This window comes from Callionymus lyra, chromosome 12 (assembly GCF_982586985.1).
Source record: "Callionymus lyra chromosome 12, fCalLyr1.hap1.1, whole genome shotgun sequence".
NCBI lineage: Eukaryota > Metazoa > Chordata > Actinopteri > Syngnathiformes > Callionymidae > Callionymus > Callionymus lyra.
The window spans coordinates 26,996,149-27,110,844 of record NC_141829.1 but is presented as its reverse complement, the minus strand read 5'-3'; the positions used below and the strand labels follow the sequence as shown (position 1 = coordinate 27,110,844).

The window sequence follows — 114,696 nt, the reverse complement described above, 5'->3', positions numbered from 1 at the left end:
TTTCTCATCGTTGTGACGTGTGCATTACATGTTTATTCTGTAAAATGTAAGGCTCTGAGCTCTAGACAAATATTGGTGAACGCTGACAGACTTTTACTGACCGCTTTTGCAGTGATAATTCACGGATAAGTAGCTCTTTATCTCAGGGTAGGGATTGTCCAGGGAGTCCAAAAAGCCTCCAATGTGACACACACGATGACCCAGACAATAGTCTAAGAAAAAACAAAAACAAAAAGAAGATCTGATGCCCTGCAACGATTGCCTTTGTTGACATATAATCGCATATCGACAAGAAACAAGAGAAATAGCAGATGACTAGATGATAGAAATGAACCTGAGTTATAGTATCGCCATTGCTCGAACACAGAATAAAAATAATAATTAATTAGAATTGTGAATTAAATGAAATAAATTAAGCATTTAAAAAATATTGTACAGCACATATTTAAAAATACAATTTGTCTACAATTTTCGCATATATCATGGCATGCGAGCTAAGAGGTTTGTGGGTAAAAAGTTCATTATTCTCTTTGACACTGAGTACTACTAATAATGGAAGCACCTGCACCATTTGCTCAGCAAACATTTTAATGCAAGAATCAATGTTGGCTCTTTGAAGGAGGTTTGTTTATCTTACATTAGACACACCAACATAATGGCATGCATGCTTTTATATATTGAGCATATATAACATAGAAATGCCGTTTGGAAATTCGAAAAATGATTTTGTTATCACTCATAGCTTGAGTTGAGTGCTGTTGAATTTGAATGAAAACATAGAAAAGTCAAACATAAGCAGGTTTCATAATGTGTTTTACCATTCAACCTTTCTGTGACCTCCACAGAGGGACAATGGGTTTTTGGTGTGTTTTCTCTCTCAGAAAGTGTAGATGGACAATAATTAGAGCTCTTTTGACCATAGAATCCAGCTTCTATAATAAACACTTGACCCAAGTGACACTGCAGAATGGTTTTATCGCCACAACACTCAACGGCTTTCATGGTTTCTGAAATAAAGGCAAAACATCATTAAACTTCACTTAAACGAGAACCATCAGTTTTGAACGCACCAAACTGGCATACAAAGTGAAGAGTCCGAAAGCAATCTTGTGTTGCTTCCCATTGGAAGTATGACTTGTTTTTGATGTGTGCACACATGGCCCCTGGTTGTGGTGTGCCCACCCAGTTGGAGTAAGTGATGACGGAACCATCGATCCATTGGAGTGGACCTGAAGAAGACAAGTTCAGTCTAGTTAGGCATAATTAAGTTTAATATCATGTTCAATATAAACCTGACCCCTTTTTGGGGTTCTCCCAAATGTTTTTCTTCTTGTGTGTTTTTTATTTTTATTTTTATTTTCCCGTTTTTATTTCTATTCTATTTTATTTTATTCTATTTTATTTTGTTAATAGTGTTAAATTTCTAATTTTTGTAAATAATTGTATATTCTTAAGATCGTTTTTATTTTATTTTGTATTATCTGTTTTATTATTTCTTTTTCCTTGCACTTTATTTTTTTAAACTGCGCTGTTGTGAAAGTGTGTTTCCCCTCTGGGGATGAATAAAGCTTTTCTATTCTATTCTATTTCCAATGTCATGTGTATTGAGTAATATTAAAAATATCTCTACTTTAAATCTCATGTTGCTTTCCCCTCATTCACTGCAGAATTGTGGCATCACACGAGAACCGAGACATGCTTGCAAAACATGGTAATGATAATGTTTGACTAAAATTAATTTTTAACTTCTTTACAATTGACAAAACACCGTTGTTCAGTGATAACAGATGAAAGAAACAGCTTTACAACACAACAACAACTTTAATAATATACATTGCGTGTTATGCACGAAAGTACATATCATCCATAAAACGTTGGTTATGCAGCTGCCATTTAGTATTTTGAGATTTTGGTTTAGATTTCATATGACTTTATCCATCAACTCAGCAACATAAACATTTTAGTTATTACCTCATTATTTTAGGCAAATCACACACAGACATTACCTTCACTGGATGCATTTGATAGGTATATTTGTGAGATCCCAACCCAAACGTCCTCCAATGGATTCAGAAGTCTCTGAAGAAAGAGTTGAGTGTCTTCATCTGGAATAATCACAAGATGTCCTCCTCCCCTCTTGCACCAGTTTTGAGCTCCTAAAAAAGAACGGCCTTGATCGACAACCTGGTAGCATGAGGATTTGAACAGTGTCTGATCATCTGTGCATGAAATGTCCTCCTTATTCCCTTTCGTAGAAAGACAGGTGAGTGTCAGCAAAATCAGCAGGTAGTGAACTGATTGACACATCCTGTCTTTCTGATGGTCCCATATGTTCAGTTTGTAGGTTTCAAAAAGGGCTTAACAACTCGACTGCCTTCTGGTGTCCCCACCCTGCTGCCTTTATGCTGCTGGCGGAGTTCACAAGCATCTTGGACAATGGGTGACCTGATGCATCCAAACAAAAAGGAGTGTTCAAATGGGCTGGCTGTTAATAGCAGAAATAATTAGACAATTTAAACTAGAAATTAAATAAGCTAGCTCCATTTAATGAACCACTTTGATGCAATGGATAATAATAAATTATCATAATATTAGAGCCTTGGGGCACACCTGAGGTGACAGAGGGGGGGGGGGATGAGGAGTGTGGTGTGGCAGATGGTGTCAAAAGCTGCTGTCAGGTCGAGAAGGATAAGTATGGTGAGGAGTCCAGAATCAGCTCACATGAGGAGGATCGTTGGCTGTTTCGATGCTGTGGGGTGGGCAAAAACAGGACTGGAACTGTTCATTAAGGTGGTTCTGGGAAAGGTGGAGATAGAGTTGGGAGGCAACTGTTTTTTCGGGAATTTTGCAGATGAAGGGTAGGTTGGATATGGGATGGAAGTTGTTCAAGGTGGACAGGAGTATCTGAATAAGTTTTGAAGGGAGAGAGAAGGAGGAGAGAGGAAGAGTGGATGGGTGAACGATGGCTGGGGTACTGGGAAGAGGGTTTGATCTGAGATGCTGGTGAATGTTCTTGATTTTGTCAGATAAAAATCTTATGATGGAGTTACAGAATGATGTTGTGTAGTAGTAAGAGGGAGAGAGTTTGGCGGTAATGAGACTAAAGGAATAATGAGTTTTGGCACTGGCTATGGAGTCCTTATAATAATAATATTAGAGTATTTTACATGTCTTTGTGGATAGTGTGACCGGTTTTCTTGTAAAGACTTCATGAGACGGAGATAAAGGGTAAACAAAGGGGCAGCGACAGAGAAGGAAACAGACCTGTTTTTAGAGGAGCAAGTGAAATAAAAATTCTGTGGAGTTGAGTATTGTAGTGAGTGACCAGAGAGGATAGATGGTGAGTATCAGAGAGATAATGTTGTGTGCTGCTGACATCAGAGGCTCTGTAGACAGGAAGTGAAGTCTGGGGGGAGGGGCAGGGAGATGTTGTCCATGTGGATGTTAAAACACCCAGTATTATTATGTTAGGTGAGAGAGATGACACATGTGTGAGGCAGAGTCATTTAAATATTTTTGATTTGATTTGGGGGGCGGTAAACAGCGACTATAAGAGTAGGAGTGGGACCAGATATATATACATTTACTATTCCTATACTCCGCAATTTAGGAATGTGTTAGTGTCGAATGATTGCCTAGGTTTTTTTATTTTTTTATTTGACTGTTTTTACTGTTCTTTTTTGTTTCCACTGTTATCCAATTATTGTTATTATTTAGTTTTCTGGAGAAACGCTCCCTCATTCTGCTTCCACTACAGCTGTATTTTTAGCTGAATGACAATAAAGCTTGATTTAATTATTTTTATCTTAGATTCCTTCTGTCATTTTGTTCCACTCCAGAATATCATATAATAATAATTTACAAATAATTTAAAACACAGATTTATTATTACATGGTATTTATTCTCAGGCTGTTGCTTAAATGCTTATAAAAATACAAAATGCGGGCTATAACTGTACTTTGGTCGTTAATGTTCCTCAGTAAAAAAAAACCTTTTTGTAAAGCAAAATGAAATAGTTGTTTCTTTTAAATGCTTTAAAACACATTGCTTGTTAATATAACACCTGCTCATTTGGAAAAAATATCAATGTCATTGAGCAGGATCAACATTTGCCCTTATGTAATTTATATGTTTATGTTCGTTTAAAAAGAGTTTGTTTAAAAAGAAAAAAACACTCCTCTGTCTGAGTACACACTAAAGCTTTTAGATGCAGCAACCACAGAAGAGACACCAGGAACCACTGAACAAAATGAAAAGCTCTTTACCCTTTCAGGAGGACAAAGAGTGTTTGATGTTGTTGTGTTCACATGCTATTTTAGAAATTGAATTGACATTTCAAATACCTTTTTCATAATTTTATAGCGACTAAGTAGTCAATAGCCTGATGCTGGTTACTTGCTCACTTGCAAACATATTTTTGGACACATTAAGCCTGTCGTGTGTAATTTTTATTTATATAGCGCTTTTCTAGACCAGGGTCACAAAGCGCTTTAACAATCAAGAAAATTAATATATATACTAAAAAGATCAAGATAACACCGAGAAAAACACAGGTGTTCCAGAAAATCAGGGAAAAGCCTGGACGAATAAGAAAGTCTTAAGATGTTTCTTAAAGGTGGCAGTAGACTCCATCAAGCGCAAGAGAGAGGAAGATTGTTCCAAAGCTTAGGAGCAACAGACTGGAAGGATTTATCTCCTCTGGTCCTGAACCGTGTGCGAGGAACCATCAGTAGATTCTGATCCACAGACCTCAGAGCCCGAGCTGGGGTGTAAGGCTGGATCAGATCAGTGATGTAAGGAGGAGCCTGACCATGAATAGCTCTGAAAAGAAGAACCAGAATTTTAAAATTGATCCTGAAAGAAACTGGCAGCCAGTGAAGAGTTTTAAGGATCAGGAGACAGCTCCTTTAAACTGTTGCAATAGTCAAGACGAGAAGACACAAACGCATGAATTACAAGCTCCAGATCATGTTGTGACAACAATTTCCTAAGCTTAGACATTTTTCTCAGTTGAAGGAAACAGTTCCAGTTTTCTGCAGTGTTGAACTATAGACATGTTTCTTTGTCCAATACAACACCCAGGTTTCTCAGGCTCAGTTTGACTGACTCAACCCGTGAACCTTATCATCAGGAGCAATAACCAGAGTTTCAGTTTTGTCCACATTTAGCTGCAAAGTGTTTTCACTCAGCCAATGTTTGATTTCTAGCAAACAATTGACTAAACTGTTCAGCCTATGGGGCTCAGTTGCTGGATGACATCAGCAAACATGTGTTAAAAAACATCAGGAAAGCTGAATGATTTTACCCAGGGGAATCAAGTACAGCAAAAACAATAAAGGAACCAGAACAGAACCTTGAGGGACTCCACACAACAGATCCGCTGTTTCAGACCTCATTCGATTGGCAGATAGACTAAAACTGCGCCCAGAAAGGTATGACGAGAACCACTGTAACACAGACCCTGACAGTCCCATTTTATCCCTCAGTCTTCTCAGCAGTATCTGGTGATCAACTGTGTCAAAGGCTGAGCACAGATCCAAGAGAACCAGAACAGTGTATTTACCTAAATCAGCCGACATCATGATGTCACTGGACACTTTCAGTAAGGCTGTCTCCGTAGAGTGTTGTTTACGGAAGCCAGACTGAAACTTCTCATGGATGTCGCTCTGATCCAGGAACATTGACAGCTGCTCAGACACTACCTTCTCCAAGATCTTGGACAAGAAAGGGAGCTTAGAAATAGGCCTGAAATTACTGAGGTCAGTCGGGTTTAAGCCTGGCTTTTTGAGTAAAGGCTCCACAATGGCAGGTTTAAATGCATTGGGAAAAACCCCTGTGAAAAGGGAGAGGTTCACCATATTGGTAACCCAGGGGCCAATTACATCAAACACTTTGATGAAGAGCCAACAAGGAAGGACGTCGCCTGAACAAGAGGAGGGTTTCATCTTGTTCACCAGTGCTGAAATATCAACCAGAGATACAGCACTGAAGGAAGACCACAAGGTGGAGACAGGCTCAGTAACAGTGGGGGTTCCACACAAAGGGGGAGAGATTTTCTCTTTGATTAATTTAATTTTGTCAATGAATAATCTCACTGCCAGCTTCACAGAAGACAGGCGTGATTTTAGGAGCCGGAGACACAACAGAATTCATCATGTATATTCTTACAGGTGCATTTTCAGCCAACAGTAGGAGCATGACACGTCTTCGGTACTGATACCGGCGTAAATATCTCGCGAATATTTAGTTTCTCTTTTTTTTTCTTTATTTCTTCTTCCAAACCTGCAAAATGTGCTGCAAGCAGATGTCTGCGATAGCGTTCCAACAGCTGGTTGCAACCATCTTTAAATTGTAGTAGAAGAAGAATTGTCTTGTCATTTCCTTTTAGTGCGTAGCGGCAGTGATTGATTTGAGACATACATTTGACACATCTGTTGAGAATTTGCGTACTGATTAGTATGTACACTATCCTGATGCATACTAACTTCTAGTTTACTAAGAGAAGTATGCGATTTGAGACACAGCACAAGTTGAACAAGACAAGAGAATGATCACTCATATGGAAATCATGTACAGGCCAAGAGTTAAAACTAAGTCTAAAGTGTGGCCTTTTTGATGAGTGGGTTCAGAAACATGTTGTACGAAATTAAAGGCTTCAGTTAAAGTTAAAAGTTCTTTAGCAGAGCAAGACGTGATGTCATCAACATGAAGATAAATAGCAGGTAAATATCTTTGTAAAATCCTACATAGAAAAAGAAGTGTCAAAACAATGGATACAAGTCATTCTCCGCTTGGTCATTTCTTCTTTTTATATGACAGTATTCGGTTTACTTCTGGCGAAAATTAAACTGCTCAAGAACTTGAAACTAACTAATGTATTCAAAAGATGGATTTTAAAAATAATCGATGAAGCTTGCTGAAGAAAACTCCTTAATTTATTATCTTCTTGATAAATAACTTATGAAAACCTAGAATTGAAAATCTCCGAATATCACACATTCAGAGTAATATTGTCCCTCTGAAAGGTTTCATCTTCGCTGGTTGCTGCTGCAAGGGGTTCAATGAAAATAGCAAAGACAGATGGGGACAATGGACATGTAAAAAAAAAAATCCCGTTTCAACCAGGAGAGACTTGGACACAAGATTTGATTCTTTTTTTTTTAATGATTTAATGATGTGAGGTTGTGTAAGGATATGACAACTTCACTGTAATCAGTCATCTAGATTTAACACACATTTCAAATAATCACTTGATTCACTGATAATCTTTCATATTTAATTCTTATTAGATAATCACTGTCTTGCATTAAAATCCATTCACTTAAACTAAACTCAGGTTCACAGGCCCAGGTCAGATAAAGCCTTTCACACACTGAGAAAGATTAAACAATCCCAGATCCCAGCAAGTCTGTGGACACCTGTTTAAGAACTTAAGTCGCTGGGAACAGATTCTCTAGAAGACAACAAACTTTGGTGAATTTTCAAGACCCCCACATAAGGTGGCCATCTTAGAAGACAAGTGTTAACAGTTACTGACCAATCCTACATGCACAAATGACTAGAAGCGTCCACCTGACTATTCATACTATAAAGATCCACCATTTCATGAGAGCTTTGCGTTCTGGCATTCGAAGACGTCTGCGATAGATCTCTCTGCTTGTCTCTAAGTTTGTCTCTGACTTCTGCATAATTCACTAAATGAGTACATACATTTTTCTTAAACTCATCCATGTGTCTGTTTTTTCCATTTTCCAACACCACGTACCAGACTGGGGAGGGGTTGGTTCAACGGAACACAAAACCCCCACAGTTGCAAAATGACTTTGGCAGTTAGACAATATAAACAGAGTTTGATGAGTGGTGCAGGTGCAGTCTTAATCAAGATATAATTTGATTCTAGTTTAACCTTAATAATTTGACAGAGATTATCGGTTTGTTTTTTTTGGGAATTTTTGTGTTATATTTATGTGCCCTCGCCCCTCCACTCTACAAGTACCCTCCGTCTTGCTTGGGGCAAGTGAACGAGGGCAAATCAAAGTATTGAAACGCAGCCACAGACTTTTTGATGGATCTTTTGCTTAGCCTATAAATGATTCCCCAAACCTGAATGTTAGTATAGATGAGAACAAGAAATTCCAATTCACTTTTTTTTTTAAATGCCTTCTTTGCATCTAGTGATAATACCAAGTCATCAGAGTTACATTGATTTGATTACTTTGATTTTCAGTTTTTAGAAGATTGTCTTCCTTTATTGAAGCCTGTTTGATCTGGATGTAATAGAGTTGGAATGACATGTTCTCTTCTAGACGCTAACAGCTTACTAAAGATTTTGATGTCTGTGTTGATCAGTGAAAGGGGACGGTAGTTAGCTGGATTGGAGGAGTCTTTAGCAGGTTTTAATATTAGTGTTATCGTGGCAGTGTTCATTGATGAGCAAATTCTAGTTGTTGATGTGAACTTCGTTATCATTCAAATGAATAGATTTGAGATAGTCGTCCAGAAGTGTCTGTAGAATTCAACTGGGAACTCATCTGGGCCTGGAGATTTATTAAGAGCTATGAAAATTTCCTCCGGTGATAAACGCCTTTCTAAACTGTTCTTGTGAGAGATTTGGTGATTTAAATCCATTAAGGAACTTCATAATGATGTGTTTGGTTTAAATCTGCATTATATAGCCGTTTATAAAAGCCATAAATACATTATTTATGTCTTCCTGTGTGTTAAAATATTTTCCATTTATGTCCTTCATATCAGTTAATTTTACTTTTTCTTGTTTAGATTTGCCAAATACTTTTGAGTTTCTAGTTCATTTGTTGCTATGCTGAAGTTCAGTTAGGTGCAGTCTTTGTATTTACAAGTTATTATTCAAGATATAATTTAATTCTAGTTCAACCTAATTCATTTGACAGAGATTATCAGTTTGTTTTGGGGGGATTTTTTGTGCGTCATCAAAACATTTCTAAAAAGGACCATTCTTTCTTAAAATAATTTTCAATTCTTTTTCTTCAGTAGAGATGTGTTAAACCTGCATTGAGTGGAAGACTTCAGTTGAGGTTTAATATTCAGCTCAAGTGTGACTGGTAGCTTACTATTATGGGATGAATTTGTGTTTCCGATTTGATTGATTGTAGAGATTTGCTTGTCAAGAAGTAATCTATTCCAGACGAAGTGTGATGCATCTGTGAGAAGTACGTGAATCCTCTCATCCTGATGTGTCAGTCTCCAGCTAGCAGCCTGGACTGGATCAACCACAGTATTAAGGTCACCTCCTTTAATCGGACCAGAACTTGGTAAAAACCTTTACCTTTAATTTATTTTGATTCAAGAATAAAGTGTGGGAAAAGTCTGGGTCGTCCTTGTTCGTCCCATATACATTTACTATGATCATATTTTGTTCTACATGAAAATATTAATTATGACACATTTACCCTTTAGGTCTGAGATTGAAGTGTGAATTTATTCATTTGTTTTTATTCATTATTATTGCAGTACGCAACACTGGATTTCTTGAGTCAAATAAAAATAATCAAACAGTAGGTCTTAATTGCCATCTTCCCGATGCATGTCCTTGAGTGAGTGTATTGTATAACAGGAAAAAAACAGTCAATTCGGGGTGGCATTATGAGCAGTGGACACAGTGAAAAGTGATTTTATTCACCGTGTCTTGCATCGCAAAGTGTAGTCAACACTGTGATATGATTTAACAAAAGGACCATATTTGTTGATTCAAACACCAAATATGATTCGAAGATCAGCCAGTGAAAGTTTGGTGAATGTGTTGCCAGTTCCAGACAGTACGTTTTTGGCCAACTCCTTCTTCTTTTGCTGCAAAGTTGAAATCTTCTCCTCCACCGTGTCCTCACAAACAAATCTGTAGGAACAAGTAAAATACACCGTTGGTTTAAAATTGCAGGTTTGTCCAAAAAAACTAAATCTTACCAGCAATTAATAAATGCCAAGTTTACATGCAGCATTAATTTGTATTAGCCTTCTTGTACAGCCAGATAAATAACCTTTAACTTAAAAGCTGCATAATATGTATTTCTGTGTGTGTGTAGATGTGTGTGTATGTGTAGATGTGTGTATGTGTGTGTGTGTGTAGAGGTGTAGATATTATTTACTATTCTTCTGCTGTTTTAACAATGAATGACACCCAGCTTTTGGAGCAGTACTTCCACCTCATATACCATTTTCTTTGCTTCTGATGGTGCCTTGTTACATAACTTTCTTTAAACGAAACGTAATTTCTGTGACATTATGTGTGTATGCTACACTGCATCAGAGATCAGACACATGAAGATGCGTGCATGACTCGCAAACACACACACAAAAATGGCGACTACAGAGACGCTTGTCTGCTTGTGTCACTTAAAAAAAAGTTCCGAATTTCACGACCTCTAGAGGTGAATGTATGACTCCATGTTGGTATTTACTTGATCCAAAAAAGGTTTACTATTACAGCCTGAGATTTACATACTAGTTAGGTACCTGTGGATGGTCACATCTCTTGTTTGTCCTACTCTGTAAATTCTATCACATGCTTGATCTTCCAGCGCTGGATTCCTACCAAAAATGGAGAAACAATGATTTTTCATTTATGTAAAATGGCAAAAAACAGAGTTACAAAGCTATTTAAACAGACTGTCTTACCAATGCATGTCAATAAGGAAGAGGTGGTTTCCACCAACTAGATTTAGTCCCACTCCTCCAGCACAAAGTGAAACCAGCATCACCTGTGTCAGACAAAATCATGCACATTGACAATGCAATGTTCGATATTGCGGGAGAGACACTCAATTAAGAAACTACTACTGAAAATTTGGATTGTGATTCATGATTGCCTACAAAAGATGCTTCTAACAAGGATCTTGATAATAAAACTTTTTTTGATCAAATAATTATTCATTTGTATTTAAAATTGGTGCCAAACATGTACTTTTGAAACAGGTCTAGAGTTTAAATAGAACCTGAAACCCAGGTTTTGGTCAAAAGCATCAACGTTTTCTCCGTCTTTGCTATTGAAAATCTTTAAGTCTTACTATTAAACACATTCAGAGTTGTGTTTCATCACCATAACTCTGACAGACTGGGTACAGTTCTGTCATTTGAATTGTGTGTGCATAAGACAGAATGCATGAGTGGCTAGATTTTTAAATGCATGTTGATTATAATTTAGAGAATTTAAACATTTCATCAGACCAAAATGAGGCATCGAGTCTTGTTTTTCCGCCTGCTTACTACCAGACATTTATGTCAGAACGGGCACCATTATTGTACCATTGAGTGTTTTTAAATTACCTGTGGTCCTTTGAGGTTAGTGTTAAACTCCTCCACCAGGTCCATGCGTTTTTTAGGGTTGACTGTTCCATCAATTACTGCATATTTAAGATTCATGTCAATGAGGTGAGCAGCAACAATCCGAAGCATGCTGGTCCACTGGGACACGATCACACTACCACAAACCAAAACAGATGAAGACAAAAAGGGAGAAAAAAAACAATAAACATGTTAAGAACATTCAAAGATATACAATAAGAGTGGCAACGGCACATAACAATTTATATACATGTCATTAACATTGTTAGATGTATGTTGTTAAAACCTTGTTGCGCAGTTAACACATGTTAATTATCATATACACAATATACAACATTTTGTATAAAAGGTTATGTAACTTTTTTGTTCTGTGTTCACGTACATAATTTGCTTGTTGGATGTGCTCAATACATCTTGTGTGGTGTTATTGTTCAGTTGGGGTGTTTTATAATCTCAAATTTCAAAGCAAGTGAAGCAAATTTCAAAACCACATTAGCTGTTCATTGTAACAGCAAACTACAGTATTGTAAAAAATTTGGTTTAAAATACATTTTAAATCCGTTTAAAGTGAGTAAAGGTTATCAGGGATAGAGTTGACATGTGGTTTATTTGGAAATAATGTTGAATATGTTTTAATTTGATACAACAAAACAACAATTTGAACATAAGAATTACATTTACCTCTTTTCACTCTTGCCTCTGCTTTGGATTTCCTTTAGCTCTGACATAATTGCTGATATCTAGATTTTAAGGTAAGGGAGGAAAAGTAAAGTTTTAGTTCTTGTTCTTCTAGACCTCAGTGCTGCATTTGACACTGTTGACCACCAAATTATTTTACAGAGAATAGAAAACCAAATAGGCATACGTGGAACTGCTCTAAACTGGATTAAATCTTATCTATCAGACAGAAAGGACTATTTACATGTCAACCAGCTCTCATTGACACACACTTTAGGTCAGCTATGGTGTGCCACAAGGTTCTGTTCTTGGTCCAATCCTATTCACAATCTATATGCTCTCACTAGGGAACTTGATCAGTAGACACTCTATAAACTTTCACTGTTATGCTGATGACACCCAACTCTACTTGTCCATGAAGCCAGATGAAAGAAATCAGCCAACACAACTACAGTCCTGTATCACAGATATCAAGTCCTGGATGACCCAAAACTTATTTTTACTGAACTCAGGCAAAACTGAGGTAGCACCACTGTAAAGATTCTCTGTGTTGGCTTTGAACAGAACTTATCATTTAACTCACACATGAAACAAATATCACTGACTGCCTACTTTCTTCTATTTATACCTTTGTAACATTTCAAAATTGAGTTTTTAGACACCGAGCTTGTTTACTAACCTTTGTGCTTTGACACTTTGTCTCGAAAACCTTGGCAGGGAAACGAGACCCATTGAGGCTCACAGAGTCTTGACGGCTGTCAGATGGTGAGGGGGTAGAGGAGAGAGAAAGTGCATTTAGCTGTTCCTCCAGAGACAAGACAATCCCATCACCCTGCAGCTCAGAAGAGTCGAGGGTCTGAACAAACAGATAAAGTATAATTAGTCAGTGTGCAAAATTAAGTAAATTTAAGTTTTCACACACAGTACCTTTTTTAAGAGGGACAAGTGGCAACAACTTTGTCTCAGACGCAGCAGTAAGGAAAGAATGTGCACGGTGCTGGATGCTTGTTGTGGTTGTTGGGAACTGGGCAGAGACAGGTCTGCTTGGTGAAAACCAAACTCTTGTGCAACTGTAGATGAAAAACACATCAATGAAAGTATAAAAAATGTTATTCCGCATGACTGTGAGGGACAATGAGTGAGTATGTTAAGCAGAACAGTCCTACATTAATGTACATAAAAGAGAACATAGTTACATAACATAGGAAATAAAAAATGTGGGTCAAAAGGTAAAAAGACACCTTTGTTAAAAGGATTCTGAGTAGAAGCATTTCCTTTCTTCAGGTCCTTTTCTTCATGCCTTTTAAGATAGTTCTGAAGGGTAGACCTGGAAAATTAAACAAAAGTTTTCAACGCAATTTATTCGAGCATTTTAAATACCGGTATGTTAAAGAGACTGTACGCAAGATTAAAGATGTTCTGGCGACCCCGCGTGTCACAAAAGTGTAACTGCAATACCGTAAAATCTGATGAGTAAGTAAGTAAGTAAGTATTTTTTATTTGTATAACGCTTTTCCAGACCAGTAAGTAAGTAATTAGTACAGAGCACTTAAACAATAAAAAAAATACCCAATAAAATAAATACTTAAAAGTTCAAGACCACACCGAGACAAACACAAAATCAGAAAATCAAGGAAAAGCCTGCACGAATAAAAATGTCTTGTTACAGAAAATACGAAAAGGAAGTTGAAATGTTCGTCATTGATGCTTTAACAATCTATAAAACATTATCTAAATAGGCCAAACAATACTTCATCAACTTATGTACAGTTCTCCAATAAACTACTGCTAGCTTTGGATTTAGATCACAGGAAACTACTTGGCCTTTGGCAATTGTGAAGGATCAACCAGTGATACTGATAGTGTTTGAACACCTTAAATTAATGTATTTTGAATGGTTGTAAATGTACAGAAGCCAACTAATAGTTTATACCTGGATTGGGCGAATACAACATCATACACAGCCTTCTCATCTTCAGACAGTTTGAGTTGATGCACCGTGCATGTACGTTCAGGCAGACACACCTACCAAAAGTTAGAATAAGTTTTGTGAATATAAATACATTCATGTTCAGCAAATGTGCAAGTTTCATCTTTACCAGAGGCTTTCCACAGGAATCATTGTCTTCCTTGGTTCGTCGCAGCAACAGAGTTCTGGTCAGGATATCAAGTCTCTCTCTGCCTCGTTTAGAGCCGTTGTCAACTTGAGCCTTCCATAGTTTGTACTCATCGAAGGGGGAACACTTTAGAAACCTAGGCAACAAACACTTGTTGGTGCACATCATTCTATGCATTTTTAAATAATTATAGAGAAAATCTCAAGCTTACTTTAAGAGCGAAAACACATCCAGCAGGTTATTCTGAATAGGTGTGCCAGTGACTGCCCAACGTGCATCAGACTTAAGCTGGCAGACAGCCATGGAAGTCTGCACTTTAGGGTTCTTGATGTTGTGGGCTTCATCTAGAACCACACGAGCCCAGGATACTTGCATAAGAGGACCGGAGCTTGATGACTGACGAGATTGGATAATATTATTTTTAAATAAACATCTATGGCATCATTACAGATAATGTAGAGCTTTAAAATCCACGGAAACATAAGTTGCCCCAGCTACATTTAAAAAGAAAACATAATTTGGCAGAACTATCTATAGGCTTCAATTGTCTACGTTGTACCATTAGATATGTGCACAAAAAGAGGGTTCAGAGAAAGGTTTTTAATTAATTAATTTATGTACTAGCTCTAGTAACACTGCAGTAGAAAGGCTGAAAACGAAATAGAACAAAAAAAAATACATCATTCTAAACAGTCATCATCAATCACGTTTGGGACATCTGCTTTTATTACCTATAAAAGGCTTTTGTCTTGAGTCAGTCATTTATGCTGACATCTCAAATGTCTCACCATTGATGCCAAGAATAAACTCTCCTTCTTCTTGTTTAATGTTGGTTGACATTTAAATTTTGATTCATTCTTAGAATGTATAACAATATAACTATCCCTTTGTGACGTTAATGAATCACGTTTTAAAGCCAATCCCCGATCATGGCTGTATTGTAAATACGTATATTGATAAAACCACAACCCTTTAGTTTACGGAAGCTAATAAGCTCTCATTTGTCAAGACAAACACACCCCTGTTTATTCAGGGAACGGGGAATCCACATCATCTCTTTTGCATGCTTGTCTTGATCCTCTAAGAGTGCCTCTTGGAGGCCATTGACCCCTAAAAAAAACCTCAATAGATAAGGTGTATCATTGTCAAAACAAGTGGACGGTTTAAAGCTTGAGGTTTATAGTCCCAAAATTACACAATTATTTTTGGTTATATTTGTATTGTTTGTATTTATCACTCACCACAAAATCTGTCTTGGGTTTCTCGGGATCCTCCTTTTGGACTGGGACCTCTTTGGAGACCAGGCTGTATGTGGTCACCACCACATCATGTTCCGCTAACCTAAAAGATAAACATGACGTTTTGTATTTGCGAAAAGTGCAGTTCTAAACAAATTATACATAAAATATCATCCATGAGAAATTCTTCTCAGAGGGATTAATAAAGTATCCATCCATCCATCCATCCACAAATACAGTAAGTGCATGATCATTAGGTACCTCAATGTTTTTACATTGTTGTAATAAATAATCACTAATTTGTTGGGCAGTCTATCATCATTTGAGTAAACACTTTTGGCTGCAATACGTCTTTGATCATTAGCAGGTATAATAAACAAGTGGTCAACATTGTCTGTGCAGAATTATTAGGTACTGAAGAGAGATTTAGAGAAGAAAATTGGACTGCATTTGGTTGGAAAGAGTGGCTGGAAACAGTGAGTCAAAGCGAAATGAGTGAGAAGGATGCAGGCAGTATCAAGAGAGAAGTCAAGAGAAAGCCTTTAAAAACAAGTTGCACCATTTCACCAGCTGGTGAAGGTTTCTAAGAAGCAAAAAAAACAAAAAGACTTGACCCCCTGTAAGAAAGTAACACAAAGAAAAACATTTTTCAGACAGATCTAGTGCCAGATGCTCTGGTCTAGACAAATGGGCTCATGGACATGGAAACAGGCGGGTTCAGAAGGCAGTAAGGTGGTTGAGAATTAATGGCATGGAAAATTAACTATGATAATTTCCTCAAGAGCCTGGTTCGAACATTGAGCCCATCCGTCTGGAACATCCCTCATCTTATTTACCACACTTAAATAACTAACGCTAAAATCTGTCTTCATGTACTTTTGTGCCCATTTAAGAAAATGAAGTATAAGCTTCTATAGTTACGTACAATTTGGCACTTCTCTCACGGTTGGGTCCATGGTACAGATACACACTAAGCTTGCCAGCCTTTACATGTCTGTCAATCTCATTCTTCCAGTGGTGAACCAGTGAGGCAGGGCAGATGATAAGAGTTCCTTTGGAGTCAATATGCCTAGAATCTAAACAGATGAGAAGATGGATCGACATTGTAGGCATATATATATATATATATATATATATATATATATATATATAGTATATTGTAGGCATATATATATATATATATATATATATATATATATATATATATATATATATGATTTTCAAATTAAGACAATTAATTTCCATCATGAAATGTATTACAAATATGGCCAAATGAGAAAATAAAAAAAAAACAAAAAAAAAAACAACCAAACAAGCCAAACCTTGTTTAGATAGCCATAGCTCTTGCTCTTGCTCTTCCTCAGTCTCCTTATTTCTTTTCCCCTCCTCCTTGGAACGGATCTTTCCGGACAGTATCAAAGCAATCATGGTCAGAGTTTTACCAAGACCCATATCGTCCGCTGCACACAGGGATAGAATAATGAATTGCATTGAAAAACAAAAAAAATGTCAAGTGTAAAAAATAGGCCCAACAGATGACAGTAAAAAAGTGAAAACATACCTAAAATTCCACCACAGGGACTCTGGGTTTCTCTCCACTGTAACCAAGCAAGCGCTCTCCTCTGGTGAGGCATCAGTGTCACCTGCCGACCAATCATATTAAGAGAAGAAATAGAGAGTAATTATGGAAAAAATACTTAAAATGCTAAATGAACCTGACCATTTTTAATAGTTGAACTTGTGATGTTCAAGTTCAAAGTGGTGATTGTAACAAGGAGAGATTCAAGTGCCATTTCAGAGATTCGAGTTTTTCTAACAAAATCTTTTATAAAATGTATGTCGAATTGAGAATACAAGAATAAAGTAGTTTATCAATCAGTAAATAATTAAAGGTTATTTTTAAAGCGACTTTCTAGACCAGGGTCACAAAGTACTTCAACAATCAAAAACAAGAGACAAGTCTTTTACACTAAGATTTTTAAGGCTCAGTTTGACAGACTGACCTAAGTCACCCAAGTACTGACTCAACCCTGGAACGTTATCATCAGGAGCAATAACCAAAGTTTCAGTTTTGGTCACATTTAGCTGCAAAGTGTTTTTGAATGATTTTACCCAGGGGAATCAAGTACAGCAATAATAATAAACGACCCGAAACTACACTGAAACTGCACCCAGAAAGGTATGACGAGAACCACTGTAACACAGACCCAGACAGTCCCACTTTATCCTCAGTCTTCTCAGCAGGATCTGGTGATCAACTGTGTCAAAGGCTGAGGACAGATCCAAGAGAACCAGAACAGTGTATTGACCGAATCAACCGACATCATGATGTCACTGGACACTTTCAGTAAGGCTGTCTCTGCAGAGTGATGTTTGCGGAAGCCAGACTGAAACTTTTCATCGATGTGGTTCAGATCCAGCAACAACGACAGCTGCTCAGACACCACCTTCTCTAAGATCTTCGACAAGAATGGAAGCTTAGAAATAGGCCTGAAACGACTGAGGTCAGTTGGGTCCAAGTCTGGCCTTTCGAGTACAGGCTCCACAATTACAGTTGATCACCATATCCTGAGATCCCAGAGAGTTTGGGAAAACAGCTTATATAATGAGATTGGAAAACATCTTGTGAAATCGTCCTGGCCGAGTGTCCAGAATATCATATCAAATTAACATATGTCATGTCATGTCAAGTAAGGTCCGGAGGCGGACCCGACGGTGTCGTGTACAAAGCCAGTGCGAACTCTGTAACAATTCGATGATGGTTGGACTCTAAGCTTGTACGGATTGCTTGTGAATTATCTGCTGGGCTTCGACCCACAGTTAATAAAATCCATCATCCCGTTGACCTGGTCTGGGTTCACTCATTTCCAGTCGACAACCTCTGGTTCCTTCTTCTATAAGTCCATGCTCATTTGATACGCGCGCGGACCGGATGGAGAAGAGAAAGGGCGGAGGACTGGCGGTGTTCGTTAACGAGAAGTGGTGCCTTTCCAGGCACGTCACTCTAAAGGATCAACACTGCTCTCCTGACATTGAACTCTTGGCGCTGAGTCTGAGACCCTTCTACTTGCCACGGGAGTTTTCACATGTTGTCGCAGTGCTTGTGTACATTCCACCGTCGGCGAGCGCGGAGGCAGCATGTGACGTCATCACTGGAGTAGTGAACGGGTTACAGACTCAGAGCCCTCAGGCCCTCTTTATCATCTCTGGTGATTTTAATCACGCATCTCTCTCATCCTGTCTGCCCAAATTCATGCAGTACGTCACTTGTGCCACCAGGGACAATAACACACTGGACCTTTTTTAATGCGAACACTAAAGACGCTTATTTATCATCCCCCCTTCCTCCTTTGGGACGAGCTGACCACTGTCTGGTCCATCTCCTACCTGTTTACAAGCCACTTGTGAGCAGGCAACCAGCAGTGACTCGCTCGGTCAAGAAGTGGTCTGAAGAAGCTGAGGAAGCTCTGAAGGTCTGCTTTGAGACCACGGACCGGAGCATCTTCAGTGAGTCCCACAAGGAGGATATTGACGGTCTAACCACATGTGTCACGGACTACATCAACTTCTGTGTGGAGAGCATTGTGCCAACCAGAACTGTACGATGCTTCTCCAACAACAAACCCTGGATAAATCCTGATATAAAGGCTCTCTTAAAAGGAGAAGAAGAGAGTCTTTAGGTCAGGAAACAAAGAGGATCTGAGGGCAGTTCAGAAGGAGCTCAGAAGAAAGATCAGGGAGGGAAAGGAGAGGTACAGGAGGAAGATGGAAGAGAGTCTGGCCAATAACAACACCAGAGATGTCTGGAGAGGTTTGAAATCCATATCCGGACATCAGACCAGGCTCTCTGTAGCGGCGGGGGATCAAAATTGGGCTGACAACTTAAACTGTTTTTTTTCAAGGTTTGAGGTGTCGGATCCACCATTCACACCTCTACATTTACCTTCTCCTCCCCCCCGAGCTTGTATTGTTTCAGCCCCCCCGCTGACTCCGCAGGGGACAATGCCCCCCCACCCCAGCCTGTCCCTCACACCTCTCCAGGTGAGAAATCAGCTCAGGAGAACCAGGACAAACAAAGGCCCCTGGACCAGACGGCATCGGTGGCAAAGTACTCAGGACGTGCTCTGACCAGTTATGTGAAATTGTTGGACTTCTGTTCAACATGAGCTTGACCCTGGGAAGAGTTCCACTACTGTGGAAGACGTCCTGTGTGGTACCGGTGCCGAAGACTCAGCACCCTAAGGATCCCAGCTGCTACAGACCTGTGGCCTTGACATCCCACCTTATGAAGGCTCTGGAGCGGCTGGTCCTTGGTTACCCGAGTCCTCTGGTGCGCTCCTCCATGGATCCGTTGCAGTTTGCCTACCAACCTGACATCGGCGTGGAGGACACCATCATCTTCCTTCTCCACCGAGCACTTTCTCACCTGGAGTCGCCTGGAAGCACTGTGAGGATCCTTTTCCTGGATCTAAGCAGTGCTTTCAATACCATCAGGTCAGACATCCTGAGGGACAAGCTGGAGCTGTCTGGAGCGGACACTCACCTCACGGACTGGATTGTGGACTACCTCACCAACCGTCCACAGTTCGTGAGGACCCGGGATGGTGTTTCGAAGACTGTACTGTGCAGTGTAGGGGTCCCCCAGGGAACAGTGTTGGCACCGTTCCTCTTTTCACTGTACACTGCAGACTTCCAACACCTGTCTACCACCAGTCACCTGCAAAAGCTCTCGGACGACTCCGCCATCGTCGGCCTCATTAAGGACGGGGATGACGGGTCGTACCGGGGACTTGTCCAGGACTTTGTTGACTGGTGCCTGGAAAACCACCTCCAGATCAACTCCAGCAAAACTAAGGAGTTGATTGTGGATTTCCGGCGGTGTCCCTCCATCTCCCCCTCACCACTGAACATCCGGGGACAGGACATTGAGATTGTCACGTCTTACAAGTTCCTGGGTGTTCACCTCAACAACCGCCTGGACTGGGTGGATAACACTGCTGCTCTTTATAAAAAAGGGCGGAGTAGACTCTACCTGCTCCGGAGGTTGAGGTTGTTTGGTGTCCGGGGGCCACTCCTGAAGTCATTCTATGACTCAGTAGTGCTGCTGTGGGAGCAGCATGACAGCAAAGGATAGGGCTAAACTGGACAGCCTTATTAAGAGGGCCGGTTACGTCCTATGGCGCCCCCTGGATCCTGTGGAGGAAGTGTCTGGGAGGAGGATACAGAGCAAGCTGGCCTCCATGAGGAAGAACTTATCTCACCCTCTCCAGCACACACTGAGGGCATTGAGGAGCTCCATCAATGATAGGATGCTCCATCCCCGGTGTTTGAGGGAGAGGTACCGCAGGTCCTTCCTCCCTGCTGCCATCAGACTCCACAACAAGAACACACCAAGATAATTATTTAACTGCACCTTTCTTGTTATTTTTGTAAATATGATTGTGTATATATAATATAGTGCTGATTTATTTTCTATTCTATTTAGATTTTCTTTTTCTTTTTATTATTTTATTTCTGGGTGTTTTATTTTTTTTTGGTATATAGCTCTTGCTGTTGTTAAACCGAATTTACCCTCGCGGGACAAATAAAGGTTTCTGATTGATGATGATACAACTGAGCCCAGGAGGCAATTGTTTGCTAGAGATCAAACAGTGGCTGAGTGAAAACAGTTTTCAGCTAAATGTGAACAAAACTGAAACTCTGGTTATTGCGCCTGATGATAAGGTTCCAGGGTTAAGTCAGTTAACAAGTTTGTCTAAACAAGAAGGAGCTGTCTCGCCTGCAGTTAATACAGATCTCTGCAGCGAGAATTTTTACCCACTCTAGTAGAAGAACTCACATTTCCTTTTTTTCAGGATCAATTTTAAAAATGTCGTTCTTACTTTCAAAGGTATTCATGGTCAGGTTACTCCTTACATCAGTGATCTGATCCAGCCTTACACCCCATCTCGGGCTCTTAGGTCTGTGGATCAGAATCTACTGATGGTTCTGTGCGCACATTACGACTCCAAAAAACTTCTTAAGACATTCTTATTTGTGCAGGCGTTTTCCTGATTTTCTGGGACTCCTGTGCAATTACGTCAAACAATTTAATAAAGAGCCTACACGGAAGGACGTCAGACGAGCAAGAGAAGGGTTTCACCTTGCTCAACAGTGCAGATATATCAGCCAGTCACATTGTTAAATGAGGTCCACAAGGTGGAGACAGGCTCAGTGACAGCAGGGGTTCCACAGACAAGGGGAGAGATTTTCTCTTTGATTAATTTTATTTTATTAGTGAAAAATCTCAACAATGCATTACTGTCAGCTTCACAGAAGACAGGGGTGATTGGGGCAGCAGGAAACACGAGAGAATTTTTGTCATACAATACTTTGGGGTTTTTCTTATTTACTGTTAGCAGTTTCCGAATGTAATCAGATCTGGCAGTTTCCATCATCTCATTGAATGAGGACATTAAATCAGAGGTGAAGTCAAGTTCAATTTAACAGGTGCCACCTGATCCAGTATTTCAACACAATGAGTAGTGAAACAGTGAATCAAATTGTCCATGTAAAGTTATTACGTCATAATGGGCTGCATTCTCATAACCTCTTGTTTGCTGAGATATAAGACGGGGATAACCGTATGAAGTAAAAACTTAACTACAAGTCAGGATAGGAGGGTTTTTTACATTAGTTGCTCTTAAAGAATATATTTGAACACATCTGGGAGTTTTTTTTTAAAATATTTTTAAATACAGATTTTAACATCTGTATATGGTTTTAAACATCCTTTTAATACATTTACACATCATACATCAGGAACCAAAATCATACAATTTTAATTTAAAGTAATATTTCCTTATTTTCTACTCGTCTACTTGACCATTTTTACTAGAGTAATTAAAAAACAAAAAATCAATTTTGGCTTTTACACTTTGCATGTATATACCCATAAATGACAAACACCAACAGTAATAATGAAAACAACATAATACCAAGTCTGCTTCTCTCTTCTCCCTCTATCCCACTTTGTAAACCCCTGCGCTAATTCTAAGTAATTTATAAACAGAAATTCAGATTGGATTTACCTTGATGTATTTTGGGTCCGAAACCTCCGTCTCTGGACCGGGGCTGGATTCCAGAGATTTATGGAGATTGCCAATGGCCTCACAAGTCGCATTTTTCACTGCTAGCATTCGATCTTCAGTCATTCTGCCACCATAAAAGGCATGAACCTGTGCATTTGCTGAAATTGTAAGAAAACACAAATCATTATGGAAAAAGGAGGACCGGCTTAAATGTTAATTTTACCACTAAATTCTTGGCTATATCCTTGAGTCTGGTGTAATCCCATGGAGCTGCCAGAAGCTTGGTCCTGGAGGACCATGGCAGGAGGGGCAGAGAGTAAAATGGTGCCACCAGGCCGACTGAAAGGGTTAACATTGCTGATACCACGGCTAGTATCAGTGGCTGATGCACCTGAAATCTCTAAATAAGACCAGGATCATGTCAGCAAAGAAACTTCATTATTTATTTAATGTACACAAGAATTGTCTTTTGTTTTATGAGCACATAACTCATTTATTTTTAAATTTAGTTTTAGACAGTTACCAAGCGGTGAAGCAGAAGCGAGGCTCATCGACTCCAGTGCCTCTTCTAGATCCTTGACTTGAGTCTTCAATCTCTCACCCTTATCTGGCAGAGCTTCCACGTTCACCTTAGCAAGGGTAGCCTTCAAAATAAAATACACCTTTTAATTCCTCAATGCAGAACTACATGTTCAACTTAATAGGAGATGCTTAAAGAAGTTAAACAATGTATAAAGTGAATTTGCACATTACCTTCTAAAATAAACATGTTTCAAAATGTATTTTAAAATGCCAATGTTGTGAGTGATACTATTCTAAATTATGTTCAAATGTCATTGTAAAAAGAAAAATATTTTGTTATTTTAAATCAAGCGTATGGCCATTTAGTCATTGTATAGGAAGTCAAATGTAATAATTAAAGTGTTCATTAAAATATGGTAGAAACAACAAAGTCAAAAGGGTCATGGTTCCAGAGAACGACATAACCAAGATATCTGCAATTGAATATAGACTTCTACTCACCTTTTTCTGTTGGAGCTGAGAGAGCAGCTCATTCGCCTGTGGGGACTGTGATCTGGACTTGGAGGTCTTTTGAAACCCTGGAAAGGAAGTTATGGTTTTCTGGACACCTGTGCCTGGAGTGGTATTTTGAGTGGCGGGCGCCACAGAGATCAAAATGACATCATCAGCATCATCTGGTTTGGTTGAAATGGTGTCTGTAAAAGTTTGTCTGACCGACATATCTCTGGAGCTAACAGATACACATGAGTCAGTGGATGGTGATGGGGATTTGTTGGCATCCATTGAAATTAGGTCAACTTTTTTTGAATGGGCAGTGTCAGAAGAGCTGGTGGGGGAAAGGTATTTCACTTCACTACTGTCTGAATTTACCATTTCAGCTTGTTGTTGACAATTTTCCTTCATTTCTCCATCTTTAGCCTTTTGACTTTGATCATCTGAAACCCTTTTCTTGACTTTCATCCCAGGGGGAAGTGGTTTACCTCTGTAAGAGTCTGTAGCATCCTGCGTTTCTACATTTTTATTCTCTAGGTTTTCTTTATCATTCTTTTCCTTTTCTTCTACATCACCACTTTGATAATGTGATTTGTTGGTTTTGGACACAGGCAGCAATCCAGCCTTGAATGGGTTTCGGACTGGCTGCAAAGGCGCATCAGTCACATGTTTCATCTTTTCTTTTGCTGGCTGCAATGATATAAAAAAAAAAGCATTATTGTAGTAGTAATATGGGGTATGCGTAAATTGAATGTGTACATTCAGAAATTTCCAAGCTTCTGTCCATGTGGTCTGATCAAAAACGCATACAGTCATAAACACTAATTCACACACATGACAAATCAAATGTTCTTGTTCATCTAAATGTTTTTTTTTTTTTAGACTTCCCTCAATAGGAAGTTCCTTGAACACACCGAAAGGGAATTGTAACTGCAGGATTTGACTCCTGGAAAGAGAGGATTCTCTCACCAACAAATTATAAATTTAAACATAAAACATGTCACTCATGCACAAATCGTAACAGAGGCATATAGGAAAAGTCAATCTTTCAAACAGAGTCCCATGACTATGATTTCGGAACTTGTTGGTAGTATTAAGAAAATGTGTGTAATTCTTTATTTCTCCAAGGTTAAGATATCTTGCTTGTCCGACGTAAAGTGTTTGATGTAATTGCCCTTGGGTTACCAAGATGGTAAACCGCTCCCTTACCACTGTGGGTTTTCCCAATGCATTTAAGCATGCCATTTTAAGTAAGTAAGTAAGTAGTAAAGTAAATGTTTGTAAATTGCAATTTTGAAGATTAAATTTGTGTGTTACTCATGTATATTTTTAGGTACACTTACACATTTGTGAAAGTCTAGCAACAAAGAAATACCCATTATAAGTAAGAAAGTAAGTAATATTTTTAGAGCGCTTTTCTAGACCAGGGTCACAAAGCGCATAAACAATCGAAACAATACCCGATAAAATATATTCTAGTCACTATAATCATCTTTCGAGAATAAACCAAAATATAACCATTTTGCAACGGGAAATCATTTCTATTTTAGATCAAATCACTATAGACGCAAATGGTCAAAACACACACTCAGTTTAAGGCAAAGCAGTTTTATGTATAATAAAAAACAATAAAAATAAAAAATCGACTGAAAATAACAATATAGCATCTCCAGCAGAATTTTAAATACAACTTTCAATTAAAAAATTTTAGGTAAATGACTCCACCCAGTTGGAATAAATGTTTTCTCTCCGTTATACAAAAACAGATAGAGATGTCCTGAGTGTGTGCTTAGTATTTTATAGTAATAATTTATGACTACTACAAAACTAGTTTTGCAGTGGAGTCAGACATTTCTTAAAAAACTTAAGAATACAAATGAAATGCACGTACAGTATGCATTAAATTGAACATTTGTATAGACCACATGTGTGTATGTGCACTCACTGTACTCCAGGGCACACTTCCACACCATCTTTGACCTGACTTCTTTCCATCAACGCATCGGTAGAACAATCTAGAGTACAATTATTATAATCAGTGAAATAAGCCCAGTTTTAAAAACAGGCAATATCTGCATTTTATCATGAACATTTTTTAATTGTCTTGGCCAATATTTCAAAGATACATTTAATCTGTAAGGAAGATCAATCTGACAAATGCTATGTGCAAGAAATACTTATTATGCCACCCACGTACCTGTAGCTCTTTTGCTGTTGACTGTATGTGAGCGCCTGAAGTTCCACCATTGACTTTTCATGTTGAAGACAGTAAGACGCTGGGACACTAAAACATACAAAATAAATATATGTCAAAAATATATAAAGCAGGTACAATTATATTGAAAAAAATAAGAAACATAAGTTCACATTTAACTTGAATTTCATTTTAAAGTAGTATTACTGTTAGGTGTTTTAGGGGGGAGTTAAGTGATGACTAAAATGTGTGTTTGAAATCTTTGACAAACTTAGATAGTGGTCTGTGGTCCACAACCAGCCTGCAAGAGGTTTTTTCACCTGACCTGCCAAAATTGTTGTTGATTCTTCAAAATGACATGAGAAAAGTATGCTTACTTTACCTATAAGATATGTATTTAATCTTTTGTCATTTTATTTTTAAAACAGAGATTGCCACAGCAATTCAGCAGCTTTTTGAACTCCTGGATTGACAGCAAATAACATAAGCACCATCGATTGTTATGATCCGTGTTTTTGGGCAGTATAAACGTATATTTACACGTCTATAGTAAATTATTATTTTGAAAGTCTATTCGGACTTAACTCCTCCGTAGCTATGAACTTAACTTGGCAGACCGACTCTTCTGAAAACAAGGTCCTGGTCCTTTTCTCAGAGACAAGACAGACACTAGGGCTGACTTGCTAGGGAAACTAAATGATATGAGAGCAGCAAACACTCTTTCTGGCACACATCTGTTCTCTCAATGACAAGAGAGCTGCTTTTTGAACAACATGCTGGACTAAGTCTTCCAGATCAGTTGTCTACAGCTCTTCCATGTGGACTGATGCCTGCCTCAGGACTTATTTTATCCTGCTCCGTGGTGTTGGTTGTGTTTGGAATTGTTAATGTGCTGTTGTATTGCTGTCATCCCCATCTTTCTTCTGGACAGTAGGATCGGATGGATGCACTGATAAATGCCTCTTATGCTGGGTTGGGAGACATGTGCCATCCCTCACATTTGTTTCATATGTTGCGAGGGTCTGATTGTTGTTTTTTTTGTACTAAGGTGTGTTTTTGGTCTACAAAAACTCACATTAGACCAAACATTGTGTGCAAACGTGTTCCCTTAACCAAAACTGAAAGTGAAACACCGGCATTCCACGTGATTTATTTACAAATTAGCAACAAAGTCTGATAGCAACAGCGTTGATATCATTGTTGTCCTTCATATAAAGTTAAACTCCGTACAAGTAAGTAGCGTCATATCCGACATACAGTGATGTCTGGTGGCAGAAATGTTTAGTTTTGTCGGAAAAAAGGAAAAAAAATCAAACAAACCTGGAAAGCTGGTTGAAATCACAACCTTGACCAACAACGCACATGTAAAAGCTCTTTCCTTTATTTGGCCCATCTTTCACTCCTGTTTTCAGCATACACACACCTCCTGCACAAAAAGAGAAGGAATAAAGACAGTTCAAATACACGTCGATGAAAAGTTAATAACACTGTTCTGACCATGATCACTACACGACACCTTCTCCATGACAACAGAAGAACAGCCGCTCGAGAGTGTCTCTGTATTCCTTGAGGTTTACTTTCAAATTCTTCTCCTCTTGTTTACGGCGGTTAGCGGTAATAGCGTAAAGGTGAATTACCGCCACCTACCGGTACGGAGTGTGGGTAGGAATGTTTTTTTTTCAATGTTAGTAAGTAAGTAAGTAATGGCTATTTCTAGAGTACATTTCTAGACCAGGGTCAGAAAGCGCTTAAACAATCAAAAAAGTACTCAAAAATAGGTATATCGCCAGACTTATACTGTTAATTTAAAATTTTCTTCACTAATTTCGATTTCCTAATTCTAATATCTTTTAAATCCAATAATGTTTTGTTTTTTTGCAATCTTCACAATTTCCCGACGTGTGCTTTCTCATCTTAAAAAGTGTACCATTTAATCCTGTGGGTCCAAGTCTTGGTAAATTAGTCTTGAGATTATTGTTCTAACTTTTCTGGTTTCTCATTTGTCCCATTCTTTTTGTATCTTGTTTGTCTATCTTGCTGTACTCCCTCCTCCCCAAATGTTGGCCATTTCCCCCAAATATTCCCTTAATTTTTGTTTTTATTTATTTTCTACTTAATTGGACAATGATGTCAATGTTACTTCTTGATGTTTCTTCTTTTGCAAGTTTGTCCGCTGTGTCATTTTAACCTTACCCCCACATGTGCCGGTATCCAGATATATGATATATTTATGCCTGCTATTTGGATTCTAAATAGTGCTTGTTGAATTTCAATCAGGATGTCTTCCCTATTGTCAGAGTGACAATTTTACAAAGTTATGAGTGATGAGCTTGAGTCAGAAAAAATCTTTTCCTAGTTTTTTTTTCTTCTACCCACTCATCTTCTAATAAATATCCATTATTTCCCCTCTATAAACTGAGAGTTCATCAAATATCTTCAATTCTTTTGTTGATATTTTTTAAATGCATCTGTGTATATTTAAGTATATTCATTTTAGCTATTTTATAGATATATTCTCGTATTCTTTGTGGATTAAACAAGAGCCCTTTATCTTTTTGCTTATTATTTAACAATGTAAGGTCAATACTAGGTTCTGGAAGTATCCAGGCCTTATTACCGATAGTGGGTCTGTTCTACTTATATTTGTTATTGTTAGGCCAATTTTTTTTTTTTTTTGTTGTATTGTCTAACCAAACCATTTTGTTTCTTTCTCCCATCATGGTTTAAGTATTTATTTGGTTCTAAGGTCTTCTTGTTGTCCCTTTAAATTTGCACAGTAACTCAGTGCGAGTTGTAGTCTCCTCATTTCCAGTGGCACCTCTACCATCTCTACCTACCATTCACTAAGTTGGTTTATCATACAGTAACATATTATCCCCGTACTTTATTCATTTTTAGTATGTTTTACTGTTTTCCTTGCATTAACTTGTGTCATTTTATATTCAATAAGTGTCTGGAGATTATGATTTCATTTGAACAATTTAAAGGCATCATTTCGATATTTAATTTAATTTCTACATTATTTTGTCCACCATGGCAACAACTACTTCTGGTTGAGTGGCAAAGTTAAAGCTTTGTTATAATGGCGGTTGCGAGTTTTATATTGTTTGTTATAAATTGCAGTGTGCTTACATAATGAGCACGCAAAAGTGCTTACATTATATTTTATAAGTTGAAATACACTTTGGCTTCGATCAAATACATTTTCAACGTTATTAGATATAAGCAGAATATACTGTATTTAGCCGGACATCCGCTTTAATGAAGCGGTTGCACTCCTGTCCTCTAGGGGCGATAACGCGATTAAGAGTTTGTACATTGTTTCTTCTCTCGCGGGTTTTGTTTTGACATGGCGGCAGTCTTCGAACTATGATGTCAAATTAAACTTTACTGAAGAAAGCTTCCTATAAACAATTATCAAGGTAACTCGTTTCAACTCTTGTTTTCAATCGATTTTCTCGAAGGCCTTTTTAAAAAATATAAAGGCTTAATGTGCAAAATTGACAAGGTTTGTTGAGAAAACTGGTCCAAGCGCATAGAGATATTCGAATAGAAGACCTAACGCAGTTACTATTAATAGTATGACTTGATATAGTTCTCCTCTGCCGCGAGTCGAACACTGTCTTTATTTAGATGTGATTAACTCTTCACCTGTCACCATAATCTGTCGCTTCAATCCCGGATTAGCGACTGCAGCCTCAGTCTGCCAGGTTATTATGTCATCCCTTCGACACTCCAGGACAGACTTTCTCACCCAGTGGATGCCAAGTAGCACCAGAGCAGGTGTGATTCTCTCTCGGTGCCAACCCAATGTGCCTGGACCCATACGGATTATTTCATCTGAGGGGACCCTCAGGGAACTGGAAGATTGTGAGTCCTCTTGTGGTTTCACCCCCCTCCACGCCTCTGGGGACAGCAGCTGTGTCAGCGTGGACCACCTTTGTGAAACACCTGGAATAGAGAGGACCGTGGGTGCTAGACCCATTGAAACACTGAGCTCTGGCCCCAAAACTAAACACTCTAATGGATTTGTTGCCAGTTTGGAGGATATGGATGAACCCAGTGATCTACCGGTAATAATGAAGCTTGATCAGGTAAGACTTCTTTTTGCTAATCGATCTTAACTGTTGGATCCGATGGTGGCAACATAGCAATCATATCCTCTTATATTTTACTAGACGTGTACCCCAAACATCTAGAGAACCAGGTGATTGCCAAAACAGATTAATTAAGTATCAATATCAATGTATCATTTTCATTCAAAAACCGTTTACTTGTTATTTAATATTACGATATGATAGTTAGTATGGCATGTGTTTGTGGTATACCTTGTGTTGCTGCTAGGTCAAGGTGAACACCCTCCCGGGCTTCCCGACATACGTATGCAGTGGTGGAGCAGCAATACAAGGGTTGCCTAAAACATATTTATTTTCGGCCATCAGGGTCACTTTGACCAGGATGCCACACCAGGGTTAAGTACTCACATAGCAGACTGGTGGTGTAAAGTGTTTAGAGGAAAAACAATTGTAACAAGTCAACCAGATCCACAGAATTGCTCTGCCAATTACTACATACAATAATAATAATAAAACAACATTAGAAACTTCAATGCTTTTTTTCCTTTGCCACGTAGTTTAAAAAATAAATAACAATGAATCCCTGTGCGGTGTGTGTACCAATATTAAAATTAGTGTTTGAGATCCGAAGCTTTAGTATGTGACTTCCAGTCATCTTGCAGCCAGCCTGAAATTAAAACTTGATTAACTGCAATTTTTGACACTAATGTAGGGGGGAAAATGACATATTTTAGGCACATCTAGTGTTAAAATTGTACTTTATTTTGGGGTAATGATCAAGGCTTTACAGTATTTTTTTTTAGTTGCCCCAACCGACATTTGTTTGTTATAATAACATTTACTGCAAAGTATGTGTTAGTTTGTGTATATGTATATATCTTTTCTTTTTCACTAGTAATATATTAAAGAAACTTTTTTTCATTCCTATAATTCTTCACTCGGTAGGTAGCCTTTAAAACATGTTAAAACATTTCTGGCACACAGAACCGTAATACCCACGGTACGTTTCTGGTTCAGTAATTATTGATTGTGTTTGACACAATAATAACTGAGGTCTTCTTATTGTAGGTTAACTGGTTATTATTTTATGTATTGGTTAATAAGTGAATATTAATTTAGAAGGGAGGGAAAAAGTAGAAAAATAACTTAATTTTATTGTTGTTTTCCAAATGGTGAAGTGGGAAAACTCCAAACATACTCGTACAAATATGTGATTAATACAGTAATACTCTCAAACAAGATCCATAGATCACACGATACAATATAATAAGTTATAGATGGTGTGTCCCTTGTGTAAGTCTCTTGTAATTTACACGAAAAATATTCATGCTAGCTGCCATGTGGCAGGATGATGGCAGAGGATGTGAGGATACAGTCCACTTCAGCAGCTTTTATAGCTGATTTCTGGACATATTTTGGTTTAAAAAAAAAAAGAAAAAAGGAAAACAGTCACAACTTCTTCAATAATCATGTGGTCTGTACATTTTCCAACACCAAAGTCAAGTGTGATACCACAAATAAGTCCCTGTTCCTACCATATTGCAATATATAGTATAGTTGGCCCAAAAGGCCATATGCTTGCCAATATACATCCATATAACTTTCATTAGTTTGTATAAAAGGTAATATAATGTGTTGATTTAAGTGTCTCTTAAATTGATCTTGGACTTCTATTGTACTCATCAGCGTCTTTTTTCAAAATGGGCTCCACTCCCATAAGCTCTTGTTTACCGAGATTTTAGACGGGGAATTACTTTATAAATTAATCACTTTAAAACATCAGTCATTATGAGGGTTTTACTGCATTATTGGAGAGGAAGACTTCAACATTTGTAAAAGTAAAAGTTGCTATATAGCAGTTGCATTTTAAATTCAAAAGCGCTTGTCTATGCTATTATTCTGTGTTTTTTAAATGTCTGTTTATACAGCTGAAGAAGTGGCAACAACAAATGCAAGAGCAGCTTAAAGCCCAACAGTTAGAAGAGCTCCTTCGCCTTCAAAAGGAGCAGCAGAGGTTGCTGGGAATCATGAACGTATCTGTTGACTGCACAGCAGGTAACTAAGAGAGCCAGCGAGAACAAATGTTGAATATGTTTGATGTCCATTATTAACTTCAGATTTCTTTCATCACACAGATTCCACAGAAGAATTAGTGTCAAGTGAAAAGAAAACATTGAAGCATCATATTGTCTCCAATAACAGACAGACTTCGACCAGTCCTTCCATTTTCTGCAAAGAACCAAATTCTGGTAGTCCACCTCAAGATTTGCAGCAAACAAATTCAATAAGACACAGGTGGAGAGAAAATCAGATGGAAGAAGGTAAAACTGTCTTTTAAAAAAAAAAAAATTACGTTACCTCAAATCAAATTTCCAAACAGGCTCTAGATTCTGACACTGAATTAAGATCATGGTTCAGGGGAAAAACATTCAGTCACAGGAGAAGTGGTGGGAGACAGCAGTGTTTAGATGTGATATACTAGATGTTTTATAGACTGTATATTGAGCGTAACATCTGCATGTTATTTTGTTAACTTTTATTAGTAGGGATTCACCAAATATTGAAATATAGAAAACAATGGGGAATTTAGCCTCCAGCCAAAAATCTGAAGTATATTATATGATAAGATTATATTCTTACAGTGATCAGCATCTCCAGCGATGATAGCCTGGAGCAAAGCAGCAGTGGAACAGAGAACAAATCCACAGTTGTAGAAAATAAATCTGTGACATTGACCAACCAGAGCAACAAAAGGCAAGACTCCATCTCTGAAGACAGGTGCATTTTGACTTATGTTTGTTTTAAGTTATCTTCAGGAATATGATTCTGATGGATCTTTTGTGCTTTTTACCAGACCGATAAAGCCTATTCAGAGCCAGAAGAAAACCTTTGAAGAGATGTTGGAGGAGGAGTTGAGGTTGGAAGAGCAGCGACTGAAAACTAAACCGATCCATCAGGTCAGGGATTCTAAATGTTGAGTTGCAAACTTTGGATTAAGAGTGTGTTATAGCACAGTAACAAAATCAATATAGAGGTAAAATGATTACTTTCTACGTAAAAAAAACAAGGGCTTGTTTTAAAGGATCAACAGAGATACTGGAAGGGAAAGGTGGAATTAATGTCTGGTATCTCAGTTCATCTTGGTCTCAGACATTAAAGGCATGGTAGACAATGGCAGCCTCTCCAGTAGCCCCTAAGCACCACATTGTAACTTTCTGAGTGAATCCCTAACTTCCCAATGGCATTTCCCAAGCAATAAAGAAAGTACAGTATATCTATCCATCTATCTCTATTGTTGGCCACAACAGTGATGTATCGTTTATTGAGTTTCCTCTTATTTGAACAGATCCGAGATGGAGGTGAAGCTACGCTAGCTCAACCCAAAAGGACCTTTTTGAAACGCGGCGAAGGCTTGTCAAGGTTTTACAGGAAAACTAAAGCAAATGGTTCAAAGTCTATCGCACAGAAAGATCGCAATGCCCCCATCCAGTTCCAAATCATCTCTCGCAGCCAGTCGGAACCTTTAGCAATCCAGAGATGCAGAGGGCAGCAGACTCCTCTCCAGCGAAGTTCATCCATAGTCAACAAGGTCAATCAACGACAGGCATCCAGTTCACCTCCACAAGGGAGCAGAGTTGAGAATAAAGCTGTGAGAAATAATATTTTAGCTAATCGCCAGAGTCAAAGCAAAGAAACTAATAGGACTGTACCAGATAAACATCAAGAGAGTCAACAAAAAGAACAGACTGGCAGGCAGACTGTCGGGAGGTCCGTTCACAACACGCATCCAAACCCTGTAACCAAGCATGCTGTCATGTGTGAAGGTGTGAGGACCGCTCGAAATGAAGAAGCTGAAATTAAGCATGGTTCCATGGCGGAAATTTTGGAGAAGAGATCTGTGCCAGTCGGAGGAGAGGACAACATTCAGCAAGAATCGTTTGAGATGTCGTTCCAGGAGAAGATGCAGAACTGGGAGTGCGACAATCGGCTAGAGAACATGGAGCTGGGAGAGTTTGAGCTGCTGGAGCAAGCGGCAGAGGAGCTTTCCTTCTCCTCCAACTCTTCTTTTGTTATGAAGGTGAGACCTTTCTCAATTTCTTTAATGATGTCCTGAAAGAAGGAATTAAATAGGCACATCGACAATGGAGGCGACTGTATCCTCCCATCACCTGTCATCGCTGGGATCTCGCCGGATTTCAATGTTCCTTCAGCTGCGGAGGACGTACTGACGGCTGGCATTTGAAGACTTAATCTTAAGGCCAATTGAAACCCAAAAAAGGAGCACGGGGTGAATAGTTGTATTTGTGCATAGGAGGCACGAGTGGCTAAGGATATTGACACCAGTTTGACTCCCTCTTTAGCGTGATACACAGACTTCCTGATCTGCATGGAAATGCAATGAACAGATATTGTCCAAGAACAGCCAGTCGAGTTGGTGTTAACTGAGGCTATTCTTTTCTACCTCTTACTCCCTTACCAGGATCGTGGGGGCTGAGTATACTGTACCTTCATATCTTACATACAGTATATCCTTCAGACCAACCTAATACAAAGAAGAAAAAGGATAATAATTAGCATTAGTGAGACAGACCATTTTTGTTACATGTATTGCAGGATTAGCTTTCTCAACTTTGACTTAGTAAATCTAGCTGCTAGGTGGAGGATTATCCATGTAAGGGTCAGTCAGGTTAGAACTGTGCGAGAAGATTTCAAGTTTTCAACTTAACAGCGCTAACTCATTGCGGTGAAAAAGGCTCAAGTCCCTGATCACTTTTTTTTCCTAACCTCCTATCTAGATTATTATTTTTTAAAGCCCCCTTCAAAGAAAATGTAAAAATAAAACTATAGACAACAAATGAATGTAAGCAGTTTACCAACACATATAAGGTAAACAGTGGTTGAATAAAAACATCAGTTTAGTTTTTGGCTGTATTTTTAATTCAATCTTAAATCTAAATTATCGAAGTGTTACATCTGCAAAATCTTTTAATTATATTTTATTTCCTTTTTGTTTAATTTCTTGCATTTAACATGGGTCCTCTGAATCCATGTTACTGGTTACCTTACACCCAATAACGTGATTGCATTATGTGTATTATTCATTATTATAATCCAACAACTCATACAGCTTTAATGTGCACAAGATATGTTTTTGTTTTTACCTTTCTGGAATTTAGTTAATAGTTAATATATGCTGCTGCTGTTAAGTAAAAGAGCAGATGAAATAATAAAGAATGTAAAGAAATAATTAGTTAGGTCAAAGATTTAGGTTTTTTGACTGGCCAATAGTTTGAGAATTTTTGGAATGCAAATGACTACAGAAAGATGTAAAAAAAAAAGAAGAAGAAAGCATGCGCTTGTGAATAAGACAAAAAAAGTTCAAAGCATATTAAAACAATAAATAAACTAAAACTAGGTCACATTCCATAGAATAATTCCAGGGTAATTCTGTGCATTTCTTCTGTCTAGTGCTGATTATGTTGTTGTTTCCTGTCAGATTATGCAGATGGACCAACAGCAGAGAAATTGTATCCCGGACAGACGACTGTCATCCACACCCATAAAGTCGTCTCCCAAAGTTGAAGTTCGAAGACGCAACAGTTGTGGAAATTTTGAAGCTGCCCCTTCAAGTACCAGTTCTAATGGGTGCAAAGTCCTCCAGGAAGACACAGTGACCAGTGAGGATGTTGGGAAACAAGCAGCTGCTGTAGAAGACGACTGCCCTTCCTTCTCCTGTGGAAGCTCCATTAGTGAAATCCAAGATTCCAGAAAACCTTTTCCTTGCTTTACCGCTTCATCTGAGCAACATTATAACAAGAAAACATACGAAGATGAAGAGAGCAGCAGGGACTCTGCTTCTGACGTGACAGACGGGGAAAACATAGAAGAGGCCGTTGATGACATCACCGTGATGGAGGACAATGAAGATGAGCAAGAGAAAGTTGTCTTTGATGATGATGATACATGGAATGACATAGAGGAGACTACCCTCTGCAACAGCGACATACTAGAAGTAACCATTGCTTCCAAGGATGTTCCGGTTGGCAACCTTGAACACAAAACAAAGGTGCAAAGGAAAGTGTGCAAAGTTGTTGAGTTTGATGGTTGCATGACCAGAAAAGATCCAGATCCTCCTCCTGCATCCCAGCTCATGACGAAGCTCTTCCCCGCTCTGAGGCCAAAGACTGAGACTGTGGCTCTGGCTACGCCTCCCAAACCAGAAGAAACCAGTAAGTTGCTTTAATACAACCTGACTTAACTCACTCACACTATCAGCAGGAAGGAAGAAAGGACTTGCAATACCTTGGATTGATCATCCTATCTCTAATGTAGCTTATTGCTGCAGAGTGTGTTGGAAGGGGTGACCAGCAGACCACACTGTAGAAATGGCAGCATCATAGAAGACTTAAGAAGTGCCCCCTGTACCCTAAAATAACTCCTGAAGTGATAAGGCAGAGGTATTTTGTTTTATTTAATGAAGGACTTGCTGATCTGCCTCATCCTTAAACGTATGGGTAAGTCTCTGCAACGACTCACTCGCACCATCAGGGAACTTATTCCTGTAGATGGATGAAGCTTGCAGATACATTGTAGGATATAAACATTACTTATTTACTTACTTACTTGCATCCGAGTGTTCCAATTCTTCTTGAGAACTCATAACTTGTTTCACATTCCCAAAATATCACTATGATCATGTGCTATTTGAAGCCGGTCCAGAGAACAATTATCATCTGTACTCTGCAGCGATGATTTAAGTTCAGACAGGAATGTTTAGCAGGCATCTTTTCTTTTGGTTTTAACATCAACGAGGAACCGTCGTAAAAGTGTGTGTACACATCAGATACACAACATTTTGGGGTGTGTGTATCGTTACCGTCTTGAAACAAGAAACACATTTTAATGGATCCTTTTCCTGTCTCACAATTCATTTACAGTACAGTGAAAATGCCTTCATGGCCAGACAAAAGTAAAGAGAAAGCCAAAATGAGTTGCATTTTGGTTTCTGTAGATTTAGAAATGTACCATTTGCATGATATTTATGTAGCTGAACACCACTAGACAATGCAAAGCTTTTTTTTTTAAAGCATTATAGAAACCTAACATAAACTTTATCAACAACAGAATGAGATTTACTCAACATCAAAACACATACTGTAAATAGAACAAACATGACAATATTCATTTTAATACCTGCTGTTAAGCTGCTCACTTGCTATGTTTTTGAAAAGACCAGCAGGTCCAGTCCAAACAGCTACGTGAGAGACTGGTGGAGCTGGAGCTGGAGATTGAACGATTTAAGAAGGAGAACGCAACTCTGGGTCGACTAAGACTGGAAAATGTGAAGCTGCAAGAAACTTTAAGGTGATTTTCTTCTAGTATGTTCATGCCGTGAATACTTTGAAACAAGCCAGTTACTGACCCTTCTTTGTTCTGTCGTAGGAAGGAGCAGCTTGAGTTTGAAAAGACTAAAGCTGAGCAACTGGCAAAGTTTGAGAAGTCAAAGGAGGAGGAGAGCAGGAAGCTGCAAAAGGAACGCAAACTGTTTGAGAAGCATGTTTCGGCTGCCAGAGCAATTCCTGACAAGAAAGAGCGAGAGGAGATTCAGGTAAAACTTTATACGTATGATGTAATAAAATCAGTCTAATTGTTCCAAATAGTACAATAAGAGCATGTTGTTGCTCCTGCAGTCACTGAAGCAGCAACTGACTGCACTGCAGGAAGAGCTGAGAAAGAAGGAGAGTCGCTGGTCGTCCACTCACAACCGCCTGAGGCAACAGATCGACTCTCTAAACCTTGAGAATAGTTCTTTGAAGGATGAGGTGCGTCTCACCATCCTCGTTCGGCGTTAAACAAGTAATTTGCCTGTGACTTGTCTTGCAGGTTCAAATGTTGGAGAAACTACGTCTCAGCGCCTTCAAGAAGAATTCCATTGATGCAGAGAAAGATGTCTCGGCTGCTAAGGGGGTTAAGTTTGCTGTGAGTGTCTGAAAAAGTGGTCTTCAAATATAATTGAGGTCAAAGGTCAGAACCCACAAGTTATTTGATTTGCTTAGCCGACCCATCAGGTAAAGTCCAAGCTCTACATTCCTTTTTCACTGCATTTGTTTTGCCTAACAACCAAATTGCAACCAAATAAATGACTTTATTTAAGGACGGCTCTGCATAAAACTCACAGAAATAGTAAATGCCTTTTAAAATAACGCCTCTAATAATTTAAAGTAGTTCAAATGTTAAACAAGTAACATCTCATAGGGTCTGTGACATGATGTTGGAAAAATGCATAAACATTCTAAAATGATCTTGTATCGTCCACTAACCTAGTTTCCTCGAATTTAAACGTTAAATACTTGAAAACCATTTATAAGAGAATACAATACAAAACATGGGTGGTACTATGTGTCTACAAGTTTTCTTTCAAACACGAAGTGGCTCATTTCGGGCGCAACCATCACACTTTCTTCGCTTTCTAGCATTTGAGACCTTGACTCTGGAGATCTAGACCACAGTCCACTATTTGAAGGACAGGTTCTGTTTTAAACCCAAACGATAGAAAACTTTGGCCTTCTTTCCATGATGACAGGGCTGCTCCAAGTGTCTCCTAATTATATCTTAGAATTGTTAAATATAAAGAGCTCTCCGTGTCTGTGTTACTGAAGTTGACTTTCATTGACACAGAGATTTTCTTCTCTGTCCATCTAATTTCTGCCAAATGGAATATTGCAGATAACTTGGTAAAAAGATAAAATAATAATAATGAATATTCAAATGAACAGAAGTGCTATGATATCCTTTCTTAGCTTAAATGGGGCTGGTGTCACTTGGTGGATGATGATTAGATACTAATATCATAAGATACAAATATCGAGACATTAGTATCTTGTAATATTTGAATCTTTCAAGAAAATATATATCACAATATAAAGATTCCAACCATGTCACCTTTGTGGCCCTGTATGAATAACCGTCTTAAAACAAACCTCACCATAAACCTTCTCTCTCAGAGTCCTCTGGACTCCAGAGCAGGCTGCAGCAGCCCTCCAGAGGGTGGTGCTACTGTCATGAGTCGAAGCAGCCACAAACAGAGCAGCCAAACCACAACAGGTACTTTTCCGGTTGGATAATATTTTGCTGGAATGAAGTTGTGTAACTGTTGGTCGTCACAGGGATCAAGAGCAGCCTGAGGAGGCCGTCGTTGGCCTCTGCCGTGGTCGTGAGCAGAAGGTCAGAGGAGAAGTCCAACCCAGCCATGAAGAGTTCAGACAAGCCCACAGCTGACCTGACGAGTAGCTGTGCTAAGGTGAGACTTCACAGCATCAGGACATGTTTTCAGTTTGTTTTCATGATCGTCTTGGTGCAGAAGAGTGAAACCAGTGGAGTGGAGAGTGAGCCGAGGAGTGAGCTGGATCCTCAGGAAGTGATCCTACATCCTGATGGGAAGGTGAGTGAACAACATGGCTGACGGGAAACATCTCGATTCAATCCTCATCATCAGCCATCATTCATTTCTTTATTAACTCTGAGGTTCTTTCAACCTCTTCGACAAGTTTTTCTCTGGATCATCAATGCCCTAAAGTGTGATTGAAGATTTGAAACATCTTGACCTAGTTTCAGACAACAATGTTCAGCTGTGACACATCTGTAGATGTCTATGATCTTCTGTGTCTTCTCCAACACCTCCTCTGATTGTCAGACAGAAAAGCTTCTTCCTGGTGGCGAACACCTTATCGTCTTCCCCAACGGCACCAAGAAGGAGGTTTCAGCAGATGGACTAACAATAAAAGTCACTTTCTTTAACGGTGACACCAAACAGATTACAGCCGACCAGAAGGTGGTGAGTTCACAGCTGTTAGAAGAAAACGATATATTGGTTCTGTCATTTCTGGAGGATGAGCGGATAGACAGGGTTTAAGAAAAACATGATTATCAAGTAATCGGAAGTAAGTAGTCTTGAGAATACACAAGGATCTTCCACAAGCATTCCACCTGGTCTTCCACTCATCCTAGATGTTCTGAGCAGCGTGGATACTACAGACGGGTCGCAGTTGATTGATGGTTTCCAGATTAGCATTATTTTCTTTGGTTTGTTTCGCTCTTCAAATAATTAAAAGTCAAACATGTATATATACACAGAAATGGCAGTTCTTCAACTACAATAAAATCTGAAGTCATTTATTTCGACATTTTTATTCATACATTTGTGTCATTTATCGTTCTTCATAATCAACCACCGTTAAACAAGAAAACTAGTTTGACTTATCTTGTCAGCCATTTATGCTTCATCAGATCTCAAGTTTACAGCCTAGAGACCAGTCAAGTGCAACCTCTGTACTGTGAAGAGCAGCTTTCTAGACTGATTGTTTAAGAAGCTTTGTTTAATACTCGTGTCATCACTCACTTGCTCTAAACACATGGGAAACACAAACAATGGAATTTATTCTCCAATTGAACATTGCAGTGGCTACTGTGTATAACAATCAAAGTATATGTTTCACATTTCCTTCTACCGACTAGAGACAAAAAATACCAAAACGTTTCCAATAATGAAATGAGCCTAAAGAGAAACGTTCCTTTTGTCTTTGTCGTTTGGCAGTGATGTTGTTGCTCAACTATTCCGCTTTGTCTGAATTAGTTTACAGTATAAACAGGCCAAGCTAATATATTAGAAACACCTTTTTTTTTTTTTAAGTCGACCTGATCTTGAATATTGATGTCAGACCCAAGAACACCATCACATTTTCATTGAGAAAAGCCCCTGAATATCAGAAAACACATCAAGTTGATTAATGGCTTTTATTCTGGAAATGTTGGATTTAAGGTTCTGACCAACACCTGATGGGTTTGTCTGTCGATGGTAAAATGATACAGAAATGGTTCAATTGTTGTGTCTACAATCCCTCCTCAGATCTATTACTATGCTGAAGCCCAGACGACCCACGTCACGTATGTGGATGGGACCGAGGTTCTGCATTTCCCCAACAACCAGACTGGTGAGAGAAGTCCATGCTGGTCGACTTGTGCTGCCGTTACAACCCCTGGATTCATTCTTGCAGAGAAACATTTCCCAGACGGTCGAAAGATCATCACCTTTTCAGACCAGACGGTGAAGAACTTGTTTCCAGACGGGAGGGAGAAGAGCGTCCTCACAGACGGCACCGTCATCAACGTGTCACAGTAAGTCCTGGCCTTGTGCCCATCCTTCTGGAGTCGATTCTTACATGCTGCCATCTCACAGGGACGGGACCAAAGAGATCCACTTCAACACGGGACAGAAGGAGATCCACACGGCAGAGTACAAGAGGCGAGAGTATCCGGACGGGACGGTGAAGACTGTCTATAGCGACGGAAGACAGGACACTCGCTACCCAAACGGTCGCTTGCGTGTCAAAGACAAAGATGGAAACATTGTTCTGGACATCCAACAGTAGAAGAACCTTCAGTGCTGGGACCTCAAAACACATGGACCATGAGTTCATCTTAACAACACTCGTAGCATAAGAGCAAAAACATTCCCTCATCTTAAGTGTTTGCATCTGTTTGACATATTTATTTTCCGTTTCAGTATTTTTTCTAAAATAAATGGTTTTCACATTCATCTTGACCAATTTCATCCATCAACACAAAAGACAACTTGCAAATTAACCTTTTTATTCTGGAAACGTCAGCCAGACAAAAATTCAACTTCTTTTCAAGTAAACATCAAATCTTAAACTTGCACAAACCAAAACTCAAAAAAACAGAACATGGTCACACTGAAGACTCGACCTGCAGTAGGAACACAGGAAGTGATGTCACAAGGGTGCTTAATCCGTGGTGATAAACATATTGAGGAGATTACGATAAACCAGATTACACAATTTAAAAGACTTTCAATAGATTTGACTGTAAAAACTCACGAGCACGCTTCAGTCCAGCTCAGCCAGACCACAGCTCAACAGAGGCAGGTGGACCAACTCTCCCTGGTGGTTGGTCAGCTCCACAGTCAGCTTTGGTTTGGGAGTCTAAAGAGGGTGTGACGGACATAGATATGAGTTTGAGTTCCTGTGGTCAGTTGGGTAACTGTGCACTCCTACCACAACAGTAGCACTTATGTTGCTGTGCAAAAGCTGGATCATGGTGGTCACTGCCTTCATGCCCCACTGAGGACTGTAGGGCAGCACCTCTCCCTCTTGCTGAACACGGGGAGGTTTCAGACTTGCCACATAGACTTTGACAACCTGCACCGGAAATTGTAGCAACTCTGCCGGCATCTGACGTAACCTTGCAGGAAGTGAGAACATCACTAAGAACGACCATCAAGCCACGGTTTGGAAACTAGTGTGGCGATGTCTTACTTGCTGAGGGGCAAAGTATCATCTGAGCCAAAATCCACATGCTGGACCATGACCAAGACCGGCTCCACGCTGACCAAACGGAGAACCTTGGCACGGTAGTATTTCCCGTCTATGTATTCTGCCAGACATTGAGCTTCTGTGGACAGGACGCAAATACAAAATATACTAAGACGATGTGAGGAGCTTTACACCGACATCATGGACAAAATTTCATATTAAGTTTTCTACTAAGTATATCGATACAACATGACTTAAGGCAAAATCTAATTTTGATGTAGAAAAACAAAATTATAATGCATTAGAATGTTAAAAGGCGCTGCTTTATTTATTATAACTCACTGCCATTAATGAGCATTATCCTAAAGTCACAAATGAATGAAGTAGACAGTTTTAGTCAATATATCAGGATCAGAAACGTCAGTGTTGTAAACACACAGACATTTAATGTTCAACGACGCACAACTATACCGATGTAAATTGTATACACACAGACGATGTCAATATAAATAATGCTGATTCCAAACAATCTAACTCCACGTGTCGGATCGCCAAGACCCCTAATGACAACAGGTGTGGTTTCACCTGCAGTGATGCACATGACTCGTGGTAGTGCATCAATGTTCTCATTGATTCTGCTCAAAGCTTCTTCCAGCGTTTCTCCAGCCACACGGTGCTCCTTTACTCCCTCTGTCGGGCACAGATACAACTGCAGGAGACACATGTCACTGATCTTTTCGAAAACCGTTATATACACGTTTTATTATTGTTCATCATTTTGGCAATGATTGGTTGAATTTTAAAGTTTAAAACCAGACAGGGTCAGAACAAGCGCTTTTTTTCCCCTCCTTTTGTAAACAGATGTACACGCAGTATGTTTGGTTATGGTGAAACGAAAGAAAGAATTTACTAAAATGCTATTACACTAGGGAAGGGGTCGGCAACCTTTACCACTCAGAGCCATTTGGACCCATTTCCTACAGGAAAGAAAACCCCGGAAGCAGCAAAACCCTTTCGATTTTAAAGATTAAATATAATTCCATATAATGTTCACTTTCTCTGTTTGCATTAATGCTATATATACGTAAACAATAAATAAAAGTTAGATCGTTCGCTCAAAATTCAAACTTCACTTGTTTTCTACTCATCCTCATCGACTAAGGGCTGGTATCTGTTCGTTTTTAGAGTTATATACAAAAACGTAAGTTCATTTGACTGGAGCTCACTTTACTTCGTCTTCATTTTCATCTAAAAAGACACTTAAAAACATTCAAATACCTCCAAGGTGCTGGTCTGTAACATCCATCTTGGATTGAATCCCCCCACATGTCGAAGTTTTAAAGTGTCTTTTTGGACAAAGATGAAGACGAAGACAACTGAGCTCTAGTCGCTACATTAAAATGAACAAACTTTTTTGTCTATAACTAAACATATTACTCTGAAGATAATCACAACCTTTAGTCGACATGAGGATGAGGCTATCATAACAACGTTTATTACTGTATATTTACTGCAGGATGTTACTCTGGAGGGTTATATATACATATATTATATATGCATTAATAGTAATAATAATATAATGATTATACAATAATTATGATGTATATCATTTCAACAATACAGAATACAAAATAAAAACATTAAAAAGGAAATGATTTGATATCAAACTTAACCTAATTTATAATCATTTACTTGTAACTGACTGACTTTGAACGAATAAAGTAAAATTCTATAATGTTGTTTTGCGTGTTGCTGTTCTGTTAAGAGTGAGACAGGTGGGGGAGGGGGGAGCGAGGAGACTTATATACTCATATTATTTGTTTACAACTGTAGATAAAGTAACTAAATATAGCTTAATAAGCTAACAATGGCTCTTTCACTTCATCTTAGCAATCTGTAATATGAATTATTTATTGGAAAAGGGGCATTGAACAATTATTTTATCACATATTAAATCACATTCGCAATATTCAGGAAAATAATGGCAATTACAGGTACATTGTTTTCTATAATGGTTCAACCCTATTTAAATGTGGAGATCATGGTAAATTACATCACCTCGTTGGGGGTCAGGAGGTGCCTGATCGTGACTTTAAAGCAACTGTTCACAGGGAGTGGAGCTGGACCAATGAAGACCTCAAGCGTCTGCTTGCTCTGGACCTTAAGATTCTTAACGATGTTGACAAATGACATCTGATTAATTCACATCTTTGTGGCTCGTCAAGTTGTTTGTCTCCATTTCTTACTAAACTACCAACCTCAACCTCAATAGACCAATCTCCAAGTGGGGGTGAGACACTCAAAGAGGTGCACTGTAACGAAGCAGAAGTTACGTGGTTTAATGATTCTTCAGTCAAAATGCAACAAACCATGGAGGAGTTTTTGTTGTAAAACATTATTTTGCTCAATTTCTGTCCATCCAGGAAGATCTCAATCAGAACAGGTGCTCTTGGATCAGCTGGCAACTCCTAGAAGATCACACAAGTTAATAAAATGTGCTTATTAGCTAAAATCATCAAGAAACATAATTGAACAAGCTCAACATACCAAAACATTCATGTCCACTGGCCGGTTCTGTAACATTTCCTTCATGACTCCGATCGCATGCAGCTAAGGAAATAAAACTAAAACGTCAACCAAGAATGTAAAGTAAGAAAATGTAAAATTTAGTCTGGCCATGAGCCAAAGAGCATGGTCAAGATTCATCTGAAATATATAACTAATTGAACAAATCATGTTTTTGTCAAAACTGCGCTGCCTAACAAAAAGGACAAAAGAAGATGTAAAGGCAAGTGCAAGAGACATGGAGAGCAAGATGATACTTTCTGCAACCGGAGATGGTGGTAATGCAGCAAAGGCTTTATTTAATACTGTTAAACTAGATTAAAAAAAAAATAGCAACAGTGTTAAGAACTGATTCAAAACAACACAAAAAGCTTTCGGCTAATTAACGCTGACCCAAACATGACGATGACTGTTCTCATAGCAGTAGATAAAAGATAAAGATAAGATAAAAAAAATATTTGGCCTGTTTACAATCAGTAAGAGTAAACATCCTAGTTGAAAATTTAAGAGCAAGCTAGATCAGGTTCATTTCATTCTTTTAAAGCAACACAACTTACAGGATTAACATCACGCAGCTGACAAGGCACACACAGCTGGGGGACATCAACACACAGCAGCAGAGGGTGTGCATGAACCATGGGTATGTTCTCCACCAGGCCGTAGTCCACATATTGGACCTATTGACAAAAAAAATGTGATAAATGAAGACGTTAAAGTGTATTGTTTGGCAAAAAACTGCAGATAGGCTTGTTTACAGGAATATGAAAACATATTTACATTACCGTATTTTCTGCACTATTAGGTGCACCGGAATATAAGCGCACCTTCAATGAATGGCCTATTTTAGAACTGTTTTCATAAATAGGGCTCACTAGATTATAAGGCGCATAGAATAAAAGATACAGTCAAACGTTTGACTGCGGGTGCGTTATGCATCCACTAGATAAAAGCTGTGCTAAAGGGAATGTCCACAAAACCGTCAGATAAAGTCAAACTTTATTAAGCGTTCTGGATTTTTGTTGATTTTTTGTTCTTGGACTTCCGCTTCAGGTAAGCCTTTGAGCGGCTACTAGAATGTGAGCTCCTGCAATAATTGCCAAAAACAGTCGTTTTAACGACTACTTCTCTGGATATTATGCTCATATCACTAAAGATATATCTCAAGCATGACGGATCTATGATCTTGGTGCTCTTTCAATATCAGAGTTGTTTGATCAACGTTCCTCTCACTGAAGAGTGTGATGACACGTCAGCGCTGCCGTCTTCCCCGGAACTTAACGAAAGGTGGCAAGATTTTTTCATTTCCTCTCTTACAAAAGAGTTGAACGTGAGTGGCAGCGGTCACTGTCAGTAACGCGGTTTCATCAGTGACGTCATCGGTGCTGAACATTGGACTTTTGAATGTTCGCTCCATTACTGATAAATCCTTTACTCTCAATGATCTTTCATTTCTGAGACTTGGCAGAGAGAGGAAGAGTTTATTCATCTCAACGAACTCTGTCCAGTAGGGAGCGCTGTCCTGCGGAAGCCTCGCCTCTCTGGTCGTGGGGGAGGTCTTGCTGCAGTTTATAGGGAGAGTTGTTCTTGCAAAGTGATTCAGACTCAAGAATTCACTTGTTTTAAGTCTCAGATGATCTTGGTTGGTTCTACAAGACCCTTCTATTGTATGTCAAACTACCGCCCGCCTGGTCCTGACGCGGTGTTCTTGAAGGACTTTAGTGACTTCTTATCTTCCATTATTCAAATGGAATTTGTGCTTATTCTTTGAGACTTTAATCTTCATGTTGATGATGTCACATCTTGCTCTGCTAAATAACTTTTAACTTTAACAGTAGCCTTTAATTTTGAGCAACATGTTTCTGAACCCACTCATCAAAAAGGGCACATTTTAGACTTAGTTTTTTATTTTTATTTTATTTTATTTTTTTAGAATCCCTTATTTGTCCCGCGAGGGGAAATTCGGTAGTGCTTTTGACAGCCATTACTCTTGGTCTGGACATTTCCAATGTATCTGTACATGATGTCCATCAGAGTGATCACTCTCTTGTCTTTTTTAACCTGACATCAAGTCTGACACTGTGGTGGGCAGTACAGGAGCACCTCAGGGGACAGTACTGGCCCCTCTCCTCTTCACCATCTACACTTCAGACTTCTGCTACAACTCTGAGCTGAGTCTCATCCAGAAGTATGCTGACGACACTGCTATTGTTGGATGCATCAGGGACAACAGCGAAGACGAGTATAGGAGTCTGATACATGACTTTGTGGACTGGAGTGAGAGGAACCACTTGCAGCTGAACACCTCAAAGACCAAGGAGCTGGTCTTGGACTTCGGGAGGTCCAGGACAAAGCCACGTCCAGTGTCCATCAGAGGCCACGAGGTGGAGATAGTGGACAACTATAAGTACCTCTGTGTGTGGATGGACAGTAAACTGGACTGGTCCTGCAATACAGACCATGTGTATAAGTGAGTAGACTGTAATTTCTGAGGAGGCTTCGATCATTTAACATCTGCAAGAAGCTCCTCTGTATGTTCTACCAGTCTGTGGTGGCCAGTGTCATGTTCTATGCTGTGGTGTGTTGGGGTGGAAATGTGTCCAAGAGGAGTGTCAACAGGTTGGACAGGTTGATCAGAAGGGCTGGCTCTGTGGTTGGAATGAAGCTGGACTCACTGGTGACAGTTGCTGAGAGGAGATCATTGAACAAACTACTGTCCATCATGGATGATGACAGTCATCCTCTGAGCACTGTCATCAGTGAGCAGAGAAGCAGAATGAGTGCACGAATGCTCCTACCCAGGTGCAAAACAAATAGACTCAGGGACTCATTCATCCCTCGGGCTATTAAATTGTATAATTCTGAGTTCGGGGGCAGGAGTGGAGTGAGAGTATCTGGATGTTCTGTTCTATGTTAGTCTTTGTATCCTTTGTCTTCGTTGTTTTTCTTTGATCTATGTTCTTTGTCTTTATCTTTAGACTTAGATTGTGTCATCTTGTTCTTCCTCTTTATGTTCTTCTTATTTTATATTTTATGTATCATTTTTTATTGTTTATGAAAAACTGCTGGCTAGTGGTAAAAAACAATTTCCCGAAGGAGACCTCCTGAGGGATCAATAAAGTTTACCTTACCTTACCTGGACTTTATCCCTGAACCTAAGCCCTTGAAAGTTTGGTCTCAGAGGCATGTTATCTCAGCCTGCAGACAGTTTTTCTGCTACGTTTGACCCTCTTTCCTTTGATGACTGCCTAAACGTGGACAGTTTGATTCACTGTTTCACTACTCATTGTGTTAAAATACTGAATCTAGTGGCACCTGTTAAATTCAACTTGAAAATTCAGAAAAAACGGTGACCTTGGACAAATGAAGATCTCTAAAGAGACTTTCTCAAAAGACTGAGCGTCTCTGGAAGTCCACTAAACTTGAGGTGCACAGACTTCACCTCAGGGATCTGATGTCTTCATACAATGAGATGGTGGAAACTGCCACATCTGATTACATCAGAAAACTGGTAGCAGCAAATCAGAAAACCAAAGTGTTGTTTGACACGATTAATTCTCTTGTGTCTCCTGCTCCTCAAATCACGCCTGTCTTCTGTGCTGACAGCAATGCATTATTGAGATTTTTAATTGACAAAATTAAACTGATCAAAGAGAAAATGTTTATATATAAGGAGCTCCGGATTATAAGGCGCACTGTCGCTTTTTGAGAAATTTAATAAGCTTTTAAGTGCGCCTTATAGTGCGGAAAATACGGTACTATGTTTCTGTCACTTAAATCAATTTGTAATAAATATATAATGTCTACTACACAAGCTCTAGTATAAAAAAGTGTAAACCTATGATTTGATTACGTTTTGCAACTCTTCATACAACAGTTACATTGAGACAAATACTACTGTTTGAACATAATACACAATACACACAACGTAGGCGATTGTACCAAAGAGTAACCAAAAAAAAATATGTTTGAGAAAAAATGAAAAAGTAGTTTCCCGACCTTCAAGTGTCCTCCAAGCACCTCCAGCACCTGAGCTCTGTACCAAACCATGTCAGGACCAAAGACAGTGCATCCCTTGACTGATCTCCATGTGTAAAGATTTGGTCTTGGCGGAGATCTGATGTTCTGCCAAATCCTTTCTCGCAGTATGCAAAGATCATACTCTGACACACAAAAAAAATTATATTATTGTCACAAAACTACAAGTTTGAAATGATCTCTGGTTTATGGTAATGAGGTTTATGTGCAGTCTCTGATCTCAAATGTAAAACAAAGTTTTAAGGATCAAAATGTCCACATTTATTTCTTATGTCTTTACTCTCTTACCAAAAACCTTAAATTTGTTGACAATCAGCTCGAAACATTTACTGCATCCTAATCAAAATCATAATCTCAGACAAAACCATCTTGAGATCCTCAAAGATTTTTTTTCCAGAGCACTACTGTCAGCTGTGAACATTGACAATGCGATCTAAAAATGTTAATACTTAAATTTGAATATGGGAAAGTATGTTTTTTTTACCCATATTTTTGGTCCTAGCATAAAGCAGTCCGTCCTCATCAATGGCACAGATCACTGCCTGAATGTGTCCAGTGGGAGGCAGCTTAGGAGGCTGATAGAGTCCTGTTTCCACCTGTCAAAATGACCCAACACATTATCATTTCACTATGTTTGTGATTTGGATCGACTAGGCAAAGGTATAAAGTAATGAAAATTGTTAAAATGAAATTAAATAGTTCTACTACATGAAGTACAATTCCTAATTCCTTAGATCATGTTGAAATAATAGTTGTAATATGTAATCACCTTCTCAGCCGTCACTTTGAGGCGAGGAGCTGCTCTCGGAGTGGCCATAGGATGAGACGTAAAAATGGCAGGCGTGGGAAAATCGGTTGTATTAGAGTCAACTCCATTTGCAGGTATTTTTACAGGAACCTTGTCATCATTTGGCACTTGAACGAGACATTCTCTACAAGAAAACAAACACGATAGTCAAACCAGTTAAACTGGGCTTTGGACGGTAGTAGTACAGAATAAAAGAATAAAATAAGATAAAACAAAAAATAATAACACCAGACTCAAACCAAAGGTGGTGCGTTTGATATAATTACTTCAGTTACGATGACTCAATCACACTGTTTGTTATGAATAAATAGATGCCAAGACCCGCTGTATGTTGCTTCCGATTGGCCAATCACAGAAGGCATCCCGCAATATTAACCAAAATGTATTACCGTTAAAATACAAACAAGAGTATTAAATAGGTAAATATATATATATAAAAAAATAGAAATAATATAATGGCGTGAGAATGGCTCAAAGCGTGACCTGACAACGCTGGTCCCTGGTCTTCAAATCAACTAGGACCCCGCAGAGCTGCCCAACCAGACGCCCGCACCCCAAGTTTGTAAAATGCACTGCCACTGCCTGCTCACTAATGTCATCCGCTTCAAATAAAGACAACGCCAAATCTGAGGTTGTATATTTCTTGAGTGCAACCAATATTTTTTTTGTGCACGGAGATCAGCTGTGCCCAGCTATGCCACTTCAGCAATCAATAAATTCCTTGTCTGTTCCTACCACTAGACTTTATTCAAACAATTTTCCCTACCTTTGAGAGGTCCCTCTCTTAGCTTATTGAGACAGTTTCTATTATCACTTTCATCTTTGCTTGAGATATTTGTGCTAAGAAAATAGGGAGCTGAAGAAAAATAATTAGGATTAAGCTTGTAATTTCAGATGTAAGGTTTGTTTTATCAATTTTCTACTTAACATTGTATTGTGTATGGAATGTCAAATATGTATTTATGTAAACAAGTTTGGATGTATACGTGACTCAAGTGTAAAAACAAAACAACACTAACCTAGATGGTGGTTTCTTGTCTCTCAGTGCAAGGCCTTCGCTAGTCAGAACATCAGAAATGCTGACAAACTGTCCAGAACGGTTGAAGCAGGACAATGTGACAGGTACTGGGCGTTTATCTGTTGCCTCCTAAAAAATACAAATTAATAGATAGATAAACTTTATTGATCCCTCTGGAAGTCTCCTTCGGGAAATTGTTTAATGCACAAATCCCAAAACTCAGGAATACAAAATAACTGAAACTAAAAATAGTGGTCCCTTTATCGCTGGGTTACAGTCTGAAACCCCACACATTAAACAAAATCTGGAAATTATGATAATTTAAACACAGCAACATAGATGTAGGTAGTTTTGTAACCACCAATTTGCCATCACTAAATGGAGCAGTGTATAGAAAGGCAGCATTGGAGTTTGACCCCATAAGTAAGGTTGTGGCAATTAAACCTGACCAAAAACTTCTGTTAGTGTTTAAAGAGTTACTAATGTGAAAGCCCAACTCTCCTGAGATGTTTGAAATGTTGAAGTCTTCCTCATCATGACAATGTTTTGAAGTTATTACTTTAACAAAGGTATCACCTAAAATCTCAGCAAACAAAAGTTTACAAGAGTGGAGAAAAATGGCGAGGGACCACTGTATATGGATCATGAGAGCCACGTGTTACAAACCTTAATTGTCATCACAGCTGATGATCCTGACAAGAAGTGGGACAAAAAATCACAAGCCGTTGCTGTCCAAGTAGCTCCACCTCCTGCAGGTCTACAGAAGAGTTTTCAAAATGAAAATTGCAATTGATCTACTGCATAATAAACAAAATAATATACACAATTATGCCTCAAGGTTATGAAACATATCTTTAAGTTTACTAAAAAAAAAATCATTTTAAATAATTATACAGGAAACTATGAACAAAGACAGTATTAAACACACTGGGTTAAAGGTAACTTTAAATTACTCGTACTTGTTAATATTCATATTCAACCAAATCAATGACAAACCCAGAGATCAACATTTATTTAGTAGAGGTGTATGCTATTGTTCCAAAAATAAATAAATACATGTGAGTTAATTGAAAAACCTGATGTCAGTAAGTGTGCACTCCAGAGCAAATGAACCATTCAAGGAAGATGGAAGTAGTCGCAGTTGGTCGATATTGACTTTGGTCTCGTTGCCATAGTCACAGCGAATCACCTTGTTCAAGTAAGAATGGGAACACAATTAAAAATAATTAAAGAAGAATGTTTCTGGAAATTGTGAAGACAAATTAACTAATCTCAAACTACATTCACCAGCAAACAGAACTAAACACTTACCTCTTCCATTCCACGTGATGGAGCATCAGAGAGGATCTGCACTCTATCCCAGATGCCATTGATGTAAGCAGCACAAAACATATCTTTCTTCCACTCAATGTTGATGGGTTCGGTAAGCATATATTCCCGCCTCAGAAGCTCACTCAAACTGAAAGATAATAAATTGGGCTTGGGTTACAGCATTTATATTTGCCTTCAATGTTGTGCATCATTATTTTATTAATTTCTGGACTACAGAGCGCACTGGAAGCTGTGAAATCCAGATACTTTTTTTTATTTTTATTATAAATATATACAAGTCAGTTTTACTTCCACCTCTGATGATATACGTTTACTCTCACACAAATTTGTCAACTACCTCACACAAAATACAGACTATTGTCGTGTCTCAAGGGTGTACTAAGGTGCGCCGTACTTTTCCAAAGTTTTGAGGATACAGAGTCCTGTCTTGTTCAGAAATGCACATCAGTCATTGATCGAAAACGAACACACCCACATGTTGATGTTTCCTGGGTGCCATCCTATTTCTACCGGGGGCTCCTACACTCGCTAGTCTGGGATCGCTTGAACTGGTTCCATTTTGAATTCGAAAATTCTTCCCAACTGTTGACGAAGCACGCTGATTGGTCCCTGCTATATCCGCCCCATCGTCAGGGCTTCACATCATCCTCAACATCACAGACGCGGAAGCCGACGCTAGTGATGCGAGTAGCTTGATCGACAAGGGGGTTTCGTCTGTTCTTGCCGATTTAGACAGAGTTTCAGGGCTGAAATGTGGGCAACATGAGGCACTTTTCTTACCCGGGAAAAACGTTCTCGCCCTCGCGGCACGTGAATAATAAGGCGATCTGATTAGATCGCAGTATCGAAGGGTCATCCAGGGGACATCCAATCGAAAGAAGCCCCGCCCAGCGTGCACCACATGATGCCTTCATTACCCGGTTTCATGATCCTTAATGATTAGGACTACATGATGGCTTTACAAGATTATTTTATGAGGGTGCATGTTTTTGTTCCAACCGATCAAGCATGTACAGTTTAACCAATGAAGTTTCAGGTAAAACAAGCAACACCAGACTGACAGTCAACTGATTACACTCTGAAGCCTCCTGATTAGGTTAAAGGGAGAGGTCTTGATTGGTTGGAACAAAAACCTGCACCTTCTGCCGCCCTTGAGGACCGAGTTTGCCCACCCCTGACTAATGTCTTTAACTCTATAAGTAGCAGATGTTTTGCTTTTTTAGCATTCCATAAAAATGGAACATTTAGGCGTCAGTTGTTAAAAAATTAAAGTTGATAGGGAAAGTTAGAAACTAAACAATGTGTACAACCAGCACATCCTAGGAGGAGCGATCAAGGCTGAGCCGACCAATGCGACGATTAGTCGATGCTGTCATCAAAAACAACAAAAATCATGGATCTGTACTAATTATGCAAATCAGGCTACCTTTTGTTGCTGTGAAAACACTTGAATAACCACTGGAAGAATACTACATTACTATAAATCAAAATAAAGTCTATAAAGACCATTTTTTCTGTAGTGAAGCGTTGTGCCCAGAATATGTCATTAAACTGAGCAATTTCTCCAACCTTTAGTTAAAATTAAAGTCGGATATTGCAGTCAACAAAGCAGAAATGTCCTCATATTTGGATACTTTTACTCTGATAGCAACTTCCAAAAGTGTCCATGAGCCCTAGTCTTGAACCTCAAGCTTCCACTGCAGGCATGTGCTGCGGCCTCTTCAACAAAGAAGTTTGTGGATTTCCTACTAAAACACTCAGAACAGCCAGAAAATGGTGCACAAAAACAAGATGATCGTCTCTGAGCTTCATTAGAATTTGCGGCTCACCTGCACAACACATACACATATTCTAATTACATTTATAAAACAAGTGTTTTCTGTTTACATATAGACATCATGCGATTGTGCATTCATATAAGCGAGATTTTCAAGGAGACTCCGATCACCTGATCTGACCTGAACCAGCTTTTTCTGTGCCTTCATTTGAACCTACAGCTAAGTTTGATAGAACAGGCTGACTGCGAGGTTGTCTCACAAGAACGCCTGTAACTCTCCTAGAGAAGATTTGAAGCGATCGGACACGCGATAATTGTGTTTGTTATATTATAAAGATAAGCTTAAACTTCCTTCATATTTTTATGAATTGCTTAAAATAGCTGATAAAACATCTAAGCAGTAAATATGTTGAGCCTTCTGTTGTGTCTTTTTAAACCAGTGCCTTCTACCCTCTATTTTGTTAAAGCAGTTTATTCTTTAATCCTGTTCCTGCTTCTGCATTTGGGTTTTCTTCCCCAAGTCCAGCCCAGTCCAGACACCAGTTGCAGCTACAGACCGAAAATTACATTCTATGAATGTGTTTAAAGTAACTTATAAAATGATTGCCATCATTAAGGGGGATAGAAATTGCAAACCTCTTGAGTTGTTGGTCATATTCAGCAATCTGGACATAGAAGCGGCTTGGTGAGGAGACATGGCTGACTCTGACTTTAATGTCTCTGAGTTGTTGAGGGAACATCAGCGAAGGCTCTAATGCAGATTTTTTCTTGTCCTGGTCTTCAACGTTCTTTTCAACGACTTCAATGCTTTTAGGTGTAGATAGGTCAAGTGGAGAGTCCCATACGGCATTCTCAGCGCGTAAAGTCATGGAACTTTCAAAGTGATTGCTGCAAAGATTTCCAATATGGTAAGTGAGGATTAAACCCAAAATAAAAGTATGTATTTTAAAAATGAGCATGTGTGCATTACCCCTCTCTCAGGAAAGCTAGATCCTCTTTGACCAAGGTATCAGCAATGTTGGATTGCAGGCTATTCACGTCACTCTCAAACAATTTCACTGGATGAGGCCTGTTATTGGAAACCTTTTCTGTGTGGAAATGAACAGAGATTGTAAATATGACATCATGTACGGTAAAATTACCCATTTCCATAATGAAAGACTTCCAACCTAATTTGAAGTTGGGAACATGGGAACTGTACACTGTTTTTTTTCATAGCTTTTTAACCACGCGGCTAACACAATTATGTAGCCTTCATTGGTTAATGGCCTCCAGTGGGGATCTAACAGTAAGTGCAACAGGTCGTAGATATGATACGCAGAGGGAGTTTCAATAACCGGAGGTGGTGGCTATGCGTCAAAAGCTGGGTGTCAACCAGTGTTTTATTATATAAAATATGATAAAAATGCAAGCTAAAGTGAATATTTACCAGCTATGACAAGAGTCACCAGTTTCTGGTGAGCCAAACTTATGAATCTGTTGGTGCAGGCCTCACTCCAGGTCTTCCCATCCAGAGGAACAATGTCTGACAGGCAACAGTGGATTGCCTAACAGAAATAAAATGGAACCATATTGTATGCATGTACAGTAGGTTTTTCTTTATTATTTTGAGATAAATCACCATGGATGGGAGTGAAAAGAACTCTTCCTTGATCTTCCTCAGGTTACACACAGAGATGATTTTTGTATTTCCAAAGTCTACATACTTAACGTTGACCTTTGCAGCCTCTGGATGACCTAAAACACAAACATAAGTGTTAAACATTTTATCAATTAGTTTAAGTTACTAGTCATTTTTTAAATTTGATGATAAAATGATTGCATCATTTAAATAATTTATTAGAGATGTCAGATTTTGTTTCAGTCCATGATCAGCAAACTTATTTTACTTTGTAACTTCAATAAAAATAAATATCACTTGTTTCAAATTATAGTTGTCCAATTAAAACCCAATAAAGCTACAGAAGATAGATAAGTAAAGATACGTCCAGTTTATACCCGAAAGGTCTGTAATTGAAATGTCTTGTTTTGCAAAGCCTCAAGCTGGATGCTCATTTGTCCTTTTTGGTGTTGAACTTCATAAGAGTGTAATACTTTTGGTTAAAAAAAAAGAAAAAGATTTATCACGCTATCCAATTCCCGCGGTTAAAAATAACCCCCTCCCCTCGTCACTTATTCGTAACTGAACGTTGACATAGACCTTATTTATTACTAAATGGTCAAAGTTTCTGAGAAAAAGTAGGATACACCATTTTAATTTGTGCACACTTCTGTGATACGTTGGCACATAAAGAATGAGTCTTCTCAATGATGGTATCTGTATGGAAAAATGAGAGGAACATCATAGAAACGGAGCTCAACATGTGCGTAAACATTACTTTTCCCTGCACAAGCATGCCAAGTTCCTTGGTACGAAGAAAACAGAAAAGGCAGGAGTACTGCGATTGACAACATGGCGCCCCCCGTGGCCGACGTGTTTGCTCGCTCCGCTCTCAGATGGTCAAGAAGGCACAGCAACGGCTGTACTTTCTGAGGAGGCTGAGGAAGTTTGGCATGTCGACAAAGATCCTCAGAAACTTCTACAGCTGTGTCGTGGAGAGCAGCCTGACCAACTGCATCACTGCGTGGTACGGCAGCTCTACGGCCATGGACCGCAAACGTCTGCAGAGAGTGGTTAAGACAGCGGAGAGGATCACCAGGTCTCCACTGCCCTCTCTGCACAGCATCTACCACCACAGAGTCCACAGGAGAGCTGCCACCATCATCAAGGACAGTTCCCACCCACAACATGGACTGTTTACACTCCTGCCCTCGGGACGCAGGTACAGGAGTGCAAAATGCAGGACCACACGCCTGAGAAACTCTTTCTACCCCACTGCAATAAGAATCATGAACAGCTGAACACTGCACTGTTGTCACTTTAAATCCATCTCATGTACAGTTCCCCTCCCTTTCTTATATTATTATTATCTTTTTTTATTTTTAGTTTTTTTATTGTTATTTCATCTTGACTTTTTTGCTATGTATATTTATATTTATTTTTATTTTTTTGTTACGCCGATATTTGTGGAGGGACGGCAAAGAAAGAATTTCATTGCATAGGGAAACGTGTTTCTCAATGTATATGACAATAAACACTTTGAATCTTGAATCTTGAATCTGCAGAAAGTACAGTATTTTGACATTACTATACATCTTATTTTGTTTGTTGTGTAGTACATCTAATCAAACTAATATATAGAAGATGCTTCTAACAAACTCATTGTAATAAAACATTCACATTTGTGAATGGGCTATAGAAATATAAACATGTACTAGGATTTCTTGTGGTCGTCAACAGTATGTGGGCTCTGTCTTATGACTACACTCACAGGAGCTGAAAAGACCCACAAACAGTGGACGCTATGATGACCCTGGTGGTTTGTTGTCTCCTGAGCAACTGCAGCAGGTGAAGGTGGATTTTAATGAGGACTGAGGCCATATCCAAGAACAGGATATTGAAGGCAGAGACTTATATCAGTTAAAATAAAGGTGGACAGCTGTACACTGACTTTTAAGTTTAATATGAGTTTATTTTCCAAATGTTTTGTGTTGTTATACAGTATATGCTTGTTAAGAATAACTGTTTAATAATAATTGTTAATTGCATTAATGTATACATTTTTAGGTAAATTTTAAAGTAATACATGTTCTAAATTGTGGAGTTGAACTTTGATGGACAGATGGCTTAAATAAAAAGAAAATCCTGAGAAGATGAAGTATTTGTTCGCAGTATGCGTTTTGTAAATAACAGAGTATATTATAATTACAGTTTCATTTACCATAGTCAACATATATCCAATTGTATAGTCATGGTGAGAAGGGCTGAATAATCTAATTACGATTATTTCCCTAAATATTGTGGTTTTGATTAAATATGCGATAATTTTTTCAATATCCTCTTTTCATGCATGTTTTCTCCAATACAATAAATAATTCACTTCACCATAAAATGTATTTCTCTGAGTTGTTAAGATGGAGCCATTTTTATGATAAAGGAAAATTAAGCATATATTTAAATAAAGGGAGAAGGTTTATTTAGTTACTTTTATTACAGTTGGAAACAAACACAATATATTCACTGCAAACACTTTAAAAACTTCTACAAAAACATGCTAAAAGTGTAATGTAAACATTTATATGTATTAGTGAATTGCAGAGTAAAGAAAAGTTCAAACACTGGTCACTCATCCTGCCTTTTTTTACTGTACATTTTCACAGTTTCTCTTGTATGTAAGTGCATCTCCCGTTATACACATTCATATATTGTTATTTACACAATTTGAATTGTGTGTTTGTAGAAGGTAACAAACTTTGTATTAGCACACACACGCAACCACGCCAGCAGTTTGCATAAGCCAAGACGCCAGCATCGTGTGCACACCCCGCAGCACGTCTCAATACAAACTTACAAACCGATGTCAGGATGTTAACGTGTTGAAAACACTGGGGGTTCTTTCATTGATCATGATATTAGACAAGTCTGTGTGTCCTTAACGCTAACTAGCATTTTCATTCAAGTCATGGCCACACGGAGGTTTTAAGAGTTTAGTTGTGACGGCTGATACTACATGTTGTTCAATGTTGTTGAGACAATGGTAACATTTTATCCAAACGTCTCTCTTGCCTGTTCAGCCTGGTGCCGCTTGCAAATCATATGACTACATAACCGTTCATAAATGAAATTAACATAACATTACCTTTGCGGTATAATAATCGCAATTTTTAATATCGTGATAATATCACAAATTCGATTAATTGTTCAGCCCTAATGGTGAGTACACTAGATTTTTATATAGGTTTTCCCCTCTCTTAATGCTGTGTTCTCCGTTTTGGTGCTGTGGCAATAGCGACCCAAAACTTGATTAAACATTATTTCTTCCATTAAAAAAGAAGACTGAGTGAAGTCGACCTTGAAATTGCAACTAACTCCACCAGTGTTGCTTGGAAAACTTAAAAAATGAATCACAAGTGTGATGTTTATTTTTCATTTTTCAGTTTTTTTTTTTTTTTTAGCCCTATAAGCATTGTTTTTAATTGCTGTATCATTGATAAAGGCAAATATCTACCTGGGTATCAAGTGAATGATTCATATTGTGTACAACAAGTATAATATAAGATAATTAAAATACATGAAACCAAATATGTTATGTTTATCGATTCACACTGACCTAAAATAATGAGAATGTGTGACGTCAACAAAGACACACTCACCAATGATCTGAGCCCTGTACCACAGGTTGTCCTCATAGCGGGCAACACAGGCTTGTCCAATGACAGGACAGGCGACGGTTAGGCTTTCATCTTCAGCGATTGAAGTTGTGTTATAACAGTCCTGAAGATTGGCTGAGAGCATTAAATACTCCATGTTGTCGACCTAGACAGACATTAAGAAAGTTATTAAATACATAATGAAATGAAGACCTTTAGGAAACAAGGATTGCTTTTTCCAAATGCTATACAAACATTCTTCAAAACAAGGGATCCTACAATCAGGAAACATCAGCTGTTTAATCAGCAACCATAGTGTATACTTAGTAAATATTTAATACCAGCTGTGTATGGAAGTCGTCAGGATTATTGATGTGGGACACCACTGCATTGTATTCTTGGTTGATCCTTGGATTTATAGGTGGGTAGAATCCCTCTCTTCTGCTACTTAACAGTGAGTCGAACCTGCCATATCAATTTTTGCAACACACATTTTTATTTTATACAACAATCTATATAGAATTTTAAATCTTTTTAAATCCAAATCCGGATTTTAGGGTGTTCACACATACCTGGCCAGATCGGAGAACACCAGGTATTCTCGCAGAGACATAGGACCGTTTGCAGACTGGTCCACCATAGTTTTCTTTAGGTCCACCAATGAAGATTCTCCGTCCTGTCCCAGTGCTTCCATCTGCACCACAGACCCACTAACCAAATTGAGAAACGTTTGTTGGGCCTCACTACACCAGCCTAGTGTCTGAGAAAATATATGTTTGACTTTAAAAAAAGAATATATTTTGACATTTAAGTACTGCTGGACATTTAAATATGTTTTGTATGCCCTGCGACAGTGGAACTGGAGAATTCCATTCAATGATTATAGCTAAATATATTACTATAGTTTAGAAGCAATATTGCACTATATAGAATAGACAAGACATTCAGATGACTAAAATTCCATTAAAACGACCCTGTATAGGAGCACAGAATTGAAAGATAATTTTCAGATACTCGCCATCACTGTACATCACACAATATTGATGTTTAGAACAGGGTTATTTTGTCACATTTTATAATTAGGCATCACAGTCAGACAAGATAAATGTATCAGAATTCCGGTACAAATGCCCATTTCATTGTAATTGAAGACATAATTACAAAGGGGCTATGAAGGTGAATCTTTATTCCAGGTCCTCTGCAGAACATTACAAATAATGTTAGTTTCAGATATTAATGGTTTAGGTAAATTACATTGTATACGGCACCAGACAAATATATCCAGATTAAGATCCAGTTAAGGTTCTTTGCAGGCTCAACATCTACTACCTTACATGAACAAATTGTCGAGCGATTACAAAGATTTGACAGAACCTGTCAATGCACTGCTGTTTTTTCTTGTTTTCTAACGATGGGGATGAAACAATAGCAATGTCTTCAATAGCAACACATTTATTATAAAATAAAAACATAACATTTAGTCAAACATTTAAGAAATGTCCTGCAAGACTGTTCTAAAACTATAAACTTAAGGTAGGCAACAAAAGACACTAGTTTTGAGTTTCATTTTAACAGATTGCGTCCTGACAGAGGGGAGCAGGGTAAGGAGGTTGACCAACACCAACAGGTTTTGAAAGGGTGGACTGCTGCGTGATGAAGCGGACAGCGCAATGGTGAAATGGCCTCAAGATGTGTTTGATATTGTTCTGTCAGATTAAATAAACTACAAAAAAACTTTTCTACTGTGTACCCTTCTGTCTTATCTCAAGATATAATCAAACGCGGCCATAGGCTTGATATGTGGCTAAAACCAGCCTACTGTGGTGATGACAGCATGTCCCAGAAGGCTCCGTCTGTGATCAAATGTCTTTATTATACTACCCATTCTTGTTTGTGTGACATTATCCAGAAATACACTTTCTTGTGGGGGAGAAATACTACGAGCCATGGGCCGCTCTGAGCAGGTGCACAACAGTAACGTACACTTAATTTATGAAGTTAATGCACTCATTAACAAAGGACTTACAGTGCCTTGCGAAAGTATTCGGCCCCCTTGAACATTTGGCCACATTTCAGGCTTCAAACATAAAGATATACAATTTTAATTTTTTGTCATGAATCAACAACAAGTGGGACACAATCGTGAAGTGGAACGAAATTTATTGGATAATTTAAACTTTTTTAACAAATAAAAAACTGAAAAGTGGGGCGTGCAATATTATTCGGCCCCCTTGCGCTAATACTTTGTAGCGCCACCTTTTGCTGCAATTACAGCTGCAAGTCGCTTGGGGTATGTCTATCAGTTTTGCACATCGAGAGACTGGAATTCTTGCCCATTCTTCCTTGCAAAACAGCTCGAGCTCAGTGAGGTTGGATGGAGAGCGTTTGTGAACAGCAATCAGCTCTTTCCACAGATTCTCGATTGGATTCAGGTCTGGACTTTGACTTGGCCATTCTAACACCTGGATACGTCCATTTGTGAACCATTCCATTGTAGATTTGGCTTTATGTTTTGGATCATTGTCCTGTTGGAAGATAAATCTCCGTCCCAGTCTCAGGTCTTTTGCAGACTCCAACAGGTTTTCTTCCAGAATGGTCCTGTATTTGGCTCCATCCATCTTCCCATCAATTTTAGCCATCTTCCCTGTCCCTGCTGAAGAAAAGCAGGCCCAAACCATGATGCTGCCACCACCATGTTTGACAGTGGGGATGGTGTGTTCAGGGTGATGAGCTGTGTTGCTTTTACGCCAAACATATCGTTTTGCATTGTGGCCAAAAAGTTCGATTTTGGTTTCATCTGACCAGAGCACCTTCTTCCACATGTTTGGTGTGTCTCCCAGGTGGCTTGTGGCAAACTTTAAACAAGACTTTTTATGGATATCTTTGAGAAATGGCTTTCTTCTTGCCACTCTTCCATAAAGGCCAGATTTGTGCAGTGCACGACTGATTGTTGTCCTATGGACAGACTCTCCCACCTCAGCTGTAGTTATCTGCAGTTCATCCAGAGTGATCATGGGCCTCTTGGCTGCATCTCTGATCAGTCTACTCCTTGTTTGAGATGAAAGTTTGGAGGGACGGCCGGGTCTTGGTAGATTTGCAGTGGTCTGATACTCCTTCCATTTCAATATAATTGCTTGCACAGTGCTCCTTGAGATGTTTAAAGCTTGGGAAATCTTTTTGTATCCAAATCCGGCTTTAAACTTCTTCACAACAGTAACCTGCCTGGTGTGTTCCTTTGTCTTCATGGTTCTCTCTGCGCTTTAAACAGAACCCTGAGACTATCAAAGAGCAGGTGCATTTATACGGAGACTTGATTACACACAGGTGCATTCTATTTATCATCAGTCATTTAGGACAACATTGGATCATTCAAAGATCCTCACTGAACTTCTGGAGTGAGTTTGCTGCACTGAAAGTAAAGGGGCCGAATAATATTGCACGCCCCACTTTTCAGTTTTTTATTTGTAAAAAAGTTTAAATTATCCAATAAATTTCGTTCCACTTCACGATTGTGTCCCACTTGTTGTTGATTCATGACAAAAAATTAAAATTTTATATCTTTATGTTTGAAGCCTGAAATGTGGCGAAATGTTGAAAGGTTCAAGGGGGCCGAATACTTTCGCAAGGCACTGTATATAAAAGATTGAATCCTGGAGTCAGTACTGGTTGTTTGTTACAATGAAATCCTGTGGTTATAGTCAGGTGCGCTTAATAGTCAGAACTTTAGGTTTTTTTAGATTCAGAAGTGAAGTTTTTTTGGTTAAGTTAAATAGAATACATGCTTACCAGGGCTGTAGCCATACACTAATCTCACAATTTCATACGATTCTTTTAGCTCACGATAAAAAATGTTTAGCTCCCAATACAATATTTTTAAGCTCACGATAAGATTTAGTACATTTGGATACACTTGCATAATAAGTTAGGAGGATGGAAATTAATCCTCTTTCTTTGCTCTGCTCTGAGTAAGGGCTAGAAGCTTGTAGATGGTTATGCCCTACAGTCCTTTCCACTGCCTAGTCATCATTGGTCAAGGACTGTTGCTTGAGTTTATTTGAATGCAAGTAAGTACGTAAGTGAGTAATGGTAATTTCAAAAGTGCCTTTCTAGACCAGGATCACAATAGCTTCCTTCAACTCCCTTCTAAATCGGTACTTCAGCTCCTTGCAGCAGTTCTCTTGTCTCCACTCTTGTGAGCAGCTTCATTGTCACATTGAATCTGGCCCAGTTAAGGTGAGAATTAGGGTTTGTCGTTGGAATAACACACCCTACTGCGCGTTGGCACAACGCGCTCCTCACATTAACTGATCCATGAGGTCACAGTGTTAGCTGTCACTGACATCAGTATTTTTGGGCCCATTTCTAAGCTCCCTTTCTTGTCCAAGATCTTGGAGAAGGTGGTGTCTGAGCGGTTGTCTTTGTGCATGGATCAGAGCGACATCCATAAGAAGTTTCAATCTGGCTTCCGCAAAGATCACTCTACTGAGACACACTTGCTGAAAGTTACCAGTGACATCATGATGTCGTCTGATTTGGGTAAATTTACAGTTCTGGTTCTCTGTCCTCAGCCTTTGCCACAGTTGATCACCAGATCATGCTGAGTAGACTGAGGGGTGAAATGGGACTGTCTGGGTCTGTGTTACAGTGGTTCTCGTCATACCTTTCTGGGCGCAGTTTCCAATCAAATGAGGTCTGAATCAGCGGATCCGTTGTGTGGAGTCCTTCAAGGTTCTGTTCTGGGTCTTTTATTGTTTTTTTCTGTACTTCGATTCCCCTCCGTAAAATCATTCAGAGATTTCCTGAAGTTTCTTATCACATTTTTGCTGATGACATCCAGCTCATCCATCTATTTGAACCAACTGAGCCCCAGAAGCCGAGCAGCTTAGTCAATTGTTTGCTAGAAATCATACAGTGGCTGAGTGAAAACACTTTGCAGCAAATGTGGACAAAACTGAAACTTGCTCCTGATAATAAGGTCCCAGGGTTGAGTCAGTACTTGGGTGACTTAGGTCCGTCTGTCAAACTGAACCTTAGAAATCTGGTTGTTTTATTTGACAAAGACATGTCTCTAGTTGAACACTACAGAAAACTGACCAGAAACTGTTTACTTCAACTGAGAAAACTCTCTAAACTTAGGAAAATGTTGTCACAGCATGATCTGGAGCTTGTAATCCATGCGTTTGTGTCGTCTCGTTTGACTATTGTAACAGTTTGTTTTCATAGTTAACGGTTCAGGACCAGAGGAGAGAAATCCTTCCAGGCTGTTGCTCCCAAGCGTTGGAACAATCTTCCTCTCTCTTTGCACTTAATGTAGTCTACTGACTCCTTTAAGAAACATCTTAAGACATTTTTATTTGTGCAGGCTTTTCCTTGATTTAATTGAACCCCTGTGTTGTTCTCTGTGTTATCTTGACCTTTAAGTATATATTTAATTTGGTATTGTTTTGATTATTTAAGCGCTTTGTGATCTTGGTCTGGAAAAGTGCCATATAAATATAAGTTACTTTACGTTGTGTTATTTTTCTTTGATCTTTGTGCTTGGATTTTGTCATCTTTAGCACCTTGTTCTTTTCATTGTACTTTGTTCTTGTTTTTATGAATCTATAGTCTGTGTCTGCTGTGAACTGGAAAACCAATTTCCCGAAGGAGATCTCCAGAGGGATTAACGTAAGTTTATTGGTATTATGGCGGTTGGAGCTGTAGACCTTATATTGAGCAGCTCTCTATGGGTGTAAGAGCACACATACGCACTATTAATAGACAAAAACAGACAAAACAGAGCACAAAGCAGTACCAGGGCGGTGATGCCATCTTGGATTGCAATGTGTGGGCATATAATTTAACGTAGTCTAATCTCTGGATCCTCAGCTGGTATTGTCATAGTTTCTGCGTTATCAGTGACATTTGCACCAATTTCCTACTCGGCGAGAGACTGTTCTGTGTGTCTCTGGTCTGTAACTACGTCATCAGGTCCCACTCTTCATTTATAGTAAGCTGTGATAGTGATGCACGCCTCAGTTGAGTGTGATGTCCACCCGTCGCATAACAGGGCAACTCTGCGATGGATGTTCTTTGTTTGTGTAATACGTTTTGGAACACAGAGTCTCATGAGGTGTTCACTGGTGATGACACTTTGGATGCGCTCATGTTTGTTGCACAGTTTACAAACCGCCTGACTTCTATCTAGTGCATCGCCCCATTGCTTTGTTTTAAATCCAAAGTACTCCCTCACATCTGCTTTCATGCATAATGGTGCTGTGTTTATGTTCTCTTAAATATGCGCTCCAACTATGCAGTAAAAAGTCATTTGCGTCAGTGTTACTTTAAGTGCTCTACAGCAATACTAGTGGCTGGCAGACTGAATTGGTCTTCTGGACACTGTTGCTTTCACTGTTCACTCTCTGTGAAATTGAATGAATACTCTCTGGCATATAAAATATCGATTCATATCGCAGAACCAATTTTATTTCCCAGCACTAATGTTTACTCGCTCACATTCTTAAACAAAGACCTCACCTCTTAATGTTGATTTCAGTGTCACAATATTTAACTTTGGAATACTAAATAATAACATACCTGATTTTTTGGAACAATGTTCTTGAGGCAACATCGAACAGCTTGAGGTGCAAAACTGCTCAGCTCGAACTTCTCTTCATCTCCCACCATTTTAATCTGGTTGCTTATTTCCTTCAGTGTCCACTCATTGCCGTCATCACTAAAGAAAAAGTCACAATATTAAAATCATGTAAATTTTCCACTATTCACATTTTAAACACAAATTCCATCTGCTCATGCTTCTTGAATGAGACCTTTTGTGTCTGGTGGATGTTGACTCATGGGGTAACGCAGCTGAATGCACCTGCCCCTCCTAGGGTTTGCCATTCATTAACAATTAAGCCAGCTAATGGCAAATGATGCGTTTTTCTGAAACGGCGGGTGCAAAAGTGACGTTTGCAATAACTTAAATTGCCGTACAGAATGAGCGAAGATATTAAGTAATCCGTTTTAACCGTTGGAGGGTCCGCTGGCAAGCTGCTGCCGCGCCTCCCCTGGTCTTCGTTATTTTCGCTATTTTGACGTTTCATATTGATTTATCAACCTTAGTCTTTTATGAATGTTGGTCCTCGAACCCATCTGCTTGATTCGGCCCGCTCGATCTTCCACTCTGCGACACTGAAACAGCAGTTTTAGTCTCTGCCTGCCTGCCTGCCTGCTGCTACTGCCTGACTCGCTAGCCAGAAGCTAGCTCCGCTAGCCAGAAGCTAACTCCGCTGACACAGGGCTCCTCTCCGCACTCTGTGGCTGGATAGCCCGCGCCGGTGTGCCCCACGAAGCACGCCAGTTCGGACCGGTCCGCCGCCACCCTGCCAGCTCTCCCGGACGTTTACCTGCGCCCACGGATTGCTGTCAACGCGGAGGACGCCGCCTCCCTGCTACACCGCTACAAGCTACCGCTACAACCGGCACGCTCCACTCCTCTGCCTCCGCTGTGCTGGTTCTGTGGCTTCACCATCACCACCTGGATCATCATCTAGCGCTGGATTACGTCGCCGCCGACTTCTCATCATGTGGAGTTTTAACCTGTTCCTCTGGCTCGCGTTCTGCTCTCACGAGCACATCTCTGCCGCTCCGTTACTCGGCAACGGAGATGTTACGTCCCCGGATCTTCTCAAGGACCCCCCCACCTGAGCTTGCATCCCACCACTACATCCTGAAACGACCAAGATACATCCACCGAGGCTCTGGACGGAACTTTCAGGTCACTCACAACAGAAACACAAACATCCGCTCTTTCTGGTCCACTGGGCCCCGCCCCCCTCCTCGTACACCCCGCCCTGTCAGTCCTGTCAATCACAGTGTGCTGTCCCCTGTGCTCAAAGCAACCTGTTACACTCCACTCACCTGTCTGAAACTCTGTCTACTCAACACCAGATCCCTCAGTAATAAGGCCCTGCTGATAGCTGACTTTATTGTTGACCAGAGCCTAGACATTCTCTGCCTCACCGAGACCTGGCAGCAACCAAACGACTTCTCCCATCTTAATGAGGCTGTCCCATCAGGTTTCTCTTTTATTAGTAAACCCCGTGCCACTGGGAGGGGGGGTGGCCTCGCTCTCCTCCACCGTGAAAACATCAAAGTCACTGCTGTCACAGTCCCCCATCACTCCTCCTGTGAATGTCTAGCTGTAAAACTCACAGGCCCCAAACCCACTATCATTGTCACCATATACAGACCACCAAAACCCTCTGCCGTTTTCCTCAATGAATTTTCATCACTATTAACATCTGTATGTGCAATGTCCCCCACTGTTATTGTCATTGGTGACTTCAACATCCATATTGACAACCCATCCTGTACGCTTGCTAACGACTTCACATCACTCCTGGACTGTCTTGGCATCACACAACATGTCAACCTCCCAACCCATAACAAAGGTCACATACTGGACTTAATCTGCTGCACTGACATCACTCCCACTAACCTTGATGTCATTGATTTCCCCATTTCCGACCACAAAGCCGTACTTTTTGACATTTACACCCAACTACAGAAAGCCAAGGAACAAAGGACCATCTCCTTCAGGAACATCAAACATATCAACACCACAGATCTCTCCTCCCTGATCAGCTCCTACCCCAGCCCCCCCTCAGCATCCTCCCTGACTGACCTGGTGACTCACTACAACAACTGCCTCTCCTCCTCCCTCACCACCCTGGCCCCCCTGAAAACCCGCTCAGTCTCATTCACCCACACTGCTCCCTGGTTCACCCCTGAGCTCCGCCAGCTCAAAGCCACTGGCCGTCGACTGGAGCGACTCTACAAAAAGACTGGACTCACTGTACACCGCCAGATGTACTCGGACCACCTCCATCACTACAAGAACGCCCTCACCACTGCCAAATCCTCATACTTCTCCAACCTCATCAACACCGGTACAGGTAACAGCAGAGTCCTTTTCTCAACAATCAGCCACTTACTTCAGCCTCCTAAAACCCTCCCTCCTGAAATTTCCGCCAATCAGTGCACTGCCTTCCTGGACTTCTTCAGCTCCAAGATCAACACCATTCACCAACTACTGGCCACATCTCGCACTCCCTCTGACGACCCACCCTGGATGATCACTGACCAACCTCCCATCAGCTCCCTCTCTGACTTCACCCCAGTAACAGAACTGACCGTCTCAGAACTCATCCGCAAGGCCAAAACCACCACCTGTCAGCTCGACCCTCTTCCCACCTCCCTTGTCAAAGCATGTCTTCCATTCATTTCCCCCATGATCACCAACATAATTAACTCCTCCCTCACTACAGGTACCGTACCCCCCTCCCTAAAACTGGCTGCCATCACACCAATCCTGAAAAAACCCAGTGCTGATCCTGCTGACCTCAACCACTACCGGCCCATCTCCAACCTCCCCTTCATTTCCAAAACCCTTGAAAGGGTGGTTGCCGCACAATTACAGTCCCACCTTGACATAAACAATCTCCACGAACCCTTCCAATCCGGCTTCCGTCCTAAACACAGCACTGAAACAGCCCTAGTCAAAATCACCAACGACCTCCTCCGTGCAGCTGACTCCGGATTGCTCACCATTCTCATCCTCCTCGACCTCAGCGCAGCATTCGACACCATCTCCCACCGTCTGCTCTTGGACCGCCTGGCTGGCATTGGGATCACCGGTGCTGCACTCTCCTGGTTCACTTCCTACCTCACCAACCGTGAACAATTTGTCCAACTAGGCCACCACAAGTCTGGGCGTTCGGGTGTTTCACTGGGTGTCCCCCAGGGGTCAGTCTTGGGTCCACTCCTGTTCACCATCTACCTCCTCCCCCTGGGCAAACTTCTCCGTCACCATGGGGTCCATTTCCACTGTTACGCTGACGACACACAGGTCTACATCTCCACCAAACCCACCGTGGCCATCCCTCCCACCTCCCTCATCACCTGCCTAGAAGACATCCGGAGCTGGATGAGCAGGAACTTTTTAAAACTCAACGGCAACAAGACCGAGGCCCTGCTCATCGGCTCCAAATCCACCCTCGCCAAATCACAACACACCCCAGCCACACCCATCATCATCGACGGATTCCCTGTACCCTTCTCCCACCAAGTCAAGAGCCTCGGCGTCATACTGGACAACACCCTCTCATTTGCACCCCATATTCAAAACATCACCCGGACCGCATTCTTCCACCTCCGCAACATCTCCAGACTCCGCCCATCACTGACCCAATCTAGCACTGAAATCCTGGTCCACTCATTTGTCACATCACGCATCGACTACTGCAACGCCCTTCTCACCGGACTCCCCACCAAACTCATCAACAGACTGCAGATCATTCAGAACTCAGCCGCCCGGATCATCACCCGCACCAAATCATCTGACCACATCACCCCTGTTCTCATCCAACTCCACTGGCTCCCGGTTCAATACCGCATCCACTACAAAAATCTTCTCCTCACCTACAAAGCTCTCCACAACCTAGCCCCCACTTACCTCCGCGACCTTCTCCATGACTACACTCCCTCCCGTTCCCTCCGCCCCTCCTCTGCTGGACTGTTAATCACCCCCACGTCACGCCTCAGCACGATGGGTGCCTGAGCCTTCAGCTGCTCGGCACCAAAACTCTGGAACTCCCTCCCACCACACATAAGACAGTCAGACTCCATCACAACATTCACATCTCGACTTAAAGCCCACCTGTTCAAACTGGCACATTCCCTATGAACCAGACACTCTGCACTGCACTTTTATCTCGATGTTTGTTTGTTCTGTTTTTATTGATGCTATGATCTGTCACTCCTGTTTTGTAAGGTGACCTTGGGTGACCTGAAAGGCGCCGCCAAACAAATAAAATGTATTATTATTATTATAATTAAGTAGAACTGTAGTTTGATTTGTGATATAAATATCTTGAAACATCTGAATTAACCCTAAAGGAAACCAAACTAGACAGAGAAAAAAATATTATTAACCAATTGAGCCTGAAGCAAGCAGCTTCAACTTTCCTGACTTGATATGGCTGCCTTCGATTGTCCGTAATGTTTATAGACGGGTTCACTTGTATTGATCTATACATCCGGCGTTTGCACTGTGCGATAACAAGATGGTCAGAAAGCGCTTAAACAGTCAAAACAATACCCAATAAGTCTCGGAAAATCAAGGAAAAGCCTGCACCAATAAAAATGTCTTGAGATGTTTCTTGAAAGAGTCAGTAGACTCTATCAAGCGCAGAGGGAGAGGAAGATCGTTCCAAAGCTTAGGAGCAACAGCCTGAAAGGACCTCTGGTCCAGAACCGTTTGCGAGTAACCATCAGCAGATTCTGATCCACAGACCTAAGAGCCTGAGCTGGGGTGAAAGGCTGGATCAGATCAGTGATGTAAGGAGGAGCCTGGTCATGAATAGCTCTGAAAGTAAGAACCAGAATTTTAAAGCTGATCCTGAAAGAAACTGGCAGACAGTGAAGAGATTTAAGGATCGGAGAAATGTGAATTGTTCTACTAGAGCGGGTCAGAATTCTTGCTGCAGAGTTCTTTGTCAACTGCAGGTGAGATAGCTCCTTGTTGTTAAGACATGAAAACACACGGTTGTAATAGTCCAGACGAGAAGACAAAAACGCATAGATAAGCTCCAGATCATGCTGTGAAAACATTTTCCTAAATTGAGAGATTTTTCGAAGTGTCTGGTTAGTTTTCTGCAGTGTTGTTCTAGAGAAATGTCTATTTCAAATACAACACCCAGGTTTCTCAGGCTCAGTTTGACAGACTGACCTAAGTCACCCAAGTACTGACTCAACTCTAGAACCTTATCCTCAGGAACAATAACCAAAGTTTCAGTTTTGTCCACATTTAGCTGAAAAGTACAAAGAAATCAAACAATGGCTAAGCTGCTCAGCCTCTGGGGCTCAGTTCGATCAAAAGACCAGTAGAGCTGGATGTCATCAGCAAAGATGCGATAAGAAACATCAGGAAATCTGACTGATTTTAGCCAGGGGAATCAAGTAGAGTAAAAACAATTAAGGAACCAGAACAGAACCTTAAGGGACGCAACAGATCCGCTGATTCAGACCTCATTTGATTGGCAGATACATTGAAACTGCACCCAGAAAGGTATGACGAGAACCACTGTAACACAGACCCAGACAGTCCCACTTTATCCTCAGTCTTCTCAGCAGGATCTGGTGATCAACTGTGTCAAAGGCTGAGGACGGATCCAAAAGAACCAGAATAGTGTATTTACCCGAATCAAACGACATCATGATTAGAGTGACGTTTGCGGAAGCCAGACTGAAACTTCTTATGGATGTCGCTCTGATCCAGGAACGGGGGCAGCAGCTTAAACAGGGAGGCCCAAACTTTCCTCAATCAAGTTACATTGTCCAGCTCTTTCCGAGGGACCCCAATGCGTTCCCAGACGAGCTTGGAGACTGTCTCTCCAGTGCATCCTGGGTCTGCCCCGTGATCTCCTACCAGTCGGACATGCCCTGAACGCCTCACCTGAGAGGCATCCTAATTGGATGCCCAAGCCACCTCAACCGACTCCTGTCAAGGTGCAGGAGTAGCCACTCACGGATGACCTTGCTTCTCACTCCATCTTCAAGGGAGGGGTTCTCTTTGGAGAAAACTAATTTCAACTGCTTGTATCCACTATCTTGTTTTTTTGAATTTAAAAAAAAATTCAATCTCTGCATGTGGAATAAAAGACGGCCCAGACTACGCTCATCTTTTCTATACATGGCTGAAATGTCCAAATCTGTCACTGAATTACTAGGCCAAACAGCTGAGAACAATGAGGTTTCTTCTTTTCCAGAAATAACCCAACTTGGAGATATTGATTCAAATTCTGTTGAATATCAGCTGCCAGCATGTATATACTATATTTATATGAATAAGACCCCCATCTTGTCAAAATATAGCCCGATTTGGTGCAATCATCTCTTTGTTGTGGAAAGAGAATGTAATAAGTGAAATTAAAGGCTTGTATGCATCAGGAAACGATCACACTAAAACATTTGAGGAACTTAAAATGAATAATTACAGTTGGTGCATTTTATTCGATCCAACCAGGCGGGAACCAGAAAACCTAAATTATCCTTTTTGGGAGAAATTACTATCAAAGAACCTTCAAAAAGGGGAATTATTTCAGAAATGTAAACAGTCATCATCAGAATCTGTAGACCAAATTGAGGGCATGAAATGAGGCCCATAAACATCAGCTAACACAATTTTGAAATTTCTTCAATTCAAATGGCTAATGAGGGTGTATATAACTCGGGAGTAACTAAATAAATTCAACCCAAATATCCCAGAATTATCCAATAAATGCCAATTAGAAAATGGAACATTTTTCATTGTGAATGAGAGTGTCCAACATTTTGGAGTTAGTGGTCTCTGATTTGGGGAAAATGTTAAATATTAGCATTAAATATGACCCTTCATTATGTATCCTTGGTGTGTATCCAGAAAACCACAACTACACAAAGAGTGAAATTGTTTTTATAGACCTCTGCATTTTACAACCCAAACAAAATGTATCGCTCTAATGTGGAAGAGGACACTGGACTCAGTATTGGTTGCAAGGACTGTCTCATACGTTTCCATATGAAAAGATCCCCTATTCATTAAAGAACAAAGAAAAGCATTTTGGAAAAAATTGGGAAACTTTTCTTGAATATCTCACAGAAAAAAAGGACTTATTTGTCTATTTCTTGGTTTGTGTGTGTGGGGAGGAGGGTGGGATCTGTTTGTTATTGTATTTTCTTGTCTGAATGTTTTGCAATAACTCAAAAATCTCAATAAAAATACATTTTTAAGTACATTTTAACCTGTTAAATTCAAATCATTTCAATTTATTACAAATAATACATTTCTTGTTACCTGTTTGGTTTAACAGAAACTGTGGGCCCATAGTCCAAGAGGAAAACTTTCATACCAGTACACTCTGAGATTGGACAGGCTTCTACAACACCTGAATGGCAACTGTCAAATAGTTCCATTACAATGGCACGGCACCATTTCTCTTCCCACTTGAAAAAAATGTCATTTCCTGAAAAAAAAAAAAATTCTGAGTCATCAAACCTGGTGAAAAGGTGAAACACTCTTCAATATGAAAATAACACACACCTCTCTCCAATATGTCTGCTGAAGAAAAGGAACAGTTCGTTTCTTTACAGATGCTGTTAATTCTTGTGGAAAGCTTAACCTGTTCCTTTCTTTCAGTCACATGACGGATGTAAAAGAAACTAGGATTGACAACATGAGTTACAGACACCCACTGGAGGACTGTATGAAGAAAGAACAGATGTGAGAAACATTTGTTTTCATGGCAAAGCCCCAAATCAGTTTCTTTAGCCGTGTTCAAAATAGGGCCTAAAAATAAGGATAGTAGCATAATTAAGGCATAGTATGCGAGTATGTGGGTCTAATATACCATACATTTGTGCCGAGAGATGGTGAAGCTGCCGACTCATATGTTGTAACACCGATATATGCATTAGCAATCAAACTTTGAGGGAGAGAACAAGAGTTCCCAGTCGTCCTTAGAGAAGCCAAGGCATAGAAACATACTCTTTGTGTAGTGCGTGTCATCATGACTTTTGTTAAGCCCTAGTTGTACAACACCTTGCTCTGGTAAAGTTCCTTGTTCAAGAAACCTAAATATCTCAATTTTATGGACAAGGACATCCTCTTTGACTGGAAAGGTGGGTGAAAAAGTGACTTATGGAACTGCTTCAACTCCAGATTGCAGGATGAGCATAAGGAATTTATATCCAAATGTTAATATTGTTTACAACGTTGATATATATATATATAATATTGAAATGTCATATCTCGATAGAGATATGAAATTATATATTCAGCCATAACTCAGAACAAATGTTGGGGAAGACTGCTTTAACTATTCTGGCTCTCAGACCCACCAGTTTTAAGAGTTTTAAGAATGTGCTTACTAAATTATATTTTAATTGAAAATGCTTTTTAAAATGACAAAAAAAAAAAAAAAAAAAATCAAGAGAAACCAATAATGTATGCAAAGTATTAGACATCAGGTGCTATACGTTTTCATTCAATTCTTATCTTTTTATACCTTTACAACCCAAATTAGAATTGTAAATAAAGGAAATAGTTCCTACCCTTCCTGCTGTCTGATGAATGCTTTTTGCCTTTTTTAGAGGTTCCTTTTTTCTTTGTCTGTATTGGTCGTGAGGTGACTGAAAAACAGAGTTACAGAATAAAAAAACAAAAACAAACGACAAAAAACACCAAATCAAAAAAAAGCTTTTGGATGCGACGTCTGCGGACCCCAGTGTTAAATATCTTCTTCACTAATTATAAATGATATATGACGGCACCAGTTAAGTTCAAGTCATAACAAAATATAACACTTTATTAACTTACTTGTGTTAACTGATCAGATGAAGCTTGAGGAACGGGGCAGTTAACTCATCGGCATTCCATAAATCCAGTACAACTCAGACTTTCTAACTACTAACGTAATTATTAACATTTTTAATTATTAAATACATCAACAGCGAGTGCGTTTTCATTTGCATTTTTATCCATTTGCAAAACAATGTCAATGTTCCAAAAATATTGCTAGAACAATAACCGTAATAATCTCATCAACTTACATGGGTTCTTTATTTCTTCTGATATTTCTTCAATTATGACATCAGGATTAAGCAGGTCAACAGTAGAGCCATGTATAGAAACATTCAACCTTTCCATTCCTTGGTGGGACTTGGGAGAGGATGAGCTGGCAGATTGTGTGCTCAGTGGTCCTCCCTTCGATGGACAGAGGACTCCGCTGCTCTTCGTTTTATTCAGGCCATCTTCAACTTGCCAAGGACATTTTTTTCCAATTATCTCACACTGTTGGCATGGTGACTCTGGCAAACTTTAAAGAATACAATTATTTATACAGAGTGTCGGTTCAACCAAAACAATAAAGTGATGCCACATTAAATTTGATAAGCTGTATATTACAATTTAATGGCATAGGTTTGAGTGCAAACCACAGGTGTCAACGTTTTAAATTTTGAATAAATGTGTAGTTGAAGCTTTTTACATCGAAGCTCTTTTAATAATATATAGATTAAAATCCATTTTTAAAATAGGGCTGCATGATATGGACAAAATTCCTTAATGGTATTATTACAAGATATCTTGATACTAAATGACTTAAGTGAAAACAAAATATTTTTCAGAAACACATAAGAATTAACAAAGTGCTGCTTTATTTATTAGCACTAATTTCTAGTAATAAACATCAATATAAATGCACAAATAAATGAAGTAGACATCAATAGTTTGTCAACTTTCTTTAAAAAAAAAAGAACATGTATATTATACAACTAGTAGGAAGAGAAACAATGCAACATTGTAGTCTTCAAAAGACAACATAACAACTTAACTTCTTATTTTCAATCATGTCTTTAGCAATGTTATACATAATAGCGTCTGAAATATCTTTGTGCATGGTGAATGTAGACCTATAGAGCTGCGCAGCTGAATGCATTAGCAATTACACCTTTCTTTTGTAGTACCAATGTCGTTGATTTAGACAAACAGGTTTGTTGTGCTCCATTGCTTCTCAGTAATTTTTGCAACGAAGCACAACCTTCACAATAGCTTGCTCTGATTAACGTCCTCATTTCTGAACTATTCCATTTTATTAACAAAGATTTTTACATGTGTAGACGTTGACACCCCTAGTGCAAATACAGCAATAAGAAATGGGTTGAGAGTTTCATGTCTTCTCATAACAGCTTAGGGGACAGGGCTTGATAATTATGCCTGAGATAGAGAGAGAATTAGGGAACAGGGCCTACATTTTTGGGGTGGTTGTTTCCAACTTGAGAGACAAACTCAAGCACGCATCCTGGCCCTCTGACCTGAAAACACACCTCAAAAAGAAAAAAAGGAATAGTGAGTTACAAAGATAGCTTCTCGGATTTAAGTTGAAAAAAAAAAAAAACATCCAGTTATACTGTTAGTGTTTAACAATGTGGTGCATTCCTCCCGATTTGCTTTAAAATACAAACCTCTAACATGTATAATGCTTTAAAAAGTTGCAACAAACAAAAATGTAAGTAATACATTCAATTATAAAACAAATAAGATTATTAGGTATATAATGATGTAAATAGCCTTACCTTATCCCAGAGTCTAAACTTATGCACTCCACGTTAAAAGAATATGGCTCCAAAGCAGTTTCCAAAGTCTCCAAAACCTGCACCACAAATAAAACACGTTAGCTCACCCCTTAAATATATCCAATATTTAGTTTATACAATTTCACATACCTTCTTAAAATCACCATTCAGTTCCAAGGAAGAGAGATGGCGCAATTGAACGGTTTTCTCCATTGCATTTTCAAGGAACTTAATTTTCTCCTCAACAAGGTCCACTTGGTTTTGACTCTTTGAAAAAAGTGCCTCTAGATTTGAAAGATGATTGTGCTGCGTATCTCCCCTGTAAAGAAAACAAGGTTGAACATAACAGTATCCAATGATCTCTACAATGAGATTTTATTGAGTAAATTTAGAAAAACATTTATATTACATTTATTAAAAGACTTAAGGGCTCTGGTGTCTGTTCCTCATTTGTACTGGTAAGTTAAAAAACTCTGTAGTTACTTTATCTCAGTGTTTTTAAACCTCTTGGGGGGGAAAAAAATCACGAGGCACACTGCCAGCCAAAATGTACAAAAAGGATCTCTGTAGCCTTTATTAAGAATCTAGTGATATAAAGAGTATAACATGATTACACTCCCAGTCTATAAAAGCACAGAAACTCTATAATGGCATATTTTTGCATAAAATGAATGTTTTAAGACCAATTAGGTGAAGTTGGATACTTTCCACTGGTTGAAAAACCCTTTTTGTGTTCACATGGATGTCCAAACAAAGTTACATAGCGAAGACCCTTGTTATAATGCATGCAATAATACCCTATTATTTTAACATCTGACAATATATTTTAGAGAATACATTTGAATATGCAGCAGTTATATCAAATTGCAACATATTGTACTGATCACGTTGTGTTACTTGGGTTTTTACTTTAAATGGAGAAACAAGAAAAATACTAAAGTGAGAAATAGGACCAACATACCACTTACGAACAGCTTTTACAGCTTTTGCTACAACCAGATTGATCTCTGTGCTGAGGCGAACATTCTCCCTTCTTATTTGCTTGTCCAGACCCACCTTCAGCATCTGCACATAAAAAATATGGCATTATACAAGTCTTGAATGGATTTTAACTATAAAGGATGGTTTGAAAATAATGAAATTAATGAATATTTCTATTTAACATTTTTGACTTGAGTTCACCCAACCCTTCTGAGCCTCTTGGTAACACAAAAACATTTTCCTGCAGTCACACACGGAGTAACACCATCTGATTGGATGTGAAAGTTGCTGACAAAATTGATAAGGAAATGGCTCTCAACGGTTCCGTGAACTAATTTTGAAACAAAACATTCAAACGAAGAATTATTGTGTGAACAAAAAATGTATAAAGCAACACAATTCAGTTTCCATATACCAGAGGTTGGCAACCTTTACCACTCAGAGCCACTTGGACCCATGTCATGTAGAAAATAAAAACTGGGAGCCACAAAATAATGAATCACTCCATATACTTATGTTGTAGTTTGCGCATATATATATATAATATATATATATACACACACTGTATATATAAACAAACTATTATTGAAAACAAATGAAGATCTCCTGAGTCTGATGAGACTTTGTCGAAAGACTGAGCGTCTCTGGAAGTCCAATACACATGAGGTGCCCAGACTTCACCTCAGGGATCTGATGTCTTCATACAATGAGATGGTGGAAACTGCCAGATCTGATTACATTCGGGAACTGGTAACAGTAAATAAGAAAAACCCCAAAGTGTTTGACACGATAAATTCTCTCGTGTGTCCTGCTGCTGCAATCACCCGTCTTCTATGAAGCTGACAGCAATGCTTTGATTAATTTAATTGTGTCAGTGAAAATGAAGAGAAAACCTCTGTGTGGAACCCCTGCTAGCAATGAGCCCGTCTTCACGTCGTGGTCGTCCTCTAACGTTGTATCTCTGGGTGATATTTCAGCACTGGTGAGCAAGATGAAACCCTCCTCTTGCTCGTCAGATGTCCTTTCATGTAGGCTCTTTTATTAAAGTGTTAGATTTAATTGGCCCCTGGGTTACCAAAATGGTAAACCCCTCTCGCCAGGCTTACACCCAACAAACCTCAGAAATGTCAGGACTATATCTAAGCTCCCATTCTTAGCAGTTGTCATTGTTCCTGGATCAGAGCCGCATCAATGAGAAGTTTCAGTCTGGCTTCTGCAAACATCACTCTACGGAGACAAGGTTACTGAAAGTGTCCAGTAACATAATGATGTTGATGTCTCGAGAAATGCACTGTTCTGATGCTCTTGGTTCCGTCACAGTTGATCACCAGATCCTCCGGAGAAGACTGAGGGATGAAGTGGGACTGTCTGGGTCTGTGTTACAATGGTTCTCGTCATACGAGAGCAGTCAACTTGGCGCAGTTTCAGTGCGTCTTTGTTCTATGGTTTGTGATTGTTAAAGCGCTTTGTGAAAGGCACTCTAGAAAAAAAACATTACTTACTTAGTCACTTATGTTTTCTACCATTTTTTTCTACTACAATTCTACCGCAATGGGTCAATCAATTTTGTTTTTAACCCTTACCTTGTGCAAAGCACTTTGTGACTTTGAAAGATGAATATATTCTGTGTGTATTTATATAAATGGATTATTAGCATTTCAACAATACAGACTCAAAAATCAAATTAAGTTCAAAACAAATGTATTTAACCTAACTTATAATGATGTACAACTTCAAGAAAATTCCATGTTAGCTTAAAAAAATAGTTTATCAAGTCTTGTTTTGGTAGTTTGTGGTCTGTGCTGTGTCGGCGTTCTCTGTATCTAGCAGGCCTGGATATTTTCCCATGTGTGCTCCTTAATTCCCACATCCAAATAAATATCTTTATAATATAGTGCATATAGTCTCAAAGACTTGCAAAAAAGAAAATATTCTATTAGACTGTTTTTGAAGAAGAAGTCGAACTTTTATGAAAAAGAGAGTTTACAATAACAAAGGACTTTGGCCCCTTGACACTGATTATTATTTGGTAAAAAAAAAAAAAAGAACAAAAGGGTAATTGTTATTGTAATACACAACTTTTAAGGCTTCATTTTACATTTTTGTAAATTACTTTAGCAGTTATTCTAATCTTAGAAATGTAAGGGGAAAACATTATTTAATTTTTTTAAAATAAATCAACCAACGTTTGTTCTATTTTATCCTTACCAACCGCCAGAGGTGGTGCTTCAAGCACTGAATGTATCCATCTCGCGCATGTGCAGGTTGAGTGTTAATACCGACAAAGTCACCAGTTATTCCTGTGACAGAGGATCTGTTCCTTTTCATCTTCTCGCTGCGCAGGTAGACCGCATGCCACCGAGCTTGCTAGATTAAAGGACTAGTTAATTGTTGTGCATTGCTGGTAGCCTTGTGACTTCTGTCTGAGCTGTGAGCCGCTCGCCCTCCAGAGGCTTCAACGAACTACGACACTGAGAAGTTGTAGGTAGGTTTGCCATTTGGCTAAGTACCTACTTTGTGTTTTCTCGTTTCATTTTGTTCGGTACAACCTGTTGTACTCACTTTTGGTTGTATTATAATTCTTTGTTGGTCACGGCAGTGTGCTCGCTCCCTCTTCCGACATTTGTACGGCTGATTCGATGGCTACCGTTATTGAGTACCGGTCTTGGTTATATTATTATTATTATTATATTATTTTAATATTTGTTGGTGATGACGGTGTATTTGCTCCCTCTCCCAGCATCTGTGCTACTTCTATTATTTCATTATATGCATTAGCGGTTAGCATCGTGACCACTTGCCTTCGCTTGACACCTTTTGCCTGCGTTTTCGCTCGGCATATTATTGTTTATATTGATGCGCGAACGCAGTTGTCCCAGTCTTCATGTGTAACATAGCACCTACCCTTAACTGGTGAAGGCAGTGCTCTCGCTCCCTCACCCAGCTTTTGTTGTTTTTTCTGTGTGGCCTTTCGCTTGTTGCTAACATGATTGGCAGCCACTTTTGCTCAGCCTGTTTGGCCTTTCTGCAGCCTGAGAAAGCCATGATATGTGTCCCTCATGTCTTGGTCTCAAGCCTCTGAGTGAGGGTCTTTCAGAAGAACCCTGCATGAACTGCAGCTTCATGCCCCGGAAAGTGAGGGCTGCCAGACTTGCTGAGGTGTAACAACTGGCCTCGTTTCGTTGCCTGAACAGTTGACCTCAGCCCAGCGACCAACTCCAGCTCAATCCGGCCGATCTAAACGTCATGCTGCTGAGACTACAGGCCCCACTTCTAGGACGAAGGTTAAAGAGTCTGGACTTGCTGGACCAATTAACGGAGGAGGTTAATCAGATGAAATGCTTCTTCCTGGCCTTCCAGTCTGGGACTTGTGCAAGAGAGTTGGGTGATCCTGCTCCTCCTGCAGCCATCTTGGAGCCAGAGGAACATGTAATCTCAATGGCAGCGTCTGCCACTGAGTTCGCTGAATATGGAGTGGATGTGGTGCCACAGGATGTAGCCTACCACGTCTCCGCGGCGGGCTCCCGTTCTTCAGCCCACAGCTCTACTGTTGATTCTGAAGACAGCTCAATGGGGGCCATCATTCGTACGGCCCTGGCTCACCTGCAGTTGGACAGCTAGCTTCGACCAGGGCTTTTTCCAGGCGTGGATCAGCTCCCGCCAACTTTACTGTGCCTCCATCTGATGAATATTTGAGGGAGTTGCATACATGCTGGATGGACTCTGGGCCGCAAACCAGCGGTTGAGCCACCAATAGCTGCTCTTATTGTTTCACCTGATGAGGCTCTGAGCTTGATGCGATGTGTCCTCGTCCCCAGTGTTGGATGATCTGCTCTCCAAAGCATATGACACAGAAGCACGCATAGGCAATTATATGTCCCACCTGATGCTTGCTATATCAACATCCCTACAAGAGGCTTCACTGGATGGTCCCATCCATGATTTCAGTGACGCTTCCCTGCAGGCATTCGCGCTGATGTCTAGAGCTGGGGCGGTTGATGTCCACTCTCATCCAGGCTCGCCGCCAGGTTTGGCTGCCACAATCTCCTGACGGAGGCATGCAGGAGAACCCTCCGCAGTGTTCCAGTGGAACCGGGGGAGCTGTTTGGACCTGCAGCTCTAGAGGCGCTTGAGCGCACAGTCCAAGCCAGACAGACTCAACAGCAGCTGTCCTCCTCCTTACAGACCTATGGGTTCTTCCGCTGCCCCCCAGCGTCACTCATCTACAGGCTTATCCTAGAGGCTACCTTTCGAGCCCCTGAGCAGCTCTCGAGGCCGGAGGACCCGGCACTGATGCCTTGGGGGAGCGGCTTCCACCCGGGACCCTTGGGTGCTCTCCACCTTGACCAACGGGTACAAACTTCAGTTCCGACGCCGGCCCCCAGCCGTTGGCCGGGTCAAGATGACCATCATACGTGACCCGGAGTTCGAGCGTTCTCCTGGACAAGGGTGCAATCAAGCATATAGATCCCCTGTTACAACTAGGAGGGGTCTACTCGACTTACTTTCTAGTAAAAAAAAAAGATGGCGGACTCCGCCCTATCCTCGACTTGAGGCGACTCAACGGGTTCCTGAAGGTCCTGAAATTCCAAAGGCTCAGCCCTGCAGAGGCTCTGCGCACGGTTTCCAGATGGGAGTGGTTTACATCAATAGACCTGAAGGATGCTTACTTTCATCACAACACAGACAGTTTCTGAGGTTCGTCTTTCAGGGGAGTAATTTTCAGTTCAGAGCGCTACCGTTTGGCCTCTCCCTTTCCACGCGGGTATTCACCAGGTGTGTAATGGCAGCCCTCCCGTCCCTGCAGTCGCAGGGCATGAAGATCCTGCCAGGGAGAACATGGTTTCCACTGCTGCGCAGCTCACCATGGCGCTTCCCCGACAGAAAGGATCTCCTGTCTACCGCAAGTAGCTATGGTGGCCCTAGGAAAGGCTGTGCTCTTTCCAAACAACGTCTGTCTCACTGGATCATGGATGTCATTACCCACACATATAAAGGAAGTGGTAACCCCCTCCCATCCAGAGTGAGGTGCTACTACTAGAGCGGTGTATACATCATGAGTGGCCCTAGGCGGGGTACCCTTGGAGGACATCTGTGAGGCAGCGTCATGGGCCTGACACACTTTTTCAGGTGAACGTTGCCACTCCCCGTCCATTAGATGTGGTCCTGTTGCCCGACTCTGCTGCTTGCTCTCAATGAGGCATGTACTGGGATTCCTCGCAACTTTGTTGTTATGGGTCATCCAGTGCTTGAAACACCGCCTCTGGCGGTCAGTAAGGACGAAATAGAACGAAAGTTACGGATGCAACTATGGTTCTATGAGTCCTGAATGGCCGCCAGAGCATTCTGTCACTGAATCCTTGTGGCTTCGCGAGAAGATTCTGCAGGAATAGATCCTCTGATGTCACCGGGAGATATAGCCCATCTGGGGTCATAGATGACTTTATCGGTAATAACACTTGACCAGCGCATGCGCGAGATGGATACATTCAGTGCTTAAAGAACCGCCTCAAGCAGTCATCTAGGAGTCATAGAACCGTAGTTACATGTGTAACTTTCATTTGTTTTAATTTTTATGGACTTCACTTAAAAGATAAGGGTAAGTAAGCATTCACATCTATGCCTTCAAAGTACCTGTCCTTACCAGAATGTGTCAAAAAAAATAGTTCACCTCATGTTCTTTCATCAGCTGATCATGTTTTTCCACCGCTTTTGCCAATGCTTCCTCCACTGCTTCCATAGTCTTCTTGTACCTGTTAGGCTGTTAAAGAAAATAACGAATATAGAAAACAGTATGACCAATTAAAAAATGTCATTTGAACAAGTTATTTTAAATAAGACTGTTATACAAATTATTCCTTACATAGGTTAGACTATCATTTTGGTTACCTATTGTATTGTATTATTGTATTTGTATTGTACAGTTGCTGAGAGGAGATCACTCGACAAACTACTGTCCATCATGGATGATGACAGTCATCCTCTGAACACTCATCAGTGAGCAGAGAAGCAGATGGAGTGCACGAATGCTCCTTCCCAGATGCAAAACCAATAGACTCAGGGACTCATTCACTCCTCAGGATATTAGATTGTAAAATTCTGAGTTTGGGGGCAGGAGTGAAGTGAAAGTATCTCAACATTCTATTCTATGTAAATCTTGTATCCTTTGTCTTTGATCTATGTTATTTATCTTTGGACTTCGATTGTGTCATCTTGTTCTTTTTTTTTTTATTTCCCTTTGTTTCTTGTTCTTATTTTTATGTATAATCGTCTGTATTGCTGTGTGTAATTGTAAAAACAAGAACCTAACCTATTCTCGGTATCATTAGAATTCCATTTACTCTTGGAAAAGGATTTTCACAAAATGCCTTTAAGGTCTGTGGTCTTGAACGTTAAAACATAAATTAACCAGAAACATAACTGTTTAGACATAGTAAGCGGACTATCGTGACCTTAGTCTGTTGGCACAGACATCTCTTTAATGCAATGTTTCTCAACTGTTGTTTTTGTCCCTTGGGCTGCAGAAAACATTTTGTGCCCCCATAGCTATAAATTGTATAATTGTATATAAAATGCATACAAGTACATCTCTGCATACCATTGTATGCTTAAAAACATTTAAGAAAACAAAATATAGATAAACCTACGAAGATTAACTTGACTGACATTAATGTCAACATCTGTTGCTTTTTACTTGTCCGTTACCAATAAGTGATCAAAAAATAGTTCTGTCCTGAAAGATCTAATGATCCATATTCTAATCACAGAATGTCAACAATACAGACAACAAAACAAAACAGTCATCAGTGTTCTCCCCAGAAAAATGGAATACGATGGCGCTGGGGTTAAAGCTCTTTTTTGCTTGTTTGAAAGACAAATGGGAGGCCATTTCCTGGGAGTAAGTTTTAAAAGTAGTCTATTGTCCCATTCGCACGGGATAAGTAGTAATAATAAGTATTTGTAATAATTGCGGAGAATGTCTAAGTTTTAATCCCGTGTGAAAGCGCCATGTCTATGCGTTGTAATGTAATAATTCCGCCGTGAATCACCTACTGTAATTCACCAAACACAGACTGGGCATTAATTCTAATCCTGTGTGAATCCGAATGTCTGTGTTTGTAATTCTGAATCACGCATATATTCCACTTTAACGGACTTCTAGGCGATTGTGTTAATATTAACTTCTACTGTTTTATTTTGAAGAGGTTGAAATGGAAGTAGATCGAGTTCGTCGTTGTCGGGGGTGCGTTCTACATGACGAAAGTTAAAAAGACGCAAATTGCATAGTTTCCGCCACGACTTGGATCAACAGCGTCGGCGGATAAATTTGATCGAAGAACCCCTGAAAAAGGGGTGTAAAAACTCTATTTCTGAAAATTAACAGGATGGCGCTGGGATAAGGACAGGATGCCGCGTGCCAAGATAAAGAACATAGAACACAGAGTCAGGTTGTGTTGACATTTTTGGAGACTACTGCATGACTAAACCTGGTGCACCAATCACTACCATAGAAAATAAGGATAAAAGAGAACAGTGGACGCTTCTAGAAAAAAATAACTGATGGCTCCGTTTGATAATCAGACCTACAAACTAGTTTCCTTAGTTTGTAAACTAACAGAGGAAATACTTCAAACGTCGCCAAACACTTGAAAGAAATCCTTTTTTCACTTCGATATTCACTTCAGCTACACTCACTACAGAGGTCCGTTTTAAATACTTTATATTAACTTAATTTGACAATACCACATTAGGAGAATCTTTGAGGGTTGTTGAACTCATGTTATATAAAATAAAACTTCATCTTGTGATCATTTACAGCAGTCGTATGACTGACCAGAAGCTAGAGAGTCATAGACTGCAGCCAAGACTCCAAAATTATTTTTAAACCATGGCATAAAAAAATGTAAGTATCGAAAAGTATCGAAGTATTTGAAAAAAAAATACTGGTATTGGTATAGACTACTAAAATGTCCGTATTGGGACAACTAAAAATAGTATTTTGACAATTGTTCACATGAGATAATAAACGTAAACATATTGGCTGGGCAGTACACCAGAAGGTAATGGATGACCTAACCAATATAAGAACAGTTGATTGTTCCTTTTTATTCTTAGGAAGTAAGTCATTTTTATTTGTACAGCACATTTCATAGAACAGGGTCACAAAGCGCTTAGACAAAACAATACAATTAAAGATAAATGCATATTTAAGAACTAAGTCCAAAAAGGTCAAGACAACACAGTGGCACAATTCGGTAAATAACATAAATCTTATCTTGAGCACCTAAAGCAATATTGATATGGTAGGAGTATTGGTAAAAAACGCAATCCCTTTAAATATTTCCAAATTTAGATTGTTTATCATTGATGCAATCAGATGCAATGCATTTTATTTAAGTGTAGGATTTAATATTTTATAACTTTACACTGGAGCTTTTTTTCCACAAAGATGTGATTTTTCATACATTTTTCAAAAATAATAATATAGCAAACATGTTACAGAATCCATTACCAACCAAATTGTTCACATCTTGTTTTTTCATCATTTGCTTTAATAATTCATAATTTATTTAATTACAATACTCAAAATTACCAACATACCTGTTCCATGATCTCACTATTTCCATTGACATCAGAAGGTGTTGACGAACCAGAAATGTGTTGTTTCTCAATCCTATTTGAGGAAATCATGCAAGAGTTAAAAAAAAACAACAGTAGGGTTACTTTTTGTTTGATAACCATTCACCTCATCTTGCTAATTTTAGACATGTAGAGGAGGCCAATGATTCCACTATCTTCCAGCAGGGCAAGCACTCCACCTTCAGGAAGAACTGAATCAACCTGCAGAGCAGAAGATACTTAAAACCAGTGAGGCTTGATAGAGTCTACTGACTCCTTTAAGAAACATCTTAAGACGTTTCTATTTGTTCAGGCTTTTCCTTGATTTTCTGGAACTCCTGTTGTGTTATAAGTTTTATCTTGATCTTTAAAATATACACTTTATTGAATATTGTTTTGATTGTTTAAGCGCTTTGTGACCCTGGTCTGGAAAAGCGCTATATAAATAAAAATTACTTACTTTGTTACATATTGACAGTCAGCAAGAAGTCTGCAATTTTTACTTGTTTTTAAACATATGTTAAATCAGATTACATATACAATTTCACACAACGGGATATATTTAAAAAGTGCATGCATAGTATTAATATTTATAAAAAGAAGAGTTGGAACTGTGCATAAATATTTGATTCACCAAGTGAAAAATGTCTAGTGCTTTTCTGATAAAGTCTTTTGGAATATTTTTCAAATGACTGAATTAATTAATGGAATATCTCATCCAGTTTTTATTACTTACATGCTTCCCTAAAATGAATGTTCCAAACAAATACGATGTGAACTGTTGGAGAAGCACTAGTATGGACTGGCAGGTATGCATCTAAACAACATATACAAACATATTTCACCTCACACTCGGGACACTGAATAACACCAGTGTTTTCCATAGATAGAAGGCAGCACGTGCAGAAAACGTGACTGCACAGAAGAGTCCGAGGAAGTTTGCCATCAACTTCATCTTCTTCTGAAAGAAAATTCAGCGTCAAAAAGCACATTTTAAAACGCCTTCAAATCCGTAGGAAGCCCGTTAACTTACTTACTTAAAAAGAAAAGCGAAAATATGTCGAACTCAATTTTAGACATTCACCCGAAACTTGCCCAGTTAATTGGAAACACTGATAAATTGAAGAAAAAATACGTTTTTTTATAGACTTTAAAGCTTTAGTTACGGAATACCTGTGCGAATATACGCGAGCTGCTACCTTAAGTGAAGTCAACACGTGGTGAGCGAGATAAAGGTCGTTGTTGTCAACGAAACTTTTAATTATTCAACTTAATATTACGAAAACAGGATGTGTAGCATGGTTTCCTAAGTTGTCACCAAACACCCACCTGGCAGTATGAAGGCTTCTCCGCAAATTTTGCAAACAACTTCGGCGGCGTTCCGTCTTCTCTCCATTTTGTCGCGTCATTAAGAAGAGAAGTGTCTTCTCGCTTCTCAGGTCTTTAGTGGAGGTGCGCCGAGTGGTCACGTGACTGTGCTCCCTCACTCAAAATGGAGGAAACGTAGAAGAAATGTGTTCGTTGAATTTAAACCGTTTATATTTGTTCCTTCTCTTCGGGTTATTGTTTTCATGTGGGCTGTTATTATTATTATTATTATTATTATTATTATTATTATTATTATTATTATTATTATTATTATCATTGTTTTTAATATTATTATTGTTTTTATTATTATTATTATTATCATTGTTATTAATATTAGTCCCCTTTCTTTGCAACAATTTACTCGATTTTCCATTATTTCTTAATTGTGTTCTTCATTTCTTAATTGTATTTGTAATCTGTAATCTGTTTAAAAACAAATAAAGATTGCAGACTTCTTGATGACTGTCCATATGCAGTTGCCTCACTGGTTTCAAGTATATTCTGCTCTGCAGGTTGATTCAGTTCTTCCTGAAGGTGGAGTGCTTGGCCTCCTGGAAGATAGTGGAATCATTGGCCTCCTCTACATGTCTAAAATTAGCAAGATGAGGTGAATTGTTATCAAACAAAAAGTAACCCTACTGTTTTTTTTTTAACTCTTAAATTATTCCCTCATTGTGTTCTTCATTTCTCTTTCTTACATTTGCGTCGTATTTGTTGTATTTCAATCAAAATCCTCTCCTCATTCTGACCGTCTATTATATTTATTTAAGTGTATTGATCAATAGTCTGTGTAAACAGATAATTCCTTACTGATGATTTAAGTTATCTTTATGTTAAGCTGTTTAACTACAAATTAATTGGCAAGTCTACTATTTAAGCTTTTAGGCTTTCTGTATATTTTGGGGTTTATTAAATGATTATAGTATAGTATATTATTATATATTCTTTAAGGGTTGGTGTAAAATTATTTCTCTATCTCATTTGCTTAGTGTTCAACCCTTGTGTTATCTCAGGGTCAAGGTGAGCAATTTCCTGTAGATCCACCCCTCGAATGTTCCTGGCCCCCTCGCGACCCCAGAACTATTTTTTCTAGATCGGCCTCCGAACCTTTCTACTGATGTTTGAAAAACATTGTTTGTGTTAAATCAAGATCTTTATTTCTACATCATGCGTGCTTTACGCCCTCTACAGGCTGTCGCTATGGGTTACTCATTCCACTTGCTGAGAATACTTGCTCTCGCCACCCAGCAGGGGGCAGTAGACCGCCCTGTATAAAGCCTCACCTCCCACAAAATGGCCAGCTGTCCATCGTCACACTCTGCTGTGGGTTTCTCCTCAACCCTGATTCGTCTCTTTGTTGTCGTGAAAGTCCTTGTTCACACTCTGTCTAGCTTTCGCTTTCTGTCTATTGTTTTGTCCTGCACACCTCAGTGTCAGGCGTAATGTCCTTCAGCCTGACATACTGTGGTCGATCCGCGACCCAGGAGACCAGGCCAGGGTCCACATGCATCTGTGTTAGTTTGTCCTGCAGAAGAGTGGGCTGGATGGTGTTTAAGGTACTTCTAGAAATCCAGGAACAGGATCCTCACTGAGCCGCTTGAACCTCTATCCATGTGGGAGTTGGTCCGATGCTGGAGATATAGGATGACATCTTCTACACCCACCGTGGGCCGGTAGGCAAACTGCAGGAGGTCATGTGTGTGCTGAACTTGAGGCCATCTGAGGACCAGCCGCTTGCTGGGCCGGAAGTTTTTCGAGACTGGAACGACACAGGAAGTCTTCCACAGGGATGTAGAATGCAGTTGAAGACATTCTGGAGTGGTTTAGCAGCGTAGGTGTTTAGCAGACAATCCGACACCTTGTCAGGACCAGCAGCCTTCCCTGGATGAATCTTCCAAAGGCCACAGCGGACCTGGAGTGAGGTGATGGGTGTGGAGCTGAGAGGGGAAGAGGAAGGTGGGGCAGGTTCTGAAGCATGCTGCAGTGAGGGTGTGGTGGCCTGCTCAAACCAGTTGAAAAAGTTTTTGAGACTGTTTGCCTCCTCCATCATGTCCACTGTAGACTGAGAGGACTTAGTCTTGTGTCCAGTGATGGTTTTATCACTGTCCCAGACTCTCTTATTAGTTCCCTGTTTCTCCTCCAACCTCCTCCTATAGGTGTCCTTTGCCTCCCTAAGCATCGCTTCACCTCCTGCTGAGCTGACCTCATGGCGTCTCTGTCCCTGCTCCTGAAAGCCACACCCTTGACCTCCTTTGTTACCCACAGTTTATTATTAGGGTAACAGCGGACAGTCTTAGCAGTGGCGACAACGTCTAAGCAGAAATTTATATAATCCGCTAGACAGTGTGTCTGTCCCTCGATGTCCTCACCATGAGCCGAAGTTTGTTGGAATAATTTGTTGTTAATTACACATCAGATATATCTTTTTGAATATATATTTTATGTATAGAATTGATGATCTTGTTCTTCTGCCTCTATTTCCAAGGTATCACCCCTGATTGGAAGTTGTCATTGTCCCTTTTAAAAAAAAAATGTACAGTATGTTTTGATACGACTAATAACATTGACATTGGGTAATACATTTGTAATACTGTAAGGGAAAAAAATTGCCTTACGATTTTGAGGTGATTTGCCCAAAACCCTGTATAATTCAAGCATAATATAGATCCACCACAAGGGAGCGACATACGCAACAAAAAACTCGTATCTTCTCTGGATTAAAACAGTCCTGAAAACTAGGACGGAACAAATAACAAGAAGAAAGGTGTTGGTAAATAAAACTCTAAAATTTTTCAAACACCATTGAAGGATCAAATTCTGACCTATCTTGCATATTTGATTGAATAACCCCACCCACACTCCTATTATTGACAGTTATATACTGTATGTGCGTGAATAAATAAAACCCCTTTTAAACATTACATAGCAACTGAGTTTTGTTTGGGTTTTTTTTTCCATCCAACTACTCAGTCATATTACTTTTCAACGCAATAGCAATATATACTGTATATATATATTTTTTCAAATGTGTTTTTATTTCAGCAAACATTTTTCAACTCATTTAATGAGTTCATGTTGAAGTGGAATATTTTCGGAGTGACCTGTTCCTTTTTGTAGTACAATATGGACATTACAGACAATAAAATAGAATAGAATGCTTTTAAGTGTGTCTTTTTGGATGAAGATGAACGCAAAGACAAAGACCACCGGTAGCTACATTAGCGTGGACATTTATTTTTTTGCATATAACTCTAAAAAAGAAAGAATTACTCTGAATATAATCCCATACCTTGGTCGACATGAGGGTAAGTAAAAATTAGTGAAATAAATGTTGGGTGAACTATATCTTTACAATTCTATAATAAGGAACAACATTATTTAAATTATTATGTTAGAGATTGAAAATCCCCTGAATAAAATATAGACACATATAATTCTGGATGGACCAATCTCTTTGATTTGAGACGCTTTCTGTATATGTTGTTCTGTTTTGTATTCTTTTGTTCTCTTAGCCAATGACATAGCTCCTCCCGACCTGATGACCAGCAGCATGTCGACCATTGTTTACATCCAAGCTCGACCGTCCGAAAAACCACTGTCTGCAGGCATGTGCCCAGCCAACCGGAGCTTTATATCTGAATTGACATCTGATGCGGGGCACACACACACACTGGGTTGAAGATACACTAGGTATGACTTAAACACAGCTCAAACTGTCAAGAGCCTGAATCCAAATCCTTGTGGAAACATCTCTCTCCTCTAAACACGTGGATGGTTCAAGTGTGCATCACATATTCTGTGTGTGCAGTGTGCAGCTTCATGCAGGCCCTGGTGTTGAGCTGAACTAAACCCATAATCTAGTATTTAAGTTATACACAGACTTTTGTCAGGAAATTCCACTAGGAAAAGGTGATAACTCCATCCAAGGCTGATTTAACACCTTTTAAAGCAAAGTACATGACCTGATCAAATACAGATGTTATCATTCTGTTTTTGTTGGTTATAAACAAACATAACACAGGGGGTGCAGGGGGTGCAGGGGGTAGGGTACATCTTATTATTTATTTTAGACCCTTAATACTTACATAGAAACAATATTTTTTTTGTCTTCTGAAATCCAAGGTTCTTTCCAGATAACCATGCCCTGATATATACTCATTGACTGTACATAAAGCAGTACATGTTTTTGGATGGACACTGGAGCTATTCCAGAGTACTTAAAGGTTACTAAAGGAATGTGATGGGCCTTGTTGTAAATAAAACATGACAGATCGGAGGGGGCAGGGACCCCTCTAAGTGTGCGTAAGGAAATTGTGTGTGTGGGTGGGATATGTGTTTACTATATCTAATGAACCAATCGGGTTACCTAGAGGGTCATATAGGTGTAACCGTTGAGTTCAGTTCAGTTGAGGTTACCCTCTATCTTTCCTCTTTGAAATGTGGGTCACTATACTTCCTCTGGTCACCACCTGCTTATAAAGAAAAGAAAAACCCTCTTAGCATCATCACCCCAAATGGTCGCCTAATTTCAAACAATAAAATAAAATTAATTAATTTGTTACAAATGTCATATAGAAACAACCGCACATTATATTTCGCTTTCCTATGTAAACAAATATCTCTGTTGTTTTTTTCTTTATCAACCCCCAGTGACCCACAGACATTAAGAGCATGAATAACAACCCCCCTCTCCTCTTTAAGGTCCTGAGCAACAGTGTAAAGAATAAAGGTCAGGATCCACTCAAAGCCCAGGGACTTGTATTCTGGCACTAAGTGGTTGCACCTCCCTGCAGGCCACTTGGACACAACACTGAGAGCAAGGTGCTGGCTATCGGGACCCACTTGGGTAATCTAGGAGTAATTGAACATATTTCCATCCAAATAAACTATTCAGATTCCTCGCACAGTGTAAAGCTAAATATTTTTCATCAATTGTTTTCTATCACCTTGTTTGTTTATCAAAACACTTGCTTGTGTAGCTGTTTAAGTGCTTTCAATCAAATTGGGGTCAAGTGACGCATAGATGCTCTTTTTTTTACCACATCAAAACATGATGTGGAAATAATGGGTGAGTGAATGTAAGGAATTTGCCATGACGGGCCATAGTGCATATGACCATGTATATGTTGTCATTATTGCCTGTTTTTGTTTATATATATATATTCTGCCTTTTTCTGTTTAGTGTATTTTGTGGGCAATGGTTTCTTTTGGAATCTGATTTATATAGAACAGGCAGTACTTGTCTATATTGACTTTGTCATATATATATATATATATATATATCTCCAAAAAACTGGAGGTAATGTGATGTATTGACTCTTGACCGATCTATATCTACTTGGCATCTATCATTTCTGTAAGTCTGTATATTTGAACCTGTTAGTACGTACTGTTTTTTTTTTCATAATTAAAAATGTAGTGACCATACATCCATTAGAGTGCATAGTTATGTTTGCATTTTAGTTTGGTAAATAAAAAATATTCCTTACCATTTTTTTCTGTTGTTCTAGTACAGTACACATCATTTATTTAATTATATTTCTTTTTCCACTGTCATTCATAATTTAGACATTTCCATTGATTCAAATTGTTTCTTCATTTACTTCAAATGGTATCCTCAACTAGATTCCATGCTGTTTGAGGCTGTTTTTTTTCATCAAAATCCTCGAAAGGTCTGCCAGGATTTCACATTCCACATTAACGCGGGGCACAAGGCCACCGCGCAGCCAGGCAGGTCTCATTATGCTTAAGTCAGAGTTGGGCATCCTGCCGTTGAACCCTCCATGCCCTCGGCCTCTCTGTTCTCACATACATACATGTGTAGTGCAGGATCAGCCAGCCTTATTTACACACCTCAGTCATGGGTCCTTGCACCTGAAAGGGTCTTGCTTTGTGAGTTCAAAAGGGATAGTCATTGGAATCAGAGGCTGTGGAGGACGAGGTACCAGTCTTTGGCAGTGAATTTTAATTCTAGCCGTGCCGCCTCTCCGACCTAATACCGTCAAACATCACACAAATCCACTTCAAGGGGAAAGATGGAAAGAGAGAGGGATCAGACCGATCGAGCAGCTCGTTAGCAGAGCTCAGTAATCACTTTGTCACTGAGCATTTCATGACCTGTCCATCCTCTAGTCGCCACCAGTGTTTATTTAGCTTCTAGTGTCTAGAACTTTCAAGCTAAAGATAGAGGGTGTTTCAATAGTAAGCTGAGGGCCGTCAATATTACAATTCTCTCACTTATTGCACTTACAGAATGCTTGACCTGCTTCTAAGCAATTGTATGGCCTATTTCGCAAGGGGAGTTCAAATGATGTGGGAATTTTCACCTTAAAGGTAAAAATGGATATGCTCGTGTGTGTTTTGTTTCTTGTAGACTTGATGTTATTGAGAGTCTTGTTCCCCTGGGTGGTCATTTGAAGTAATGAAGAGAACAGAAGTTGTTTATCACAGTGGTTGTATAACAGTAGCTAGATATATAAGCTATTAAATTGTACAATTCTGAGTTCGGGGGCAGGAGTGGAGTGAAAGTATCTGGATGTTCTGTTCCATGTTAGTCTTTGTATCTTTGTCTTTGTTGTTTTTCTTTCCTTGACCTATGTCCTTTGTCTTTGTCTTTAGACTCAGATTGTGTCATCTTGTTCTTCCTCTTTATGTTCTTCTTATTTTATTTTTTATGTATTATTTTTTATTGTTTATGAAAAATTGCTGGCTATTGGTAAAAAACAATTTCCCAAAGGAGACCTCCTGAGGGATCAATAAAGTTTTACCTTACCTTACCTTACCTTACCTTATATAGCAAATTATACCATATTATACTTACTTACTAGTCCAGCCAACTTAGAATTGAGATTTTATTTTAGGTTACAGTGGTAATAAAAACCACACCAATTAAATTTGATGCAAAACACCATAAAGCGACAGCAAGACCTTGTTGGAGTGTCAATTGTGTCCTAGAGTGTTAACAATGCTTATAATTATCCTGATAACCACCTTGCTTGAATATAAATATTTTTCATTTACTGGTGTGGGTGTAGGAAAACTTGAGGCACAAAGAACCCTTGTAGCTCTTTTAAAATAATACATCAAACATCAGATGTACCGTATAATATGATTACATTTGACATGGAATGCTCCGTAATGCTTGACCCCTTGTACATATTTTCTAGGTGAGACAAGTAAGTCAGACTCTTAAACACTCAGGAACATTACTCTCTTTACATTGCAAAACACGCATCATCAAAGACCTGCCATTGTTACACATTGGCATCCCAAACATTTCATTTCAGTGTTGTAAACATTGTTTATCTGTTATCATCTTTGCATTCTGTCACATGTACGCTCAGACAGACAATGACAGCAATGTTGTTAGTGCACTTGTGCTGCGGAGTTCAAATACCCCAGTGTCCCTCAAAGCAACAATAAACTACCACTGTGGCCTGGCTGAAACACCTGGATTCACGCAGCAGATGAAAGGTTAATGTGACAGTGAAGTATGGCGTCTCTATGCTTACACACTCATGACATTGTAATCTGTGACACAAGAGGAAATGCTTGTTAAAATGACTCCTCAAAATAACTTTTGCACACTTCAATGTGTTTTTTTCAATTTATTCGTTTTTTTAATTTTTTTTTATAGTATTGTAATTGAACCAATTCGGAAAATAAAAACGTTATTTGAATGAAGAGATTTTTGTTTTTCGTATGTCTCACAAATACTTTATATCCAATAGTGTGTCATCTGTACCCATCTGCAAGAGGGGGCAAAAGGGAATCCCCAGTGACACCGAGAAGCTATACCACCCCTAAGTCAGAGAGCTAAGCCCCAGCATTGCAGGACTCCAAAATGAAGAACCCAGCCGCAGCCACAGCCACAGCCCACCAATCCCAGTTCTGAACCGGAACCTGACACAAAAGCATGTCAAACACAGTCAGGTATCATGATGAGTGTCGCCCAGGTCACAGGAGGGCCACAGTTAGTTAGTTGTTACATTGAGTCAAAATAGCCAGACTGGAGTTCATATCCACAGTGTGTGAAAGTAAGAATCATTTGTGTCGAGGGAGCAGCTAGTCTAATTTAAAGAAGCCCATCCAGGTGAGTCTGGCAGCAGTAAAGTGAGTTCAATGAATAATTTCATATAGTATTAGCCGTAAATGTTGGTTTGTGTTCTTAAATATTTGCCTCCAGAATTTTAGTTGGTACGCATTTTGAGTTTGGTATGCACATAGAGGTGTCCGTCTGCTTCAGAGGAGAATCCATTCATTCATTCATTTATTTTCTACCACTTTATCCCTTGTGGGGGTCGCGGGGAGACTGGAGCCTATCCCGGTTTCATTGGGCGAAAGGCGGGGGACACTCTGGACAGGACGCCAGTCTGTCGCAGGGAACACAAAGACAGACAACCACACAAACTCATACCTACGGACAATTTCCCCAAGTTCTCAATTAACCTCTGTATGTTTTTGGACTGGGGGAGGAAACAAGAGGGCCCGGAGTAAACCCACGCAACACAGGGTCAACATACAAACTCCAAACAGAAAGGTCACAAGTTGGCTTGGCCTGGAAGCGAACCAGCAACCTTCTTGCCCCCGTGTGCCCCCCTGTGCCACCGTCCGCCCACTAAAGGAGAATCTTGGAAAATTTTGGAAAATAAATTGATCTGTGCAAACATTAGGGGACAAAAAAAGTAAAAGCATTTGGCTGTAGGACTTTTAAAACCATAGAAAGAAAGTTTAACTGCATCAGGATAAGTTGCTTTAGCTCAATAAATTTATCATTAATGTGTTTATCTAGAATCTAGTTGGTTCTTCATCATTGCAAATGTTGATCTTACACGCAATAGGAGACCCTGATAGATGCATTATGTTATTTTTGGATTAATGAAATCCAGCATGCAGAATCAGCTGGAGATCTCGACTGAGTTAATCTACTCCCTTCATTCCCTTCCAGAGCCTTCACTATCTATTAGTCTGAGAAGAAGCACGAGGCAGCGGGATCCAACACACACTAGTGTAAACAGGGTGTGTTTACACCGACACTAACGTCTTATCCCTTTAAGCATGACCATAGCCACATGGAACTTATTCTGTGTGCATCGCCGAGGTCACAGCCCTCTGGAATTCTCCGTAAGCACCATCTTTTCAAACACTGTGTTTCCATGGGAACAGGTGAATCGTATGACTCAAGCAACGGTTAATAATAAGAATAAAATACAAAAACTGCATACAGGATGACACTAGTATCTAAAAATGTAATGGCTTTGTTTGTGTTGAACATTTTGTCTGTGATTTGTTGCCAAAGATGGCTCATAGTCAAAGTTCAGAGGTGATTTTGATATCAACACATGCAATGAAAATGTGTGAAGAGCAATCGACGAATTAAGATTTCATTGGTTCCATTGATTGTCTTGGTTGTACCAATTCTTGGAAAGCAAATATGTATGTCTGTCAACAGGTGTATTTTGAGACCTTGACTTTATTTATTTGATGAGGGGGGTCAGATTGTTCCATTAATTATTTACAGAATCATTTCTTAATATTAAATACATCCATCTGTTATTTTAAATCTCATTTTCATTTTGTGTTAGTCTTCTTGTGCTCAAGTTGTTTGTAAAAAACAATGGTCAATAGTGTTTGAAATACAATGCATTTAAATGAAGAAAACAAAAACACATTATCCAATCAATAGATTTTTTTCACAGACCATGCATGATTATTGAATCTATTTAAAACTCTTGCGTATCACTTGATATCAGTAAACCCCTTTAGTACAACCAATTACCTGATATAACAACCAACATCCCGACCTTCAGATAACTCTAACCTGATTGTGATTTTAGCAGCTATGCTAATAGTAGAACATTTGATATATTTCTTGCTGCTATAATTAACGGATTCATTGTTTGTTACTGATAACATTGTGTTGTAGTTAAATAGTTTACTACTACTGATTTTTTGTTTGTTTTCAATTCAAATAGATGAATAATAGTGAAATAATTCCAGCCAAAGCTGAAAAGCAGAACCTTTGCTTTTTGAACCAAAGCCCTTTCTAAAGCAAAACTTGAGGGTCTAGGTAGTTTTACAGGCGTCAGAAAATGAATACTAATGTGTATCACACAATATTTATACAAAATAATAATATCAACCATAATTATAACAAATTGATCTTTATATGTTTGCACTTTTGTATTTATTACTATTATTTTTCCAATTCGTGTTATTATTATTTTTGGATCTGTAATAGGATCTTATGATCATGTCACACTTAAGATATATTTGGTTATTACTTCTCTTTTACCCATCTACATTTAGGATTGTCATTCACTCACTGTTTTTGTGTTTTGTTTTTTATTATTGAGTGATGAATGTATGGAGCACATATGTTATACATTTCCTTGCTGTGGTGTTCCCATCTGTAATTGGATGTAGTTCTGTCTCTGAAAACTTGATCTCTCAAAAATGTAAACTTTGTTCTCTCATACACATGGTTCATACTTCCTTTTGTCACATCGCAGCACTCAAGCAGGAAAATCCTGGAAAAGATAACTGATCCGTGTATTTATGTTGAAGCTGAATTGGTAGAAGTAGGTCAGAAGACAAGAGTCAGTTTCAGAAAAAAAACAGTTTGTCTCCATCAGTGCCAAAACCACTGCATTGCTCAATAGCCTAACATTTCTGTTATTCTTTTCTTTCTCCATAACATGACAACAAAGCCAAGTGATGAATCCCCCACCTCAATTATTGCTACCTCATTTTTTAGTTGGTCAATCTTTTTTAGTCAAACATTTAACTCATAAAAGGAGTTGACTGTCAAGGTCTGATCACAAACGTTAAGCTCTGAGCCTGACCTCTAAGTGCTGCATTGCAACACAAACACAATATTCATTCTTTAGCTGACCTCAAGATATGTTTATGTTTAACTCTGCTGTAAATCTAGAGTAATGGATCATGTTTCTGCAGAGCTGCTGGAATATTCACAGTTGACTAGCTGACAGACAAGTCAACACAGGATATAGGTGTCTGGCCGAGAAAGTAAAAGGAGTTCAACATTGACAATTCATCCCGCGCATGTTGAATCCATTCCAATAGCAGCTTTTTAGGGCGTTATTGTTGGTAATGAATCAGTGGACTGAAATACAATACTTATGCTAAGGTATGAACAAATGACGATCCAACATGAATGAGGATCAAGACTGCAATAGATCTAAAATGAACACAGCGGTTTCCTGAAATATTTGTGTGTTTTCACTGTTTTCAGTCTGCTGAATGATTCTGTAGATCCCTCATCTATCAGTAGTAGATTAAGCTGGTCTAGTTTGTCATCCTTTTCATACTTTACTAAACATAAGCTCAACTGGTAATTGAGGTAATTGAAGAATTTTCTGTCTTAATCAGTCCTCTATTAATTTTTAACAGTCACCATCACGTATAGATATTGAGACATTTAGCAGAATATTTACAGAAATAAAAAATATAGTTTAAGGTCACTTTAAGGAGGATATAAAAGGTTTTCCAGACTCATTGGTTCCAATGTGCGTGCAGTAAGTTCCAACTAGTGTTCTTTGGTATTTGTCCAGTGAAAAATGATGAGGTGTGCCGTAGAAGATGACCCAATTGCACCTGGTTGGTACTTGTATAATAAGATCCTGGTAACAAGGCTGGTATCAAATGTTACGTGCCAGCACCAACTGCTAGCAATGGCGTGGGAAAGTTTGGTGATGACTCGATGCCAGGGTACACTGCAGCCGTGAGTTTGCTCATGATGCTCTAGTCAGATTTATCATAAAATCAATGGCGCAGTTTTGACCATTTTACTTTGTTTGTATGTACTGTGTTCTATTTCGTCCCTACTGACCGCCAGAGGCGGTGCTTCAAGCACTGAATGTATCCATCTCGCGCATGCGCAGTTCGAGTTTAATACCAACAAAGTCACCTGTGACCCCTGATGACCCCGGAAGGGGTATAACTTCCGGTGACATCAGAGGATCTGTTCCTTTTCATCTTCTCGCTGCGCAAGTAGCATGTCACCGAGCTAGCTCAAGGACTAGCTCTTTCGTTGCCGGTAGTCACGCGACTTCTGTCGGAGCTGCGAAACTTTCGCCCTCCAGAGACTGCAACGAACTTTCGACCCGGAGAAGTTGTAGCGGTTCGCCGTGGAAACGTCCGGAGATCGTCTTCGTTTGGCTGAGTACCAATTTTCTTTTCATTGAATATCATTACAACCTGTTGTGCTCGCCATTGGTTGTATTTTGATTTATTTCGGTGACGAAGTGGGTTCGCTCCCTCTCCCGACTTTGTACTCTTCATTATATATCTTGAATATCAGTACAACCTGCTGTACTCGCCATTGGTTGTATTTGATTTATTTCGGTGACGAAGTGGGTTCGCTCCCTCTCCCGACTTGTACTCTTTATTATATATCTTGAATATCAGTACAACTTGCTGTACTCGCCATTGGTTGTATTTGATTTATTTCGGTGACGAAGTGGGTTCGCTCCCTCTCCCGACTTTGTACTCTTCATTATATATCTTTGAATATCAGTACAACCTGCTGTACTCGCCATTGGTTGTAGTTGATTTCTTTCGGTGACGAAGTGTGTTCGCTCCCTCTCCCGGCTTTGTATTCTTTGTTTATATATCAGTACAAACTGCCCTTGAGTGCCGGTGCAACTTTTTCACTCTTGGTTCCTTACATTTGTTGGTCACGACAGTGTTTTCTCTTCCAACATTTGTACTGCTGCCTTTTCAGCTACCGAAGTGGATTCCTCATATTTGTTGGGGACGACTGCGTATTCGCTTCCTATCCCAGCATTTGTGCTACTTCATCCCATGTGTAAACACTCGTTGGTGAAGGCTGTGTTTTCGCACCCGCTCCCAGCGTTTGTAATACTTCTCACATACATGTAAACACTCGTTGGTGAAGGCTGTGTTTTCGCACCCGCTCCCAGCGTTTGTATACTCCTCTCATATATGTAAACACTCGTTGGTGAAGGCTGCGCTTTCGCCCCCGCTCCCAGCGTTTGTTGTTTTTCTCTGTGTGGCCTTCGCCTGTTGCTAACATGCTTGGCGGCCACTCCTGCTCAGTCTGTATGGCTTCTCTGCAGCCCGAAGACGGCCACGATATGTGCCCCTCATGCCTTGGTCTCGAGCATCTGAGGGAAGGTCTTTCAGAAGATCCCTGCATGAACTGCAGCTTCATGCCCCGGGGAATAAGGGCTGCCAGACTTGCTGAGGTAGAGCAACTGTTGGGCCTCGTTTCGTTGCCCGAGCAGTTAGCCTCAGCCCAGCGGCAGACTCCAGCTCAATCCCGCCGATCTAAACGGCGGGCTGCTGAGACTAGAGGCCCCACTTCTAGGAAGAAGGTTAGAGGGTCCGGACTTGCTTCCAAGGTGGACCAATTAACGGAGGAAGTTGATCAAATGAGATCCTTCTTCCTGGCCTTCAAGTCTGGGACTGGTGAAAGAGAGTTGGGTGATCTTGCTCCTCCTCCAGCCATCTTGGAACCGGAGGAAGATATAATCTCCATGGCAGCTTCAGCCACTGAGTTCGCCGAATATGGAGAGGAGGTGGTACCACAGCGTGTAGCCTCCCACGCCTCTGCGGCGGCCTCCCGTTCTTCAGCCCACAGCTCTACTGTCGGTTCTGGAGACGGCTCTATGGGGGCCATCATTCGTACGGCCCTGGCTCGCCTGCAGTTGGATATCCCGCAGGCTCAGCCAGCTTCGGCCAGTGCCTTTTTCAGACGCGGATCAGCTCCCGTCAACTTTACTGTGCCTCCATCTAACGAATATTTGAGAGAGTTGCATGCATGCTGGAGGGACTCTAGAGCCCTCTCTCGTGCAAACTCAGACGCCCGGACCCTGGCAGCCATGCAGGATGCACCCAAGTTTGGGTTGGGCCGCATACCAGCCGTCGAGCCGGCAATAGCTGCGTTAATTGTCTCACCCGATTAGGCGCTGAGACCGGATGTGAGGTGTCCTCGTTCCCAGTGTCGGGTAACAGATGACCTGCTCTCCAAAACCTATGACGCAGCAGCACGCATGGGACGCATAGGTAATTCTATGTCCCACCTGATGCTTGCTTTATCAGCATCTATACAGGAGACCCCACTGGATGCTTCCGTCCATAATTTCAGCGACGCTTCCCTGCAGGCATTCGCGCTGATGTCTAGAGAGCTGGGGCGGTTGATGTCTACTCTTGTCCAGGCTCGCCGCCAGGTCTGGCTGGCACAATCACCTCTGACAGAGGCATGCAGGAGAACCCTCCGCAGTGTTCCAGTGGAACCGGGGGAACTGTTTGGACCTGCAGCGCTAGAGGCACTTGAACGAACTGTCCAAGCCAGACAGACTCAACAGCAGCTGTCCGGGCTTCACAGGAGTCAGCCTCCTCCGGGCAGACCTAGGGGATCTTCAGCTCCCCCCCAGCGCTGTTCTCAGCCACAGGCTTACCCCAGAGGCTACCTCAGGTCTCAGCGCCCAAGCCCACAGCCTGCTCAGCAGGCGGCACAGACCTTTCGAGCCCCTGAGCGGCTGCCCTCTAGGCAACCTCAGGCCCCACATACTGTCCGTCGTACCCCCAGAGCCTTTCGAGGCCGGGGGACCCAGCGCTGAGGCATTGGGGTCGGCCGTCGGCTGTTTTTCCCAACAGCAGCTCAGCTATTGGGCTGCTTCCACCCGGGACCCTTGGGTGCTCTCCACCTTGACCAACGGGTACAAGCTTCAGTTCCGACGCCGGCCCCCAACCATTGGCCGGGTCAAGATGACCATCATATGCGACCCGGCAAAAGCCCAAACCCTCACCCAGGAGTTGTCCGTCCTCCTGGACAAGGGTGCAATCGAGCAGATAGATCCCCTGTTACAACCAGGAGGGGTCTACTCGACTTATTTTCTGGTTACAAAGAGAGATGGCGGACTCCGCCCTATCCTCGACCTAAGGGGAGTCAACAAGTTCCTGAAAGTCTTGAGATTCCACATGCTCAGCCCTGCAGAGGTTCTGCGCACTGTCTCCAGGCAGGAGTGGTTTACTTCAATAGACCTGAAGGATGCTTACTTTCATGTGCCCATAGCACAACACCACAGACGGTTCCTGAGGTTCGCCTTTCAGGGACGTCATTTTCAGTTCAGGGTGCTCCCGTTCGGCCTCTCCCTTTCGCCACGGGTATTTACCAGGGTTGTAATGGCAGCCCTTTCGCCCCTGCAGTCGCAGGGCATGAAGATCCTGCCCTACCTAGACGATTGGCTCATCTGTGCTTCGTCCCGGTCTCGGGCGACCCTGGACACCACAAGCCTCCTTTCCCATGTGTCTCGACTAGGTCTCAGGGTGAACTCTACAAAGAGTTGCCTAGTTCCCTCACAGAGGACAATTTTTCTCGGGATAACTCTCGATACAGTTTCAATGAAGGCCTGGCCTTCACCACAGCGGGTGGACGACATCCTCCGCCTCCTTCCCCTCTTTCGCAGGGGCACGTGGTTGCATTACGTGGAGTTCCTACGACTCCTAGGCAAACTGACGGCTGCCGCCACCGTGGTCCCTTTGGGGCTGTTGTCGCTACGCCCCCTTCAGAGGTGGCTGAACGACTTTCATTTGGATGTCAGGTGGCACCGGCACAGGAGACTCAAGGTCTCACACCGTTGCCTTCTTGCTCTGGCTCCATGGAGAGAGAGAGGTTTTCTCCTCCAGGGCGTGCAGATAGGTTTGGTTGCATTCCGCGGAGAGGCCATCACAACAGACGCCTCCCTCTCAGGGTGGGGTGCAGTGTGGCAAAACCGTACAGCCCAGGGGCTGTGGTCTGCTCGAGACTGCTCGGTGCACATCAATGTTCTAGAGCTACGAGCTGTGTATATGGCCCTGCAATACTTTCTCCCCTTCCTGAGAGGGCGACATGTGCTTGTGCGGTCAGACAATGTGTCGACCGTATCGCATATAAACCACCAGGGGGGCACCCGGTCTGCACAGCTGTTGCAAGCATCCCGGGACCTCTTGCTGTGGGCGGCTCCACGCCTGGCCAGCCTAAGAGCAATGTATTTGCCCGGGGACCGGAATCAGGTCGCAGAACTGCTCTCTCGGGGCAAGCCCCCATCGAGGGAATGGCGGCTTCACCCAGAGGTGGTGCTCAATATCTGGGACACATTCGGCAGAGCAGAGGTAGATCTGTTTGCCACAAGGGAGTCGACCCATTGTCCCCTCTGGTTCTCCCTGAAGGAGGAAAGCAGTCCTCTGGGCCAGGATGCTCTTGCGCACGACTGGCCAGAAGGTCTCCTCTACGCTTTTCCCCCAATACCTCTGATATTCTCAACACTGCAGAGGGTCCTCCAGCAGGGTCACAGGCTGCTGTTGGTAGCCCCCTTCTGGCCAGGGAGAACATGGTTTCCACTGCTGCGCAGGCTCTGCCGCAGCTCACCATGGCGCCTCCCCGACAGGAACGATCTCCTGTCTCAGCTAGAGGGCCAGATTTGGCATCCCGACCCTCTTCGCCTGCAACTATGGGTCTGGCCGCTGCAGGGCCCAACCCGCTTCTGACGCAGTGTTCAGATGCTGTCTGCGACACTATACTAAATGCCAGGGCGCCTTCTACACGGCTGCAGTATGCAAATAGGTGGCAACTGTTTACTGCATGGTGTTCAGACAGGGGTGAGGACCCTGTGCACTGTTCAGTCCCAAAGATTCTGGAGTTCCTCCAGTCACTATTGGACAGTGGCCGGTCTCCTGCCACACTGAGGGTATACGCAGCAGCCATTTCCTCTCAACATGCTCGGGTAGATGATAACACAGTGGGGTCCCACAGACTGGTGTCCCTCTTTCTAAAGGGCGCGTGGCGATTACGCCCCCCACGCACACAGCGCGCCCCAGCATGGGATTTGCACCTGGTGCTCGACGCTTTGTGTCTGCCTCCCTTTGAACCCCTGGCTCAGACAGAGCTGAAGTGGGTTTCTGCTAAGACTGCTTTTCTCCTTGCCATCGCTTCAGCGAAGCGTGTTGGGGAACTACATGCCCTGTCTGTGAGTGAGTCATGTCTGCGGTGGAGCTCAGACGGCTCAGGGGTTACCCTCTGGCCAAATATGGCTTTTCTCCCAAAGGTTCTGTCACTATCGAGCCTCAACCGTCCCATTCAAGTGGCACAATTTATTCCCCCGGAAGGGGAAGACAGGTTGGGACTGCTGTGCCCTGTGCGGGCTCTAAGAACCTATATAGCTGCAACCGCAAGTATAAGACGGTCGGACCAGCTCTTCATTTGCTATGGTGGCCCTAGGAAAGGCTCTGCTCTTTCCAAACAGCGACTGTCTCACTGGATCGTGGATGTGATTACCCACGCATATAAAGGAAGTGGTCACCCCCCCCCATTCGGGGTGAGGTGCCACTCTACCAGAGCGATGTCTACGTCATGGGCAGCCCTACGCGGGGTACCCCTGGAGGACTCTGTGAGGCAGCATCTTGGGCCTCACCAAGCACTTTTTTCAGGTTCTATCGGGTGAACGTCACCACTCCTCATCCATTAGGTGTGGTCCTGTTGCCCGACTCTGTTGCTTCCCCTCAATGAGGTACGTACTGTGATTCTTTGTGACCTTGTTGTTATGGGTCATCCAGTGCTTGAAGCACCGCCTCTGGCGGTCAGTAGGGACGAAATAGAACGAAAGTTACGTATGTAACTACGGTTCTATGAGTCCCGGATGACCGCCAGAGCGTTCTGTCACTCAGAATCCTTGTGTTTTCGCGAGAAGATTCTGCAGGAACAGATCCTCTGATGTCACCGGAAGTTATACCCCTTCCGGGGTCTTCAGGGGTCACAGGTGACTTTGTTGGTATTAAACTCGAACTGCGCATGCGCGAGATGGATACATTCAGTGCTTGAAGCACCGCCTCTGGCGGTCATCCGGGACTCATAGAACCGTAGTTACATACGTAACTTTCGTTATACTGAATATGTGTAATTAAAACTGATACTTCATACTGCAACTGTAATACATTCAATAATTTAACACCATGTGTGTAAAACACTGACACTTTTGTTAAGATAAAACAATTGACAATATGCAATACATGTAATTGATTATCTCTTTCTTAAAAAAACTTGAAAAACTATTAATTTCACCCACTTAAAAATGTATTATAGAGTGTCTGGGTGTAATTTTGTTTAACGACTGTCTGTTTCCTTCCCTTTTAGCAGATGCCTGTACTCTGTCATCTGAAATCACCTGCCTCACACTCTCTCTACTAAATATCAAGAATTGTAATATTTTTATTAAACCACCATAGAGAAGATTATTTTGGTAGCCTCAATGAATCCACCACTTATACAGTAAGTGAGTAATTAAGCTTTATTTTAACTACAAGTTATTTTAGTGTTCAAGGTTTCAGGGATGGAATCTGCTTGTGCATTCAACACATTTTTTTTTTTTTTTTTTTTCGTTTTCATGTCAAAATTTGTTGAAAAAAAGTTGGATTTTACAAATATATTTGTTTATGTAAATTCATGTGACTACAAACCTCAATATTGGTTTTATGTGACCATATTTATTAAACAAGCTGTAGTTGTCTCAGTCGTGATTTGTCTACCACCACCGGAACAAGCAGGACATGAAACAAAGCAAAGGAAAACCTGAAACCAGGTAAAAAACACAAGGATACAAAAAAATTGAGCTTTGAACACAAGCATAGTGTAGTCAAAAAAAAAGAGAGATGGAAACTTAAAATGTTTGGTGAATCAACATAAAGTCATGGAGGCATCCTTGGCATTAATGCAAGCAAAATAAAGTCACAAGATGTTTAGTGAACCAACAAAAACATACTGTATTTGACAATAATTGGGTTTTTTTCCGGGACTCACACAATCTGTAAACAATGCTGTGGGTCTGTCAAGGCCTGGCAACTTGCATGAGAAGATGACACAGCTCACAACCTCTATGTCCAGCTCCCACAACCACAAAAGTTAAAAAATGTTCTATTCATGTTTAATTGTTAATATAAATCCCACCAGTACTATATTCAAAGGTGAAAAAATATTTTACAGAAGCTGCTATATGCTGCCACTAATGGTTTTATTTTTACTTTAAGTCTATAACAATGGATTCATTTTTCATGTGAAATATTGTCCCAACACATCAGTCTGCAGGCAGTAGTCTAGTTTGCAGGTCATGAAATTTGCACATTATTATTTCTGTGATTTCAAAAAACCTTTAGATTAATATATGGTGTGGAGCTCATGGAATACTGGGCCCCTGTTTTTTGTGCGAGTTCTCTGAGGGATTGAAAAACCTCTGGCCATGTTGCGGCATCAATATAAAAAGAGAATGCAGCTGTGTGACCGTTCCAAAAATGTGATGAATGTGGTATAGCAACAACAACAAAAAGAAACTCAGAAGCTGTTGCTACAAAGCTTCTGACATTCTTGTTGTTACTAAACAGCTTTAGGTAAAGCATGCAAGTATTTAAAAAAATAATCCAAATTCTGTTTGTTTGAACATTTAACAACCAACAGCTTCAAGTCAAAACACGAACACACCGGACTTCCTTTATTCTTTCAAGTATCTTAACTTGAAACAATGTCAACGTATATCCTCACCTTTTTCTGTGTTTGGTTAGGGACACTATCGTTTCAATAATGTAAGTTATGCAAGCTTTTAGGTATACATAACATGCAAACAAATGTAATCATATGTATATACTGTAAGTGCATGTACATATACTATAAAATGTATGCAGTATCTTTTCAGCTATTTTCCATAATCTCTTTCCTGAGACATGACTACATTTAAAATGCTACCAATGCAAAATTATCCATTGGAAGACATCCATCGAGGGCACTAGGTTTGGACTTGAATACAAGACTTTAAGGGAATTCAAATGGATAATTGAACAAGCTAATTGAATAACTGAAGAAAGCTGCAGCAATAAGAGCAGATGTTGGACTAGGACAGTTCGCTTGAGCAGATGGCAGAAGGCCCAAATGGTGATGGAGAGTCCAAGACACACACAAGCAGGTCATTGCCAAGAGCATAGGAAGCAAATGAGGCATGAAGACTGGATGTCGAGGTGATTACTTACAATCGCCGAATGCTTGTTTTTTCAGTGTTCTTTACACTGTTTGCATAATTAAAAAAAAACTCTCCGCATCTTAAGTATGCCATTACTTTCTTGAGCTTTTCCCCCCCAACAACAGCTTTTGTGTTCCATACACACTTAATAGGGTTACAAGTCCTGAGGGCTACCACAGCTTCTTTGGAGATGCTGCAGGGGGTATTGAACCTGCAATTTTCTTGTTTCCTGGCTGATCATACACTTCAAATTTACAGTTGCAGCCAAATTCTGCTATCTGATAGACATGAAGAAACAAAACTTGTGTAGTCGTTTATTTTGCTGAATTTATAGTGGTTATTAGACAGATGACCGGAGGGATAAAAGAAGCTGGTGTCATGTTTATGTCTTTCCTGTTTTATTTTGAAGTCGTGTTTCCGTTTGTTTGTGTCCTGTGTGTTTTCTCTTGACAGACGCTGTCAGGTGCACGGCTGGTGATGATTGAGTGGCGGGTTCTTCCTATTGATAAGGAGCATCGCTACCCGGAAGAACTCGCCAGAGTATTGTGTTTCCAGACCAGGTTGGCTGTCCTTCTGATCTCGCTCCTCGCGTTTGAAGTCTGAACTTTTTATCCTATGGAAACCCCTGACGTTGCCAGCGCTTTACTTTACTCACATGAGTCTTTTTGTCTTTTTGTTTTAGTTGCTGTATGAGACCCCGATCACCAGCCGTGCCCTGCCTCCGTCCTGAGCGACTGTTTTGTTTTTTGTTCCGGTCCGTTCCCACTACGGACCTTTTGGATCATTAAAAGACTTTTATTCTGAGCTATATCTTCGTGGATTATTGACACTTCCGCATCTGGGTCTCCTGCCCTGATCGGTTCGTGACAGCTGGTTTCTCCTCAACTCAGTGATTTTTGATTATTGTAGGTGCTACTAACCCATACATATACTAAAGTTAGACACAAATCACTGGTTGTGTTAAGGATACAGAAACTTGTGTCATGAGAATATATGTCACATGCAAGCCAATTTAATTCAGATGTAATTTTTGAAAGATACAGGAAGAAGAATAAAGTCACTATCCCCTAAGAAAATTCTCATTCAATGTTTTAAGAGTTTTAAGAGGAGGCATGGAAGCATTCACCCAAAACACCTTATTTGTGGACAACCGGGATCTATAAGTGGCCTTGTCCATTATTATGTTTCCAACATCAGTGAACCACGTGCAAAAGGAGGGATGAATTATCAGACTACTGATGGCTGATGACAAACATCACACAGCAACAAGCTGCTGCAGTTGCATGTAATCCTTATGAAACAAAAAAACTACATGAGTAACAGGGATGTCAGCAACATGTGTACATGTTTTGCTTACATGTACACACGACTATCTATTAAAGAATACAAAGGACAATAATAAGTATATTTTACCCCACTTAATTAGTCAAGAAATACAATATTAAACTAAGATAAAAAAATTAAAACATTAAAAAAATATTTTAACAAAAAAGTAACTTAAGCTGTTTACTCATATGCACTTTGTAGTCATGTATTACCTCTGCTTAGGACATTTTGTTAAGTCTAACAGCAAGATAACTAAAAACCTCTGACCATTTAAAATATTTTGTCCTCAAGGAGTCCTTACTTGAATGGCTTAAACAGTGCCTGCTGCTCACTCGCCCTTAAAACAAAAAAGAAACCTGGACGTGGGTTTTTCCTGGACCAAAGTCCAAGACCAGCTCCTTGGTCTTTGACGTGTTGCTTCAGGTGGTTCCTCTCACTGTGGTCAGTCTGTGATAGTCATAGTATAAACCAGGAGTGGGCAATTAAAATTCTTCAAGGGCCACATTAAATTCTGTGAATGTTCTTAGGGGCCATCAAGCAAAAAGAATGACAAAAAAAATCCCTAAAAAAAGGAAATGCGTCATTAGGCCGTGACATTTATTAAGCTAATCATTTATTCAATTAACTTGTTTTGAGGGATTAATATATACTCGATAAATTACATATAAAAAGGAGGGAAGTGTTATGTGAAAATGTCAATTAATAATAATGCATGTGGCCCCTGGGCCGCACTTTGCCCAGGTCTGGTATAAACTAATGCTGCCAATTATTGAAATAAAGGTGAATCAGGGTCACAAAGCGCTTTAACAATCAAAAACAATATACAGATAAAATACATGCTTTAAAAGGTGAGGATACATAAGATAAACACAGGAGTCCCAGGAAAGGAGGGAAAAGCCTGCACAAATAAAATGTCTCAAGATGTTTTTTGAAGGAAACTCCATCAAATTCAGTTGGAGAGGAAGATCCTTCCAATTTGTGATGTAGGTACATAGTCACCTGTTTAAATATGCTGCTTTTAATATTGCTGTACTAGCTGAAGTTATGGTCATACAATTTGTTGTATTTCTGGACATAATACTTTACTAATTATTTGTGAATGCTTTCATGGGTTATTTAATTCTTCACTTACTCGTTCTTTCTCCTATTTCTTCTGCTTGACCAGGGCTTGAGCCCCATTAGGGTGGTAATGCCAAAAAACATTGGTTACATAATCGTCAGGGGAGCACATGAGCAGTAGCTGAGCATCTCATGACTGCCGATGATGTGGGGGGAGTGGGGTCACAGGTGTCAGGTGGGTTTGTTTGTTTTGGGTCAAAACAGTTGTGACCTGCTGCTCCCCCAACAAAAGGGATTTTAAAAGTTTCTCAATTGTCTGAAGCAATTACAGTACAATCTGTACAAATGAGTTTGGTAATTATGTTCCCAAATCTTATGATTTCAATCACCAAATATAATTCAATTGGAAATCTTGGGACTCTACTTCTATTGTGAAGAAACAATAAAACTGTTTTTTTATTTTGTTTATTGAAACAGCAAACTTATTGATAAAAACATGATTTATCAATATTTAGTTACAGGAAATACATATATATCCCTACATAAAGGGATATATCTCTGCTTTGGCGCTGTATTGCCTGTTTTGGTGCCCTTCTTTATCACCACCAACACACCTTAGTTACTAAACTACTGAGGCAAGAATCAAAATCATCAAGTAACCTGTAATGAAAGGCATGAGAAACAAACGTACCGTAGTTATCTTACCATACATTTAACACGCAACGCTTGGTTACAACTTAACCTTATGTTTAATGAATATGCCATGTCTCGGACTCTAGTGAAAACTGTTAATTTAGTGGCCAATTGTTTTTGCTGTCAGTCATGTCTTTGCAGTCGTGTGAAAACAAAAGCTAATTAGACTTTCACATAATGCTGCTCGATGTAAAGGCAGGAAACCTGCTGAGCAGAAACAACTGCCTACATTTTACAGCTCCTCTGCCTTATGTCTGGAACAAGGAAGGAAGGCTTGTGCTCAACACACTACTGTAGAGTGTTTTGTGTTGGCGCAATTAAGAGTAGCTAGAGACCTCTAGCTTCTAGCAGCCTACAATGAAATAAAAAACTGTATTATGTTATAAGTGTGTATCTTACTTAGAAATTCAAGGTCACATCGTATATGTAATTTTGGTGTAAATTGTCCTGATATAACTTAAGATCACATTCTCTGCAGCAAGAATTCTGACCGGCTCTTGTAGAAGAACTCACATTTCTCTGATCCTTAAAACTCTTCACTGGCTGCCAGTTTCTTTCAGTATCAATGTTAAAATTCTGGTTCTTACTTTCATGGTCAGGCTCCTGTGATCCTCTGATCCAGCCTTACACCCCAGCTCGGGCTCTGAGGTCTGTGGATCAGAATCTACTGATGGTTCCTCGCACATGGTTCAGGACAAGAGGAGAGAAATCCTTCCAGGCTGTTGCTCCTAAGCTTTGGAATGATCTTCCTTTCCCTCTGCGTTTGATGGATCTACCGACTCCTTCAAGAAACATCTTGAGAAACGTTTATTCATTCAGGCTTTTCCTTGATCCTCTGAGACTCCTGTGTTTGTCTCGGTGGTGTCTTGACCTTTTAAGCATATATTTTATCGGGTATTGTTTTAATTGTTTAAGCGTTTTGCGACCCTGGTCTAGAAAAATGCTCTACAAATATTACTTACTTACTTACTTACCTTGTGGCACTGATGCATCATGGGAGTTTGCAGTTTTTGTGCACCATACGTAAGAAATCCCCGGATGAGAATCCTCGTTCACTGAACGGATCTTTGTCTCGCGAATCAGTAGCAGCCTAACGTGACAAACTCTTGTATGTAGATGTTCACAAAGAAACATTGCAGATGTAGTAGAGATTCTGTTACTTTGAAAAACCCTGTGTGTGTGTGTTTCCAGCCTGTCCAATAAACAAATAAAGTGTGACTAAATGTCTTGGTTGTTAAATATGGTTTATTGCACTAAAATAAAAATAAAATAAAACAAAAATAATAATACTACTACTATGTAATATTAACCAAAATGCATCAACAATAAAATAAAAAGGCCTTGTTTAAGTGTAGTGCAAAAACAAATATTAAATTGAGATATGCCAACATAAAAACTAAATGTTCTGTAACAAAGTCCCTCCCTCGTCAGTCCCTCCCCCACGAGTAGCTGCGTGGTTCTCTGACGCCGAGGGTTCAGGAGTCATAGAATCCCTTCCACCGACACGGTCGCGGCTGAGTTCAACTGAACTGAGAAAGGAACGAATCACTTCATTACGTTCACTCAAAAGATTTGTTCGTTTGAACAAATTGTTCACGAATGACACAACACTAATTGAGAGTCACGATTACATCAATGATCGACACACAATAATGCACCACCAGCCCAAGAGAATCGGTGCAATCTGTGTAGTCAATTATTCCTCCAGAGTTACAAATTGACAATTTAAAGAAACCATTATGCAGAAAGGCAGTATAAAGGGTTGTTGCACTACAGGCAGACACTTGTACGGCCCGAATAAATGCCTTTCGTAAGCAAACAAAATGTGCGTAAATCTCATGACACTGAAGCTATAGCTGCGACTCTTACAAAAGTATCATTAATAACCTCATAGAAGCGCAACATTATTTACGAAAATTGCATTTACTCACGTAGTTCACGGAATATAAGAGGCGACAAATCCTTTGGCTGCTTGTTGCCAAACTTTCTTAACGATGTCCAAGGCTGTGTCTCAAATCGCATACTTGCGTACTAAAACCTTAGTATTTTTAGTGCATAAGTGTGTCTCAATTCTTGAAAAAGTATGCAAAATGTAGTGCGCCATGCACACTAAATTGGCGTACTAAAATGCCCACAAAACTGAGTAAGGATCGATGGACACTTTTCTACCCTCAACGGCTCCATCTTAGTGACATTGATGTTGTAAACAGAAGTTACGTCAAGCTTTCGCGTCATTTCCGGTTAGTGCGGATGCAGTGTCTACTAGTTAGTACTTACACTATCCCGATGCATACTAACCACGTATACTAAGTATGCGATTTTTGACACAGCACAGCCGTTCTTGAAAATAGCTCTGATAGTAAATCCAAATTAATTTCTTCTCCTTCAGCCATTCTGGGTTTTAAACCAACATTCAGCAACAACAAGTTTGTTGCTGTAGCTAGCTAGTGTGCTAGGACAGACAGAAATACTCTGACGTCACTGTGAAGCCTGCTAGAAGGCCCTGGCATGGTCAACTCACTATCTGATTGGTTGAAGCGTCAGTCTTATCGACACCTATATCATGTTTTAGGGCCCGAACGGACTGCGAACGCCCCTCTAGGCAAACTAGGGACAAGTAATGGCTGAACTCTGGTTCAATGGCTGATTGGATGAATACTGTTATATGAATATTCATATTCATATGGGAAGCGCCGCAACCAGAGGAAAGCTATGAGAGGAGGTGGATGGAGGTGAATAGACCATTCGTAATGATTATTAAGTAGCTATTCATGGAAAATATAATAATACATTTACAGATATTATAAAATTAAGTCTGTAATTCTGATATTTCTTAGGCCAGCAGTGAAGGCCTTGCAGGCACTGACAGCCCATCACTGTTAGGATGGTTGGGATAAAAAGTGCCTCCAAATCAGTTCACTAGTTGTGTTCAACCTGAATCTGCTTTTAACCCTTGTGTTGTTCACCTTGACCCTGGGATGAAATAAATACATAAATACACCTGTTTTGACTGCAGTGTGATACTGTTTTTTTTGTCTTGTCTAATTTCAATTTCATCTCATGAAGTGGACAGTACTGTTCTCGATTCAGCGGCAAAGAACCCGTGAACTCTAAATCTTCTCTTCACATGAGTGTTTGGATTTGTTTGCGTCTACATTATAACATGTGTAAAGTTCTGATAAATAAATCCTCTCATTGTGCCTGTTACATTGGAATATTTATGCTTATCAATCAACATTACTCAGTAATTAGACATTTGTTGTCATTTGTAGTTGTAGACAGTAGAAGTAAAAGTTTGTGCATTTTCCACCAAAAATAAGTGTTTAAGAGCAGAGAGGCAGTTTCATGTCCAGTCTAAGACAATAGACGATCACGTTTGTGTGTCTTCTACTACGACAGCAGAGGCCCCTGTTTGTTTACCCCAAACATCCTCTCGCCAATTGTTCTTTTAATTGATGCGAGCAGGTTCATTGTTTGGCTGCTCTATGGGAACATTTTGTTTCTTTTTCAAACTCGCATGACTGGTTTACATCGACACAACAACAGTAACATCTCGTTGTTAGCCCGCTGTGTATAAGCTTTACAAACATCTTACGCAGAACATTTGCAATTATGGCGAGCGGGTTCTAATCATACTGTGTTGGTGGTGCACAACATCCTTGTAGCAGTTATGTTAGCAATTAAGTACAATCTCAAGTGTTTCATTTTCAAAATTATGTTTCAAAAGAAAAATGCTTAAATCCTTAAAGAATCAGCATTTACTTCATTGACTTAGAACACATTTTGTTTATGTGAAGCACACTTTAAATTTTAGTTAAAAGTCAACTTTAGTGAGTCATCTGGAGAAAAAGTGTATTTTTGTTGTATTTTAAGTTAAATGACTCATTTAAATGATCACACCCGGATTTCACCTTCCAGCCCAGTGTTTAGCTGTTATTTTAGAATACATTCTGAACATTCTCTACTGCTGCATATAAATCATATCATTAAATTGAAATGACGTGGAATAACTCAATTGGTTTCCAAAATAAAAACAAACTTAAAAGGGTTGCTTGGACACATATAAGGGACTTACGTTGTGAAAATCTAATTTGGCATTGTCATTTTGGCCATTTAACTATAATATACAGTACAGACCAAAAGTTTAGACGGACCTTTTTTCTTTATTTACATGACTATTTAGATTGTAGATTATCACTGAAGACACCAAAACTATGAATGAATACATGTGATATTTCAGTATACACTCAACAAACACATTTAAAAAAAAAAAAAGTCTTATAATCTAGTTTATTTTTCCAAATTACCACTTTGCAGACTTTCTGCTTCTTCTTGATAAATTCAAGAGGTGACATGATTTTTATTTCACAGGTTTGGCTTATCTAGGTTACTTGATGGAATTTCTTGACTTTTTATTAGAGTACGGGCCATCCGTTGTTTTGTGCAGAAGTCAAGTTGAAGAATTGTCTTATTAGACAACTATAATGACAAGAACCGATCAGCTAATCTAAAAGAAACTTGTGGCCATCATTACTTTAAAGAATGAAAGTTTTCTATGTTTTTTCAGCTTTGAGTAATGTCCACTATTGACCCCTTATTAATCCTTTTGAGCCTAGATTTATTTATAAGTATATTTCTTCCATCA

General features: G+C 40.0%; 4 protein-coding genes and 1 pseudogene across 9 annotated transcripts; 3 read left to right on the top strand and 2 right to left on the bottom strand.

Moving 5' to 3' along the window:
* Positions 1 to 9,437: 9,437 nt before the first annotated feature.
* Positions 9,438 to 27,210, bottom strand: ttf2 (transcription termination factor, RNA polymerase II). Its single transcript, XM_087804656.1, has 23 exons — positions 27,126 to 27,210; positions 26,949 to 27,054; positions 25,632 to 25,718; positions 25,380 to 25,449; positions 23,444 to 24,124; positions 22,944 to 23,064; positions 22,644 to 22,820; positions 22,421 to 22,578; positions 16,912 to 16,993; positions 16,673 to 16,810; positions 16,276 to 16,426; positions 15,354 to 15,453; positions 14,324 to 14,508; positions 14,095 to 14,248; positions 13,929 to 14,020; positions 13,237 to 13,322; positions 12,923 to 13,065; positions 12,675 to 12,851; positions 11,999 to 12,057; positions 11,300 to 11,453; positions 10,652 to 10,734; positions 10,490 to 10,564; positions 9,438 to 9,872 (listed from the first exon to the last, which is right to left on the bottom strand). The coding sequence occupies exons 1-23, from the start codon at positions 27,151 to 27,153 to the stop codon at positions 9,728 to 9,730; spliced, it is 3,252 nt and encodes a 1,083-aa protein (XP_087660782.1). The 5' UTR covers positions 27,154 to 27,210; the 3' UTR covers positions 9,438 to 9,727.
* A 1,778-nt stretch (positions 27,211 to 28,988) lies between these two features.
* Positions 28,989 to 41,300, top strand: cpap (centrosome assembly and centriole elongation protein). Of its 2 annotated transcripts, XM_087803548.1 has the most exons (18): positions 28,989 to 29,722; positions 31,633 to 31,759; positions 31,840 to 32,025; positions 32,347 to 32,482; positions 32,559 to 32,661; positions 33,051 to 33,782; positions 35,202 to 35,934; positions 36,937 to 37,069; positions 37,148 to 37,313; positions 37,396 to 37,527; positions 37,589 to 37,684; positions 38,710 to 38,809; positions 38,872 to 39,005; positions 39,066 to 39,146; positions 39,399 to 39,539; positions 40,611 to 40,695; positions 40,759 to 40,879; positions 40,941 to 41,300. In XM_087803548.1, exons 1-18 carry the CDS (start codon positions 29,345 to 29,347, stop codon positions 41,131 to 41,133), a joined length of 3,777 nt encoding a protein of 1,258 aa, XP_087659674.1. In that variant the 5' UTR covers positions 28,989 to 29,344; the 3' UTR covers positions 41,134 to 41,300. The 2 variants fall into 2 exon arrangements, with proteins under 2 accessions (XP_087659674.1, XP_087659673.1); XM_087803547.1 differs by having other exon boundaries at positions 40,611 to 40,879.
* A 39-nt stretch (positions 41,301 to 41,339) lies between these two features.
* Positions 41,340 to 86,979, bottom strand: rnf17 (ring finger protein 17). 5 transcript variants are annotated; one of them, XM_087803543.1, is made up of 37 exons: positions 86,908 to 86,979; positions 86,424 to 86,536; positions 85,706 to 85,800; positions 85,561 to 85,633; positions 82,631 to 82,720; positions 76,940 to 77,043; positions 76,129 to 76,297; positions 75,979 to 76,055; positions 75,655 to 75,729; positions 74,455 to 74,720; positions 73,957 to 74,034; positions 72,947 to 73,105; positions 72,701 to 72,869; positions 65,398 to 65,536; positions 59,394 to 59,581; positions 59,163 to 59,286; positions 58,825 to 58,987; positions 55,193 to 55,308; positions 55,001 to 55,118; positions 54,542 to 54,659; positions 54,208 to 54,459; positions 51,774 to 51,921; positions 51,539 to 51,651; positions 51,129 to 51,219; positions 50,464 to 50,591; positions 49,406 to 49,568; positions 49,121 to 49,232; positions 48,598 to 48,761; positions 45,159 to 45,278; positions 44,584 to 44,646; positions 44,295 to 44,504; positions 44,095 to 44,205; positions 42,622 to 42,745; positions 42,040 to 42,175; positions 41,779 to 41,965; positions 41,602 to 41,706; positions 41,340 to 41,470 (listed from the first exon to the last, which is right to left on the bottom strand). In XM_087803543.1, the coding sequence occupies exons 1-36, from the start codon at positions 86,972 to 86,974 to the stop codon at positions 41,611 to 41,613; spliced, it is 4,719 nt and encodes a 1,572-aa protein (XP_087659669.1). In that variant the 5' UTR covers positions 86,975 to 86,979; the 3' UTR covers positions 41,340 to 41,470; positions 41,602 to 41,610. The 5 variants fall into 5 exon arrangements, with proteins under 5 accessions (XP_087659669.1, XP_087659670.1, XP_087659667.1 ...); XM_087803544.1 differs by having other exon boundaries at positions 41,340 to 41,706; positions 44,295 to 44,348; positions 44,406 to 44,504; XM_087803541.1 differs by having other exon boundaries at positions 41,340 to 41,706.
* On the top strand, positions 66,470 to 69,550 carry LOC148068829 (uncharacterized; annotated as a pseudogene).
* Positions 86,980 to 100,124: 13,145 nt separating the features above from the next.
* On the top strand, positions 100,125 to 103,461 carry LOC148068827 (uncharacterized). The gene is made up of 4 exons (XM_087803456.1): positions 100,125 to 100,862; positions 100,932 to 100,995; positions 101,148 to 101,236; positions 101,281 to 103,461. Exons 1-4 carry the CDS (start codon positions 100,125 to 100,127, stop codon positions 103,459 to 103,461), a joined length of 3,072 nt encoding a protein of 1,023 aa, XP_087659582.1.
* The last annotated feature ends 11,235 nt before the right edge of the window (positions 103,462 to 114,696 follow it).

Excerpts from the sequence above, each read along its gene's own strand:
- rnf17 (XM_087803541.1), bottom strand. The coding sequence starts at position 86,974 with ATGGAGAGAAGACGGAACGCCGCCGAAGTTGTTTGCAAAATTTGCGGA. Across the intron at positions 50,592-51,128 it reads CAGCTGTGATGACAATTAAG|GAGGCAACAGATAAACGCCC; the intron begins GTTTGTAACACG and ends TGTATTTTTTAG. Across the intron at positions 44,206-44,294 it reads ATTGGTCTATTGAGGTTGAG|AATCTTAAGGTCCAGAGCAA; the intron begins GTTGGTAGTTTA and ends AACATCGTTAAG.
- LOC148068827 (XM_087803456.1), top strand. The coding sequence starts at position 100,125 with ATGAACTGCAGCTTCATGCCCCGGGGAATAAGGGCTGCCAGACTTGCT. Across the intron at positions 100,863-100,931 it reads GCATACCAGCCGTCGAGCCG|TGTCGGGTAACAGATGACCT; the intron begins GCAATAGCTGCG and ends CCTCGTTCCCAG. Across the intron at positions 101,237-101,280 it reads CCAGTGGAACCGGGGGAACT|CCAGACAGACTCAACAGCAG; the intron begins GTTTGGACCTGC and ends GAACTGTCCAAG.
- ttf2 (XM_087804656.1), bottom strand. The coding sequence starts at position 27,153 with ATGGAGAAGGTGTCGTGTAGTGATCATG. Across the intron at positions 23,065-23,443 it reads CTCAGCTCCAACAGAAAAAG|GCTACCCTTGCTAAGGTGAA; the intron begins GTGAGTAGAAGT and ends TTTATTTTGAAG. Across the intron at positions 14,249-14,323 it reads GATGTGTTTTCGCTCTTAAA|GTTTCTAAAGTGTTCCCCCT; the intron begins GTAAGCTTGAGA and ends TTTGTTGCCTAG.
- cpap (XM_087803547.1), top strand. The coding sequence starts at position 29,345 with ATGTCATCCCTTCGACACTCCAGGACAGACTTTCTCACCCAGTGGATG. Across the intron at positions 38,810-38,871 it reads GAGCAGCCAAACCACAACAG|GGATCAAGAGCAGCCTGAGG; the intron begins GTACTTTTCCGG and ends TGGTCGTCACAG. Across the intron at positions 39,147-39,398 it reads TCCTACATCCTGATGGGAAG|ACAGAAAAGCTTCTTCCTGG; the intron begins GTGAGTGAACAA and ends TCTGATTGTCAG.